At 44.5% G+C, this 121,896-nt stretch overlaps 2 protein-coding genes, 2 long non-coding RNA genes and 1 other non-coding gene across 6 annotated transcripts; 3 read left to right on the top strand and 2 right to left on the bottom strand.

Annotated features, from left to right (window-relative positions):
• Positions 1 to 15,158: 15,158 nt before the first annotated feature.
• LOC123622032 lies at positions 15,159 to 15,265 on the bottom strand. Its single transcript, XR_006729394.1, has one exon. It is a non-coding gene; the product is annotated as a U6 spliceosomal RNA (small nuclear RNA).
• Positions 15,266 to 27,075: 11,810 nt separating this feature from the next.
• On the top strand, positions 27,076 to 31,654 carry LOC123621752. Its single transcript, XR_006729230.1, has 3 exons — positions 27,076 to 27,173; positions 30,878 to 30,946; positions 31,627 to 31,654. It is a non-coding gene; the product is annotated as an uncharacterized LOC123621752 (long non-coding RNA).
• A 1,424-nt stretch (positions 31,655 to 33,078) lies between these two features.
• On the top strand, positions 33,079 to 35,882 carry LOC123621751. The gene is made up of 3 exons (XR_006729229.1): positions 33,079 to 33,121; positions 35,396 to 35,522; positions 35,664 to 35,882. It is a non-coding gene; the product is annotated as an uncharacterized LOC123621751 (long non-coding RNA).
• Positions 35,883 to 42,473: 6,591 nt separating this feature from the next.
• Positions 42,474 to 49,534, bottom strand: TIMM21 (translocase of inner mitochondrial membrane 21). The gene is made up of 6 exons (XM_045527648.1): positions 48,942 to 49,534; positions 45,439 to 45,501; positions 45,242 to 45,339; positions 42,881 to 42,954; positions 42,689 to 42,794; positions 42,474 to 42,588 (listed from the first exon to the last, which is right to left on the bottom strand). The coding sequence occupies exons 1-6, from the start codon at positions 49,240 to 49,242 to the stop codon at positions 42,484 to 42,486; spliced, it is 747 nt and encodes a 248-aa protein (XP_045383604.1). The 5' UTR covers positions 49,243 to 49,534; the 3' UTR covers positions 42,474 to 42,483.
• Positions 49,535 to 50,202: 668 nt separating this feature from the next.
• FBXO15 (F-box protein 15) lies at positions 50,203 to 89,667 on the top strand. 2 transcript variants are annotated; one of them, XM_045527206.1, is made up of 10 exons: positions 50,203 to 50,339; positions 55,589 to 55,702; positions 58,298 to 58,402; positions 62,786 to 63,028; positions 63,891 to 64,100; positions 67,563 to 67,689; positions 69,155 to 69,237; positions 70,209 to 70,351; positions 80,730 to 80,854; positions 89,300 to 89,667. In XM_045527206.1, the coding sequence occupies exons 1-10, from the start codon at positions 50,206 to 50,208 to the stop codon at positions 89,564 to 89,566; spliced, it is 1,551 nt and encodes a 516-aa protein (XP_045383162.1). In that variant the 5' UTR covers positions 50,203 to 50,205; the 3' UTR covers positions 89,567 to 89,667. The 2 variants fall into 2 exon arrangements, with proteins under 2 accessions (XP_045383162.1, XP_045383163.1); XM_045527207.1 differs by lacking the exon at positions 62,786 to 63,028.
• The last annotated feature ends 32,229 nt before the right edge of the window (positions 89,668 to 121,896 follow it).

Genomic DNA, 121,896 nt, shown 5'->3' with positions numbered 1-121,896 from the left:
ATACTTAATGATATTTCAGCTTTATTTTAAAATGTCAGTATTTATGCCAGAATCATGCCCTTTGTAAATATTTTAAATCATGATGAAAGATTTTTAAGGGCAACTGAAAGTTTTTCAAAATTCCTGGAAAGGGCAATTTAAGCAGAAAGTGTGGGGCGCTGGCTTTCCCTCCTGGTGCCCTTTCTCTGTTCCCTGCACACCCGTCCTCACTTCCTTTTTCCATGGTTTGGCCACAGGATAAAATCAGATAATTTTAAAACATTGATAGTGTACATTGAGTGAAATTATGGGCCACGTGCTTCATTTTAACATTAGGCTGCCTGTTTTCTTTTAAAATATTAAAAATTGCTTTTTATTTGGATTTGATTGTGAAAGGCTTCAGCACATGGCCTGGCTCACAGGACACATTCAGGGATTTGAGTTGGAACTAAATTGTGAATTGCGTTTAATATTTTCCATGCTTAGACGTCTTTGACTTTTCTGAAGATCCTTGCTTCCTGACTGTCAAGTTGGAAAGACTAAATCTGACAATATTGTTTTTAAATAAAGGTAACACATCTTTGATACTATAGAGCAGGGATAAAATGAAAACCACCCACTCTTTCAGGGAGACATCTGTTATACTGAAGTATAAAGTCATGCCTGGGCAGAAAGGAAGACATGGGAGTCTTCGCGCTGTCGGAAACCTGGTTCGACTGCTTACTAGTTGTGTAACTTTTAGAAAGTTACCATTTTGGAATCTTATTTCCTGTTTACATAATTCATGAGCAGTGTTTCCTAGACCTCAACAAGAGGGATCCCTACCCACTTAGAGGACCCCATCGAGCCCGCTGACAATATCCCACCTCCCTGTGGGCTGAGGAGCCTGTGTCCCCCTGGCACCCACACACGTGGCTCCAGCCTGCCTGAGTCCTCCCGGGGGTCCCCTAGGCTGCAGGTGTGTGCACATTGGGGCCAAAGGGTGGCCGAGGGCTGGTCTTCAGGGAGGACAACCTGGATGGGCAGGCTGGGGAGTCCAGGGTGCTGCGCACACGGGTGCACTTGGGCTCCGCAGCACAGGGTAGGGCTGGGGTGGGGGCTGATTCTCCTGGTGCCACCACCACCTGGGACAGGATATTGATGAATCTGAAAGTTCTGAATTCAAACTTGGCCTTTCAGATCATTTGTCAAAGTAGGAGGTTGGGACATATTTAGCAGACTTGTCAGCAGCTTTGTAACATCTAAACACTCAGATGTGTGGTGTGTGCCCCAGAGATGTTAGGGACGGCAGCTCTTAAGGTTGCTGCGAGGATAGACACGAAATTACCAGGAAGCTTCATGCACAGCCCAGTCTCACAGAGATCTGCCCAGGCCGTTAGTTGTGTTCCTCACTGTGTTCTCAGAGCCGGGTCCAGTTCTTGGGACACACAGGGTGTTTGCAGATTGAATAACTGCCTCCTCCAATCTGTTTCCAATCTCTTGTTCCCATCATGATGGGATCACTCTTGCCCTCAAGCCTTGGTGATGGCACCGAGGCGAAGGCAGCACTGAAGCACTCTACAGACTGCTCTCCTGTCCCGGGAGGACAGGGGGTCCCGAGAACTGTAGGACAGAAGATTGGAGCACAGGAACGTGTAGACTCCAGTAGTTTCTCAGCGGGGCAGAAGGCGGAGAAAAGATGTTATCTGACAAAGCTCCAATGTTCTTAGCACACCAGATCCCGAGGCTTGGGAAACACTGAAAGGCCAAGTTAGGGCCTAGATCTTGGCATCTGCCCAAAAGATAGAGGGTGAGGGAGGGTGGAAGGTTATCAACAGCAAACACGAAGGTGGGCAGGGCCAGCTACATGCTCAGGGGTCAGGCAAGTTCTGTGCCTTTGGACCCGAGTGTGATAACCCGCTCAGTTCCTCTTTATCTCTGCGGAGCTGCAGTGTCTCCTGAGTTCAGCACGCCCCAGGCCTGCGTCTCTAGACTCTTCCATGCTGCTAAAGTCCACATTCTTGGCAATGTGCCCAGTGCCTAACAACCTTCCTTTTAATCAGAATCTATTGGTTTATGGGCCCCCAAGTGACACCCTCCTCCTGAGAAAATATGGATTATTTCAGCTTCAAGACTTGCCCGTGACACCTAGCAATAACGAAAGGAAGCACTTTCTCCTGTTTGGTGTGGAGCATTCCGGGGAGATGCGATTTAGAGCAACTAAGTGGTTTTGGTTGAAGTTTTCATATGTTAGCGAAAATAAAATCCTTTTAGGGAGTAGAGTTTTGCCCTTTACCTCCAGTTCTTCTTCATGTTTCCCCTTATTATTTTCCAGAATCATCTCTACTAAGAATTACGCCCACTCGTGGCTGGTTCCCTGTATGTTTCAAGTTCAAACTAGATTCCACACCCTTTCATTTCTGTCCTCGTGAAGCTCTTCTCACCCAGCAGAGCTGTAGCTCGTGGCTGTCTCACGGTGTCCCTCAGTTTGAAGCTCTCTTCTCTTTGGGATTGCAGAACTAGTCAGCTTCCTGAGGCCATGACTTTAGCAGGAAAAAGCAAAGCAGGTCCGATGGCATTACAGCTTTATAAAAAGTTAATTCAGTGGTGCTTCTAGATTTCCTTTCTTTCCTTTATGATTTCAGGTTGGCTGTTTTCTCTCCCTAGTTTTAGAATGTAGTAGAACCCTCTTCACTGTATAGGTGGAGGGTTGATTACTCAAAGTCAGGTAGAGTGGAAAATCATAACCATTTTATTTTAGCTTAAGTTCCTTTGAATGTTAATTCACTTGCCAAGAGCTTTTCCTTGAGTGTGGATCGCTGATTGGAGTTCCTTCTCCATAATGCATCTTTTAAAATTCCTCTTTGCCTTGCGTTAAGGTGGAATGGGAACCTAAAGAAGCTTCCAGAGCCATCTCGGTGCTGTAGAATTCCTAGTTTTAGAATTTTCTACCTGGCCTTTTGCAGTTGCTGTGCCCGTGCCTAACTAGTCACTTTAACAGCCCCTTTATCAAAGCTTTCAGAATCATTCAGCGTAGCCATTACAGTCTTTATGGAAACATCTCTCCTCTTGCAATTGTGTATTTTCCAAGTTACATAATATTCAATTAGTATAGTTGTGATTACATATAAAACTAAGCCAATGGGGAGCAAATACACTAACAATAAACTAGTTAGAGCAGGAGCGTGGGGCGACCGAGAAGGCAGACTTAATTGTGCACATCAGTCTGTCATGGGCAGTGGTTATTTGCATTTCAGAGGACGTGGAGACACAGTTAATCTGGCGGGTAGATTGGATGAATTGGTAGAGCTTCTCCTATAATTCATACTGCTGAATCTAGGCTATTGATTTGTTCTCCCCAATCTCAAGCTCACACTACAAATTCCCATTTATATAATTCTTGGTGGTATGTGCATTCTGTGAGAGTAGTAGTTATCTGTCTCTCAGAGAATCCCAAAGGAAAGATTTTTCTAGTAGCTTCTGGCTGTGCTGAATGGCAATTAGGCTTAAACGAGTGGCACCTCAGAGTTAGAGTAGCCAAGCTCAACTTCAAAAAGCAGCTCCAGGGGCTCCTCAGACACCCAGAAATTACATGAAACATTTTGTTCAACTGTGCATTTTTCTGAGAAGAATATTAATAACTTTTTAAATCCTTAAGGGGTCTGTGATCCCCCAAAGATCAAGAATTACTACTAATGAGCGACTCTGCCCATTCAAGGGAAGAAAAGCCCTTGGTAATCCCAGTGATATCTTTGGCTACTGAGCTGCTTCCTCCAACTGAAAGAAGCCCTTGAGAAGAGTTTATTAAGAATGAAGGAAAAAAATCACCCCTCTTCAGTTGCCAGCCGTTCCTAAAATTAGCCCCCCAACTACGCACTGAGCCTACTATGTGCTGGGAACCGTTCTTGGCCTGGGGACACAGCCAGCACAGGTGCCCTCGGTCCCTGGCCTTGGGAAGCTGTGTTCTAGTGGGGAGACTTGCAAACAACAGGTAAGTGAAGAAACAAAGGTGGAACCTCAGGGGAAAGTGCTGAGAAAAGGGTAAAGTGGGGGAGGTGCCCTAAAGGCAGGAGTGCCTGTGTGAACCGGGAATGAAGTGCAAGAGTGAGCCAGGGAACTAGCTGATGGAAGCATTCCTGAGAGCCCAACCGTGTGCAAAGGCCCTGGCAGTAGGAGCCTGGCATGTTTGAAGAACCAGGAGGCCCGCATGGCTTCAACAGACACGATCTGATTTATATTTAGAGAAAGCCATTTGGAGATTATAGACTATGGACAGCCAAGAGCAGGTTCAGGGAGGCCGCTGGGTAACCCTTCCTAACCCTACGAATAAAAACTTGTATTGATAAAGAAATGTATTTTTAAGTATGTAAATTTTTATTATAGAATTATTCCTTTTATACATATTCACAAAAGAGACACAAATCAGAAATGTGTAAAAAGAAATTTATACACATTATTAATAGCAATCAGTTGATGGCCACCTAAAAATAACAGAAATCTGTCCATATCAGCAAGCACAGGGGTATGTTATTATTAAATGTAATCCATTATGTACCTTTTTTTTTTATTGTGGCAAAGCATACATGTGTTTTGAAGGGAATTAGCGGGGTCTAAGCCCTGGCTACTCACAGACAGAGTCCTGCCCCTGAGGAAACAGGGGTGCACCACGAGCTCCGGCCACTGACTGCTCCAGAGCCTGTCTCTGTGTAACTGTGGCTGCCCCTTGCTCCTCTTGCTGCGAAACTTGGGTGACGCAAAGATGTTTGCTGCTGTGGGGACAGCCACTGGCTCCTGTGGCAATGCCCAAGGAGCCAGATTAACTGGCCCCAGGTTTCCCACAGAGCTGGTCCTGACAGTCCCCGGGGAGTCTGCCCGACCTGGGTGAATTACAATTCTGAGCAAAGTCCTGCTCAGATCAGGAAATGGGAGAGGGTTAACCCTCAGCACCCACTTCATGAGGGGTACGACACAGCCTCAGCAGTCAGCCGTACCTAATGTGTGTTAGGTTGGGTTAGGGTGGGACCCGTGTAATGCGGTTAATGGAAAACTTAGTGATCATGGAGCCTGTGAAACAAAAGCCGCAGGACTCTGGAGAGTCCGACCACGGACAGCTGCAGCAACAACACCAACACCCGGCATTCCCATCCTCCCTGACAAGGACGAAGCTCCCCGCTCCCATATCTTTGCAGGTGTTGCTCACTCCCCCTGGAAAAGCCCTCTACAAAACCCAAGGCTTTCCCCTCCCTCGTGGTGGATGCTCATTTGGCCTCCACCTATCTGCACCCAGATGTTCAAATAAACAGCATTTTGCTACACACAAGGCTTCGTGTGTCTCCCTCTCAGCCCTGGACCCAACAATGTGGACGTTCCCTTATCTTAAACATCAGCATGGCCCAAAATTAATGCCTGTCCATAACTTTGTTAGAGGACAGATTGAAGGGACCTCGACTTGCAAGCAGATATTTGCATTTTTTTAAACTTTGTGTTTGCGAATGGCTAGAAAGGATTTGGATATGGAGATATAAGACTAATGCCAGTTTTGTAGGCCAAAGTGTTTTTCAAGGTTAGAATACGTGAGATTTAAACTGTTCGTCTTTCTTCCTCATGTTGCTTGACTGGTTTCTTTTTTATTAAATAAACCGTAGCCTGAACTTGAAGTCACAATTAAGTAGTATTAAGATATCAAGTTTCATCATGTTTTGCTTTGTTTGGAGAAGAGGAATCATGTGGGAGTTTGCATACAGCTCTCCTGTGGGTGGCTTATCTGCTTATAGACACTGAGAGCCTCCTCCAGGGAGCTGTCAGGCAGCGTGAGTTCCTGGGCGGGTGGCAGGACCCTGCTTGGGGCAGGCCCCCTGCTGCCCTCTCCAGCCCTTGCTTCATGAGCCTCAGGGCAAGCTCTGGCTTTTCTCAGTTGGACACATCAGCGCAGGCCTCCAGGCCGCTTGCATTCCCAATCATGGAAGAATACCTTTAGCCAACAATGTGGCGAAACACATGCTGACAGACTCTCAGAGCCCAAACCTTTCCAGTCAATGGACCTTTCAGGGTTCCACTGTCAAGGTAGGGAGAGTCAGTTCAGCTCTGTTAGTTAAACATTGTCACCTGTTTGTCCCACTGGTTTGTTCCAAACTCTGACCCCAGAAAAAAGTTCACACACTCCTTCCTGAGCCAAAGCATATACAGGCCAGCCTACCTCGCTGGTACATACCCTGTCGGGTAATCACTTCCATCGCAAGGGCTGAAGTTCAAATGGCTGCTATCGATGCACCCCATTTCTAGGGGGGCACGGGGTTTCACTGCCACAATCAGAGTCTGAGAATTCTTGGCATTTGCCTTTCTGATGTGGAAATTGGATTCCCCACCATTGCGACTCCTCGGTGTTCATGTGAAGACAGCTGCTTTTTATCCTTGTGTGGGCGTGAAGGGAAGATGACCAGTGTAACATAATAAGCAAGATTTATGTTGTAATTTTGCCTGTGTTGCCACCAAAATATTATTATGACTCCCTACGACACAAATCTTTCACCGGTTGCTATCAAGAAAGAATCGACTGAGCTCTTTTTGGAGGGAAATGTGCTGGGAAGCCCTTCTGGAAACCTTTTCTCAAAATCACACAAGCTACTGTGGCAACGTGGAATCTCGTTTTTTAACAGCCATCAGTCACCAGTAGAATAAAACATATAATAATAAAATAGCTAATAACAAAACCTGTGCTACATGCCACGTGAACTTAGTCAGATATTTAGAGAACTGACGCGAGGCTGACCCATGTCACTGTCGACTTTCCCCGGGAAGTCCGGGAAGAGGACTAAAGAGGGAGGTGTCTGATGTCGTATATGGTGCTTTGGACGCCGTGTAGTCAAAGGCCAGTTACTCTGGCCTGTTGGTTATGCTGGGTCCGAGTTAGGGGCTATTTCTTACAGTAGAACTGCTGCCGAATGGCTTCATTGCATCTGTTCAAAACCCACCTAATGGGCACATCGGGGGTGCCGGGTATTCCCAGAAAAGAATCTTACTGTGGTGAGCCAGCCCGTGGATGGAGTTTCTGGTAGACAATACTTTGCCCTCTAAGTACAAACTACAAGCGTTGTGATGAAGAAGGCCCTCATTATGGACTTTATACACTAAATACTAATAATTTGTTATAATTTACTACATGGCCAATAATCAAATTAAAAAATCTATTTCGGTAAGTGTACCAGTTTGCTAGGGCTGCCACTACAAAGGCCCACCACCTGGGTAGCTCACGGGAGTTTATTTCCCCACGATGCTAGAGGTTAGCAGGCTGAGGCAGCAGTGTTGGCTGGTTCCTTCGGAGGCTGTGAGGGAGAATGTGTCCCTCCTCCCTCTCAGCTTCTGGCGGTTGTGGCAACCTTTGGCGTTCCTTGGGCTGTAGGAGGTTCACCCCGATCCCTGCCTTCATCTGCATGAGGTGTGTCTGTGTCCAAATCCTTTCTTTAAGAAGATGCTAGCTGTGTTTAATCAGGGCCCGCCCTACTCCAGTGCGACCTCACCTTAACTGATTGCACCTGCCACGACGCTAGTTCTAAATCAGATCACATTCTGAGATACGGGGATTAGGGCTTCAACATTTGAGTTTGTGGTGGGGCAGGGACACAGTTCAATCCATAACAATAAATAAACCTACTATTGGGCCAGATGTTCAGGGGCAATGTGTCCCAAGGCCCATTTTTAAAATTAATTAATGTTTTTAAAGCAGGTGCGGTTTCAGAAGTTGGTTCTACCACTAGTCAGGGGAAGAAAAAACAATGAGAAAGAAATATGCCCCGATCCAGACACACGTTTCTATTCTGCTAAAGTGGGGTTGTGCCACCAGTCTGAAGCCTGCTCACTGCAGAAAGTGCTGCCCGAGCCCTGTTGATCCGGGCGTCGTCTCAGAGGGCATGGCGGGGAGCCACCTAAGAACAGGGGATTCTGGGGCCACCCACCTCCTTCTGCTCTACCTGGGCCTAGGGGGTCCTCACAAAAAACAGGTAAAGGGAGAGCAGCAGGTATAAGGGGGAAGCAAGCGGAACAAGACCGCCGCTGCGGTGTAAGAGGCTGCCCCCTGGGCCACAGACTGGGAAGCAGTAGAACCTGGCAGAGCGAAACCAGGACAAAATCCCACAGCTCTATGCTGTTAAACCTTTTCAGGGTGACTCAGCACCTAGCTGGAGCAGGGTGTTGCCCAGTGCACCCCGTGGCTAATCGGCAGGGTCTGGGCCCTCTCTGTGGGGGGCGTGGGGGTGGGCGTGCAGGTGGGTGTCCAGCAGCTGCAGCTCCTAAGGTCGTCCGTTGTCAACTGAACTCAGACTTTCAAGTCTTTACCTGGGGAAGGGGCATTTGCAGTACATGGAATGCTACATGTTTTTGCCTGTACTGAGTTTGTGACAGAGAATTAAACATTACAGCTCTCCACTTTTGTGCCCACTTCCCTTTTAAGGTCACTTCTCAAGACAGTGATGGGGTAGGCTTTCTAATGGCTTAAAAAGAAGCTCATCAGAATGTCCTTTTCACTCCAAAATTTCAGCCATGTTGAATTTAAGACGCAGAACCTGAGTCAGGCATCTTAAAGAAAAGGGAGGGGAGTGGACAGGGTTTGGGGTGGAGCCGGGCCTGGAAACTGCAACGCCAAGGCCAGCTCTGGGTGCGTGTTCCTCCCTGTCCCTCTGTTACCCTGCAGGGCTACTTGCTCAGTGACTTTGCTCCCCCGTCTTGACTTCCTCTTGCCAGGAGGCTTTGCATTGTCTGGCACAGATGTTGGCAGGGGTAGTCTTTCTGGCTTGGCTGATTATGCCCCGGAGCCTCCTGGGCCTCCTAGAGGTGCCACTCCTAGTCACACGGTCCCCAAGGCCCAGTCATGACCCTGTCCCCGAGCCTGGCCCTCGGCTGCTCCTTGGTAGGTTGGTATTTTGGAAACCGTGTGGGGCCTTTTTATCTTCTGCTGTAATTGCACCCAAGCATTTACATATTGAAATAAATAGTATTTAATTATAAATTGCCTTCATTTCATTTTTTCCTTATATTAGATGTAGGTCACTATGGTGATTCTTTTGAAAAGTATGTGTCAATTGTATCATCTAGGAATCTCATTTCAGATTAAGATGGTATTACCAGATATTCATCTTAAAAGCATGAGCACGTGGTCTGGGCCACAACAACCTGAGACTGATGTGTTTGCTACATGTGAACAGGAAGTATTTTCTTCCAAAGAAGGATGACATCTTTTCTCATGTTTTGGGTGTGGGCCCCTAACTTTTTAAAAACCTATGGGATTTTGGGAGCCTCTTCCACTAGACTGTACAATAAACCTGCAAGTCACAGGTGCTGGGTGCAAGGTGAACCCTGCTCACCCCTGTGCAAAACTGAGCGGGCGGAGTCGGCGTGTGGAGTCACGCAGGGCTGTAGAGAGCATCTGGTGCTGTTTTCTTGCTGTTTCTTATCAGTGTGGTGGTTATTTATTTGCTCCTGATTTCTGCACTGTAATTTAGACCTTTGACACAGTGGTTGGTCACACGTTATTGTACACCCGGGTTCAGAGTGGGTGCAATTTGTTGGGCAGGGCAATAGCCCATGAAGAGTCTGGTACAGAATTCAAAACAACTTTGCTACACACTTTCCTTAAATTTGTAATCTCTGTAGCCTTCTGTCTCATTTCTACATGCATGTGCAGTTTTTCTATGGAGTGTTGAGCTTCAGTGCCCAGATATGCTGTGAGCCATCTCGCCTTTCTAACATCCATCTGTGCGCACCTGCGGCCGAGCACGTCGTCCTGTTTCCTCACGTGTGTGGGAAGTGTTGGTAAAGTCTCCTACGCCTTCCGACTTCAGGTGACCAGGCACTTTTCCTTTCGGCACACTGGCTCTGTATCTCAGCTCGCCCACGGAAGCACAGACGTTCCCTCTGGCGGGGACGTTTCCCTTGCCGTTTTCGTGTCCATCCAACAGAGCAGTTTAGATTCCCAGTGCACTCTGTGAGCACCTGATCCAGGTGCTCAGGTCCATCGAGGTTCCTACATGTCCATCTCCAGCTCAGATAAGCCCACGTCACGGTCACCGCTCTGCTCCCGGTGGCTGCCTCGCAGCCCAGTGGGGCCGCTCCCCTGCGGCCCCCCTGCCGCCCCAGCCCTCTGCAGGAACAGCCTCCTACTGAGCCTGCTCTACAGCACTCACCCCAGTGCACCCCTGAACGCCTGGGAGGGAGGGGGGCAGACAGTCCCTCGGGGAACGAATCACCTGCGCACCAGGCTCCACCCTTTCCTCTGCGCCTTCCCGGGACCGGGACCCACAGGTAGCTAACATCCCTGCCCCCTCCCGAGCACTGTGTGCTGAGTGAGCACGCTCATCGCTCACCCGTCGTCTCACTGCACCCTCACGACAGCCCTGAAGGCTCGTGTGGTTCCTCACTTTCACAGACAAGGCAATGCTGACTCAGAACTGAGTTAGTAACTTTGCTGAAGGCTACTCAGCCGTAAAGGGAGCGTGCTTGGCCCAGGTGTCTAATTCTGACCTCTTTGCTCTTGTCATCTTGCTTCTTGAAGGTGCAGGTGTCAGGGTGCCTGGCTTGGCTTCCTGCATTCATTTTTCTCTCTGATGCCCAGCAAGCAGCTTCACACGCTCTCCTTGCCCACCTCTTCTCAGGCTTTTTAAAGCTGGCGTATAGGAAGGGAGCTCACAATGTCTGCTGCGCAGGTGTAAATGAATCCAGTCAGGTCTGGCTGAATGTTGAGGTGCTGCTTGCCAGGAGAGCGGCATCGCACAATCCCTCAGGCCATCGGTAGCCTGCAGAGTTTCACACATCTCTCCGGGTAAGGCAGATCCGTTGGTGTGAGTTGAAAGGGAGGTTGATGGTCTGCACTTCATTTGGAGCTACAGATGCATGCTGAAGTTCAGCTGAACTCACTTGAGAAAGGGGAATATATGGGTTGAATTATATCTATGTTGAACCCCCAGTTCCTGGCAATGTGACCTTATTTGGAAATACGACCACTGCAGGTGTAATTAGGTAAGATGCTGTCATACTGGAGTAGGGTGGGCCCCTAATGCAGTGTGACTAGTGCCCTTATAGGAAGACTGAGAGACACAGAGAACACCATGTGACAACAACGTAGAAACTGGGGTGATGCCGCTGCAGGCCAGGAACACCAAAGGTTGACAGCAAACACCAGAAGCTCGAGAGACAGGGAGGGACCCTCCCCTGCAGGTTTCAGAGGGGCTTGGCCCTCATGATGCCCAGATTTCAGACTTCTCTCCTCTAGAACCAGAGAGAATCAAAGTCCGTTGTTTTAAACCAACCAGTTTGTGGTATTTCGTCACGGCCGCCCTAGGAAACGAAGGCAGGAAAGAAACAGGATGTGTCCTCTTGGAGACAGCTGGTCAGGCTCTGAGCTGTCATTTTCCTGCATAATTACCGGGTCATTAGCCACACTGTGCCTGTCCCTGTGGATCTTGGCCTCACACCATGTCTAGATAGTAAGAAAAAGAAAGATTAACGTAAAGGTGTCAATTAAATGAAAATGAACACAAAAAGTGATTTTAAGATGTGTTTTGTTTTGTGTAAAAGGCTGTAAAATGAACTGAGGATTTTTTTTCCATGATAAGAACGCAGCCAATGCAGATACTTTGTGGTAATATCAATCATCACAGGGAGCACAGTTTACCAAAAATGAATTCTGGCCAGGCACACAAGTGCAGACTATGTAAACTTCTCCTCCAGCCTTGCGAGAGGACTTTGGTTTTGCAATAAATGTGCACCAGCTCATTGGTGCCCGGCCCGCCCAAGAAGCCCAGCCTCCTTCCCAATGACTGTGTGTCACGGCTCCTAGAGGCTTCTCCTTGGTTAGAAATGCAGTCTGCCCTGCCTCTTCCTGCCCCTTCCCTTGGATTTTTATCGCTCAATGAATGGCACAGTGGGAATACGCCCTTTCTCTCACATTTTTTAGCAATGCATCACCCACCAGGTTTGCTATGTGCTGAGCACTAGGTGATTTTTCCTGAGGTAAACGTGCCTCATACATTACGAGCTAATTGACAACCAGACATATCCTGGACGTGGGAAATGCCATAAGTCACCCCAGTTTCTCCGGCAAGCAAATGGCATTACAAAGAGGGGGCAACTCTGATGGGTTAAATACTCTTCAGAGATCTAGCCCTCAAGTAGAATGGATAAGCCTTGCTTGTTTAGATCCCGATTTAAGCAAAGTATAAAAAGACACTTTTAAGATAATTGAAGAAAATTAAGCCAGGCTGGGTACCATAACGTGATGGTAGATAATTAGATCATTCCTTTAAGTTTCATGGGACGTGATAGTGGTGTTGTCTTTAACTGTTAGATGCATATTGCAGGATGTTTACAATCTGCTTTGGAATTTTCTTGCCAAAAGTGTGGGGCAGTGAGGGGTGGTGGATGGAATAAGAATGATGGGTGAGGCCACACGGAGTTTTCTTCCATGTCTGAAATTTCTTGCAATAAAATGTTTTAAAAAGAAGGAACAAGTGGACCGGGTGCTCTTTGGTGCCACTGCAGCTCCAGATCCACGCCTGGGAGAGCGTGAGGGGCACGGAGCATCCCGGGCTGCCCCTGGTTTCATTTCATCCCTGCAGCGGCAAGTGGAGAATTCAAGCAGGCCCCGCGATTCCACGAGCGTCCCAGAAAGTGCACTGCCCCATTTTCTAGTTAAAATTCCCTGGGGATTGCCATCCCAAACCAAGTGAGCAGTGCCAGGGATCAGACTTGGCATCCTCTGTCCTGAGTGGAGACTTGGTCGTGCAGCTTCCCTCACAGAGAGCACCTCCCCTCTGTCCCCTTTTGCCCAGCGAGCCACAGCCCTTTATCACAGATCTTGCTTGGTTTCCTTCTCTTATCCCAACCTCTAGTACGCTTTGTTCCGGAGAGAGAACATAGAATCTTGTTTCGTAATCTTGGTTCAGGTACAGCTGACCCTTGTAAGTTCATCTCAACAATAGAAATGCACTAATTTGTCCATTCATTCAGGACACTGTTGAACACCGTGTTCCCTGACAGGCAAGTACACCTGAGCAGCAGCACGCCCAGAGCCAGTGTCACCTTGTCTCTGGGACTATCCTCCACTGAAAGGAGGCCGGGCTCCTCAAGAAACTCCCACTTCAGGGTGAGGGGAGTGTGGGTACAACGTGAACATGGAGTGAGTCCCTTATCGTGCCACAAAACAAGGGGTGAGAGGAGAAGGGGTGGAGCCTATCGAGAGGGCACGGGGCCAGCCTGAAGGCGCACCTTGGCCAAACTGGCACAATTTGAGCACCCGACCAGTGAAGTACGGTAAAGACTTAGAAGCCATTGGAAAAAGTAGGAATCCCTTGGCTTGAGCCCAGGAGTTCCCGGCTGCAGTGAGCTATGATTGCACCACTGCACTCCAGCCTGGGCCACAGAGCGAGACCCTGTCTCTCAAAAATAAATAAATAAATAAATTAACTAATTAATTAAAAATAGGGATCTTTGAGTCCAGATGTGCTTTATCGGCACGGCAAACATGGCAAAGACAGAGTAAAGCTGTTCACAAAGCATGAAATGTAAGAATACACAAGACAAAAACACCTCTGGGCGTCAGGAAACAGCTGCTGCAGGCAGGCGTGTGCTCAGCACCCCTGGCCTCCCTCCCTGCTCAGGCACAGGCCCCCAGCCCTCGCTTTCTGGGGGTGGGGAGGGGGGTGGGGCTCAGCCCCATAGGCCCCTCCTCCTGAGCACAGGCTTCTCTCTTCTGGGTTTCCCTGAAGTGCCAAGAGGTGCAAACTGCTCCTTCTCAGCAGGGGGGTGGCCAGTGGGTGACACGTTTTTTCTAGCATAATTGACATTATTTTTAGCAAGTAGGTAACGAGCAACTTCTCTTGTTTCTCTGGAGTGAGCCTCTTCTTTTAGTGTCTGGGATTCTCAATACATTTGTTTCTAGAATGGCATTTCTGACAGAGAAGTGTACATAATGGGGATGCCTGGTTTTCATTAATTATAGCATTGCAAAAACATTGTCACTACCAGCCCCCGGCGCACCTCACTTGGGTGGGCATCTCGGTGGCCAGAACCATTCAGGGAAGCTGAGGCCCTTTTAAGTTCTAGAGGGGAAACCCTGGCGCTGCAGTCTGTTCTAGACGGCTCGATGATACCTGAGCGTGTGCGGATGCTCCTGGGTCCCCAAGTCTGGCTCGCTGCCCCACCCATGTCCTCTCCCTACCAGGAAGTCACCTGGGGCCATTCCTGTTGGAGCTGTGCATTCTGCGCCTTTCTCCCCGAGGGTGTTCTCTGACTCTGCCTCACTAGCAGGGCAGGCGCGTAGAAGAGACCCTCAGTCAACAAGGGCAGGAGTTGGTGGGCAGATCCCCGGCTTCCTCCCCTCTCCTGGGACAATGCTGAGGCTCCAGTCCCTCCCTGGAGCCCCAGTTGCCTGTGACAGCATCTCTGCCCCATTAACACAAACCCCATTGCCTCTCTTCTCTCCGCTGTTGCACCAGCCCGCTCTGGGCTCACCTCCAGAATAAGCTATTTGCACTTGTAGACTTGCCCCAGGCTTTACTTTCAGGGCACACTTAGTTCGGGGTGCTCAGATTTGTCTGGCAACAGCTCAACTTTATTAATTTAGGCTCCATAAACTCTGTATTAGTGCTAATGCTCTCCTTGGAATTTATCTTTTCTCTTTTCTTTTATTTTAAAATAATTTTCTAAATAAATCCTCAATGAAATCTTAATAAATTAAAAACAGGATATCCAAGGCCATATTAACATATTTAAGAGAAATTTCTGAATTTAAAGCAACAGTTTTCATATTAACACTTTATGTAGTACTAATACAGGGGTCCCCTCTCGTCTTATGGGGAATATGTTCCAAGACCCCCAGTTGATGCCCGAAACCACAGATAGTATCGAACCCTGTATGTGCTACGTTTTCTCAATCCAGTAACCAGGACAGCTAACGGGGCCAGGCGGCATCCGCAGCGTGGATGTGCTGGACAAAAGGACACGATTCACCTCCCTGGCAGGGCAGAGCTAGACAGCCAGAGATTTCATCATGCTGCCCAAAATGTAAAACTTATGAATTATTTATTTCTAGACCTTTTCATTTATTTTCCGGCCATGGTTGATTGTGGGTAACTAAAACCACAGATAGGGAGGAACTACTGTACATAATGTTACATAATATTACTTGATAACAAACCATCTGTAAATATTCTTTTTTTTTTTAATGCTTCACGAATTTGTGTGTCATCCTCATGCAGGGGCCATGCTAATCTTCTCTGTATCATTCCAATTTTAGTATATGTTCTGCCGAAGCGAGCACTGTAAATATTCTTTAAACAGATATTTTAGAAAGTATACTTGTCAGCTCTTAGTTTATTAGAAATCTATATTAAGGACTGTTAGTCTAGTTTGATACTGCTCCACACGTATCACCTGGTTGGTGGAAGATATCAACAAAAGAGGCACACGTGACACATCATACAGCTATAGGAATTGTCAGCCTCCAGAAGGTGTGATGATTTGTCATTCATTTTACACATTCATGTATTCATTTATTGAGCAAGTATTGATTAGGTGCTACTATGTGCTGGCATCTATGTCAATCTCTAGAGACAGGGTTGTGAACATATAGGCCAGGAGGGGAATTGCACGAAGAAAACACAATTGAGTAGGCTATGGCAGACGTTTGCACCAAATTCTAGGAGAGCCCAGAATGAGAGGCCGACCAAGATACAGTAAAATCACTTGAGAAGTAGTACTTGAAATATAGCATGCTTTCTTTACAAAAGAGAGCTAGAGTTGTCCAGACTCAGACCTCTTTGCACGCAAGTTTTTCATTTGAAGTTCAGTGTTACAATTGGGATTGATAGTTGAAGCAATCTTGCAACACAGGTTGGATTGGTCAACCATCAGCAGGGCTGAGCTGAAGGGATATTTTGGAAAGCAACATGCTGTTAGCTCATGCTAAAGTCCGGTTACAGGTCACAGCATGTCCCTTGTTCTTGGCAGCCCATCACTTGTTGAAACCGAAGGAGTGCTGGATCAGGAGCTGGGAAGTGGGTTTAAATCTAGATTTTGCCTTTAATTCACTTTAATTCATTGACCTTGGACAAATCACTTAACATCTTTGGGTCCCAATTTTTTCAGTAGTTAAAATATTGTACCAGTGACAAAAACATTTTGTTGCATATGAGCCAGTTTAAGAAAAACAAGGTCGATAGATGTCCTTTAGAAAAAAAGGAAAGAAATGGTAACCTTTGAAATCAACAATTGCAATACTGTATCTGCTGTTGAACTTCGATTTGTGATCTTCCTCCTGAAATTAGATGCTGTGTTGTATCTAGATGGCTCATTAATAGTCAGGTTTATCTCTAAGACCTCTTCCAGCTTTGTAAGTTTGGCTTCAGCTATTTTAAACTCCAGTTGTAGTTAGGGTTTAATCTGACATCTCTGGAGATACTTGACAGGTCTTGAAAATGATATATATCATAGTGTCGCAGAGACTTGTTTTAAATCTGTGATCTGTGTTTACCTTTGTGTAGTTCTCAGTGTGACCGCCGGTACTCAGAGGTGTCTCCGGGATGGTGGGTGTGACGTGAGTGGGCGAGACTCCCAGCCCCCGCTTCAACTTTAAACCCAGCAAGTGCACACTCGTCTATTTTCTGTATAAAATGGATCCACTGCGTCCAGAACATGGCAGTGGGAATGATGAGCTTATCTGATAAATATTTGCTTGTTCGATTTTTCCCATGTCACCTTTTTCTTTCCTCCTGTTGTTTATTCACATTCGGTAGTTCTATTTACAAGTCACAAGAGTTTATTCTGATCCTCACTCAAAGTCTGAAGAATCCACACACACCAGGGCTCATTTTTGGAGCACAACCTACTTTATGTGCATCGACTCTGGTTGTCCTGACCTTGCCTTGGAGGATGCTGGTCCTGGGCAGCTTAGCTTCAGACCTATTCCTCACCTGTCCCCTGCTTCGCTCTGTATCATTTGGGGGTGACCCTGGCAGGCTTCATTTCCCAGACGCTCTGAACAGCAGGTTTAGCCAAGGGGGGCTGCGGCAGGAGATTGGAGAGATGGAGGAGGGGAAGCCAGGGGCCTCCCTGCATTCTCTGTTTCCTATGGGGTCTCAGCCGGTGGCTGCATCTTCCCTGTGGCACCAGCTTCTGTCTGCCAGGCCTGCTATGGTTCCAACTTCCACCAGGTGACCCTGGACCCAGGTCCCTGGAACCCCACCGCTCCCCTTTGTCCCTCCAGCCCCAGGTGGTGGTGTCTTCTCCTGTTCTCATCTCTGGTTGTGTCCTGGTTTGGGTTTCTTGCTCTTCTATCACTGGTATAACCAGTTCCCTACCGTAGTTTCCCAGTTTAGATGCTGGAGTGATCTCTGTTTTTCAAGTTGGACCCTGAATAATAAAGTTCTTGGTATGAGAATTAGTGCCAGAACCAGATCTTTAAGATGAGATTCTGGGACTGGGGTGCTCACAGAGCGTTTGAGTGCACAGTGATGACTTCCTTGCAGAGGGAAGATGGGACACTGGCCCCCGTGGCATGAAGTTGCGTCATGATTGCTAAATCATCATGTTGCTTGAGTTGGAGTGTTGGCTGGGTTCAAGGCTGCGGGAAATTAAATGGAGGCTGCATTGACTGGAGTGACAGTAATGACAGTCACAAGGATTGTGGGGTATCTGATGGGACTGGAAAGTTTTCAGAAAAACAGTAGTAAGTTCAGAGCTGGAAGCCATGGTTCAAGATACAAATATATCCAGAGATCAGCCTTAAAACAATTATTTACCTCTTGCAGCCACAAGGCAGGTGTGGCTGGGGCTCAGTCACACCTGCCTTGATAATTGTGTGGTTTACAGAAATGACAACCTTACTAAATTCCTGTGTTAAGTTTATGGCATGAATGGTGAAGATGTGGAACCCAGGGACTTAGGAAAGGGACATTTGCATAGACTCAACTAAGTCAAGAAACTATCCCACCCTAGGTTCCGCTGAGCCTGTTGCTAGGTTTCTTCCTTTGTGAGCAAAGCAGGCTTTTCTGGTGTGAAGACCCTCAAGACCCATTCTCACTACCTGTGAGACCTAGAGCCAGAATTGGGTCCCTTCCTTCTCTGAGGCAGGTGGGGCAGGGTGAGAAATTTCAAGTCTTGCTTTCTGAGCAAGCAGCTTCTACACCTAACAAGTTAGCTGGTTCCTAACCCTGGGGGAGTGTGAGGGAGGCGATTCTGTGGGTGTTACACAGAGCAGGGCAGAGTGTGACTCAGGATTGGGCCAAACTCATTGGTGTGGGTGCACCTATTTAAGACTCAAGATTTAATGTGCTGGCTGTAGTGGCTGGAGGTGGCTCTGGCTTCTTTCTTGGTTGGACAACTAGAACCTGGGTGGAGTGGTGGCCGACATTCGCTGGGCTCGGCTGGGACTAGCCCCACACGGGGAAGTCCCTGAAAGTTAAAGGTAAAAGAAAATCCTCCCAGCGGCAGAGCTCCCTGGGGAAGTGTATCTGGCTGTCCACTTTGCATGGTAGGAGCAATCCCAGAGGTGCGGGTTTTCCACGATTCACGGGCAGTGACTCAAGGCACTGACGCTTTTATGGATTTTGAAAGAAAAAATTAGAAGCTGAGTGACTTGGAGATGAGAAGAGGATACACATGGATGACTTTTGGAACAGGCACAGAGGAGAGAACATTTGTGCTCCGTGTGGGTGACACCACAGGATACATACTGCAGAGGACATACTCTGTGGGGAACAGTGTCTTCCTCCAGCTGCCACGGTATTTGCTCGACGGGCCACGGTGGCAGGAGAGAGGCTGCCTCCAGGCTCAGTAGCATGGGCATCTTCCTGTCACTCTCGGTCCCACCCTGCTGAGGACCCACTCTGCCAGCAGCAAGGCCAACACGGAGTCCCTGGAAGGACACCGTTGCCTGGTGGCCCTGTGGGACGGTGCTTCAGAAACCACGTGGCAAGTTGGTCACATCGCACTCATCTCATCGCTACCGATTCGTCCCGAGTCGAAAGGCGTCTTTGCTGGGTGTGGGTTTGCCTTCCCTGACCGGAAGCTTCTGTGGACTTCAGGCGTGCCTCGTCCGTTGGGGTGCCGCCCTGCCCGAGGGAGCTGTCCTCTGTGCACACGGAGGGGCACAGCGCCGGGCTCATCAGACCGTACCACGTACCACTTCAGGTGGCCTGAAAGAGCAGGGGTGACTCGTGTTGACTGGGGCGCTGTCCCACAGGATCCTTCTCTCAGGCCAGGGACAAACTGACAGTACTCCTCCCCCCACAGCCAAAACACCGGGTCTGGAAACCATGGGTGGGGCCTGACACCCCGTGCGAGGAGAGTTTGCCACCTTGAGCTCTGCTGGTTGAGATGTCTTAGGTCTCATTTCGAGCGGGGGATCTTCCATGAGGGAACACAGCCATGGTCCCGCGGAAGTGGGTTTAGAGTACTGCCCGGCTGTCTGGAATTCCTTGTGTCAACGCACTCAGACGCCACGATGCGGATACTCTGATGGCTGGGTCGATGAATCCCATTTTCAAGAGAAAAATCATGGTGCTACTTCCCACTGGGGACAGGGAAGGGTGTGTTTGTCTGGAACCTTCTCCCCTCCTCTCCCGCCCTCACCCAACAATTCGCCACTTATTTGGGGAATGCCCCCCATTCCCTGCCACTCCCGATTCTAACCAGGCTGCTTTGGGGGGAGCTCAGGGCTTCTGCTTGACCCTGTGCCCAGACCACAGCTGGCTGGTCCATGGTGGCGTCTCCTAGGACTTCCTGGAGTAGAACTGAGGGAAGCCAGCCCCGACCACACAGGCCGCAGGCGGTGAGGCAGCGCTTCCCAGCTGTGGAAGCCGGCCACCCCGCCAGGACCAGCTGCCTGCAGACAGGAGATTCCTGGTGGGGCCAAGGCCTGGCCTCGAGTTATCCTTGAGGACCAGCTGCCTCTATGACCTTCTCACATTTGGCTGTTCAATCCTTTTTAATCCTTTTTTTTTTTTTTTTTACTCTTTTTAGATTCCAGGGGCTGTTAAATTTCTTTTATGCCTAAGCTTGCTTGAGTTGCATTTCTAACACTTGAGCTAAAAAAGCCTGACTTATACAAGGTTGATTTGCTAGGCATGATGTCAATTTATCACGGAATTGCATCCAGACGTGCTCACCTGCTGTGTTTGACCTGGGACGCTGAGTTAGCAAGTGGAAGGTGAGAGGCTGTCAGCGAGAGGTCTGCGTGCTCTGCGGGCTGCACGTGTGCCTGTTCCCAGGCGCATCTGCCGGTCAGGGTCCCGCTCCCTCCTGCCGGGCACACGCCCATCTTCCCCGAGAGGGCGTTCAACCCCGACCCATTCTCATCTTCCGATTACGTTTTCTCTAGCCTCTGTGCAGCTCAGCGCCTCTCTGTACACGCTGTGTGTTAATAATAACATCCTTCTTCATTGACTCATGTTTTTAAAACATATATTTGTGCACTTAACTATTTAGCCACATTTTGGGATGAGTTGATTGTTTTCTGAGAGTACAGGGAGATACGAAGCTTATCTTTCTTAGCTTACTCTCCTAATCTCCTCAGAATGTACTTGAACTGTTTCCCGGTACGCAGATTCATGCTTTCTTCTCAAGCTCGAATCCTTTCATTAAACCACGGAAAGGCTGAAAGGGATCTAAAACTCCAAATTATTTTGTTTTTATTCCGTTTTCTTTTGAAAAACTTGATTTAAGAACTCTTTCCCCTCCTCAACATGCACATTCCGTAAAGCTGAGGTACTCTGTTTAGAAGTACGTCTGTTGCTCTGCATTTCAGTGACCGAACAGCGTATTGCTCTCATGAATCTGCTGTGCGTGGGAGAAATTCCCTTTCTGGGAGTGTTTCACCACTTTACATTATTTCACTGTTCGACTGTAACAAACTGGAATTTCTCCTTGATTTTGCAAGTACCTTTTATACTTGGATATGTTTCACGTTTTCAAATAAGTTTCCTACTTTCCCTTTAAAACCAGGGGACAATGTAGATGACTCTTGAATGTCCTATAATTGCGTGACACTGAAGTTCCCGAAGAAACAGTGATACAAAGTAAGTGCTAAGGAAAGTAAGCAATGGACGGGGCTCCTGCTTTGTCAGGACTTGGAGATCGCCAGGTGGTGGCCCTTGTCCTGTAGACCAGTCACTGGGGCTGGGAGCTGACTGGCTCGAGGCAATATCTAACCCTGAATGAGCATTTACGTATGCAGTGACAAAGGGCCCTGGGCAAGGGCAGTTAATTGTGCAAAAATGCCTGGGGAGATAAGGGTTAGCTCCTAGAACCTTCTCTAGGCCCCGACTGCCTGCCCCTGGTGACGCCCCTGGTGACGAGGACGTCTTCCTTTCCCCGGTACAGGGAGGCCCCTCTCACGCAGGAGTTTTATCTGTTGCTTACAGGAAGAGAAACGAAGATCAGAGGCTCTTCTTGCACCTGCTGTTTTTCAAGTGTCTTTAGCTCAGAAGAATCCTTATGCGAAGCGGCATGTTTTGGAGTGGCATGTTCTACCATCCTTCCTTTTTAAGAGGGCAGAGCCAGGATGCAAAGCCAGTTCTGTCCGGGTCAGAGCCCGTGCCCCTCCTGCCTGCCATGCAGCCCACCCGGGACCACTAGCGTGACTCTGCCTGCACCCCTGCAAAGGGACCTCCGTTCATGCAGCACGAGTGTCCCTCCACGGTGGCGGTTATAGCGGAAGGGGCCGATACATCCTCGGTGGGACGGCAGTGCGCGAAGCCTGAACACTGGCTGCTGAGGGAAAGGAAGCTGCAGCCCCCGAACCCCGAACTGCAGTCTCCAAAGGGGGTGGGTGGGCGCTTCGGACACTTGGGATCCCAGGTTGGCGCTGCTGCTCCTCACTGGGCCACAGATTCCGGCTACCACGGAGGGAGAGTTCATGCCATTGGAACAGAAAGAGAAGTTGCTCGAGGAAATGAAAAAACAAACGGTTGTTAACTCTAGGAGCCTTTGTTGTGTTGTGTGTGGTGTTTATCGAAGTAGGAGAGGAACGTGAAGGACAAACTGTTTGACTTATTTAAAGAAATGCCTTAGCCCAGGCAATTGTCCGAGCTGTCCCCTCCACTGCAGAGAAGCACTGTGCCTCCTGCCTTCCCGGCAGCAAAGTCAGTTTGACTCCAAACTGTAAAGTGAGCAGAGGTTCCCCATCAGCTTCCGGCCTCCTTCTCTGTTCCTTGTGGCAGTAATCTAATTCCTCTACAGACACCAGATTACAATGTTTCCTTTCCCATGATTTAAAAAAAAACATTTATTTTTTGCCACGGATTTTGGCAAAATCGAGCATTCCTTACATCAGGCGCTTCAGAAAATGAAGAGGCTGTACATTTGAGTTTCGTGGACAAAGGCAGAAGTGGCACCTCCTGCCCATGCCCCCTCTCGCAGACCCCAGACCCGGCCGGGGAAGAGCCACGGGCACCCGCGCTTCCCGGGAGAGCCAGGGGCGTGGGCAGAGCTGCACCTGTCGGCCTGAACCTGGAGGGACTTTGCGGCACTCTCCTTGGTCCCTTCTGCACAGCGCACGTCTGCTCTTCCCAAGGACGGGGGCTCATTGCCTTTCCCACCCAGCGAGGGAGCCTCAGCACCACTGGCACGACACTCGGTGGTGGGGAGACAGGAACGATCATACCAAAACGTGTTTTTCTTGTCAAATGACTTGTTTTACAGATTAGGAAACAGAGCTACGGAGATTAACGAATTCCAAGTCTCATAGTTAACGAGACCTCCAGGCTTCATGCTCTTAACCCCTAGGAGGCTGCTTATGTAGGAAACTTTCTAGTTTTTCTTCTCTTCATCACCTGAGGTAAAATAATTACAAACAAACTTTTAGAAAATGTCTACAACTCTTAGGTTTCCTAGCACAGCTTGTCAACCTGGCTTGCTGTGGCCCACAGTCCCCTGGGCCGTGAAAGTGTTTTCTTGCCTCTCTGCACTGTGGCCAGAGAAATGTCCTGAGGCTCGTCCTGTCCCCCGACAGTTAGGCCTCCAGCCCCCCAGAGCACCGAGTCCTGGGGGCATGTCAGGGTCTCGTGGGCAGCCTGGGCTGTGCACGGGAGCCCCTGATGTCCTCATTCCCAGCTCTGTCCCCTCCCAGCAGGGTCTGCTGGCTGATGTTGCCGGCCTCTCCCACGTCCACCTGGGAGCCACTTCCTCCCAGGCCCAACCTCTGCAGGTGAATCTGCTTCCCAAGCGCCTGAAGCCTCCGTGTACCCCGGCCGTGCCAGGCTCAGTGCCTGTGGAAAGAGGAGGCATCCTGCATGGTGGTGCCACCCCCGTCGCCTGAGCGGCTCAGCTTGTCTGTCTGTGTGGACGTGCTGCTCCCTGGGACCTTAGATTTGGACACAAGGCCTGGAGGTCGTTCTTGGAGCTGGCCGTGTCATCCAAATTGACCCTCCTTGGGGACACCTCATTTGCCATCATCCTCCTCTTGCTCAGAGTCCCACGAGCAGCTCCTGCCTGAAGTCTGAGCAGCACCCCTGCCCTGCAGGCTCTCGGGTCTGCCCTCCCAGCCCCCGCCCCGGAGCTGTGCACAGCCCCACTTGGCGTAGCCAGCAGCTCCCGGGCGCATGCCTATCCTCACCGCCCCAGGCTGGACAGCTCTCCCTCCCTCTGCCTGAAACCCCCACGACACCCGGGCACCAGGGATGGAATTGTGACACTCCCCCATGGGTAGTGCTCCCTGGGCCCCTTGGCTCTGACTGCTGAGATCAAAACTTGGATGGGTGTCACACATGATTTTCCAGGTGACAATCTGAGGAAGCTGCTGGGGGCAGAAGGGGTCGAGCCAAGGCCCCCAGCTCAGGGGAAGTCCCTGGAACTGCTCCCTGGTCTGATCTGGGTTACTTTATCTTGGGCTCAATGCCCAGGGCAGAGGGAAGTGGCACATAGGTCAGTCTTCAGATCTTCGGCTTGGCAGGAACTTCCGGGTTCACATCCTGCCCTTGTTTGTTTAATGTCCCTTTCAGCTCCCTGCTATGTAAAACAGGGAGTCCTGCTTCGCTTCACCGAAATAGGGGACCCACAGGGACGTAGCAGGCCTGTTTCAGACTGTACTGGCTTCCCCAAGCGGGAGGGGAGGCACATTCCCTGGACCAGGATGCACAACATGGCTTTGGAGAAAACAGACTTTTAAAAACTCTCAAATTTAAAAATATATTAAAAGGTCTTAAAAAAATTAAGTTTAGCCAGGCGCTATGGCTCATGTCTGTAAAGCCAGCAGTTTGGGAGGCCAAGGTGGGAGGATCACTTGAGGTCAGGAGTTCAAGACCAGCCTGGGCAACATAGTGAGACCCCCCCCCCCCATCTCTACAAAAAATAAAAAAATTGGCTGAGCCTGGTGGCCCACACCTGTAGTCCCAGCTGCTCAGGAAGCTGAGGCAGGAGGATCACCTGAGCCCAGGAGTGTGGGCTACAATGAGCTGTGATTGTACTCTAGCCCAGGAGACAGAGCGAGGCCTGTCTCCAAACAAACAAACAAAACCAAACAATTAATTTTCTTATGTGGGAGAAGCGTTGTGGTTAAGTTCCACAGGCCCGTTTAGATTTCTAATGTGGTCAGGCCTTGCAGATCCTCTCCCCTCCCCTGCTTTTTTTTCCTCTTTTTTTTCTTTGGCAAATCCAACAGTGAACAAAGAACTTCCTTTGGGAAAGAGTGGGAATGATTTCGAACTTCCTACATTCAAGTAATAAACACTTTAAGAGTACATGGACTGCTTCACTTGTCACAGTAAATGCGTGTCACTTTACATGCATGTCCCTTTTGTGCTCAGTGTGACGCGTGTCTAGCTGGACCCCCTCCCCCAGAGCTGATTCCTCCCCACCTCTGCCTCAGCTCTACTCCGAGCCTTGTAATTAGTTTTTGTGTGCTTCCAATTCGTTGTTGGAAGGAAGGATTGAGTCTTCCAGTTTCTTGGCCTCACTGTCTAGCAGAGGCTTGCAGAATGCAGGTTGTTATATTTAAATATCTGTTGAATACATGGAAGCGATGTAAATTTCCATTTTAATTGGACTTACTAGGGGATCTTGAAATTTAAATAAACTATATAAAACGAGTCTTAAAGAAACAAAAGTCTTTAAAAGAATATCATAAAGATACGATTGTCTTAAAAGAAGCCTTTGTAATGTAAGTAATGACCCACGTACAGCTTTTCCTCCGACCCTGGTGGGGGGTTGGTTATGGTGGTGTCAGCGGCCCCCTAGTGGTCACGAGGCTGAAGCGTGAGTTTGGGGCTCTGGGGACTCAGGACTTCTTTCCCGAGGGCCCAGGAAGAACGTTTTCACCTGCGGAGAATCGGTTTGGAGACAGAACAAAACAGTGACAAACAGGGTAATCAATTCAACAGTACTTTGGCCTTTCATATAGAATCTTTTTTTTTTATATTTTATATTTTTTATATTTTTTATTTTTTTAGGACCCCCCCCACCCCCCATATAGAGTCTTTAATGCTCTTCCTCTATTTACAAAACAAGACAAACACCACAAGCCTTAGGTGCTGGGATACAAAGGCTAGAGCTCCCTCTTTCGATCAAACCCATTAATCTGAAATTCTAAATTTGGTGCCATTCTTTGAACAGTTAAACACGGGGCAGTGAGAACAGAATGAGTCCCGTCTTCTATGTCTTCCTTACTCGTCCCTTCTTTGGATCAGTGGACAACGTAAAGATAACATTTATTACTCCATGTTTCAGGATAGTATGGACGTTTTTGGTTCCATTCTCCACCTTGAGTAACGGGGAGTCAATTTAGTATTTTAAGCAGCTTATGAAGCTGGATTCGGGAACGTTGTTTGTATACCCGGGCTCACTTACAGGGCACTCAGCGGTGGGTTATTTTCTTTCAGGAACTGAGGGAGGAGAGAGAGGCACTCACTTTGGGTGCACAATTTGAGGGCATCAAGAAAAATAATATTTTTACAAAACATTTTTTTAAATCAAAATTCATGTAAAATATCTATGATAAACAAGACGTCAGCACTGCCAGGAAAGACAGAAGAGTGGTCCTGGGTTCTCCTTCTGCCCCAGTCGCCAGTGTGGCCCCGAATGGCGCTGTGTAGCCCACAGAGACAAGAGACTAGATTCCATGTGCCACGTTTATTCCTGACAGTTGGTGAAAAAATACCCTGACGGGTAAGTCGGTAAACTGTGGTTGCCTCCCTGACATCCATTTCTCCCTCCCTGTGGCCTCGTGACCACGTGGTTTGAGTTCATAGCGACCCAGACGCAGCTCTAGGGGTGTCAGCAAAGCCGTGGTGCCAGCCGCTTGAGCCGGGGGGTCGCTCCGCCAGTTCTCTGGGTCTCAGTTTCTCCCTCTGCAAAAGGGAGACATGAATAGCACACCTCACCGTTCCCTGCGCTGTTGGAGTAGAGCGTCTGAATTCCACAAAAAATGCCAGTTCATATTTTTGTTGCCCCTCCTCTGATCATGATGATGGGTTAAATGACATTGAACAATTCCTCAGTAATACTTTCCACATTGGGAATTCTATGATCTTGGAAACAGAAGCATGTATTACCTCCACCCCTTGCCTAATTTTGGATGATTTATAATTCAGTCTTTGGGATAGTGCGCGCGTGTTTCTCTCATATGTGAGAGCTGTGTATGTGTGTGTGTGTGACAGAGACACAGAGACAGAGACTCTAAGCAGGTGCCTGTGCTGACGTTAGAGACACAGAGACTCTAAGCAGGTGCGTGTGCTGACGTTGTTGGAGACACAGAGACTCTTTGCAGGTGCGTGTGCTGACGTTGTTGGAGACACAGACTCTTCGCAGGTGCGTGTGCTGACGTTGTTGGAGTCACAGAGACTCTAAGCAGGTGCGTGTGCTGACGTTGTTAGAGACACAGACTCTTCGCAGGTGCGTGTGCTGACGTTGTTGGAGTCACAGAGACTCTTCGCAGGTGCGTGTGCTGACGTTGTTGGAGTCACAGAGACTCTTCGCAGGTGTGTGCTGACGTTGTTGGAGTCACAGAGACTCTTCGCAGGTGTGTGCTGACGTTGTTGGAGACACAGAGAGTCTTTGCAGGTGCGTGTGCTGACGTTGTTGAAGACACAGAGAGTCTTTGCAGGTGCGTGTGCTGACGTTGTTGGAGACACGGAGACTCTTCGCAGGTGCGTACGCTGACGTCGCTGCTGGAGCAACTGGAACACTCCCAGGAGAGGCCAGCCACGGAAGGCACTTTCTGAAACGTAGATTTGAAGGTTGGAATGACTTTCATTTTTAAAATGCAGAGAGCATGACCAGTCTGTCTGAAGGTGTGGTGTTCTGGGACGGGGGAGAGATCCCACTGGCGGGTGAGATGGCTCGTGAGTGTACTGGCTCGAGTGCAGCGACGCTGAGGCTGAATATTGGGGGAAATAGACAGTTATGCGTGGGAGAAGGGGTTAGGGAATTTCAGAAGTATGAGATAAAGGGTTGTGATTTGATTTTGAGAGGCAGTTTGGAACCACGGCATATTTCTGAGCAGGGTAATAACATGCTCAGAAGGAAAATAAGCAAGTTTATATTTTGGGACCCACTGGAAAATGCTAAGTTTATAGATTCAATTCCAACCATACTTAAAATTTTCAACTCCCTAAGCCTGACAAATAATGAGTGCTTGAATCCGAGCATATCATTTGAAGATAAATCTATTTCTAGGAAAGATTTTGTTTTGTCAGATACGGACACAAACTCAGACGTAGGTCTAACAGCGGAAAATACCGTATTGCAGAGAATTCAGTGGAACACAAAACCAAACGTTTGACTTGCCAGAGGCGGCACCATGAATCAGGGCTGCAACAATTTAATTTTTACCTAATGAGAACCAATTAGGTCCTTCCCACAGAAGGTAGAGAGACAAACTGTAAATCTGAATGGAGGCTCTTGGAGAAGTAGCTGGTAATTAGGACGCTTGAGCTGTTACTTTGAATCATTACTCAAGAGATTCTGCTCTAAAACTTTAAATCACCACTTGAAGCTCAACAAAGAGGCAGACTGTGATTTCTTTAGTTGCTTCCATCTTCCTTCATGGTTTTAAGCAGGGAGTGATGACTATCTGATTTATACTTTGAAAGTACCCCAACGTTGTGTGGGCAACAGATGACAGAGGGGAAGGGGGTGACGGGGACCGGGCAGAAGGGGACGGGGCAGGTGGGGGCCAGGCTTGCTCTCGCTACAAGTGAGGGGCACTGGTGGTTTGGCCCCAAGAGGTCACAGTGGAGAAACTGAGAAGCGAAGACATTTGTACTTTACAGCTGGTAGAACTCGTTGAAAACTGAGACCGAGGTACGAATAGGGAGGACAGTGATGTCACCTACCAAGGCAAGGGAAGGCTGGAGGAGGAAATTTTTTGAGTGGTGGAAATTCAGTGTTTTTACTTTGCCAGTGTTAAGATTGAAGATGCTTGTTAGATCTCCAAAGGGGATGTCATATAATCAGCTGCAAAAGACATCCTCAGTGCTGAAAATAAATGAGACTCATATACCGATGTTATTAAAAGTCATGGGACCAAAAGAGATCAGTTGAGGAGAGAGCATAGGCAGAGGTGAGAGAGGGCTGCTGGCCGAGGCACGAGGTTTTCCAGCCTTTACAGCAGCAGGGGCAGCGGGGAAGGACGGCAGAGAGGTGGAGGGAGGCTGGTGAGAACAGCACTGTGGAGGCGGAGAGAAGACGGCGTTTCAAGAAGTTGTCACCGTCACCGGCCACTGTCACCACCAGTAGATCAGGTATAACGTGGGCAGACAGACAGGTGACAACTGGATTTCACTATGCAGAGGGTGGCGATGACCTTAACAGGCACAGTTTCAGGATGGGAATGGTGAGGAGAGAAAACTGAGTGCAGTGGGCCCAGAAGAGAACGGGCTGGGGAACAATTTTATGGTTTCCTAAGCTGGATCATGGGCACGGGGGTGTTTATTATGATAACACTGTTGTGGGCCTGAAGAAGTTCATAATGAAATAGTTTGAAAACAAAGAATGTGTCACCTATTCTAAACTTTTAAAAAATGTTGTGAAATTCTGAGGGTTGGAATTAATGTAAAATGTAAGATATAAATTTTCCATCAATGAGACGGTGAGAGGAGGACCAGAGGGAAAGAGGCAGAGGGTGAGGAAGGGCGAGGAGGACGGGGCGAGGGCGTGGAGAGGGCAGTTACCATCAACTCTGGCAGCAGGAAACTACATCCGGGGTCTAGGCGGCCTAGGAAGGATTTGAAAAAAAAATATATATATATGTGTGTGTGTGTGTGTGTGTGTGTGTGTGTGTGTGTGTGTGCAGAGGTGGAACACGGGGGCTAAAGAACAGGCACACTGTTAGGGTGTTGATACGTACAACCCGATTACCCGCCTGACACTTGTGCCACTTGTGAGCCTGCCCTGCAGAGAACCGGCGCATCCGTTTCATGACTCACCTTTAACAGCCTTGAGTAAATTCTTTAAAATGATCAAAATAGTCCAAAGGAGTCAGGAAACGAAAAACATAGGAACAAAAAACGGGGGAGACAAATAAGAAGGCTGGTGTGGATGTATTAATATAAGATAATGTCGATTTCAAAGCGAAATGAATCACAAGGGATAAATGAAGTCACTTTATGATGAAAGGGCCAATTCAGCAGGAAGATGTAACAGTCATAAATGTACATGTGCTTGGTGACAGAGCTTCAAAATCCATGAAATGAACAATGACAGAATTCAAGGGAGGAGTAGACGATGCCACAGTCAGAATTCTAGGTTTTAAAATTTTTATTATTTTTTAAATTTTTGTAGAGCTGGGGTCTTGCTATGTTGCTCAGGCTGGCCTTGAACTCCTGGCTTCAAGCAATCCTCCTGCCTTGGCCTCTTAAAGATAATTTTAGTTTTTAATGCTCCTCTGTCCAGCAATTGAAGGAGTAACTGGACAAAAGTCCAGCGAAGATAGAGCAGGCAGACCTCAGCTGTGCCATCAGCACCCTGGCTTATTTGGTGTTTATACCAATTATGAAAGCAACAGGGATGGGTCCTGGCCTCTGTGCTACAGCCTCTTTAAGGCCCTGGGCTGGGTCCTAAAATCGCTGCCCTCTGACTTTCCGTGGCTGCTTCATCACTCTGTGCCTGGTTTCCCATTTGTGAAGTGAAAATGATAACGGCTCTGGCATCACCTATTGGATACAATATTTGAGATGATGAATAAAAATCAAGTTAGCACAAGGCCTGGACCACATCAAATGTTCAGCACATGCCAGTTATGATTGTGGAATCCAATACACACCATTTGGCTGCTTGGCAGAGTCTTAGGGGATTTTAAACTTATTTAATCAAAACCTGGACATCGATCTGCCGTGGGCACATGGTCCTGCCCGAGCCTCTTTGGAGGCTGTGTCCTTTTCCTGTGTGATACTGTGCCAGTTGCCTCCCAAGCCCAGGGCAAGCTCCTGACGCTTTCAGTATTCGGAGCAGCCCGAGGTGCCCCAGGCCGAACCTCAAACACTGCAGATTACCTGCATGTCACACCCCACGGAGGCCGACAGACACTTGTCACCTCTCCCACCCTTGTTCCCCGGGGTTGAAGGGACCCCAGATCACCACCCCCAGGCCCTTCTGGAGGTTTCCACTGCACTTGGCAAAGGGGAGACACCAGCTGCTCACTGGGCTGTCACCTGGGATGGGACCAGGTCAAACCTGAATTTTTTACCTTTTGTGTTATCAGGACTTTTATGTGTGATTAATATCATTATTTTATAATTAATATTATTCTGTGGCCTAAAAATCATAATTAAATTTAGTCAAGGGTGTTGGTTTTTAAAAGAAACTAAGATGAAATCTTTGGTGAAGGGAGGAATTCCTCCTGGTGCGAATCTTCTCTCCCTAATTGGCCCATTTGTGTTTCTTTAGAGAAGAACAGTAAATCAAAGAAGTAAATAAAGTAATGCAAATTGCCCTCTTCCAGTCTGCCAGCTGTCAACACCCCCAGAGTGTTTTCTTCCTGTTCTGAGAATCAAGGCTCACTTCCTTATAGGTATGTGCTAAAGAGTAATGAGGCAAGCTGAAAAAGATCTTCCAAAATACTGCTAGTAAAATAGAACACATTATCATTACTAAGGACTCACAAAAATTTGAAGCCATTTCCTTTCATTAAAAAACATGAGCAGTGAAACCTGCTACATTGGCTTTCCACAAACCAAAGAAAAGAGCGCTGCTTTGCTAAGTTTCTGTAAGGCCGAAAATGCCTGGTGGATTGGCCTCAGGAAGCCGGGATGGCCGGAGATGTTCTGGCTGTGGCAGCTTTGGAGGGGTGAGCCTGCAGCGCCCGTCCGAGCTGGTGCTGGTGGGAAGTGGGAAGGGCCTCACCCCCTAAACGTCCTCCCCACTGGCTTGTGCCTCTGTCTCACAGTCTAAGCTCCAGTTCTTTGTTTTAAGATTTTAATTTCCCAAACACGAACTCTGGGCTTCTTAAATGGAGCTGTCAATACACTGACTACAGAATGGTGGCTAATAAGTAACATGGAACTTATTACAGAGAAGGAGGTATAATGACAGTTGGGAAGAGAGACGTAAAATTTAAAACAAGTTTTAGAGAAAATAAAATAGAACTTTTAGAAATTTAATCATTTAAATTACTTTAATTCCAATGGTTTTTGTTAAATTTCAACTTAATTAATTTAACATTATGACCTTAAGAAGAAATATTTTCCCTAGTTTTATTAGGAATTGTGGCCCACTGAGAACAGCAGCAGCTTCCGTGTGCGCCCCCGGCCCAGATCACGGTCTCTAGGTTACCGCCCCTGAATCGTGCTCCTGGAAAGGTGATGTATTCCATGATTTGGGACTTTCGTTGCTCTCTGGACAAAGTACCTAGCATGAAGGGCCTTCTGATGGTTTAATTAAAATAATTGGAGCTTAAAAAGAAAATGACAACCTTCATTTAAAGAAGATAAATTTTGGAAAGCCCATGAATTTGTAAGATGCTGCACAGGAAAGAAAAACTAATATCAAATGCACCAAAAAAGCAGTGAGAATGCGCACACTTGATTGTCACTGGTTTTGAAAAGTAGAGGAATGTTAGTGTGCATGTGCATGTGGGGTTTATTTTTTTAAGTCTGCATGTCTATTTGTGAAGTACATACGTGTTAGGGCGGGAGACTAGGGGACAGGGCTGAGACCCCATGCAGGGCTCGAAGATCAGGTGCAGGTGTTAAATGAACAACTCGTTAGCAGCTATCTAGAGAGGCTAGTAACCGCAGACACGACCTGGCTTTGCCCGGCTTGTCAGGTCTCTCTGCCACCTGACAGGAACTTTGGCTAATTGCAGTATCATTTCCATTATGGTTTTAAAATCTCTCTGCCCTTGAAATCACCATGACAGTTCCTAGACAGCCATTTATAAAGTACGACATGGGACGGAGCCCAATTCTAGGAATTGCTACCCAAATACTTAGGGTGGCGGGGATTCTTAATGGCACAACAATGTCACAGTGTTCCTGTCGGGAGGCCCCACAGGAAGGCGATGTGTGCGGTGAGGCGTTTGTCCCAGGCGAGGAGTGCTGGGCGGGGCTGGGGAGTGCTGCACACGTAGCAGTATTTACGTGTGTGGAAGGCGACGAGTGGTGACCCCCGCACGCCCCGTGTCCCCCCGCGGGCCGGTGCTCTCGGACAGCCCCGCGCTCCACTTCCTGCCTTCTCATTTTTCAGTCTTTTTATTACTCGACACCATCTGTTCCCAAAAGCTGAAGAACATTTGTGTACAGATGAGAATTTTCCTCAAGTGAGGCAGAACAGACAGTAGGCTGTAAATATTTTACACTTGCCAGGATCATTTTCTTTCAGAATATTAAGAATTCATGCCAAATTCGGTAATGGATCACAGGAGGAAGGCCTCGGCAGAGGGAAACGTTTACCTTGGATAAAGAGAGAGAGAAAGAGCTTGAATAAATCCAGAGCTGAGATTTCAAAGCTGCACATCATTTAAGTGTGGTTGAATCACCTACCCAGGGACAAAAATTTTAAATGCCCCTCACTGATTATTTTTCTTTAACAGTGTTTTTTTTTTTAAATAATCTCCAACTTATAGAAAAATGGCTAGTATTGTATTTCCGACAAACAAGGACCTCCTCCTCCTTCTATGACCTGAGTTGTGCCCTCCCTTCACAGGCTGGAAGTTCCACACCTGCATTTAGGACAGCGCCTTAAAGAGGTAATTAAGGTAAATGCGGGCATTAGGGTGGACCCTAATCTAATACGATTAGATTAAGGAAGGAGATTAGGACAGGGACATGCACAGAGGGAAGAGCATGTGAGGACGCAGCGAGAAGGTGGCCGTGAATGGCCAAGGAGAGAGGCCTCAGAAGAAGCCAACCCTGATGACACTTGATCTTGGACTTCTAGTCTAAATGTTTGCTGTCTAAGCCACCCAGTCTGTGTCGCTTTGTTACGGCAGCCGACACACCTACACAGCCACAGTGCGGTCCTCAGAGTCAGGAAATGAACATTCCTTACGACCATCTGGTCTTCAGACGCCCATTGCTCCAATACTGTCTGCTGTAATGAGACAACCCAGTTCAGGGACCAGGCGTTGCATTTGGTTGTTGCGTCTCCTTAGTTTTCCTCAGTCTGGAGCAGGTTCTCAGTGTTTTTTTACCCTTGGCATTTATGACCTTGATAGATTTGAAGATCCCAGACCAGTCATTTAACAGAATGTCCCTCAATGTGGGCTTGCCTGAGGCTGTGCATCTTTGGTGGGGAATAGCGCAGAAGTGACACTGTGTTCTCTCTGCGTTGTGTCAGGGACCACAGGACCTCGATTTGTCCCTCAGTGAGCTGTTCCCAGCCAGGCTCCTTGCTGGGAAGTTGCTCCTCCCGCTGTGTTACCTGTCAGTGCTGCATTCGGAGGGAGGGACTTGGAGGCTGTGTGCATATCCCTTTCCTTCTCAAACGTCCCATTTTCTCCTTTGCTTATTTACGTCACTGTGGACTCAGGGTTCTCTGCTTTGTCCAGTGGGTTGGATTCTGCTGCTGTTGCTGTTCACCTTGATGTGCAGATTGTCCCAGATTTGGCCTGGGGGAGCCCCTTCCTGCTGGCTCCTGGGTTCCTTTGACATGTCCCCACCATTCTCTGAGCGCTTTCTTGTGTGTTGGCATAATGTGCTCTCAGCTCATCTCAGACCCCGCCTGCCCTAGGCCAGGAATCATCCATTTATCTGAGAATTCTGGTTCTCCTTAGCCTTTGGGGGGAATCGACAGCTGGAACCCCAGACTTAGATACCTGTTCTGCCCGTTACTCATGAGTTTCATACCAGTGGTGCAAGTGAGGAAGTGTATACGTGCGTGCATATGTATTTACGTATCCAATTGCTTTGAGGAATCAACTGATACTACTGACTCAGCACAGGTTTTATACTTCATTCCGTTCATAACAGAAGATTTTATTTGCTATAAAGAGTTACTCGATTTGGGCACTCTTGCAAACAGAACACGGGGAATAGATATCTTCCACAATTTCAAGATAAATGTTGTGAAGTTGGACTGAACTTGGTAAATTTAGTGAGCGTATGTACAGACGGTGTACCTTCCAGGACAGGAAAAGATGAAGGGTTTATTGCATAGATAAAAAAAAGTATTAACAGATCCAGATGCTCTCATTTCTTTTCATTGGATCTTGCATCAGCAAAATCTCTGTGCTTAAGCTACTTTGCAACAAGTTATAAGTATTGTTAACTCTATTTGTGCAAATGTAACACAACATCATCAGTTTTGTAACACGGTAACCTTGAACGATGAGGTATTCGATGTGATTTGCTGTATCATTCCAAAGTGCGTTGGCTATCACAAAGACAAGAATTAGGCAAAATTTGTCTGTGAGAACAGTTAAATTTTATGAAGAACGAGCACTGTGAATTATTGAAAGAAGATTTCTATACGAATGCAGCATTTCTGTGTGATATCATGTCAAATCAAAACGACTTGAATATTTCTTTGCAAGGTAAAAAACTAAGTCTATGTATGATATACGACAAAATATCCAAGTGTTTTGAAAAAAGCCATCTTTTTTCAAAACACTTCTTCTTCAAAAGGAAATTTCAGATGAACATTTTCCCCAGCTAGCAAAGGTCATTGAAGAGCAGGATGATACATGGGAATAATTTGAAGAAGCCGCTGTTACAGACCTGTTAATTGGAGAACACAACGAAAGGTTCACTGACTTTGAAAATCATGACATCACACTCAAATTAGCATTTCAGCCTCACCTAGATGATATCACCAAGGCACCTAAAGAACTACAGATGGAACTGATTGAGCTCTCACTAGATGACATTTTAAAGTCATTTTTTGATGCTAAGAAAGACCCAATTGAAATATAGAAAACTACAATAGAACACCCACACCTTCAGCAACATGCCGGAAAAATGCTTTCTTGCTTTTCAACCACTTATTGCTGTGAATCTACCTTCTCCTACCTCACCCAAATCAGGACGCCCGTAAGCTCACAGGTGACTGACACCCAGCTAGAGGATCAGCCGACGCCGCGGACCTCCAGGCTGCAACCAGGCATTCACGTGCTTTCCAACAAAAAGCAGACACCACAAAGTCACTGCAAGGTGAGTTAACTTTAAAATTAACAAATTGTTTTCATTTTTGAAATTATTAAGTACACAGTAGTTAGATTTTTTACAAAATAATGTACAATTTTTAAGTATATCTAATTGAAGTTTCCTGAATGCAACCTTATTTGAATACAGCTAAATTAATGCAGCTTCAAGCATGAAAAGATTCCCCACCCCTGATGTATCCGGTGTTCCTGCAACCAGGGCTAGAAGAAAAGCCGCATGAAGGTAGCACCTTCCGGCCTCTGCCTCCCGGTGGCTCAGCCCTCAGGGCCTCAGGTCCAGCACCCTGGGTGAGCCAGTGAGGTCAGAACCGTCTGCTGATGCACGGGCAGCAATGACAGGGCAGGGGAAGGCAGGACTCCTACAAGGGAAGTCACAGTAATGAACAAGGACAAGGGGAGACGATAACAGTCAATGTTATTTCCAGAGTACAATGTATGAGAAAAGACTTCGTGGCATAAAGAGTCCATTTCTCCTTTCAGCGAACAATCCAGGTAATAACTTTTAAAACACAGGTTAACTGTATGACAAGGTTTTAAAACAGGCATTCAGAGTCACTTCAGTACTTCTCCAAATAGTTCGCTCAATATATTATAATTTCAAACAAGGTATTTGAATGGCACATTAAAAATGCTTTGGAGCTAGGGATTTATTTCCTTTCTGCCATGTAAATTATTTTGACCAAAAGACAGAATCTAATTAAACTAAACTCTTTAAGCACATTAAACAATTCAATCTTCCTTCTTGCTGTGAAAATATGCTCAAATTTGAAGGGGGGTCTCGCATGAATTGTAACAGACTCTCAGTTTCTTCATTTCTTAATTTCCATAAAGAGCCAAAGGCTATTCCAGAGTCCTTTTCAGGTCAGCAGAAAAACCACATCTGGGCTTTCCCTCTGGCACTGGTGTCAAGAGGAGTTAGTAAGTAACATCTGTAACAGGCATCAAGATAAACAGAGATCTGATCTTTTTGAAGAGGAAATTCTCTGCAGCTTCCACCTTGAGCAGATGGTGACTGGCTGTCAAATACTGATGAGTCCCTTTGGTTGTTCCTAACCAGGGCTCCTAACGCCTCATCAGCCGGATCGCAGAGCACCATATTTGTGGAATATTATCATCTCTGATTTTATGGCTTTCAGGAAAAAAAAAGAAATGGCTCCGTGAACAAGATTTTTGTCATACTTTTTTAGTTACAGGCTACTCTCTTTCACTTCTCAACACTCGTCTGGAAATGGCTTTTGCATGCGGGGGGCACAGCCGGGCTCACCTGGAGGGAGGGTGAGTCTGGGAACCTTGTTCTCACCTCCACCTGCCTCTTCCCTCCAGACACACGGGAGCCCAGCCAAGCTGCTTTAGGACATCTTGCTTTGCTCTCTCCAGGTAGAGTCAAATAATTTACCTCTGCGGCAGGTTAAATGTTCTCCCGACACTGAGTCACCTTCTGTTTGCCTGTGTTTATTAAATCACTGCAAAAACATGCCGTGTTAACAGATGGGAGTGGACACCTGAGAAGTGTCGCCGTGGAAGGGTCTAGAACCAGCTAACTGGAGTTCTGGAGAAATAGCTGTTTACGTTCAACCCTGTGCAGCGTCCTTCAGAGACGGGGCCTTCTTGCCATTGTGTGTTTATCGAATCCCTTCCAGGGCCTGGTCCCCAGTGAAAGGACAGTGCCATCCGAGGGACAACACCAGCCCCAGGAAACAGAGAAGAGTGACAGTGCCGAAGCAGTGAGAGCCAGCCTGTTCCCAGTCAGCCGTACCACCTCAGGAATCCATTAAAAAATGAGATTCTTGGGCCCTGTTGTGGATTAAAGGGTGAGCACAAAAGATATGTCTGTATTCTAACATCTAGACCCCTGTGAATGTGACCTTATTTGGAAAAAAACAGTCTTTTGAGATGTAATTAAATTAAGAATCTTGAGATGGGATGGTGGTCCCTAAATCCAATGACAGGTGTCCTTGGGGGAGAAGTGATGGGGAGACGCAGAGAGAAGACGGCTGTGTGACGAGGGAGGCAGGGACTGCGGTGATGCTGCCACAGGCCAAGATCTCCTGGAGCCACCAGAGGCGGAAGAGGCGGGAAGGACCCTCCCCCAGAGCCCTGGGAGGCAGCGGGCCCTGCACACACCTTCATCGCAGACGTCTGTGCTCAGACTGTGAGGAAACTTGGATCCTGAAGTGCCCTGTCCCGTTTAACTGTTGTTCAGAGCTCTCCACACACCAAAACCCTGATTCTCTGCTAGACTCTACAAGTCTGCACGTGCCCTTTGCATAGGAGGAATGCAGGCTGCCCATGTGAAAAAGTGTCCCCAGGGTTGCAACCACAGGAGCCAGGTCAGGTACGCTTCAAATCCTGGATGCAATCAAGCCAAGAGGTCCACTTGTTTCCGCGACCAGACCTGCTCCCCTGGGCTTCCCAACGGAGGGCACTACAGAGCCGTGGCTGGAGTGGCATTAAGGAGACACTTCTGCACGAGTCTTAGCCAATGCCTTGGGGTTCCCGGATTAAATAAGTAGAAGTAAAATAAATAATGAGGCAATCACATTTGACAAAGACAAAATGAACATTTTTGTAATTCTTTGATATGAAAAATAATGATCCTATTAGGATCCAATTATATTATTTGAAACTACTCAAAATGACATTATTTTTGTTATCCCATTTCATATATCTATAGGCTAACTACACATTGATATCAATGACTGTGACATTTAGCTTAATAAGTTTATGACTTTTTATCTGAATTGTTCCTAAATAAAGTTGACAGCATTTACTGGCAGCCCATAACACACAGCAGCCAGTGGCTTCCAGGAAAAGCAAGTTGATTGTCATCAACTGTGCCAAAGACAAGGGGTCCTGCTTGGTTCATCTAGAAATCAATACGCATTCCTTTGGAGTCTCCTCTGTAGGCAGAAAGCCACATGCCTCACTGAGCATTTATCCGTTGATACCATTTACTTCTCTCCGAAACAGTGCTGACAATTTTGCTTAAGTAAATGAACATTCCCATTTCCACATTCGCATGTGGCAGGAACAATAAGTGAACGTGAAAAATGAGTTCTCCTAAACGTGACTCCTGTTTGGACTAGAGTGTCGTGATTGTCTCAGATCATTTTGGACTTCTCTGCATTCATCGTTATGCCACTCCGTCCCTGAGTCCATGTGACAGCACATATCAAATAATAGTGACCGTGAGCAGCAAATGCAGCTATTGACGCCACCTGCAAGGAATGAAGTCAGGACTCCCTTTGCTGAATTTGCTCTTTTCAACTAAACTTTAATTTGGATGTGCTTTGTTTTTTTCACTTTTTCTAAATCCCTCAGATCTCAAAGTAATAAACATGTAAAGTAAAATTAAGCATCTTATGATATATTTGCATTTCTGTGAACTGTTTTTAACAAAGGGTCATCGCAAATGCCATGAAGGGGAGAGGGCAGCGAGAGGGGAGGGAGGAGAGGCATTTTGTGATTTATCGGATTTCAGTGATGATTGCAAATGAGGGAAGCACTGACTAAACTTTCCCTAGGTAAGGCGAGAAATCTGGAAATAGATAATGAGGCAGGGTGCCTTGGCATGGTTTTCGGGGAACTGTGGGGTGTACCTTTGTTATGAGCTGCACATGGCTTTGTTACGACTGTGGGTAGCATCACGTCCCACACAATAGAGAGCAAGGTGGGGCCAAGATGCCACTCTGGACAGTCAACGGATAATCTCGGGATACCCGATGCATCTGATTAATGCGAGTGGTTATTCTGAGCTGTTACGGTGGAGCTTTTCATGTAAATGCTCACACCACTTCATGGTCAAAGAAACGTTTTACCATGAAAACGCTCTTTTCTAAACATGAGCAAAATCTCTAGGGTCAAATCAATAGATACAAATCAAAGCATTTACTGTGGTTCTAGTAACTATTTGATCAGAATATGATTCTTTTCTTTGCATTTTTGTTTTGTCATATAATGTGGTAAGTGGTCTTACAAGGTGGTTGCTCCATAAACCACTGTTTTTTTGCTGCCTTCTATCCACACCCTGGAGAGCAGGGTATGTTTTCCTTCTGCCAGGCCTGCTCCTAGTGGTATTCCAACCGTCTAGAGGCACTGGATTTATGTTGCCAATGCAGAGTTACTTCTGAACGTGACAGGACTACATTTGTAATCTTTGCAGCCTTCTATTTCTTAGGGCCGGCATGCCAGCAACGCAGGAGCTTTCCCCGTCATCTTTTGAGTAATGTGTTGCTGAGGTATTAGAACTAGAGGCATCTTTAAGGTTTGGGTTTAACAAGTATTTTTTTTTTTGAGAAACTACTATCTTCCAAATACTGTAATAGCTGAAGGTGCAAAGGTTAAAATGACACCTTCTCTACCTACAATCTAAAGGGAAGACAAGAAATACACTGAGAGTTGGGACGTGCCGGCTATTGTTGAAGCATCTTCTGTGTGACCTCACATAATCCCTACAAAATCCCTGTGAGGTAGACACTGTCCTCATTTGAGAGGTGAGGAACCTGAAGTATAGAGAGGCAAAGAAACGTGAAAGGCAACATTAGGAACTGCTTAAACACCCAGGCTGTGAAAATCAGACAGGTCCGGGTTCGAGCCCCTTGTTCCAAGCCCATATGAAGTATGCGTGACCTGGAGCCACTTCCTGCTGTAGCAGATGCTTTTGGTCGCCTCCTGAGCGGTGGCCCCCAAAAGGTGGGTCCACGTTCTAATCCTGGAACCTACAGTATCCTATATGGCAAAAGATGCGATCAAGTTAAGGTCTTGAGAGGAGAGGTTATACAGGTGGGCCCTAAACCAATCATGAGTATCCTTGTAAGACAGACGCAGAGGAGACGTGCAGAGGTGAAGGCGTGTGACGATGCAGGCAAAGGTTGGAGTGATGCGGCCACAAGTCCAGAACACCTGGAACCACCCGACATTTGAAGAGGCAAGAAAGGACCCTTCCCTGGAGCCTCCTGATGCCTTGGTTTTGTGCTTCTAACCTTCAGAGCTGTGACATAATAGGTTCCTCTTGTTTCAAGCCACCTGGTTTGTGGTACTGGGTTTGGCAGCCCTAGCAAACCAACAGGCCCCTTTGCCACCCACTCCTGGCCTCTTCCTTGTTGAGAGGTCACCAGTGCTTTTCAGGTGTCACTCCTCGAGGAAGCTGATGCCACCTCTAGCCCAGATGCAGAGTCTGACTAGTCCAAGACAGTCACGGAAACCTCAGTGCTACCGAGGCTTGGGGAGAGGTCAGATGACCTGGCTGGTGTCTGGGAAAAGTTTCATTTGTCATGTTGCTGTGGAAAATGACCAAAGATGGCAACCTAAGGGGGTGCCAGGTCAAAGTCAAGTAGGTCTGCAAAATGGGGCCACCAGAGCCAGGTGGGCACGGGAAAGGGGTGCTGGTTAAGAAGCTGGGCAGGGTGTGCTGGGGAAGCCTGTGTTGAACTCAGCGGCAGGGGGGATGGAGACCAGTCCCAGCCAGTGTCTCATCTGACGGCGGGGTCTGAGGGGGGTGTTTATGCAGGGCCTTCCTTACCTGGTGGGCTCCAACCAGTGGGAAGAACAGGATTTGCACCAGAATTTGTGCCCACAGTGGACACAAACACGGAAACAGCAGGCCCTAAAGTCCTGAATGGCAGCACTGCTGTTACCCGGCCCATTTAGACTTCCAGCACGGAGAATGCAGGCGAAGTTTTACCTGTTCTGCCATCAGCTATATGATGGATAATTGTTAGAAAATTTTATTATTGTTTCCTTAGACAAATGACTCCCTAAAATTATCTATGGATTCAATGGAGAGACCAAACAAAACCCCAAGAGGGCTTTCCATGGACCTTGAAAAAAATGGTGTTAAATTTTATGTGTTAAAGGGTAACATTAGCTTGAATATTTCTGAATAAGAGCAGGAAGTGTGGATTTGCCTACTAGATATAAGTATTTACTATAAAGCTATACACTAAGTAGATCTAAATACTTTTAATTTTCACTATAAAAACCCTTCAGAACAAGCAGTTAAACCAAAAAATTAGCTAAATAAGCAGAGAGATAAACTAAACAGGGCAGACAGACTGCTTGGTGGTCTTTTTTGCTTGATATTCTAAAATTTCAAGAACACATCAGAAATTCCTCTATGGACAGTTCTGAGGGCGAAGGAAGAAACGCTCTATAGGGGCCTCACACACATACTCCGATGCCTCTCGTTTATTCCCAAGTGTCCTGGCAGTGTGAGGTACCAGTGCATGTTCTAAAGGGGACAGGACACCTCCTGGCTGCCTTCTAGGGTGCAGGCACTTGTCCCTCTCACCTCATTGCCATCCTAGCAAACCACACGACAGGGAGGCTTGCTGAGGCCGAGGCACCTGCACAGGCCCACACACCTGCTAGAAAGGTGTGGGGAGAGCCCAGGTCCCCCCGACTGTGGACTGTATGCTTTCCCCACCGCGTACGAAAGGGGGAAATATGAGCTGGATTCCTAAAAACCACATTGATGGAGGGACGAATTCACCATCTGGTTCACCACGTTCCCAGATACCTTCACATGCTCGTCTCAAGTAAGATTCCAAAGTATATGGAGGGAAGCTGCTTCCGACACTTTTTTGTTAGTTTTTTAATTTTATTCTACAGGGTTTACACAGTTATGTAATATAAAAAGCATAAAATACTAAAATCTATTTTATTTACATGATGTAAAATTTTCAGTAACAAAAATTTTTCATCATGAAAGAAGATGTTAAATAGAGCAGAAATATCATGATTGACAATTCAATGAGATAAAATATGCTCTATTTCCATATTTTTTCACAAGAAAATCTCTAGTTTGTCTACATGCAACAAATACTTGATTACATTCACTTTTATAAGCTACATACTCTTTCCTATCTTATTCTTTGGAACAGATTCCGGAAGAGAGCCGTGGAGATCAGAGTAGTGAACTGGCACCATTCCATATCAGCTGCTTGCTTCCTTTAGTTTTCTTGGGATCGATTATCTTCAATGACAATAGTTCTTCTGGGGTAGGATTCAACTTCTACAAATATGTACCGAAAATCACATTCGCCACTTTCTGGGTTCTGAAAAAATGTAGTATTCCCAGGTGTTACTTTCCTTCCCAGCGCATAAGCGACACCACACCCAGAACCGCCAGCTCCCCGCGCCCCGAGATTCTCACACCTCTTTCACTTCCACGTGCACCGTTCCCTGCTTCCTGGGCTCAGAGCCCTCGATGTAGAACTTCACACGCGTGTGTTTTAGCCCATCTTTCACATACTCAATAAAACTGTCAAGAAACGAATGAACGTAAGCCTAAGTTCCTTTCATTGAAGAACGACCCTGAGCTTTCTGAGTTCAGGGCGCCTGCAGTACCTGACGTGCTGTCTCCGGCCTCGCCTGGTCACCTCCCCGTAGCCTTTCACGGGCTCCCCGAAAACGCTGATCACCTGCACAACAAAGACAGGGCTTTACCTCGTGTTATTTTTCTAAGCTTCCTAAGGAAATATTTTCTGACAAAGTTATTTGTTACAGGATAAAAAAAATCAGTAAGCCTAGGACCCTTTCAAAAATGCAGATTCTAATGATGAGAAAACAGAAAAACAAAAAGAAAAGATTATGCAAAAATCATCCCTACATAATTTGAACCAATATTTCATTCACAGAGATTAAAACAGGCAAATTTTGGCATGACTTGTAGTTTCAGAGCAATGTAGGCTGAAGTGAAGCTGTTCCCATTTCCCTTACAAAAAACAAACAAAATAAACAACATGTTCAAGTATTTTGCTACTAACACCTTATGGTTTGAAGATAAAATGAACATTTTAAATAAAATTTAATTAATGGGATCTAATACTATTAATAAAAGCTATGAGATCAAAGTGACTTTTTAAGTCACTAAAAACAGTGAGAAAAAAACAGGCAGTCATGACAGTTAAAATAAACCAGAGATATGGGTGTGAAGCAATTATTTGCAATGGAAAAATTCACATGATATAGAAATGTAGTTTTTATTTAATTTAAAATGCAAATACCGCAGAACTCTCTCTAAAAAACACAGATTTGACATCAAACTAAAAAAATTTGACTCTTAACTCTACAAAATTTCTTTTTGTAGATTCAGTATCACATTTTCCAGGATAAATAAAAAGGAATAATATTTAAGATGAAAGATATTTCAGAATTGTGTAGCTGAAACAATGAAACGAATATCCAGATATACTATAACAGATTACACATATCAATTCCAGAACATTAGGATTTTCTATTTTTCAAGCAGACACTGTACCAGCAAAGAGAATGCCCTTAAAAAATGTTGACAAAATTGTTAAAGTTTAATTATTATTTATGGAGCTCTTTTAGGCAGCAAATTAAGTTGTAACTTTAAATATCTCACTCTTTTGTTTATTCTATGCAGTTTTGTTTTGTTCAAAATGCTGAAAAATCTATGAAAGGCTGAGTTTATGAATAACACAGCAACTCTTTCTGGAGAGGCATCCTAACATCCAATTCTTATAAGTTACCACCCATGTGTCTTTTTGTAGTCTGCAATGAGTGATTTTTTTTTCCAGATATAATTTGGATTCCCGATGCCTATACTGGGAACCTTCCTTATTTCCCTGATGATTTTCAACTCACTCAGGGATATGTTTCCCTTCCTGAGCTCTTCTACATGGTTACCAGACTGCCCAGAGTCCAATTAAGAGAAATCAGTGGATTTAAAAACATGCCAGAGACTGTTAGCTTCTGAGGTTTCCACATGATGAGAGAAACTAATGGAGGACTCAGAGCCGGTGCCCCAGGAAAACCAGCACAGGGTCTCCACACTGACAGCGACCTCTGGGTTCACATCCTTCCCCTTGCCTGGGACTCCGTATTCTTTGTTTCTTTGACATTACTGCTTGGTCTGGGTGAAGAACAGCCCTAATATTTATGATGCTGTCATTATCTTTCAATGTGGAAGAATCAGGATTTCAGTGAGTGATATTTTCTATGCTGACACTTCCCACCCAGTGAGTAGGAAATCTGGCACTTCACGGGCCACTCTGGCTGGCCATCTGTGACTGGAAAGGCACTATCTAGACCCCTCCTTGTAGACAGCGTCCCGAGGCAGCTTTTCCACATGTCTGCTTCTCCAGGGAACGGCTGAGGCAGGTTGTGCTTACGAGCGTAAGATGTGGAATCAGAAAAACTTGGATTCAGGTCCTGGCTCTCCCACTTACCAGCTCAGCGGTGCTGGTGAAGTTACTTTATCTCTTTAAGTGTCAGTTTCCCCTTCTGCAAACTGGAGATAACGGAGTACCTGACACAGATGATTTCTGTGGGGCTTAATAAAGATGATGCGCTGAGACACTCAGTGCCTGGCACATGACACACTTTTATGAAGTGCTAACAATTACTAGTATGACCATGAGGCCACGAATCAGGTTTTTTTTAAAAGACTAGAAACTTATCACATGAGTTTGATATTTTGCTTTATTCTAAGCATTTAGTATCTATGAAAGGTGAGTAAAATGACTGTCAGAGGAAAACATTCCTACACTGACCTCTGGGTGCTCTTAATCAAAGTGTTTCAAGAACAAAGACGTAGTCACGTCGTCACAGCCTAACCCTGATGCGTCACCACATGAATTTCACCGGTTCCACAGCTCAGGTGCTGGAATTCTGCCCGCTGCCTCCTCCCCAGCATTTTCTCCCTATCATCAGAGTCCATGTAACTGGATCTTGAGAACTCACCTCCGGATGTGTCCTGCATTTTTCTAAGGCTTTCCCATATATCTTATTAGGACTGAAGGGAGAAAAGAGTTCTTTGAAAATTGCGTAAAACAAGCCACCTGAAATCACAGAAAAAGAAGATGAAGCAAAGCAAGAGCAGCATGAAAAGGGAAGTTAAAAAGCTATTCGGGGGTGTTATACTTGCTGTTTTTTGCAACCTGTAATGCCGATTCCAATAAGCACCACTATTAAATAGGTAAAATCTCTTCCAGCTTCTTTCACTGCAAAGAGAGAAACCAGTCGGTTACACGCAGCAGCTGCTAGCAGAAGCCCTGCTTCTGTGTCTCTCGCGTGTGAAACACAGACTGAGGGTCAAGGCGAGGTCTGTGCGTTCAGGAGCAGCCGTTCTAAAACCTCCCTGTGCATCAGATCCACTCAGAGCAGGGCAGGAGAGTCTATATTTTAATTTAATTCAATATTATACTTCTAATACTGTCTTAATTTCTAGAACGAGGAAATCCTTTCAGCAAGTGATCCAGTCCCTCACAGTGACAACAACTGCCGCAGATTAGGCGGCACTAGATGCAGGTCTGCCGTTCACAGATGAATACTGTTGGCTTCGTCAACCAAAGGGACAAGGGACCAAAGGGACAAAAACAGGGGCCAACTCTTAATGGTAACTTTCCCAAATGCCATCCCCCAGCCGGGCACTGACTGGGGGCATAAAATAAACACAGAATTGAATTCCGAGCAAGAATTGTTTGGCCAGAAAGATTTATGAATAAAACAAACGTAGAAAATGAAGAACCTGTACAGAGACCATACGCTATTTGTCACACTAATAAAAGCTGTGTATATGGATTAAATAGAAGTCCTGAGAGCTAAAGAAATTCAACCAAGACATTGTTATGGCCGGGAGTTTTCTGCCTGTATAAGCCAGAACTTTACTTTTAACTTTGGGACACTGATACCATTTCTCTGGAGTCTGCCTCCCAAATGGACATTCCCAGCTTTTCACTTGAATAAACTCTTTAAAACTGGATTCTGATCCTTTCAGTTATTTCAAGTTGATAATATAAAGCCTGAAAACCCACCAGCTGCCCACGTTCTTATGTTCCATGGGAGGGCCTGAAGGACACTGTTTACCAAAGCAGTAAGGACGCCATAGCTACATCGTTACAGAGCAGGATTCCCTGACAGCAATGAAAGAGTCCTGAGAAACAGACCAGGTCATGGTGTTTAGCCATCAGAGGCCAAGGTGGGCGCGACTGTCATAATGAACAGCAAGGCTGGAGTGGCAGCCAGGAGTGCCCTGCACAGAGCAACAGAGATGGTTACTAGAACTCGGTGTTCCCAAAAGCAAGACTGGTGGGCAGCTGACAAGGATATTATTCAATAATATATTCGAAGAGAAATTAATACTGTATGCAAAGTCCTGGTCACTGCCCCAGTCTCTGGACCAGAAGCACTTTTCTGACCTGGAACCCATTTACTGAAGGAAAGGCCAGGTCCCGCTGAGGGACCTGAGCAGGTGTGTATGATTCTCCTGGTCCTTCACCAAAGGGACTTATAGTTATCAACGTGGACATAGAGTCTGTGCTGATGGTACCCGAGGATCAGGAGTCATCATGGGGCTTTGCTGCATAGGAGGCCATGTGACAGCCTAGCTTATAAGAGGTTCACAGCTGGGTCCAAGGACTCATAGTCATTTCCCTTATTTCCAAATGTATAAATGAAAAGCAATACTCAGTAATTGGCAATAGCAACCCCTACTTTTAGCTCCTTTGGAAATGGGTTAAGAGCTATCACGGTGGGAAAAGTCAAATGGAACCCTCTGAAACTGCCCACATCACAAACAATATCAAATCTAAGGGGGAATGGCAGAGATAGTGCTATTCTTAAATACGGGAAGAAGCAGGGTGGTGGTCCCCACCGTATTTCTATGTAATTTACCAGTGTTCCATTTACAAAAACCAAATAGAGGCTAAAGAATGATAATGGTTCACTGCAAACTCAAACAGATAGTACCCCCAATTCAGATGCAATGCCAGATACGATAACTTTATGGGAGGGAATCAACACAGTCTCATAGCATTGGCCATTGGTCTGAAGAATGCCTTCTTTTCCATCTGTATCGAGAAGGAGCAGCAGTAGTTTGTGGTAACAAGAAACAGTATCAGTGTATAATTATGGTCTTGCCCAGGATCTGCTAATTCTCCCACCATCTGTCATAAGATAGTCTTAAGGGACTGGAACCTTCTGGACTGAGGCTGTTCAAAACAGCAGCCACTAGTCACTCATGGCTATTTTGAGTTTGATTTAAAATTAAATAAATTCAGTTCCTCAGTCACACTAGAAACACTTCAAGTGCTCAATAGCCACAGGTGGCCAATGGCTACCATATTGGACAGCAGAGACATAGAACATTTCCATCACTGCAATTTTATTTGGACAATGCTGTTCTGGACATTCAGCAGAATATCACGTTTGTCAACTCTATCTATGCCATCATGTTAGAACCAGTAAGTAACAAATGGCAAGTGTGTTGGAAGGCTTGGTAAGACATGTGTTCTAAATCTGAGAGATGGACCCAACAAAGATTCAGAAGCTCACCAACTACATCAGTGAAACTAGTAGGGGTACACCATATGGGACAGGCCAGGTCACCCCATCCCAAGTAACAGACAAATTATTGCATCCTATACCTTCTACCACAATGCTTGATAGCCCTCTTTAGATTCTGGAAACAAAATATTCTCTAGGAATACTGCTTCCATCTATTCACTGAATAACAAGGCAGGCTGTCACCCATGAATAAGGTCTAGATTAGGAGAGGGCTCCAAGCAGAAGCACTGCTGCCTGTGCCAGGTGATCTGACACATGCAGTGTCACACTTCTAGGGCTTTCACCTGTGCATACGGGCTGTTCCTTCACACTGAACTATTGTAAATGAAAAACTAGATATTTTCAACATGCAGATTACAAAACTATTGGCAGGATATGATTCTTTTGTTAAAAATTATTAAAAAGCACATATATCAAAATGACATAAACCAAAATATTAACAATAGTCATCTTTATGTGGTACAATCGTGGTTGTCTGAATTGCTTTTTTTGCCTCCTTTTACTTTTTTCTACAAATTAAATGAAGAAATAAACAATAACAAAATCAAACTTAAAACACCTGTGAAAATGCCTCTGACTTTCTCTGACAAAATTACATTCCCCCATCCTCCTTATTTTATGTTTTATTACTGTAGGTAACATCTGAGGGCAAGTGATGTTTTGGACATCTTTAATTCTGTAGTCTATACAATCTAACTACGTATTTGGGCATAACAGCAGTTACTCAACAGATGTGTTTATTGAGTTGAACTACATAAAGTTTTCTTATTGATTATGGCTGAATAATCTCTTTTGTATTTATAGTATTCAATTACTCTTTATTATATGCGCCAGAACTAATAGAAATTGGGAAGAATTTCCTAGACATAATGCAACAGTTATATAGAATTCAAGATCAACTTTCAAATCTGAGTTCAAATTTGTGAAGAAAATTGTGGGTCTATATTCTCTGGTTCTAAACTGTTTAAACAGTTCCGCCTTTTAATTTGTATGAATTGTTTTCCCATTTTTAGCAGTGAACGTGGTGTAATAGGGCATTGGCAGCTCTCGCCACGTTTCTTGGAAGACTGATCATTACGTAAGTAGTCCTTTTTACCTTTCTGCGACGTTGAGACAGCAGTTTCCCCTTTCTGACTTCTGTGCACAGACACTTGTTTGCTGCTATCCTCCTTTGCTTTCCAGGGCCTCGGTCCCTGAGTCCAGATGTTTTTCTGAGTGACTCCAAGAATACCTCTAGGTCGCACCGTTTTCTTCTGCTCTTGAAGCCCCCATCTCAAACTAGACTCAGTCTTCAAGCAAGCCTTGTTAAGCACAAAGTATGGCAAAAACAATCGCCTTCCTGAGGACCTGGGCAGCTTCTCCGTATACTGTACAGCTCGGAGAAATGTACAAATCATGTTCCCAGAAAACTGTTCCGCTTAGGGACGATGTCAGCTATAACCAGCAAAGCTTCACAGTCATACCACACACACACAGCCGGACACGTTCACAAGTCTATACATTCACATTACGCGGCGTGGCAGGCAAAACGTTAGCTCCAGCAGCGTACATTAAGACGAAAAGTCTCCTCAGAGAAGCTGATGTCCACCTTCCCTTCTGTCCTCCTCCCACTTAAACTAAAATGCTCCGAGTACCTTCTACGCTGACATTCACATTCTCCCCGCCATGCCTCCGCAAAGCAGCCTGGGAACCCTAGAGGAGGCCTGGGAACAGTAGTTTGGTGACCTCGCTCCCGACCGAGTTGCCGCGCTGGGGAGGGCACAACGGCCTACACTTCCCACAATGCAAGGCGACCTCCCCACGGCTCCCAGACGCCTGGTCGTGGGCTGCCTGCGCATGCGCCGCATGACCTTGCAGCCGCAGGAAGGCAGTGCCGGGTTCCTGGGGAAATTCGTGCCTTAGCTCCTGTGTGGTTCAAGGAGAACTTGAAAAAATCAAAATAGCAGTTACAAACTGCATGTTTACGTGGCCCTTCTGGAAAGCAGTGTGCAAAGTGGGAAATTCTCCGTCTGATTGTGGCTTTGCCATTCCTTATGGGCAAATGATTCTTTTTACGGTCCAGTTCTCCAGGGAACCAGACAGTAAAGAGCAAGCAAGTGCAGATAAGCGAGGTCCCCACTAAAGAGGCGCGGCTGTCCTAAACTCCAAGCGGCGGACTTGCCGTCTGGTGTCCTCGGCTTTCTCGGGGAAAGAATCCGAAACCCGGAAGTGCCTAGAACGCCGTTCCAGGAGTTGGTGTTAAGGCGGCGGTGTCTGCGGCGGGCGCATGCGCACGGTTGGCCGCACTCTGCGCACGCGCGGCGGGGCGGGACGCGCCCCATTTCAGCTGCCGCGCTTGGGGCTGTCCCTGTCTGGTCTCCATGGCGACCGGACGCGGTCGGATCCTGCAGCAGCACTGGCAACGCCTCCAGGCACTGCGCTGTCCCCTCCGCGGTGGCGCGGGGCGAGCAAGCGCGGGCCAGGCCGTGGGGCGCGCCGGGGCCTCCGGGTTCAGGTGATGGTCACGGGACTGCGGGTGTGGGGGGGTCCGCCTGGCGGGAAGCCCCCACCACCCTTGCCCGCCGCTGTTTCCCGAGTGTTTCTTGTCGGTCCAGCTCTGGCCCGGGGCTCGAGGCTCTTTTTGACGCGGGAAGGGGCTGGCAGAACGAACAGAGGAAACACTTTCAACCTGGAAACGTGGGGTTCCACAGGTTAGGAGTCAAGTGAAGTAGTTTCCCGAGGAAATACACTTGCTCCTCACGCGTTCGATTGGCAGGCGCTGAGGGGACGTGGGGGGCCCCGCAGCCCCCGGTGCCTCGCGGGGGCCGGGATGCGCCGCACGTGCGCGGACAGGTGCGGGCGAAGTTCACCTGTGCTCCGCTCCGGGGCTGCTTAATAGTGTCTTCGCTCCTCTGCGACCAGCAATCACCCTTGGGTTCTTAGAACTTAGGGGAGTAGAATCTACCCATCAAAACCTTATAGATTTTGTCTTCCGCCCACGAATCGCGGACACGCCACCCCTGGCAGCAGGCGGTTCTGGGGCGCCTCCTCGTGGGCCGCACTTTGTGCAGCTCCGATGCCAAGGCCAAGCTGCCTCGTAGACGGCCTTGGCCTTCACCTTCTGATCCTGTTCTGCCTTCCTGTCTAAATGCAGGAGCCGGTGGTATTTTTGCTCTGGTGCCTCAGAGACTCGCTCTCTTCCATTGCCCTTGGGGTTCCCTGGAACTGAAGAGTGGTCCTCTCCTGCAGCGAGAGAGGCGATTTCGAGATGGGAAAGGAGCAGGGAACAGAAGTAGCTTCAGTTTAACTCAAGGAAGTAAAAGGTTCCAGTGTTTCCGAAGTTTCAACGTGCTGTAATGGTGCCTTATTAAGTCGCTCTCGTTTTATCACAGGGAGGTCCTAGCCCTGTACTCGTCACTGCAGTTAGTTTACCGAATGGAGGGATAATGCTGAGTGAGAATAGTTTACATTCTTGAAAACTTTTTGCTCATAAAGCTTCTTGGTTTACAGATATAAAAAGAAAATCATGCACATTTTTGCCTTCTAATAAACCAAATGTCTACGTTTAAGCATTAAGAAAGGATTCAATTACTTGCTAGTTCAGCTATTTAAGTTTTAGTTTTTCCCCCCTGACTCTCCAGGAATGTCCCATGTCCTCCATGGCCTCCTTAGGTCTCCATTGCTCCACTTACCCTGGTTTCGGAAGCACAGCCCTCTTCCTGAGTGCCATAATAGTCTTGCTTGAATAGCTGTAATGCTAGACATACCATAAGCCTTGTGACAAATAAAGTGGTGACAATGCCTGCAAGAATTCTATTATGTAGGAGAGAAAGTAGAAATTTAAATAGGAACTTGAACTTTTAATCAATTTGCCACTAGTACTAAAATTAGTCTTTATATAGTGCTCTGTTAGGGGGAAGCCGAATGCTTTTTATATGATGAATATTTTATTCCTTTGTAAGTTGAGTGAACTTCCTGGTGGGTTGATATAATTAGAGTGACTGTCATTATGCCTGAAATGGGAACCTGAATTTCAGCGTGTGATTTGGACATGTATACAATCTTTTGGTAAGGAAAAGTCAGCTACTAAGAATAGAATGATTGACCATGTTCTAAGCAGGTGGTTATTTTTAATGTCTTACTGTGGAAAATTAGATGTTAAGGAATCAGTGGTTCCCTTTTTAACATAAAATGTGAGTGTGTATGAATATCACAAACTAAGAAAAATAGCAGAAGGCATGTCAAGTTGGCTTAATTTGTACCTTGTATGATTTGTTTGAGTTACCAGATATTAAAAATCAGGCACAGAAATTAGATTTTTAAAATATTGGACTTACTCAAAGCTATCAGGCAAAAACCTGTCACTTGAAAAAAATGTTTTTAAACTAAATTTGTCTGGCTAAATATATCATTAAATGTCTACACTTAACCTTGTAGACATATATTAATAGATCTACATGAGGATAAACATGGAACTTAATGATTTGTTAATTGTGTGGCCCTTAAAAATGTGCAGTTGTTTTATTTTATGGAGATATGCTTTCAATAGTGCCAAAAGTTATATTGACAGGATGTATAATCTTATCTAAGATGTGGTACAAAGAACAGGAGATGAGAGTCTCAGGGGCTGTCTGCCTCTAGCTTGGGACCTTAAACAAGTTGCTTTAGTTGCCTGCTTCAGAGCCTTAGTCTTCTAATCTGTGAAATGAGGGACTCTATGAGATCTATTTTAATTGTGGAAAAACAAAACAGCAAAAAATAGGCTTTAACATTTTTAAAGTGTGAAAACATGTTGTAAGAAAATAGCCTTCATGTTCCAATTAAATAAAGGAGGATGAAATAAGTTTTAAAACACTTAGCATATTACCCTGCACAGGGTATATGGTTAAGAACTATTTGTAGACTTGCACTAAATAAATAAACCTTGTTAAATGTTTTCATTAGAGACAGAGGCATATCTATTTTTTATGGAATTCAGATTAGGGAAAAGCTTTTGGTACTTAAAACATAACTAGTACCAAACAGGACTTACTAGCTTAATTGTAACTTAACACGATCGTGGAGTGGGAGAGATACAGCATGATTTTGAGGAACCCACTAAGATCATTTTATTTATATATTATATGCATATACATTTACAAACAAGGTGACTTTATTTACAGTGTTTTCACAGTGGTCTTTCATAAATGCTGGACATATAACTTTTTCCTTAAGAGCTCATGAATCAGTTGAGCCAGTATGTGTTCTTGAAACATCTGAGCACACCCCAGCACTGTGCTTCTCAAATGGGTGGGTGCCAGCAGGCAGGGATGCATAGGGCATCTTCCTGGTGTGTAAAATTAACACAAAGCCTTTTGGGGAAAATGTTAAATAACTGGTAAGTAATGTAATACATTTTTATGATAAGACAAAGACAGATAAATTATCCAGGAGAATACAATATTTGCATTAGTTTTTAAGATCAAGGGACAGTCTTCTAAGAAGTTTTGAGTTTGCAGGCTGTGCCTCTAGATTTCAGGGGTCCTGGTTTCAACTTCTTTAGGGGGTTTTGTTGCTGGGAATGCCTTTGAGAACCACTGCTCCAGTCTAAAGGATTTTGCTGTCAAACTGTGATTCCTAGCTTCTTATGCATTTGCAGTTTTGAAATTAAAGCCATAACTCCCCATAATGTATTACATATTCCATATATTAAGAAAAATTAGAAAATACAAGTTTTGTCCTTTAAGATTCCAGTCCCTTTTTAAAAAAGCCACCACCACCAAACCTTATAATCCTACAAATCAGACGTATTAACTGTTAATACCTTGAGTTTGGACTTCTGGCTTCCAGGGCACGAAACAATACATTTCTGTGGTTCTAAGGCCCCCAGTTGTGGTTCTTTGTTACAGCAGCCCTAGGAAACTAATACAGTTAGGAAATTATATTTTACTTCTGATTGCTGTGTTAGGGCCAGATCAATGGAGTTGAAGTTTTCTCCTGTGGAAATTTTCATTTAAACAAGGTTTTCAACAGAAGTACTATAAAAATATACAACACGGGTAGAATTCTCTGATTACAGGGAGAGAGGGGGCATTGTGAAAACTTCCCAGATTAGCATCTCTTCCTGTCCTCTGTCCTTCTCCTTCCTGCTCTGTAGAGCACAGATTGAGCACTGGTCTGGCCTAACTTGGAAACACGGGCGAGAAAGTCAGATAAGACAAAAGCACATCGAGCATCTCTTGCTGGAGCTGGGATGGAGAGGCACGTGCAGCCAGCGTTTGGTACCTCAGTGCGTTCATTGCCCTCCAGGATCTGGGAAGGTTCACCTTCTTCAGGCTCTCCTGTGCTGAGATGTCAGTGGTGCGGATGCTAGCTAATATTCATGGAGGGCTTGCCATGGGCCAGCGTCAGGCTTGTTTCTAAGGCGAAAAATCTATCAGAGGAGGAGGAACTCGTGCTGTGGTTGCTCAGAGCATGTGTCCCCATGTGCTTGCTGAGCGTGGCAGACAGGTGCCAGCGGGTGCTTTGCTTACTGCATGTGCAGGTCATGGTCCTGTGGCCAGGAACCATGTGGCCTTGGGTGAGGTCCCTTCTTTCACTGCATGAGTCTCCTGATAGCAGGCTGTCCTCTGATTAGATATGCTGTGTGGGTTTCGTAATTCCCCTTCCTTCCAAGTTCTCAGGACACCTCATTTTTGCTCCCAGTTATTACCCACTCCATCTTGAGTGTTATTCCAGATATATCTGGGGAATTGGCCTGGTATGAAAAACTGAGGGTGGTTAAACTCTCAATGAGCAAAGTACATATTTGAAGCAATGGTGTTGGTAAATTGAGCATATGGGTAACTTAGACTCAGATTTTAGTTACTTCTTAAGTAGCATGCTGGGTGGGAGGTGGGTCAGCAACCAGTATGTGTGTGTTGTGCTTCCTTAAAGAAGCAGCTTTTGCAAGAGAAGTGGCACACCCGCTAGGCGCTGTCTGGGTGGGCTGCTGTCTAGCTGTGGAGCTGTGGGCTCTGTGACTTGCTGGGTGTTTCGGGTCCCCTCTAAGCTGCTATTACCGGTTTTGAGGATTGATCTTAATGAAAGCTTAGGAACCTCTGAAAAGGACTCATAAAATATTATACCCTATTTCATTGAATCTAAAATAACATTGATTGTAAGATGGACTGTTATTTTATGTACCACCAAAATAAAAAGATAGCCAATTGAAATATATTTCATTGAATATGAGATGTTAAAATGTGAAAAAATTTGTGGATAAGTATTTGGTTCTTTGTGGCTGAGACTTGACTGCCAAAGTTAGAGGTGGGACCCTTCCTTACCCCTTAAAGGTCAGGAAAGTCGTAGATTATGTTGACAGTTCTAATTCACTAATTTGAAGTTTAAAAAAAAATCTATTATGCTATCCTTACTAAGTTCCTGTTGTATTATGGAAACTGGCCAATCGATACATTTAACTTTATCCTTTTTGTTTCCATTAAATATATTTTATGGTACCTCTTTGACATTCTGACAGCCTATAATGAGGGCAGGTATCAGTAAACCTTAGGTTGGAAACACATCCGAGTAAGTCCAGTCTTTGGGTTTAGTGCCCAGGACGCTGGCTGTTCCACCGTCCCTTTTCCTTCTTTCTTTCCCCCCTCCCTCCCTTTCTTTGCAGAGATGAAGTTTTTCAGCGAGTAACTTTTAAAGTTTATGGATCCTTTAGAATTTTGCAGAAGGGAACAGATAATTCACCTCATTGATAATTATATAACTGGAATTTCCCACATTTATTTTCAGGAGGGGGCCCAGGGTCAAATGTGCTGCAGACGGTACTGTTGCTCTGAGGCAGAATCCCAGAGGTGAGCAGCGCTGTGGGAACTCCTCCTCCAACTGCCCTGTGTTCCTAGATAGGTAAGTAGCAGAAGTGGACTGTCACTTCCTGGGGGGGGGGTGTCTAGGCATGGTTATTAGAGAAAGTTATAATGCTGTGTATACCAAGTTGCTATTTTGGGCTCTCTTAGAATAGGATTGTGTAGGAAGAATATACAGCATGGGGAGTTTGATGTGAGTCATGAGCCTGTCACCACCATCCTAGTGAGACGAGTTTATGAAATGAGACTTCTGAAAGTGACAAGTAAATTGAATTTTCCTTTTATTTAAATGTTCTTCAAAACTATTCACTTTACAGTGGATAAAGACCCTTGATAAAGGAGAAAGAAGATTAAAATGGGTTCTCCTAAAAGCTCGAGAGCTCTCTGAATTTCTTGGCCTTCAGTATTTGGGGACTTATTTTGCCGTGGCAAGATTCTGTACTGTGACCCTCGGCACCAAGATCCATAGAAATTTTTAAAAAAGGTATCATTTGAAATTGGTGCTTAGATGCCTATGGGTTCATTCTTTCCCAGAAGCATGGCAGTGAGAGGTTGTGTGGTAGTTGGAGAGTGGTTGGGCTGGGGAGCATCAGAGGACGAGTGCACTTTCGGGGTGCAGGATCCTGGGGAGTGCTGTCTGAGGCTGAGGTGAGGGGTGCAGAAGGGTGAGGCAGAATCGCAGCGCCCTTGAAGACCTGACTGGGCACCCAGAGCACAGGTGCATTTGTAGGGCGCCATGTACATTCTCCACTGGAAACCGGTGGCCGGGGAGAAAATTATAAACGCAAGAATGTTGGAGTGGGTCCACAATGTGGAAAAGGGACAAGGACGTGTTCATGTCTGAATTCCCGTACTACTGAAAATGAACATGCACAGATTAAACTTTCTTAGGGGAGCCCATTGGCCTGAAGCAGAGTTCCCTTGCTCTGACATTTTGAATGTCTTTGGTTGTTCTGCCTCCCACCTTCCTCCTCCTCTTTCTCCTCTGCCATCCCCTATCCCTGCCCCATGCAACGTGAGGTAATTGGAGTCCAACAGAAAGTAACCCAATAAGCGTGCAGACATTGACTGTACCAGCTTTGAGGAAACCCTATGAACGATAATTGAGAACGTCTTTGACCTCTACTGTTCTAACTATAAAGTAGAGGTTTTCTCCTTTTGCTAGAGGTACACAGAGAGGATCCTCTTTTATTATGTTAGTCTGGTGGGTAGAAAGGTAAAAACCTAATACCTGCCTTGAATAGGATTTTATTCTAGTTAAGTAGTTCTTATATTTGCTGGTTACCTTTCTGAAGTGTGGTTTTTAAGCTGAACTCTGTTTTTTTTTTAACTACACTGATTTAAAAAATAATAGCTGTGAATTTTTGTGAAACAGTTAAATCAAAATATAAAAACTATATGCAATGGATAATTCAAATGTTCATGAAAATGTGTTTTCTTGCGACTTTGCCATCTCTAGCATTAGAGACCTTTTCTCATTGAAAGGGTTTAATTTATTGACTCTTAATGTGAGAGATTTCACTGGGGGAGAGATTGATACTTAGGCAAAGCTTTTTGTTTAAACTCTCGGAATGTCTCTGGTTAAATATCTCGTCTCTCGGAAACTTTGGGCAGTGGGAGCATTTACTTAGCGGCGCGTGTCCCATGTGTGTGGCATTAACCGCCTTTTTTCTGGGGATCCACTTTATTCTTTCTCATCAAAATTTTAGGACTGATTACTTCCTTATGAAACATTTGATAACCTGATTCTCATCATAAAAGAAAATATTTAAAATTGTTAAAATGGCAAGTAGAGAGTATGGGCAAGCCATTTTAAACTGGCCCAAGGTCCCCCCCACCCCATCTTCATTCCTAGTCCCCCTTGCCTGGCTCTCGCTGCGACCCGCTACAGTAGCTCTCTCTTCACTGGCCCTGGTACCAGAGGTTCACAGGGGTCCACAGAGCCCCACTCCTGACTTCCCTATGCTAGTGATGCTTTCTAGGCATCTTTGGATTCTTACTGTGTTTTGTAGAATTTTAAGATCGTGGAAATAGGTGGAATATTGAGAATACATCTCAATGTCACATTTAGGCACATAAAGGAAAAAGACACTTCAGAAAACTTTATGGGGCTTGGCGTCTCCTGGAAGCCCCAAAGCTGTCCAAGGCGAGAGGGTGTTCAGGACGAGGGTACGCAGGAATGACTTGGGTTAGCTGGGGAGTGAGTTGGCGTTTCCCACTACATTTATTTTTTGTGGGGAGGGGGGTCTGTGTTTTTCTTATTAATGGCTAAGAATGTGTTCTCTGCCTTTTCTTTTATTTCCTTTTATCTCACCAAAGAAAAATACACACTTTCACACGGGAGGCAGTGAAATCCTGCCTGTTGATTCATAATGTGTGGACATGATTAAAATGCTGAGGAAATTAGCTTTTGTACATTTGGGTTTATGTACGTGGCATAAACCAATAAAGTTTATGTCATGAGGTTTATAATAACTGGAGAATTGCAAGAAAATAATTGAAGATGAGGGTGCAGTATGACTCTTGTACAGAAGGGGTCTGTTTATTTCCTTCTATTTAGAGATGAACAGCCAGTTGTTTTCTAAATTTGTAGATTGAGCACGGGTCCACTTTTCTGATTTTCCCCCTCTCTCAGAATGCCTTCAGAAATCTTGCTGAAGATATTCTCCTACTTGGATGCTGTGAGCCTGCTGTGTACTGGATGCGTGAACCGGCGCCTTTATCATCTGGCCAGTGACAAGTAAGGAGAAAACCAAATGTCTGTTAGGTTTTGATGACAGTTTGATGGAAGTCATGAAAACTACTAAGAACTTTTTAACCATTTTCTAAAATTGAAGAGAATTAATTTCAAGAGTATTTTTAGATATACAGAAATATGTCCATTGCTTTAAGTAGTCATGATATTTTCAAATACTTGCATCTGTCTTCTTAAAGAAAGGAATATTCTTTGCATGTACCAAAAAAGATCGAACTTGTTATTGCTGTCGCTGTTTGGAATGCATCTTTGACCTGTTAGCCAGGAGGACTTGGCTGTGTTCACCCCAGAATCAGGCAGTCTTGTCCATACAGTCTCAAGCAGCACTGCAGGGACCTGCCCCCATTAACTGTGGCCCTGGATGTGCGGAGCAGAACGGCAGGTCCTAGAGAAGAGGAAGCGGTGAAAGTAAACTTAGATCCTCCTCCCAAACTCGCCCATCAAATATATTTGGGAAGAGTGAAAGGGGAGGAGAGAGGCCAAAACTATTCCTGTCTTGGAGGCTGTACCCTTGGGAGCAGGGAGCTAGAGGAAAGGGGGTCACCTCCCCTCACCTGGGCTTACAAGACATCTGTGGAATAAAGAGGAGAAACACTCACTTCTGTTTTGTCACTGTGATCTTAGCCTGCAACTCAGAATTTTGTCTTGGGGAGATGATGGAATCCTCCTAACTTCTGGTAAGAATGTCATGACCTACAACTTAACATTGTGGTGTTTTAGGGGGCTTCTCTCTTTCAACATCAAAAGGTCAGACAACTATTGATCCTACATGGAACCTACATACCAACTAGGAAAACATCAAGATAAAAGAGAATGCAGGTTTTTAAAATTTTTATTTTAGTAGAGATGGGGTCTCGCTTTTACTCAGGCTGGTCTTGAACTCCTGGGCTCAAGCAGTCCTCCCACCTCAGCCTCCCAGAGTGCTAGGATTATAGGTGTGAGCCACCATGCCTGGCCTGGAATGATAAGGAAATGGAGGATGACAGAAGGAGAGCTGTGCATTATTATATTTAATCCTGGACCATGGTGGGCAGGGAATATTTTCTGGTATGGTGGTTCTCAAAAGCCTATCCACAGAAAATTTCATCAGAACCAGCTGGGAAAGTTTAAAAAATGTGGGTCCCTAGTCTGCATTTCTAGAGATTATAATTCAATGCTCTGGAATCTGTATTTTTAAAATTCTCCAGGACATACTAATGAATAGTCAAGTTCTGAAATGACTAATCTAGTGCATCTTTGATGATGGATGTCTGCCACTTAAGTGAGGAACTCACAACAGCCCTCAGATCTCATTGAAGCTGTAATCAACCACTTTCATACTCAGAAGGGGATATATACCATTCCCTGGTTGGGAAGGGTGGTTTTTCTTCTATCTGTTCATCTATGTCAATACGTACACACACACATATCATTAAATGAAATAATGAATCATGTTCTTGAAATTAATTGTAGAATGAAAGTTGAGTAATTTTTATGTGTCTCTTTCCTAATCACCTTATAAGAGATGAGGTGCTCACCAAAGCACGGTACAGTGAGGCATTTGTCAAGGAAGGAGTCAACCAAATGTCTAAACCTGTAGTGTTCTCACTTTATTTAAGGATAGAACTCAGAATGTTCAGATAAGCTGATAAATTATAGATTTCCTAGTTTGTTCACATTTCTCCTCTCTCCACTTTACCGTGAAAGGCCCAGAGGGTGTAGGGGCTAGGCCTTTACGCAGATTTGGAGCGTGGCCGTAGTACTGTTCTTCGCATACTTTTATTATTAATGATAAGCCCATCCCACTTTCTTGGAAATTGTTCTTTAGAAATCTGAGCTTCTCATGAAATTCCACTTGTATTTCTTTTCTTTTTCAGAGGATAAATCTTAATTGTGTTAAGTTGAATTATTTTTTAAGAGCCATAGTCTGACTTGATAGTCAGACTTCATAAAAGGATGTATGGGTAACCAATAAATGTTTTTGAAAACTTAACAGTATTTTCTAAGCCATGCTTCTGAAGAGAGGACAGGAGCACATGTTGTAGCCAGTCACAGTGGTGACTTAAAGGCACAGTGTCCCCATCCCATCCGTGGGGCTGCCTCCCTGCACAGGGGCACTGGTCCCCATGTGGGAATAGCAAGGATGTGTGTAGGAGGCTGTGTCCGGATCATCACATCACACGGGGGTTTTATTTGCCACGTACTCTGCGAACCACTATTATCTGAACATTAAATTATCCCCATTTCCTGAACAACTTGTTTGATTGAAGTTTTTCTGAGCCAGATTGATAGTCATGTTAGGTAAATATGCTGTTGTTCTCAAATCTGCATCAGCTTTCGAACAGAATGGAGCATTTGGGGATGAAGAAATAAATGTGTTTGGGTTTTGGAGACTGTTAAATCATCTTAAACTTAACACTTGTATTTTATGAATAATCGAGGGGAACAATCTAATATAATATTATAATTCTATAATAGGAAATATTTTTATAGCTGCACTTACGGTAAGTTAAATAAGATAACGTGTGTGAACATAGCTCATCGTACGAATGTTAGGTGTGGTTATTGTTACTAAAGGTGCGTGGCGTTTATGCTGTGATGCTCTCCCCATGTCAGTGTTTGGCATGTAGTTTGTGAGTGCTAGAGCATGTGAAAAACAGAGTCAGCAGTATAGATAGTGCTGATGTGAGAAATTTGAGGTTCCATCAAGGTTTTGCTAAAGCGAAGGAACATTTAGTAGAGTGAGATGATGAATAAAATAAACTTGAAGAAAACACGAGGCAAGCTTTTGTGCAGAGGGAGTTTTTAAAGGTGAGATTTTGGTGAAAAAATTTCAGATTTACCTAGATGTACTGAGCTAATCATCACTTTGCATCTGTTAGATGTGCGTCTTTCCCATGCGAAAGTCCAGAAATTTCTGAACTGAAACCATAAATAACATAAAAGCTTGTTGTGGAATGATTTTGTGGGTTGAGAAATGACTTTAGAAACCCAGACTAGAAAGAGATGGCGTCAGGGATCTGCTTACGTGTGAGTTTGTGTTTGGTGGCATCCATGCAGCGTCTGAAGCCAGGAGCTGCGTTCCAGAGTCCTATGTTTGAGAAATGCTCCTTTTCTGCCGCAGTTAATGAAATGGTCATGTCTCTCCAGGGCATCGTGGCTGTCCCCACCGCACCTCCTGCCGTTCGGACCATCCCTCTGTGGGGGAATCACGATTTCCCAGCACCTCTTGGCCAGGGACTTCCATCCCATACTGCTCTGAACAGACATGTGGAGATGTAAACTAGCAAATGATTGCATTTTATTTACATAAAATTCGTCTTCTGGATTAGGAAATTGATTTTAACCCCTGCCTCAGTTTTCCCTGAGGAAATGTTACTTCTCTTCCCTGATGGAGAGCTTTGGTCCAGCTTGAGGCCCCTGCCAACAACCGCTGCCCATGTGGCTTCTCACAGCGTCTTGGTACCAGGGAGTGGAAGGAACACAGACTTTGTGTCAGAGCCGAACTTGTATTCCAACACCGAGGCTTACTGGCTGTCTGAATTTGGATAACTTGTTCATTTTCTTTGGCCCCATTTCTCTGTTGTTGAAGGCTCAGGGGATAAGAGTGTGAGCTCTGGTTGAGGCTGTGGGGTTCAAATCCCAGCTCCCCCACAAGCTTGAGTGCACAGACCTGGGTCAGATCCCTTTGCACTTGGCCCTCAGCTGCATCATCTGTACCATGAGAACAGTAATAGTGGCTGCCGACTGCATCTTTTTGTGGATTAGTGAGTTAGTGTATGTGAAGTGCTTAAACAACACTTGACACACAGTAGTGCTCAAAAACCTTATGTTAATTGTCATTGTTAGTTGTCATTATGAACAACCTTCACTTTTTTTCTCTTTGTGAAAGCAATGCATGTTCCTTGTTGAAAAATTAAAAAATAGGAAGCGAAAGTACAATTCAGTTTTTACTGTTATTAATAATATTGTGTGTATCCTTTCTGATCTTTTAGAAATCATGTATATATTTAAAAAAACAAGATAAGAACCACATTGTATGTACTTCCTATTTTTTTTGTAATAGACCTCTTATTCAGTCATTGATGCAGGAAGGCAGTGGTTTGGATGATCCTAAATATTAATAATGTAAGATTGCTCACTTTAAACTTGACCCTGGGAAACAGGCTTTTCCTACTTTTATGTTTTTGGTATTGTTGACTCTAAAGCAATAAATCTCAAACTGCAATTCTCTTTAACACATGAACAACTGTAAACATTCAGCTTGACTTATTCATGGCATTGGACTATTTAAAAATTATCATGCATCTCTAATTTAATATATTGCTACTACAGGTACACGACAATGTCTCTTAGTTAACATATTTTCTCTCCCCTGCCCCCTGCCAGTTCTATTTGGATCAGAATCTACTCAACTGCTTTTCCATCTAAAAAATCTAACTGGAGAGTTAATCCAGTAGAGGAGACGGCTGTGTCTATGAGCGTACTGTCAGTTGAAGATAAAGAAGCTGGATATTGGAAGAAAGAATATATCACAAAACAAATAGCATCTGTAAAAGCCACACTAGCTCAGGTTCTCAAACCTGTCAACCCTTACACCGGCCTTCCCATGAAGACCACAGAGGCCCTCAGGTGTGCAGTGTGCTCTTGAGCAGTGGCCGTCGGCTGCTTGATGGCACCGTTAACTGTTTCTGTTTATAACCAAACAAGGGTGATGGCGTCCCCTCAAAGTATTGTATATACAGGACATACATGCAGTTTAGATTGTGGGGGACTGCCTCTGATATTTTTGTGTTTTTGTGCATCTGTAAAATGTGTAGTATTTTCCTATTCCACGTACAGTTAACCTTCCCCATCTGCAGACTCAACCAACTTTAAATTGAAAATATTAAAAAAAACCCAAACAGTAAAAAATAACTATACAACAATAAACATAATACAAATAAAAAATCAATACAGTATGACAAATATTTACATAGCATTTCCATTGTGTTAGGTATTATAAATAATCTAGAGATGACTTAAAGTATAAAGCAGGATTACTTAGATTATATGCAAATACTACCCCATTTTGTTGTCAGAGACTTGACCATCCATGGATTTTGGTATTGTGGTGGTCCTGGAACCAATCCCCCAAGGATACTGAGGGATAACTGGTATACAGCCTAAAGTTTTTATGAAAAGCAGAAAAAACTTAGTGATCTGCTCTGGTAAGGCAAGAATGTTCAAGGTGCCCCTTCTGGGCAAAGCCTTGGTCTTATTTATGTATTGCCAGTACCTGGGGCATCATAGATGTCCAGTGAGTGTTAGGTGAGGAGAAGAAGTCTAAAGAGAGAACTGTTGATGAAATGAAAGTTACATCAGGCATGTTCTGAGAATTTAGACTTTTGCTTTTAAGCAACTAGATGCTTTAGAAATGACATATAAAATTGGCTTCAGGTTTTTTTTTTTTTGCTATGAGGTAAACATTTTTAGCTTTCCTTTCTTTCTCCAGAAAATCTGGTTTAGGTTGGGCAATTATATTGAAAGAGAAAAGTGGAAAGGAATATGTCATGGAGCATGTCGATCTCTCCATAAATGACACATCAGTTACTGTTCTGTGGTATGGCAAAGACTGGCCGTGTCTCACGTCATTGTCAACCTTAGACTTGTGTGGTGTGACACCAATTTTTATGGACTGGTATAAAACCCCCACCAAAAATAGGTAAGTACTAATTCAGCAGAAATGTTGGGTGAAAGTGTCTTGTATGTAAATATTAGTTGGCATTGCTTTTGTAATTCGAAAATGCCACCATTGTATTTTAATTTGACTATATCTTAAAGACTTTTCTGTCATTCTGCATCACTACAGAATAGGAAAAGAATGGGTTTATCACATTTCTGATTTGGTCTAAATTTAGGTTCCTTATATTTTGGTTATCTATAATGGTGGGGGAATGACATTCTAGTTAACAAAATTTCCTGAATGATGGCTAAATTTTTGAGGGTTTTAGTTTTAACCATTTTAAATAGAAAGATACATAAAACTATTATATTTTCCTTCTTTAATAAATGGTATGCTAACTGTAGTCTAAATATGAGGTCATGAAATCATAATTATTAGTTACTTTGCCTTTCTGTTAAGCTTACTCGGTATGTGACCTTGTACAAGTAACTTACTCTTTCTGAGCCTCCATTCTCTCATCTGTAAAATGGGATGATGCTGATGCTGACATAGTATTTAGCATGTGTGGCTGCTGTGAAAAATATCAGAAGATATCACTGTAAAATGCGTAGATCAGATGCATGTGCATCCCACTGCTCGTGCTTGTTGAGCCCTCAGGGTTACTCTGTCATAAGGTGGCTGTGCGCCAAGTCCACACTCGTTGTATGGTTGGCATCTGCCCTTCCCAGCACATCTCTCGTGCTCACTTTGGTCGTCATTGGTTGTTTTTTCTTAAAAGCTGGATTGTGGCATGGAAACAACCTCATTTCCTGAGCAAGCTGTCATTTCTTTAATAAAATTTATTGCAAATTCAAAGATAGCATCTGCCTTCCCCAGTGTTGGTTTCACATCCTCTCCCATCTCTGGTGTTTGACTTTTCAGCGGCATTTACCGTGTCATTTTTCTTACCGTCCTTGCGTGCTCTGTTCCACCCATTGGTTTCTCACATCTGTCCTTGCTGTGGATGGTGTTGAGACATCTGGCATCAGTGCCTACAGTATCCATGAGGGACAGGTTCTTTCATGGTTTCCCTGCATACAGACGCGTTTTGTGGCCCCTCTGAAATTGGGCCCTTGTTTGAGGCTCCTCTCTGGGGTGCAGGCTCTGAGGGCTGTCGATTGATCACTGAGCTCTCTCCCCATGCTGTGAACGCGAGAATATTCAGACCTCTTCATCCTGTGAAGTCCAGGTCGTATTGTGTTCCTAAAACATCCTTAATGCTGTGATGAAAAAACTGTGAGCTATTTTTCCTGATTATATTACTGAAGATATTTTGGAAACACAGTTGTTTTTTTAAAATGGTGCTTTTATTTGAGTAAAGCTTTGAAATTCATATGGCATCATATGATAGATACCAGATTTTTCTAATGTAATAGGTTTTATGCATTTTGAAATTATGTTTGGAGAATGAACCCACAAACTCTGTACTGGTTTGAACAGTGTTACTTGGCATATCATGAAATGTTTATAGATGTTAGGACAAATGGTTAACATTAATTAAAATGATCAAGGAAGACTAAGTTAAATCGATAATGTTGAATTGTAAAGTTCAGTTAGAGATAGTGTATTCCTGAAAATTGTCATCAAGGTCAGGAATGCTAGATACCACATAGTGACAAATGCTAGAATTCATTGGAAAATTAATTTAGTGTAATTTATTTCCATCAAAACTCAATCGACTTCAGCCAGCCTTTGAAAAATGGTGGTAAACAAAGTGTTTTTTAGGAATCTGTTTTGATTGGCACTTTTATTACAAGTTTGTGAGTGAATGGTTTTATCATGCAGGCATATAAATCCTAGTGTGCATTTGTGTGACAGCCAGGAAGAGGTTTAGTGGTTTTTATTTGGGTCCTTTTTGTTTCCTCTGTGAGACTTTTTTCAAGAACAGTGAAAGCCTTGTTGGTGTAATTTGCAATTTGAATTTCTCTGTAATTTATACCTTTCTAATGCGACTCTAAATTTTCTTCCTTGCCAGTGTTTTCCATTCTGTGGTTTATGCTGTCCCTCCTCCCATGTGTGAGAACTGTTGGGGACATGTCAGCCTTAGTTTCTCTGCCAGCGGCCTGTAAGGCCAAGCACCTAAGGAGTTCTCCTCAGGGTCGACTTAAACACCTCTACGGCCGGGAGTGTTTTCCAGCTTTGGACACGTTGAAGAGTGAGGGAAGAGGATTTTTCACATCCGTACCCTCTGTCCACATTAATGGTGACAATATCCGTGACCACCATTTATTGGGCACTTGCTGTGCGCCATAATGCTATCGTCCCTCTGAGGAGGCTGCCGGTCTTCTCACACGCAAAGAACCAGTCTATGATGGCGTGAAGTCACTGTAGGTTGGAGCTAAGGTTTCCCTGAGGCCACAGTTAGGTTCTTACTCCTGTGTTCATCCTCCTCCAAGTATATTCTACACACACTGAGTTTATTTTTAGTTTATACATCACACACATGCTCACCGACCACCTCTCCTCATCCAGTTGTGGTTCTCAGCATGAAAAGTTCTTTTGAAAACTTGAACATGGAACTAGGGTGTTACGGTAGCTGAGGATTTAGTTTTGATGCCTTACAGCCACTCTCTTATTTGAAACAGTGCCACAGCTAGTATCCTTTTTAATACTTTTACGTAATGTACATTTGAACACCTGTTGCCTGCCAGCTTGTGCATTAGGTGCTGGAGGCCAACTCTCGAAGGAGATATGGCCCCAACTCCTTAGAAATTTTGGTCTGTGCTATATTAATTGACCATTGAGATCTCGTCTCTTTTATAATTTCCTGAGTGATCTCTAGGTTCCTGGGCATGACAGACATCTTTGTCTGCTATTATAGTATAGTGCTTATAAAAAGTTTCATTGTACATGATTTTAAGTCTTATGATGTTGTCTTTTCTTACACATCTAAGTATTTACTTTTAGTCACTAAGACTAAGATAGAGTTCACAATGTGTCTCCTTTATGAAAACACTCATGATTTTAAACTTATTTTCTAATGTTTCAGTTTTCCCTATTGCTGAGTTACTCTTGATAATAACTTTAAAAGGCACATCTGCTTTCAGACAGCCTGCTGAGACCACCTGCTTTTATGTCACATAGAATCCTTTATCTTTGCTTTTGCGTTGTGTTACTCACTTGGTGAGGAATAGATTGTGGTGTTGTGCTGGGTTTGGGGGGAAGGAACAGAAGACGGTTCTGCCACTTCATCCCCCTCCTGATCCTTCAGCTTCCTTCTGGCTGGGCCGTGGAGTTGACAGTGAGAGTGACAAAGAGGGGGAGGAACAATAGTTGGATGGGAAATTTGAATGTATCCACTTTGTAGCTGGCATTTGTGTCCCCACCTCACCAATGTGCCTCTTAGTTGAGCACATTGTTAACACGCTCTTCCAGGGTATTTTTAGATGTACTAAGGAGAACTCGCAACACTCCCCATAGAAAAGCTCATTTCTCTCCTTTTTTTGGCATGAATGTTCAAAGACCTCGATGGCATTCTTTAATTACAAAGTACAACCTGAGCCATTTAACGGAATCCACCATGATTGGCTGCGACAGACTCGTTCGGATCTTCTGCCTCAGCCCTGGCCTTCTGGTGGGGCTGTGGAAGGTAAGACTCAAACCCCGGTGTGTGCGTCTTTCCCCTCACAGTCATATCAAATGGGAACTCCTCTGAGGCGTGTCAGGAACTGCATTCCACTTTACCGTCCTGCCAGCCCCGTTTTCCAGTGATCATAGTCCTCTCCACGCTGTTGAGGTTGCTCTGCTGTTCTGCCATCTCGGATGACAAAACATCTCTTCCTGCCTTCGTGCTTTTGTTCATGTTATTCTTTTAATGTTGTGGGACTTTTCCCTTTCCCTTTCCAATCCGCCTCTGTTCCTTTCATATCCTTTCTCTGACAAACCTGTTACTGTGTGTTCAACACGCGAGTTTCCCAAGCCTGTTTCTGGTCCTGCAGATGTGATGTTGGTTGAGTACGATCTGCCCTTCGGGGTAAAATGTCTAAGAAGTTATCCTTTCCCTCTGCTTAAGGCTCCTTATTCCACCGACCAGGCTGATGGCTGGCTCTCTCCTCTGGGGGCTGTTCTCTGGGCGGTCACTTCAGTGAAAAGCAGAACAGTATGGTGTCCCTCTGTACACTGTACACCGCAGGTTTAAGTCTGTGGCTTTGGTCTATGGATGTTTTAAGACAGCAGTTCACAAATTCGATTCTGAGAATGGCAGTATGCACCTGTATGTAATGACAAGGCAGAATCAAGACCTGCAGCTTCATTCAGCATCATCCTCGTGTTCCCTTTTCTTCCCCCAACTTATGGTCAGTTTTCTTCCCTCCTTCCCTTCTGTGTGAAGGTGACTGGTGGGTGAGGCCACCCCTTGCCTGCTGTGCACGTCACGGCGTGAGTTCCTTGGTCTGCGCTGGCCTGCAGAGTGACGAGGGCTCTCTGGCTGGTCGGTTGTCCTCTGCCTGGCTGTTGGAGAAGCCACCTTCAGGTTTCCCACTCGGGGCCACCTGTACCAGTCAGGGTCAGCTGTGGATCTGGGGAGAAATGATCAGTTCCTGAATAGTTACATTTTCTGCTGTTCGACCTGATGGGCAAGTGAAGACGCTGAATGTAATTATTCCCACGGCGTTTGCCAAATCAAGCAGCTACTTGATAGAGGAATGTTACGCCAGTAACGTTCAGTATTTGTGGAATTAATCTGGGATCTGTGAAGGTCTTACCAGTATTGTCTTTATTTTTGAAATAGCCCGGAACGAATAATGTATACTTTTGCAATCATCATGTATAATACAGTGTTTGGATATTTCACGAGAACTAGGATGTTAATTCTTCTGGTGCTGCATGCTCTGTGCATTTGAGGGAATTGTGGTCCTGCTGTCAATATGAAATACAAGCCTTATTAGATGGTAATAATATATTAGCAGTAATAATGCATTAGCACCGTGGAGATCTTATAGTTGTAAGAAACTGCATTTATCTGCAAGATGAATGTGCTGCGATCTTCGCAACGACCTTGTGAAAAATTAAAATATTTCAGTTGAAAAATGTATTCTTTTTAATTAACTTTTCAGAAAGAGGAAGAACTGGCTTTTGTCATGGCAAATCTTCATTTCCATCACCTTGTGGAGAGGAGCTCGTTAGGCTCGGCCACTATGTATGTATTTGTGGGTGTGTTAAATTTTTGCATAGTCAATATAAAGGATTAGGAGTTGATGCCATCTTAGTATCCTGAGAATGGCTGCAGAGAGATTCTGTTTATAATCAGTAGACACAAGCCAACAGGCATAATTACTTAGCTGTTGCTAAAATAATTGGATTATTCATGAGTACTTATTTGCTTTATTTATTCCAGGTTGAGGGATTTCTACCTAGTAGACTATTGTGTATAGGGCAGGATAGCTTCATTACTATAAGGTGCTACTGCTGTTCCTGTATTGCACTTACGGGAGTTTTCATATCTTGCAGGGCGTGCAGACTCATGGCCCTCGGGCTGATTTTGGGCTGCAGATGAGTGTTGTGTGGTCTGGACACTCTGTCTTTTAATGAATTCGAATGTCTCTGGGTGGGGAACATGCTTCCCGTTTCACCACAGCTCTCCCCCTTCCCCTGTGGACTTAGACTCTCCCTTAACTCAATTTTTTCTTACCTGAAAAGCTCCTGCATGTTTTTGAGTTTGTCACCTTCTGTAGTAAGGCTTTTCTCACTGAATGAAGCTTTGTTCATCTTTGCTGTGGGTCTTTCTCCCAGGATCCTAACCTAGCGATCTGTTGCTTGGCGCATTTTCCTGCCGAGCACTTCTGCCCTCTGGATACGGAGAAGAATGCCGAGGAGCAGAGCTGCCCTCGTAGAACTGCCGTCCTGCGCTCAGAGCAGGAACTCGTTCACCCGTGGTGTCTGTGCTGCCTGCAGACTCTCTCTCGTCTGCCTGTGTTTGTAGAAGTTGGTAAAAGGAACATGGAGCAGTCCCTTTGGGTTCATGGTATTACGGATTATTGGGAATCCTGTAGAGTCTCATTAGTAGGAGGTAGTGCTTTGAATGGATGTGAATTTTTCTTTTAAAGTGTGTTCAATGCAAGTATGTTATCTCTGGTGCTGATGAATCTGTGCGTGCTGTTTGCTTTCCAGCCCCTACGAGCCGCCGCCTCACAGCCCCTTCCTGTATGACAGCCCCGAGTACGGCCTGCACGGCTACCAGCTCCACGTCGACCTGCACGGCGGTGGGGTTTTCTTCCTGTGTGGCAAATTTCACGATCTCTTCACCAAGAAAGGTGAAATTAATGGAATTTTTGTTTTATTGTGAAATTAAAAGATTGGGTTCAGGGAACCACTTTTTCTGTCTGAGTTAAGGATTCCTAACTGGTCACTTTAGAATTTGTTGGCAGGTCTGTCGTCCCAGACCCCGGATGGCTGCAGGACTGGTGGAATTCCTCAGCTGGCATCTCCCTCCCCTCCATCCCGTTTTGTTCAGTACTGTCTCTCAGAATAACGGAATCAGTACCTGGCACATAGGAGGCATGCACATAAGTGTTACAAAGAGAGTGGATGGTGAGCTGCCTGCTCCCAGGGGCACGCAGTCGAAGGGCTTTTAGATAAATCGCCCTGGGCCTGTTACCTTAAAGCTCTCCTGTTTCCTTAGCTAAAGGATTCTGAGCTGCATCGGCCAGGATCTTTTGGTCAGAGCTCTCACAGTTCTCTGTTGCCTCTAGAGGAGAAGTTGCAACTTCAGGATGCTGCAGAGCAGAGCTGCAGGCCGTCAGCCTCCTTGCTGGATGGAGCAAGGGAGCAGCTAGTGGTTGGGCCTCTCTGTGGAGGGGCGTGACACCCTCCCTCCTCCTCAGGCCTGAGCAGCAGGCTGCCTCATTTCCTTTAGGCACAGCCCAGGGGAGGGGCGTCAGAGCTCCCCTTCTACACGAACCCACTGTCCCCTGGCTCTGGGAAGAGAAAACCTCACACTTCCCCTTCTGGCAGGGTACTTTGTATCTGCGTACCTAGGGTAGGCTACTTTGCTATGTAAATAAAGGTTACTTGAAATCCGAATACAGATACTAAGTTTCTTGCGCATACTTTCCTTACAAGACAGACATTAGGAACTTCTTATCCAACATGGTTTATAAGACATGGTTTTTACAGGTTACCAACTAATCTGTAAGAATTGCTTCTGACACTCATAAGTTAAAAACTTTTTTATTTTGAAATAATTTCACATTGCACAAATACAGATAATTTCTCTATAGCCTTTATGTAGAATTCACCAATTTATAGCATTTTTGCCATATTTGTGCTGCCATTTTGTCTTTTTAGAGAGGTAAACATGCATGTACATACACATAGAATTAGTCTGATCACTCTATTCTTGAGGGTTAGGCCTGTCAGGTGCCAGGTCTGTCTTAGGGGATATTTAGAATGCCCTTAATAATGATGAATGTGACTGTGATAGGGAACATTTATGAGTACTCATGACGAGTTCTTGCTAAATGTTTCATACTTACATTAATTATGTAACTTAATCTCATAGCAAGCCTGTGAGATAGGTACTCTTATCTCTCCCGTGTTATTGATGAGGAGTCTGGGGCTGAGGGTGTGAGTCGGGTCTCTAATTCTGCAAAGCCAGCACACAGCACAGTTCCAGTCTGCGCTTGGGCCTTGGGACTTGAGCTGAGAGTCTTAAATGCCTGGATTTCTGTAATACACTGCCTGCATATTTTTGCTTTTTAGTGATATGCTTTTAGAGTGTACCTTCTTGTATGTGAGACTGTAACTGTCTTTACAACGGAAGTGTGGGCAGGGAAAGGCGCCTCTCTGCTGACTTGCTAGTGTGGCATTTAAGCCACTTCTGTGTTATTTCAGATAAACCCCTTTGAAGATTATATGATTGTTACTACATGTAAGAGGTTAAGTTAAATGAAGGAGAATGAGAAACTGAGATGCCTTTGTGGGTTTTTTTCCCCCCAGTAAGAAGACTTGATACAATAAGCCAACTTCCAAGGCAGATTCAAATGCATTTCCTCTTCACATGGTTCTACTATTAAGAATCAGCAGAGGGCGATGTTGCCATTAGAGTGTCTTTCTAACATTTTAAAAAAGTACAAATAGAATGTCCTCTGCAGTTTTTGAGAAACTCTCTTGTGGTACCATGTGGTATATTTAGAAAATTTCAGCTATGTCATTGCAGTTGGGGATGACAGCACTTTGCCCCTATTTTTTTTTTTTTTAAAACACTTTCTCCCTATCAAGGATAAAATGTTTTACCATCGTGTCCCTAGAATTTAGGAGGCTCTGTATTCTGTTTGTGAGACATGAGAAACCTGGCCTGACACTAACGAGGCAGTCTGGAGGGCGACCTCGTTTGTTTGTTTGGGTTGCTCACTAGCAAACAGGTACTGAATGCAGGAGATGTGCCGCCAGGGGTAGGCATGCCTCAGTCAGGGATCCTGCCCTCCAGAGGTCAGGGACAGGGAAGCCTGGTGACCCGGCACAAGCACATGCTGGGAGGGTGGCACTCAGGTGCCTGGAGGGCGCTGGGGTGGGGACAGAGCGCCTACTGCAGTGTCCAGACAGGCTGGTGGGTGTGGTCCAGGCCAGGGTGGGGGCCCCGTGGTAGTGGGAAGGAGAACACTTTAAATGGGACATAATTTATAAACAGAGCCTGAATTTAGTCATTTTGTAGGGCCTTTTCCAGCATTCTGTCTTTGAATAAGGACTCTGTGGATGTACCAGTTTAGCCCACAAATTTATTGCAATTCTGTTAAAAAATCCCAATGGAAATTTATTATCAAACTTGAAAAGCTGAGTCTAAAATCCATTTGGAAATATACATATGTGTAGAAAATGGCTAAGAAAATTTACTTGAAAATTTTAATTATGAGATCATATAATCTTTTCTATATATGATGTGTACAGGTTACAGGAAAACAATAAAAAAACCATGTTAAAGTTTAAGAAATAGACCGTCGCCTCAAATTTTCAGGCCACCTGTGTATCCGTTCCTGCTCTCATTGCCTCTCTTCCTGCGAGAGGAAACCACTATTCTATACGTTGTGTTAATTGTTCCCTTGCTTTTCTCTCTTTTTTGGTAATCCTCTTTGTATAGTGAAATGACACTCAGAGAAATGCATAAAAGAGATTATTATAAAGCAAACACCTGTGTCATCACCATCCAGGTCCTGATACAATCTTGGAAATGAATAGGGAGGAGGGACCAGGCCCAGCAAGTGTTAGACACACTAAACTATGATAACCAAGAAAGTAACCGTTAACATGGTATCATTGAAGGACTAGATACCCAGGAGAGTTCAGCTAAACACCTTCATATCTTATGCAGTCCCAGATTATACATAAATCCTGTATTCACATTCTGATAAATATTAGAATCATAGAAAAGCAATTAGCAGCTATTTTAATTAATTAAGTCATGATTTATCTGTATATTTGTGTATATCTTCATTCTTTAAAGGATATTTAGTATTTCTTTAGAGTGTTAGGATATAATGCATTGTATAGAATAATTTGCCTAACACTGGCTGTAAGGATCTCTAGAATTGAATATGCAGGAATACAAATAATCAAAGGATTTATGATATGTTTATTTTCAGACAGAACAATCGCAATAAAATAGTCAAAGTAAGTTCTGGCAATTTAATCCTGTCTACCTCTTAGTCACAATATTTTCTCTGAACAAAATATCCCTTTGTTCTGTTTTCTTACCCATGTACTTTTCTACAAGGTCCTTTGATTTTTTTCCCTTTCCCAGATTTGTTACTAAAAACAAACCAGAAGAACCTAGTTAGCTCCTGGTGCCTAGGGTTGGGTTCCTGAGTCACAGAGAGGGAGGACCGCGTGCAGCCTGACTTGGTGGTAGATACGCAGGGATAGGCATCGCCTCACTGGCTGGCCGGCAAAGTACCCGCTCGGCCAGGGCTGCCTCCCCAAGGCCTCCTGGCCGTGAGCCCCAACACGGCTCCAGTGGGCTCAGCTCTGGCCGGTGGAGCCAAGTCTTGCTCTACTTTTCTGCCTTCCCTGCCCTTTCAGACCTGAGTGTGTTCTGTCCTGGCAAGGTCAGGACGAGCCTACGTCCTCTGATTTCATAATCTATTGCTCACGTTTCCAGGCATTATTCTCCTGCAGTAAGAAGCTGTATCTCGGGGAAGGTTTCTCTACCTCTGAGCACTACCTGCTAGTGAATAAAAAGGATCTGTGTCCTTCCTTCTGTCCTTCCAGGTTTGACTCCTCCTTGGAACTTCCGTGTGCTCCTCCCCCAAGGACCTGGGAAGTTCTCTTTCTTTGTACTTTTATGTGTTATGCCACTGTGACAAGTTGGCTGTATTGAGAAATTTTAAAAGGGATCTATCTAATCTCTTTTCAAAGAAAAATTTATGATCCCTGAACCTGCACATATTTGCTTCCTGCTTTGTTGTGTATCACCACTAAAATTAAGCTAGAAGGAAGTTTAGGTGAATAAATACTTTGCTACCTGAATTGGATTTATGAGGGACAAGCAAGATGGGGAGAAATGAACAGTGAAGGAAATACTGAAAGAGTAATTTTTAAATGAGTACTGGAGGTGGGTTTATAAAACTGCCTGGTGGGTTTTCTATGTATGTTTTGTTTTCTATTCCTTTGGGAATGTAAAGGGACTGTTGGTATTGGGTCCCTAAGACCAACTCAACTTCAATGATTCGCTAAGAGGACTACAGTCCTCAGGATGTAGTTGTATTCATGGCTAAGATTTATTACAGTGGAAAGATACAGTGCAAAGTCAGCAAAGAGAAAAAGTGTATGGGATAAAGTCGAAGGAAACCAGTGCGAGCTTCCTGGAGTCCTTTCCTTGTGGAGAAACACAAGATGTGCTTGATTCCACAGCTACGCTTTGGCCTTGTGACCACACGTGTGAGATGAGATGTTGTATACCATTAAATAACTCTAACTGGAGCTTGTTAGAGACTCAGCACCCAGGGTTTTTATTTGGGGCTGGTTACGTAGGCAGTCTCTGGCTGGCGCTACCAAAAATTCCAGACTCCAGAAGGAAAGGCTGTTCAGCATTAACCACTTGGTGAACAGTTTAGGCACAGTGAACCACCCTTATTGGTTAGGCAATAGTCGGTGAGGAACACTCCTGAAATCCAAGTTCCTGGACCACATCCAAGGGCCAAGCTTGCAAGTAGTCCTTTCTAAGTATACAGTGTCCGGCCTGCTGTGTGAACTCTTTTCTGCGTATCTGTCCATTAATACTTTGATGTGATTATGGTACAGCCCAGTGAAAGAGAAGAAAGGAAATAGCCCAATTGTGCCTTTGATGTGCAAATTGAGCTTGCCAAAGAGCCTGATCAGCAATGCGAAGTATGAAGAAATGTATATTTATTTGATCTTTATATCAAGCTAATTATTACCAATTTTCAGAAGCTGAAGGAAAAAGGTTTTGCATAGTATGTTGTAGTCTTTTTATCAGTATTGAGAGGGAGAGTAATATTAAAAAAAGGGAAATAATATTTATATAACAAAATATGCTGCTGCTTTTATTTTTGTGCTTTCAAAAGAAGGTATTGTTTATTTATTTGCCAGTTTGTGTTAAGCTGTTGAAAGTAGAATGGTTACAATCACTTTTGAAAACACTTTATTTTTTCTTTTGTTAGAATTAATTTTCTTTTTTACTATATATAACCCCAAACATTAAAAAGAGCTAATTTCTCATAATATAGTGGTGGATCTGTCCATTTCTGATAGAGGGGTGTTGGAGTCTCTGACTATAATAGTGGATTTATTTATTTCTTTTTGCAGTTCTATTAGCTTTTGTCTCAGATGTTTTGATGCTCTGTGGTTAGGCACATACATATTAAGAATTGTTATGTCTTTTTTGAAGAATTGATCCCATTATCATTATCTAATGCCCTCTTTATCCCTGATACCTTTCTTTGCTCTGGGGTCTGCTCTGTCTGAAATGAATATAGCTACTTCCACTTTCTTTTGATTGGCATTAGCATGATACATTTTCTTTATCCACTTACTCTTAATCTGTGTGTGTCTGTACATTCAAAGTGGGTTGCTTGTAGACAACATATAGTTGGGTCTTGTTTTTTTCCACCAATTCTGACAATCTCTGTCTTCTAATTGGCATATTTAGACCATTGATATTTAAAGTGATTATTGATATAATTGGGTTGACGTCGACCATATTTGTTACTGTTTTCTATTTGTTACTCTTGTTCTTTATTTCTATTTATGTCTTCTATTCTTTTTCTGCCTTTTCTGATTTTAATTGAGCATTTTATATGATTTAATTTTCTCTTCTTTTTTAGCATATCAGTTTTACTTTTTTTAAACTTTTGTAAGTGGTTGCTTTAGAATTTGCCATATGCATTTACAACTAATCCAAGTCCACTTTCGAATAACACTGTACTGCTTCACAGTGTGGTAGTCTGGAAGTGAACCCGCCATGTCTCCCGAGGTATTCTTGTATTTATGTTTTCCTTTACTACCCTTAGGAAAAATGTTTTAAAGTAGATCCTGCACCTTTTTCAATTTATTAATAGCTTTTGTGTTACCTTTGTGAACAAATTCTGCTTATGTTTCCATTGTTAGTTAGATTTTCTCTATATCGTCCTATAGCATTTTGCCATGTACTTTCCATCAAAATACCGATTAAAAAATATTCAGTGCTTATTCTGTAGGACACAGTAGAAAATGTTGAGGGGATAAAAAGACATTATAGGCCTTAGAAGCTGCTTATTGTTAGCGCCAAGAATGAGATTGTTTAACCCTTCAGTAGCAGAGCCTGATAAGCCCAGATAACCTCTCTTTGAGAAATTATTCTTTTAAAGTTTTTATTGTTTGTTTCGTGTTTTTGTATATGTCATCTTACTTCCTTTTTATTGTTGTGAGTCCAAATATAGATGGATTTTTGTTTCCTCTCTTCCTTAATTACTTTTTATGTTTCCAGTTCAGATTATATTTTCTAAGCTTGAATCATAACAGGTAAAGCATTAGAAACAATATAGTCCTTTTTGGGTGGTGATTACTTAGAACAGATAATTCATTATAGTATCTTTATTAGTAGTTGGTACATTTTTTTCCTGTTTTGTACATCTAGTGACTCATTATGGAAGATAAGCATTACAAATTACTGTTTCTCATTTGATGAAATATAATTTATCAGTTTTTTACTGTATGATTTTTTTTTTTAAACTTTTCCTACCTCAGGGTACAAAGATATTCTCCTTTGTTTTTCTAGCAGTGTTATGCTTTTCCATGTAGGTTTGTGATCTGTCCCTAACTGATTTTGTGTAGAGTATGAGGTAAGGGTTGAGTTCTTTTTCCCAGTGTGGATATCCAGTTGTTTTTGTACCATTTGTGAAAAGACTTCCCTTTCCCTTTGAATTATTTTGATGTCTTTGTCAAAAATCAATTGCTTGTAAAGGTGTGGGTCTATCTCTGGATCCATCTATTCTGTTGATCTATTTGTGTGTCTTTATAGGCAATAACACACTGTCTTGATTGCAGTAGCTCTAGAGTAAGTCTTGAAGTCAACTTTTTTTTCCTTTTCAACATCATTTTGGCTATTTTAGGTCCTTAGCATTTCCATATGAAATTTAGAATCATCTTGTCAATTTCTATTATTATTATTTACTTATAAATGTTATTTATAAACTAATTTTTAAAGTACTTGCTGGGATTGTGGTTGCGATTGCATTGAATCTATAGATCAATTTGGGTAAATGGACATCTTAGCAATATTGAGCCTTCTGGTCCACATAGTACATCTCTACTTCATGCTTGGCAGCAGATTTGGCTCTTTACATAGGGTATTAATATTGAGATGATGCATATAGAGTGCTTAGCACACTTAGCTTGGCATATATACTATAAGCATCCACTTTGTAATGTTAGTATGTATTATTAGTGCCTTTAATCCTCACAAAGCCTCATAAAGTGCTATTTGTATCCTTATTTTACTTAGTTTGGAACTTGACCGTGGTTATTCAGCTAGTAAATGGGTTTGGAATGAGGTCTTTGTGAACCTAAAGGCCATGCTTGTAGGTACAGTGTCACTGGGAGCCACAGACAGTGAGCCTCAGGTTGTATTTTGCTGCATTTTGTGGATGGTTGTATGTATTGGTAGATTAAGGTTAGAGTCTCCACGAGAAGAATTTATTCTGAGCTGTTTAAGGGGCACAGGAATCTACTAAAAGATAGGCTACTTCGGAGTCTGTTCAGGAGAGCCCTACTCTGCATTTGTTATGCGTGTGCACAGCCTCGCTGTGTGGCTTCCCTTGTGAAAATGTCACCACTCTGTACCCAACAGTGGACTCCAGGGCTCTGCCCTGCCCCCCCAGGGAACAGGCCCCTCTGCCCCTGGGTGTGTCAGCAGAGGGCTCTTCCCATCTCTGCGCTCATCATGTGCTCACTGCTGCCCCCAGCTTTGGGCGCGTGTGTCTCAGCGCAGGAAACCCATCACCCATGACCTAGTTATGAGCAGTGCTGGAATGAGAGACAGTGGGTGTGGGACTCACAGATTGAGACGTTACCCAAAATTTTGGGAAGCCATAAATGGTTGCCCAGTGTATCTTGTTTGCTAATTTAGAAATAAGTTTTTCTCTATTGGTAGTAATATGAAAACAACACTTCATGAGTTTGAATCTACATGAGAAATTCTTAGCTAGTATATAAACTAATAGGTGAGCGTGGTTCCCCTGCTTTGTGTATGTTTTAATCTATTATAACAAAGACTGTAGACACAGGGCAGGGTTTGACTCGTGTTTCTGCCACTTAGTGGTATGACCCTGGGCAAGTTACTGTCACCCTCTCTGCATCAGTTTTCTCACCTGTGAATTCAGAAAATCGTAATACCTATCTAATAGCATTATTTTAGGGAATTCTTTTAAAGTGTTCTTCTAAGCTACTCTACAGAATGTGCTTAACTCAGTGTTTGGTATACAATAAGGTCTCAAAAATACTACTTATTTTGTATATGCACACTTTCATACGTCCATTCCTTGTGCAGATTGTTTAAATGTGGGAAGAGTTTAACCGTTGGGGGAAAGAGCTCTGACCTTTTGAAATACAAGTGTGATAATTGTTCTGAAGTAGGAGAATATTTGGTAGTAACAAAATAACAACATTCCTTGCTTCCTACAGGGATTTCATGTTTATTAGCTCAGACAATTGCCATTAGAGGTTATTGGCTGTTGTACTTTGGGGTCCATTTTCAGCAGTGTCCTAAGGACAAGCCGCGTGGAAAACGAACTCCTGGTTTCCCGTGCTGCGCCGTGGGCTGCCTGCGCACACGCCTGCCTTTGCTGCACTGGTCGGGGGGTCTCCCTTGACTTTGCACATGGCTGGGCGGTAGCAGAGAGCAGAGCAGAGTCACATCTGGTCCATCCGCAATGTCATTACTGCTCCTCCGCTGAGGCCTGGCTTTCACAGACTTCCTCCCTGCTTCCGCCAGTCCCTGCCAAGGGGACGGTAGAGCTGTTGCCTGGGAAAGGCTGGTGTCGTTTGGCATTCATTCCTACACCTGGGGAGAGTGGAGGGAGAGCTGCACGGTTCTTGCTAATTACTCCACAGCAGAGAAGAAAGTGTGGGCTGTCTCCATCCTTGGAACAAAAGTAAGACTCTCAGAAGGCAGCAGTGTGGCCGGAGAGGCTGAGAGCGCCACCCCGCAGGGCTAGAAACCTGCCTGATGGTCTCTCTTGCTTAAAGCACATTATTTTGTCACAAAAGAGTCCCCTGACGAAGCATCAGTTTTAACCTTTTGGCTACACTTAAGTTGGAGAACACTGTGTGGAATTTCTAGAATAGAACTTTGGCTCCTAAGGCAACTTAGCCTTGGTTTTGTTTTGTCCCATGAAATAACCAAACTAGGGCCAAAGTGCATTGTTCTTCTCTGTTCTTTTTCCATCTCTTTGCCCTGTGACTTGCATCTTACCCTTATTCAGGTGTCTGTCCCTGAAGAAATCTTGCTTATGAGCGAGGATGCCACTTGATAGTTGCTTTTTGTGGTATGTTAAAATGGAACTGGGAAGCTGGAGGGTGCTTCGGGCTCCCTCCCCGCCCCTGCACCCCCTGCCCCATCACCAGAGACCCAGGAGAGCAGAGCAGGGCGTGGCTCGGGTGGTGCGGGCCCCTGTGCAAGGTTGAGGTTGCTGCAAAGTGGCCTGTTTGTGTCATTCGTGCTGGGTTCCTGCCCACACCTCCTCGTGTCTGCCCACTCTCTAATGCTGCATTTCTTGGGGGAGCTTTCTCAGTGCTTCCTCTCACTGGGTTTCCTTTCTTTGCTGTTTCTGCCTCTGCTTTCTTCAGTTCGGTAATTCTGGTTTTCTGTTTCTGTCACTGTTGGCTCAACCAAGTCAGAAGAATCTCTGTCTCCGCAGTCTTTGCATTGTGACGGGGTGGGTGTCCAGGCTCCCCCCCGCCGTTTTCCCCAACTCGCCTCTGGCATCGCTTTGCTGGAGCAGGTGTTAATCTTTCTGCCTCTGGGGTCCAGATGTCCTGGTCTGGGCTCATGCGAGGGGCCATTTCTCTGCGCCCCATGTTGTTCCCCACCAGTAAGGCCAGTGCTTAGCAGGCTGAGCCGTCCCTATGGAGCAGCTGCCCTGAGATGATTTGTCGTCGGCATTGCTATACAGTAACTTAAAAAATCTTACGTTTTTTCAGGAAACATTGAAAATGGATATGTGAAGCTCATTGTCATAAATTTGAAAAATAACAGAGAACACCTACCTCTTATCGGAAAAGTTGGCCTCTCTTGGAGAACTAATGTTATTGATGGCTGTATAAAGGTAAAAAACAGCTGTTTTCTTTTCTTCAAGTAACCTGGTTTCTGTATAATAAAAAAATGTCTGTTGATGTGTATATATATTATGCTTCCTTTAAAGTTCTGGGTTTATCATTCCGGTTTTGTGTACATTCTCTTAGCCATTGACAGTCAGTTCATTCATCACTGCGTGCTGCGTGCCTGTTGTTTTCCCGGGGTGGGTGGAGGAGGAGTGGTACAAACCTGCAGCCATGTTTCTGGACAGCGCCCAGCCCGCAAAGGCCCCTGTCTGTGTGTGGCATGGAGACAGAGTGGGGCTGAAGGTTGGGCCAGGCATCTGCTCAGAACACCTTGATCAGTCATATGCCAACTTAAAATTCATTGCAGTTGTAAGTTCTCGTTCCAGGATGTAGGTATTTCCTAGAACAGTTAAGTAAAAACTAGCCATGGAGGTGGGAGAGTTGACTTAGAGGCTGGGAATTGGCAGGGGTGGAGGGAAGGGAGGGAGGAGAGAAGAGGTGTTCTCCCGCAGCTCTGTTTTCTTATGTGAACCCTGTGTCCATGGCTATGCCTGGTTCTCATCATTCTCCATCTTTGTTTTGTGGGATGAGCAGGATTTTCATAGTCACAGGAACCCGTGGGAATGGTCTCCTGAGACTGCGGGGGCCTCCTGTAACATAGCCCTGCTCTGTCCTGCGTGTGTGGACGCCTTGTTAGAACTATTAATGATGAAGCCTGAGACCAAGGGGCATTATTATCTCTTGAGCCACTTGATTCTTGGTACAATGAGATGTTTCACTAATCCTATTTATTTGTAAGCAAATGTTTAAGCTTTAGCAAAAGTGATGTTTATCACACACACAAAACTATCATTTCATGCCTTTAATAGCACAAACCTGACTTCTTTATTTTTCTTTGATGGATTTATATAGGGCTTATAATAAAAATATGTGCTAAAATAAAATATTAAAATCAAAATACATCTTGAGGACCAAGAAAGGCAGAATATAAATATGATAACCTTTTAAAGAGTCAGCATAATTTTTAAAAATAGTTTGTGTTTTCTAGTAGTTTAGAGCAAGCTGAAAGCAGTCATTTAGTTCTCATTGGGGAAAAACGGGAAGTGTAGGATTTATACGAAGAAACAGAGCTTTATCCTAGCTCTGGTCATTAAAAAACAAAATCTCCAACGGGATCTTTTGTAGGGCAGACCGAGCTACGTAATGGACCAATTGCATGTAGCATTTGAGCGGCAAAAGCACTGAAAGATTTCGTACAGCAGTTCTCATAGAAGCAGAGGATATAGTTTCAAACCTGGACTCAAATGAGCTCTAAGTAGTGATTCTGTAGGTTGCTGAACATGTGACTCAGGTATACAGGCTTCCAGAAAAACAACTTGATCTGAAACCAGGATTTTAAGTCCTTAATGTAGGGAATGGGTTTCCTGTCCCTGGACAATTTTCCTCATAAATTCCTTCTCCCAGATGGGCTTTGGGAGAAGACAGAGAATAGCTCAGAAGCTTGTTCCCTCTCCCTTGGCCCGCAGGGTGGTGTGGTTGATTTGCATTTTGCCATTTATACTGTTGGGTTCGGTATTAAGACTAAGCTGTCCTTAGAGTTCCTGAAGGGAAAAAGTCAGGTTAAGTGATGTCATGTTTCCTATGCAGATCAGGAATTTCCCTCCAGGAATCTGATGACCCTAAGTATAGCGAAATGATAATATTTATTTTAAGAAATTACTTTCAAGAAGTTAAAAACTTTTTTTTAAAATGTAAGTAAGGTCAGAAGATAGAAAAAGTTTCTTAGGTGCATATGACTATTAAAAACAAAAATAAAATAAAGTCCTTTCTTCTCTTGGAAATCATAGAAACAACTTCTGGTGAGGATCTGTCTAATGCTGTAGCTTATAATGCCCATCAGAGCAAAGGTTAGTAAGAAAGTGTGTCACCCAAAGCTGATTCTGGTCACAAGGACAAAAAAAGAAAAAATAATATTAATGATAATGACAGAGGACGCTGTGTTGCGTTGTGTTGTTTGAAGTGATGTGTGGTCATGGAGGGGGTGTCTGGTGTCCACTAGACCTTACTGTTCCCATAAAAATCTTCTTCCCTGGAGCTCAGAGGAGAGTGACCTCTGACACTTAGCTGGCATGGAGGGAATTCAAGTGGAAAGTGTCTTTAGCTTGACTCCCTGGCATGTAACTTCAGCAGCTCGTAAGTTTGTATGGTAGATTATTAGACTTTAAAAGTAAAAAAAAAAATCACATTATAAGCAACTCCGTTTTTTCTTTTTTAAGTCTGGTTATGATATCAAATACATCTTAAAGATGCTTCCAGTGACTGCACATCAGTCGTGAATCCAGACAGGCTGGTTGCTCTCTAAGTGGTTGTCCTGGTATTTTACAAAGTCATTTTGAGTAGCGAGGCTGCTCTATCAAGGTAGCCTTGCTGTGATATTCAACATGATTCAAAATAAGATACTCTCCTGCTCTGTCCTCTCTCAGTTCCTATTGGAATTTCTGACTGATGGATTTTCTTTTGGTAAGGCTTTTCCTGTTGTGTTCCCTTTACTTTTTTCTTTCATGGTTTGGCATTTTTTTGATGTTATTTTGACACTACTTCTAAAGCTATGTAGGGTTTGGCATCAGTTTTAATTTAAACTAGATATTCTCTGTGGTTCTGCTTTATGCGAGAATTGAGTTCAGTGCAGCCTGCTATGGACACACCGTGGTCCAGAAGGCTGTGGGTGGCTGTGCCCCCTGAGAGAGGCTCATTGGCCACCTGCTGCCAAGCACCGTGACCGTGGGGTTATTAAGTCTGCTGATGCCACTGAAGCAAACACCTTAGGAAGAACAGGATATTCCCACATGTGCAAGCGCTGCATTCTCCGCAGACGCTGAATTTTTAACCTGGTGCAGTTCACTGGCAGGTGGGGGCGTAGGTTAGGACAGCGGCTCACTCCTGGGGGGAAGGTGAGGTCCTCTGACTGCTCAGATGTGTACCTGCTGGATGTCCACGGTGACAGAGACTGATTGAGGAATGGACTGTTGGAAACAGAGTTCCCTGAAGGTCAGTAGGAGGAAGGTTTGAGGCAGGTTTTAAAATACACCTCCCTCCAGAAGGATGGGAGTGATACCTTGCGGAGGAGGAACCGAGTGAAAGGAGATGCCTTGGACAGGGTGGGGGTGAGGAACGAGGTGCTGGAAATGCCCCCTGTGCCGCAGGGGTGGGTGGGGCCCACAGACAGGTGAGGAGACCCACTGGCTGCATGCCTGGTACGGGGCTGCCCTTCCCGCCTCGCTGTCGTGCCTGGCGCCGGCTGGCCAGGGAGGCGGAGGGAGTGATGGAAGTGGGGCCTGGAAACCCACAGGAAAGAATTTGGGTTTTGGTTTCAGTGTCCCTGGAAGTTGTTAAAGGGTTTGATGTGCCTGTTGTGTGCTAGGCCATTTTATAGGTTAGGAAGGAACTGGAGAATGCTGGGCTTTTGGAACGAGGAGGGCCTCGTTCAGCTGCTGTCTCTCAGGCAGCTGTGGGCTGGGAGAGTAGAGGGATTAAGTCGCTGGCTGAAGGTGGAGGGCCACCGACTGGTGGCCTTGTCAGGGAGTCCTCGTGCCTCTTGGACCATTCCGCCTCAGTTTCCATCAGGGCTGCTGCTTCTCCACCGTCTTGTAGACGTGGGACCCAGGGGCTTGGCCTTCTTCCCCCACGGCTCCTGGCTCAGGGCTCTGACCACTGTCTGTCTCTCTGCTGGTGAGGTTTTAAGTAACAAAACCAGGTGAATGCTAAACCAGTGGTTAAGATCATGATGGGGTGAGAAGAGCTTGGGTTTGCCTCACAGTCTCACCATTGTATTGTCTTGGAACTTGCTTCGGGCACAGAGCCTTTTCTCTGAAACGGCTGTAGTGATGACTCCTTATTCCGGAAGGGCTCTGGCTCCCTGGGTGCAGTGAGACGTCTACTAGCACTTAGCCTTGGCCTTGACTCCCCAGTCTCAGCCCTGGCAAGGTCGCACCATGCGGGCTCCCTTCTTCCCCTCCTTCCCCAACCCTACTTCCCCTCACACACGGGCTCTGTGCTGCAGGGGTGCAGGGAGTGGGCCTTGGCTGGCTGGTGTCCGCTGTTCTAGGACTGCCACTGTCCATCACCCGGGAGAGGCCCAGGAGTGAGGTCAGGTGTCGAGGGGATTCCTGGGCGTCTCACGGTGCAGCCCCCAGCGTGGGGGCTCAGGCTCTGCGGTCACCGCTGTCATGGGTTAGGGATGTTTCTGTTGGCTGGTCCTTCACTCAGGTCTCCTGCAAAGGTGGCAGCCAGTTCATATCATTTACTTACTAAACCATCTCATTTTTTCAACTTTTAGAATGTTTTTGCTCCTCAAATTTCTCTAAGATATACATTTATTGAATCAAGACTCTTTGACCTGATTATACTTAGGTGTAAATGGTCAGCACTTTTGGCCACACTTCTGAAAGCAGTGGTATATAGCTGCTCAGTTTATGCTGATATCTAGGGGTAAGCATTTAAATTCCAATTAATAGAACTCTAATGCAGGGCACAAGTCATGGCAAATAAAGAGCCATACTGAAAAGGTAACTGTTGAAAGATTTTATCCTTGACACTCCCTCTTAGCTTTGTTAGAATTAAATAAAATAGTTTAGGGAAACTGCTTAGGTTAGTGTCTGGTGCACAGAACACATTAAAAGATAGCTCACATTATATGTCCTGGTTCATAGAGGCATTGTTTACAATGTTCAAAAAATGGAAGAAACCCAAGTATCTGTCCACAGATACACGGATAGACAAACCATGGTCTAGCCATACAATAGAACATAATTTAGCCTTAAAAAGGAAGGAAATTCTGACACATGCTACAATATGGAAGAACTTTGAGGACATTATACTAAGTGAAATAAACCGGTTCACAAAAGGACAAATACTCTATGACTTCACTTATATGAGGTTCCTGGAGTTGCCCAATTCAGAGAGACAGAAAGTAGAATGGTGGTTGCCAGGGGGTCAGGGGAAGAGGGTGGGAGTTAGTGTTTAATAGATACAGATTTCAGTTTTACAAAATGAGAAGAGTTCTGGAGGTAGATGGCGGTGGTAGTTATGCAGCAATGTGTGTGTACTTAATGCCACTGAGCTGGATGCTTAAAAATGGCTAAGGTGGTACGTTTTATGCTATGTTTATTTTACCACAATTTAAAAAGTAAATTTTAAGATGTAGCTCATTAATAATATTAATAATTATCAGTGTGTCCATCTGTGACCCCTCCCCTGCTCATGTCCCCGTACAGCTATGTCTGTTCACCTGGTGGATTTAGGTGCTTGGGTGCCCCATAGACATCTAGATTCAGCATGTCTAGAACTTCCATGTTTCTTCCCCCCAAATCATCATCTGTGATGGGTGAGAGACTAGGAGATTAAACTCCCCCTCCTCCCATTCAGACGTAAGATTCTGCTCAGTTTATCTCGCCAGTGTTTCTTCCATCTCTTCTTTCCTGTTACCACTGATTCTTCGGGGTTTGCTTTAGTCTTCGGGGTTTGCTTAGTCACGGGGTTTGCTCCGTGTCTGTTAGTGTATAACAATAACCAGTATCTCCGCGCTGTTCTCACTGCCCCCCGCCCACTTTGCTGCCCCCACATGTTCTTTCTGCACGTGTTGGTCGAGGCCCAGTCACTGCATGCAGGTGGCCAGAGGTGTGACCCTGTGCACAGCTGACGGTCCTGCCCTCGTGGTGCTCAGGGTCCTGCTCTGCTTGCTCTGGCCGTGCCGACTAGTGTCAGTGCTGCAACCCTGGCAGGTCTGTTGGGCTCTGTGCACGTGCTGCTCCCTATTTTCTTCTCTCTTTTGCTGAATTAACTCTTGTTCATCCTTTATGACAGGGCTTCATTGATCATTCATTCATTCATTCATCAGGAAATATTGGTTACTGAGTGCTAACTGAGCCAGGTGCTGGGGGGATGTGAGGCGACTCCTCCAGGAGTAAGCACACGCTGGTGTGTCTGCCCCACCGGGCGTGCGGCCGGCTGGGATGGGGGTGTCGGGGAGACTTCCCCAGGCGCAGGTACCTGCACTGACTCTGGATGCTGAGATAGACAACGGGGAGATGGAGAGGAGCCCTCTCAGGCTGGGAGCCTGGGTGGCCCTGGGTCAGGTGGGAGTGTGGCGTGTTCAAGGGACTGAGAGTCAGAGTGGCTGGAGCACAGATGGCGGGAGGGCGCATCGTGTGCAGTGAGAGGGGATGGGCAGGTGGGGCCAGGCCTTACAGGCAACAGGAAAAAATGTAGTTCTTTTCTGCAGAGCAGTAGGAAGCTGTCGCAGGGTTCCAGGCTGTGGGTGACATAATTAGGCTTGCCTTAGAGGTTTGTCTTCCAAATGTGGAGGATGGATGAGAACGACTGAGGAGGTCAGTCTGATGGCTGCCATTGTGATTCCTTAGGGAAGAAAGGTAACTTGGTGCCTTAGTCCATTTGGGTTGCTGTGACAAAACACCATAAGCTGGGTGGCTCCTAAATAATAGAAACGTCTTTCTCCCAGTTCTGGAGGCTGGGAAGTCCATGATCAGCAGATTCAGTGTCTGTGGGGGGCCCTCTTCCCAGTTCACAGACGGCGCCTTTTAGCTCTCTGGAGTCTCTTTCATTGGTGCGTTAATCCTATTTATGAAGGTGCTGCCCCATGACCCAGTCACCCCCAAAGGCTCCCTTCTGACACCATCACATTGGTGACTAGATTTCAACATATGAATTTGGGGGGTGGGGCGCAAACAATCAGGCCCTGACACCTGGGCTAGGGGCAGTGGCAGTGGAAACGGGACAAGGTAAATGGATTGGAGGTGAGAATGGACAGCATGGTGGGTACATGGAGGAAGAGCGGGAGGAGGTGCCTGGAATGACGCCCAGGCTCGTGTGCATGTGGGCTGGACGGCCAGTGGGTAAGACCGATCCCGGGAAGGGGAGTGCTGGGAGAGTCTCCCTGGGACGAGGGCGCGTTTGGATATAGTCGCACGGGATTTGATGGACTCTTGCATCCAGGGTCAAAGTCTTGGGAATGGGGGTGGGCAGGGGGTTGGCATGTGACAGCAAGGGTGAGGGGCTGGAAATTCTCAGCCTCAAAGAAGCAGGCACTTGAATATGTAGGACTTGAACTTAGAAAAGAAGTTTGGCCTGGAGGTATATACTTCTGGGAATCATAGGTGTGTTGGTTGTAGCTTACGTTGTGGAATCCATTTAGGGAGAGGAATTATAAATGGTGAAAATGGGCTGAGGACCAAGCCGTGAGGAGCACCGACAGTGGGGGCTGGTGGAAAGCTGCCAAGTGGCTGGGTCTAGAAGTGTTTGGGAAGACGGTTCTTCAAGAAAAGAGTGATGAGTAATGCTACAGGGGGCTGCGGTGGAGACTAGCAAGTGTTCGCTAGACTCAGTGTCCTTACTGAGAGACGTTTGGGGGAAATGATAGCGGGAGGATGCCGGTTGGAGTGGGGTGAGGGGTGGCTGGGAGTTAAGGGAATGGACGAATCAGTGAGGACAGCTCGGGAGGGGTCTGTCTGGGAAGGGAGGAGAGAGCAAGGGGGCTGTGGGGTTCAGGGAGGTTGTGTCTCGCCCCCTCTGAAAATACCAGGTGGATCTGAAGTACAGATGTAGTGGAAGTCGTTGAATGAGTAAGTGGAAGGTGAAGAGGTATGGTTAGAAAACAGGGGCCTGAGAAGTTGACTTTGGAAGTGACACATCCAGATGTGTCACTGGGAATGAGTGACTGAGGAGATTATGGGGTTGTGTAGCTCAGAAATTGAGTCCAGGGTATCGGGTGGATCCAGCGGGGTCCCCGTGGGTGTTGGAGTCACTTGATGGTGAGACTTGGGAGCAGATGAGAGAACGAGAGAGTGAGACACAGACTGAGAGGCAGACGGTGAGGCTAGGGCCAAAATCTTAGGAATGGGGGGGTGGATGGGGGTTGGCATGTGACAGCGAGGGTGAGGAGCTGGAGATTCTGAGCCTCAAAGAAGCAGGTTTTACAAAAGATGGGGAGGGACGGTCTGCTGGTGGCAGTGAAGAGCCAGGAGGACCGGGCTGCTCTCGGGGGTGATGCCGCCCCTCACTCAGGAAGCACTGGCCACAGTTGGTGCCATTTGTGTAGCGTCTGTTACCTCTGGACCGACTGTGAGTTCTATGAGGACAGGGACGATGTTTATTGCATGTTTCTCTGGGGTCCCAGCTCTGGATGCTATGACTGCCCTGTAGGGCTCGTATGTAGATTTGAATAAGAATGAATATTAGGTGATAAGACACATGAAATCCTAACTCTAGTCTACTCTAGAATATAAAATAGACCGTGAAATACCAATGATAGTTTTCTGGACTTTGATGCCACAGAGAGCATTTTAGTTTTACATCAGGTTTTCTGTGAAAATCAGGTGGAATTGGCGATTTTATCCTTACGCTTGTTTATTTTGTCTACTATGTTTATTTTGTAGAGTTGTTCTATAATGGACGTAACTCTTTTGGATGAGTTTGGGAAACCCTTCTGGTGTTTCAGTTCCCCAGTTGGCATGAGATCTGCCGCACCCTCTGACAGCCCTAATTTCTTGGGTCAGACGTACTGTGTGGACTACGTGGACGCGGAAGGACGGGTGCACGTGGAGCTGGTGTGGATGGAAGAGACCGAAGAGTACTTTATTGTCAGCCTGGTCCTTTACCTGAGCATAGGAAAAATAAACCATTGGTTTGGGACAAAATACTGAATATTAGCAGTAGGCGGCAAGTTACTGTTGCTATTTGGCTGTTTCTTTTGGACTGACGAGCTTTGTTCTCGGTGTTAGAAGTTACAATAAAGTGTATCTGCTGTAGTCTATTTGGTGCCTTCATATTTCACATTAGAAATTACGATTTCTGTGTCATTTTTAAGTTAATGTTTGAAGGATTAAGTCACCTTTTAAAAACAAACAGCACAATCGAGTGTAAATTCATATCAAATAAAAAGAAAAATATCTACTTCTCTTCTGCCCTTAGTTAAAAACTAAGAATGTCTACTTCAGCGTGTCATCACTGGTGAGAGGGCGTGTGCGTGTGTGTGCTGGAGAAATATGAATTTTTTTGCTTAATTGGTAAGAAGCCCAAATGAGAAGATATACTTAAATGTAAGTGTCGGGGTGTCCATTAGAATCAGAAAGTGTGTATTCATGACATTCAGCAGCCATGTTAGTATTTAATAAAGTGAAATCGACAAGTGTCCTAATTCAAAAGGAAAGATGAATGTGAAATAATCATAAGGAAATTGTTATAACTTAAAGTAGCAAGGTTGGTGCAAATACAGCTAAGACACCCAGCTCTGCCTTAGTGGGCATAGAGACCGATGGGTTATCAAACACATCCTCTGCGGAAATACTTTCAGAGAACTGACAGAGGCCTGGAGTTCAAGCAGGTAACGTGTATCTAAGCTTATATAATTGTGGGGCATTTGATCCTAAGTTTGGTTTAGATAGTATCGATTATGTTTTGATCATATTTTTATTTTTATCTCCCAGTTAAAAGTTACTCTCAGCTGTGATTTTTGACGTCATGCCGTGTTTCTCCTGCTCAGGCGTGCATGCTTAGACACACTCTCCTCTCTGTCTGCAGGGGCAGCTATGTATTGAGGGGGGAGCTGGGTTTCCCAGGCTCTCTGGGGATGGCTAATTTGAATAATCCTGTGGGCTGGGGGCATAGCATCTGTTCTCAGGTGTCAGGTACCTGGCCTTGGGGCCATTACAGTGAAACCGAGGGCTGATAAGGGAAGTGGAAACTGACCACACTCGAGCCTCACAATGGGGTCAGGGCTGCATTAAGAAAACAGCAAACCCACAGCTACTCCTCTGTGTGGATGCCCCCACTGCCTCCTGGGGCCCTGGATCCCAGACCAGGCCTTCGAGGGCCCGGAGCCCTCGTCACCCCACCAGGCTTTCAGGATCCCATACCCAACGGCCACAGCTGCTGCCTTGCTCTGCCCCACTCAGCAGCTTTAGGAACCGACAGCGGGGCAAGGGGCCATTTCTCAAGGATTAGAGATACTAACATTAGTTCTGCATGTCATAAGTGTTCACAGATTATGCTCAGTATAAATAGTAGCCCTTTCTTGGAGCTGGCCATCTCAATATTGTACATATTGAAATTCAGTTGTCAGACACTTGAAATGCAAGCATTTACTCGTCACACTCCTTCCACAGAGAGAAAGCCTTTGTTTGCAAAGCAAGAGGGATTCCCGTGCTGGGGTGTCAGAACTACAGAGAGAACCATGAAGCAGCCTCGCTGAGTTAAATCAATTCGAGAAAAGTAACAGGTGCAAACTCTTAATTATGCAGCTGGCAAAGTAAACAAGTACGCATTACACACAAAAAAGCGTATCTACCACCAGTGTAGACTAAAGGGGGTCATATTCTTATTTCAAGTATACTCCAGATGCAAAATCTCGTCTGGCTTAAAATTAGGTTGAAGATCTGACCAGTCTTTGCAAAGTTGATTTTTCTTTGTAACTGGATCGTTGTCTCTTATTTTCATTAACATCTACGTATAAGTCTAATAATTCAGAAACAAAATGATCACAACAGAAAATCTATGTAAACTGTTTTCCCCAGGCTTGTAATGTGAAGAAATTGTGCCTTTCACACACTGCATGTAAAAGGTTGGTCTTAATCACCAGTGTACCTTTTGTGTGAGGAACAACATGGCATCCACCTTCAGCCTTGGGAGGGTCTTTTGTGGTTTTCTGTGGCTTCAAGGAATGACACCTGGATTCCTGTGAGCACCAGCAAATGAACCAGATCACTGCTGGACAAGTCCCGAGGTGCAGAAGCCCCTGGGGCTGAAAGGCTGGGATAAAACACCGGGCGAGAAAGGGGGACTGTAGGATGCCCAGGGAAACAAGGGCTGCTGCAGAGAATCCAGAATCATTGAAATACACACGGGAGGGCAGCTGGGTGGCAGCCCTGCCATGCCCACTGCACCCGGAGGTCCTCCAGGCTGCCGGGGAAGATTCCAGAAGAGCAGGCTGGTGTAGGGGCAAAATGGGGTAAAGGCATGGCTAACAAGCTGGGGTCAGCCTACAGCCAGCAAAAGGGAGGAACAGGAGTACCCAGGCAGAGACGGGAGCTCACACACCCATCGCCGCAGCTGCGTGGAACTCCCTGGGTGTCAGCTTTGTTCCTGAAAATGGTGTGCAGAGAGAAGCGTGTGCTCTGAGGAACGCACAGAAGTTGGGGATTTGCCCGTGGAATGTCAGGTTTTGGAGCTGCGTTGAACCGTGAACGACAGGTCCTCGGCCTCTTTCTGCTGGCTCAGCCTGGACAGCTGCCTTTGCTGACCTCACTTTACCTCCCGGCCTCTTGGTGATTGTAAAATGAACTCTGGGAGTTGCCCCAAAGGCAAATGTGTGTTGACAGCTTGACATGCAGTCGTATGACCGGAGTCATAGTGAAAGGGGTATAAAAACACTTCAATCTCTATGCGCCTGATTCAGAAAAGTGCCCATAGACACGAGATGAGACACCTGTGATTTCTTGCTGACTTTATATTGGCTGGGGAAAAAGTGAAAAATTCACCATAAAATGATAATAGTAGCTTTCATTTTAAAAAATTGGGAGCTTATTGTGAGCCAGGCATTATGCAACAAGCTTTACCTATGTATCCTTTAAAATCTTCGATAGCTCCATGGGTAACAATGATAATGACATGATTGCAATGAGGAGCTGAGCTCGGAGAGGTTAAATAAATGCACGTCTGGCACAAAGCTAGGATGTGCCTGGTTCCAAAGCCTGTGGAGTCCTAACTGTTGCTCCGTATCTGGACGTGTGCTCCACAGTGCTGGGGTGGAAGGTCCATTCTGAACATCTGACATACAAGCAAATGTAATCATGCAGGTCTTTAGCAGAGCATAAACAAACATGCAGCGAAGCACATTCTGCCTAACAGGGATAGAACTGCTGAAAGAAACTATGCCTTAAATCAGCAGGGCTGGCGTGTGCTACACAAAGGACCGAGAATTAACCAGGTCACTCTGAAGAAGCGCAGGCTCGCCCTGCCACATGGAAGGCTCTGTAGCTCCGTAGGAAATGAGAGAGTGCCCTTTGGTGCAGTGGAAGAGTAAGTCGGCAAATGGAGCAGAACCCGGAGCTCAGACGCAGATGCACACAGGCGGACATGGTTTCATGACAAAGGTGGCGTCACAGAGCAGTGGGGGAAGAATGGGCTTTTCATAATGATGTGGGGACAATTGCACAGCCATCTGGAAGAAATAAAAGCAGACCTGCTTCCCATCATGCCAGAAACACATTCCACGTGGATTATAGACCTAAATGTGGAAAGAGAAGTGAGAAAGTTTCTGGAAGACAATATGGGCCCCCTACCACTTAGTAGCAAAAGGACAAATAACCCATTAAAAAATGGGCAAAGGACTTGAATGGACATTTCTCCAAAGAAGATATACAAATGGCCAACAGGTATGTAAAAAGATCCTCAGCATTACTGATAATTAGGGAAATACAAATTAGAACCACAATGTTAAATCTCATACCTGTTAGGATGGCTACTATCAAAAGAACAAAAGACAGCAAACGTTGGTGAGGATGTGGAGAAATTGAAACCAGTGCACGCTGTATGAATGTAAAGTGGTGCAGCTGCCGTGGAAAATAGTCTTGGGGCTCCCAGAAAATTAAAGATTGCTGTCATATCATGTAGCGATCCCACTTCTGGGTATATACCCAAAAGAATTGAAGTCAGGGTCTCAGACATCTGCACTCCCATGTTTGTGACAAGAAGTGGACTCAACCTCAGTGTCCATCACAGATGAATGGAAAAAGTGTGGTATATACACAATGGAATACTATTCAGCCTTAAAAAGGAAAGAAATCCTGTCATTTGCAACAACATGGATGAATCTGGAGGATATTAAGTGAAATAAGCCAGGCACCAAAAGACAAATACTGTATGATCTCACTTATATGTGGATCCTAAAAGTAGTTAAACTCATTCAAAGTGAGCCTGGAACAGTGGTTACCAGAGGCTGGTGGGGAGGCAGAAGTGGAAAGTTTCTGTTTGGGTATAAAGTTTCAGTTATGCAAGATGAGTAAGTTGTAGAGATGTGCTGCACAACATCATATAACGCTTATAGTTAATACTATACTGAGCACTTACAGTTTCAGCAAGAGGGCAAATCTCACGTTAAGTGTTCTTACTACAAAGAAAGAAAGAAACAAGGCAGCCAGGGCAGTATTTCCGTGTGCCCTGAGATGGAAAGAAAGACCTTCACTTGTTTTTAAAAAGAACTGCTGGCACATTCCTCTTCAAGCTGCACCACCTTAGAGGCAATACCTGCCTAGAAGTAACTGTCAAAAAACTATGATTTTTTTTTGTCTTATTTCCCCCCAGGGAGTTACATAAAATAAATCTAATCCCACCTGGCCCCACCTCAGTTGATTTTAAAGGGGAAGCGAAGTGTCCACTGAGGAAGCTAGAAGAGTCATCTATGCTGCATCTGCTTAGTGGACATTAGTCATCTGCGATCGTCCCCATGAAAAGCAAAAGCAAAGTCTTGTCACAGATGTGTATGGAAATAAGCAGGATGGCGGACTCTACCATTTTATGCTCGTTGTGTGCACTAGTAGGAAAATTTAGACTTGGTGGAAACTATAAATCCAAAATAAAACTGATAATAGCTGAAACTTCACATAAGAACATTAGAATTGGAAGAAGTAATGGTCCCTTAGGAAAATGCCCAGTGCCCAAAATGTTAATCAGTAAAATTTGATTGGGACCAAAAAATAATCAATGAATCAAATTTGTGTTGTGAAATTTACATGGACAAGAATTGGTCCTAACGAAAATGAAAAACTACAAACAGGTTGCCCAGGCAGTCTAGACAACTAATCAAAGGGTTGTGTTGGTTTAATGGCATTTAATGTTGCTGCAATTCTGAGGAAAATATTTTTATTAATAAAAGTCTGAACTTCCTCAGGGTTAAAATGGTGGGATTAAAACATTGTGAACACTCTGTATTGATTTAAAGTATCAAGTACTTCTGTACTGCAGTGTGCTTTAAGTTAAGCAAAAAGTATGTATTTTTATAAAAGACTGGAAGTAATAATGACAAATAAATGCAATTTGATTTGTTGAAGTCATGGGGTCATGAGTACATTTTATTTGCGATTCTATTAATGTTGCTATAATAGAATAAAATATTTAAAAATTTAAAATTTAGTTCACAGTTACATTAATTCTACTATTAAATTCTGATGTAACCAGACTATGGAGCCGGCAATAACAATTATATGATCCTTTATTTACATATCGTCTACATCACGGTTGTCCTCTGTTGTTCCTGATGCTTGTGCTTGTCTAATACATACTGACCTCTGCCGTACTAGAGCAAGAATTGCGGTTGTCACGGAGCAAGATATTAAGTGGTATCTGTTTGCTTGCAGATTTATTATGTAAGCCCCGTCTACCCATTTTCCCAGAACAACATACTTTCTTTCTGTAATAAGTTTCTGTTGGCCACTGTTTTGCAACTAATTTACTAATTTGCTCTATTACTGGTTCTGCTTAATTGGAATAAATGATCATGCAGGAGAAATACGTTCCTGAGGCAGCCCTGTAACGAGGCTATGCTGATGTTTCTATTCAGCACCTGCTACGTGGACAGCGGAAATAGACCGGCCTGATGCCCGACCTGAAATTGTACGTGTTTGCTCTTCCCTTTCACAAAGAGATACTTATGGTACATCTGTAATTGTTTTAAAAAGAGATTCCCAAAGGTATATTATTGCATGAAAAAGTCCTCAGATGGTAAAACTTTGTTTCATGGAGGGACAAAAATGAAAAACCCTCCACACTGCCATCAGGAAAATGTTAAATGTTTCATTCTGGAGCAGACAATGCAATACAGTCTCATGAATTTATGTTGATATCATGTTTATTCCTCAAGGGTGTTATTAAATTAGGAAGTATAACCATGCATTTTAATCACTGTGATTTATGTTAAAAACCTAGTAGCAACAGAGAACATTACTTCTGTGTGCAGAATCTCCTCCCACCAATCTTTGGGTGTGGGAAAATTGTTCCCTTAATTTTACATATGGGTTTGAAACTATTTCCTGCATCAGGAGTTAAATACGGCTTCTTCGACAGAATACTTAGGATAGCCTTCAATTATTTAAAACACATTAGGCTGTCCATGAAAATGGTGAGATGATTGTGTAGCGGATGAATGCAAACCCTGTGCTTCAGACTTGGCATGAGCTCTGGGGTTTAGATGTACAAATTCTCCTGGAGCTGCAGCTGATACTTTGCATTTGAGTATCAAGTTCTTGTCCACATTTCGTGCCATTCATTCTAAATCACAGGTAGGAAAACTTTTCTCTCCCTCACAATAGCCAGTGCCCCTAAGAAGGAAATTTGCAAGCCCTTACCGTGCGCTTATTCAGCACAAGGCAATGGCCCACGTGCTGTGGATACCAAGATGAGAAGACGTGGACAACAGATAGCCGCTTCTAGGTCGGTTTTGTCAGGTGCGTTAGAGATTCCTAGGACTGTTCTATGAACACTGTTCAGCAGGCAGTTCTACACTTCCGAATATGGTGAGGATCCTCGTGCCACGCGTAACCCCAGAACGGAGTTCTGCAGAGAAATAAATGTGCGATGACAGAGATGGGACCAGATGCAGCACAAGCACACACAGAGCAGGGTCATCCCTGTGTAAAGATCTGCAGGGAGGGCGACGCTAGTGTGGATTTTGGTAGCTTGCAATGACAAACACACAATAACACTCTAAATGCACGAAGAGATACTGTGCCTGCGCACTCCCTCGCCCCTTTCTTTCCTCCAGAAACATTAACAGGTTAATTTTCTGGGAAAATATTCGGGGAGAGTTCTGAATCGTAAATCAAGGCCAGCAGGACTTCACCCTGAGGTAGATGATTGTGTTCTCACTCTCCCATTGGTGGGGGGCACAGAATGACAAGTCGCACAGTAAGGAGAGGAGAAATCCCTCATGGAGCTAAGGCATGTCCTCAGAAATTCGGGCAGAGGACGGTTTGATGCTGAGAGCTGCAGCGAGGAGGGAGCGCAGGGAGCTACTTTTATTCAGCTCCTTCCCAAGTCATTAAATTCGGTTCAACAAATATTTACTGAGTACATAGCAGGTGTAAATTATTACCTGTCTCTTCACAATATTTGCTCTATCACACTCTATAATAAGATTTGTCTGTGATTCAGCAGTAATTTCCCTGTTTTCAACCATCAACCGTCTATTGAACTTGAAGATACGCCTAAATTTTCAAAGCCCAAATTAAAGTTCCCGGGCAACTTTCAATGAGGAAATAGACACTCCCCGTGAATTATAAATGGGTTCATAGCTCACTTGCTGTGTTGGAATCTTAGAGAAGTGTTCTGTGTGAAAAGAAGCTGGTTATGCCCACCCTGGGGCCGGCCATCTGGTGTCTGCGTAACAAGCCGCTGCAGGTGGCGTTGGGTGCTGCGCTGTGATCCTCTACCTGCGCGTAAGGAGAGATGTATAATGTTTACAGAAATGTTGTTTGTAATGGCAAGAAGTTAGAAACATCCTATACATTTGTCAACAGGAAAATGAATAAATTGTGGTATAGTCATAAAATGTTAATATTAATATCATACCAAGTGAATGAATCAGAACTACATGCATGAATCTGGATAAATCTCAAAAAACACAGCATTACAGTATGATACAATTTATGTAAGATCTGAAAACCTTCAAAACCAACTCTCAATGTGTTTCATGGAAACATGCATTTACAGTAAAATCAAGTGAGAGATTACGTTTGGGGAGGGAGGGAGTATAATCAGGCTGAGAATACTTTAGAAAAAAGTGATATGAAGCCAATATGGCAAATATTAAGAAGCTGTTTTTCATATAATTGTGAAAACCAACATCAGCATGTCCCATCACATCGCTGTGCTACATTTTAACACGTAAACAGTGTTCCTTGGTAGGGACGTATTTCACAGATATATTAAACAGTGATTTCATGATTGTACTTATGTATATAAAGTTTGGGCTTAGTTACATTTTTAGAAACCAATATATTTAAATAAACCCAAATATGCAATGTAAATTTATGTATACCTATAATCTCATTTGCTACATTAATCAGCAATTCTCAGGAACATCATAAAAAAAGTAAGAAGTGGATAGAGGTTGTAGAGGCTGTTACCTCTGACCTTCATTCCACTCCTTCCTGAGCCATTACAATGCCAATGCCTTGCACTTGAAGGTCTAAGCAAAAGATACTGTGAGCGCAAGTGAAACCTCAAATATGAAAACTGGATTTAGGAAGTGTCTGTGGTCTGTGTTTTAAAATGTTAGTGTGTCAGGCCAGTAAGAGAGTAATACTATTGCAAACACTTCCATCACTTTCTCTGATGCCCTTTTCTTTCATACACTAGGTTGCCATACATTAGAGTACATGAGTAGTGACTTAGTCTTTGGTTGGAAGAGAATTACTTTATGTAGGTCTAGAACTAGTGAAAACAATGAGTAATTTCTGCTGTGAGAAAGTAACTAGTGGTGCTGGCTAAGTCTTTCTTTTTCATAATCTAAGCTCTTTTGTCACTTCCAAGTTGGACTGGGAAGAATGACAAAATCCTACTGTCTTAGTCTTCCTGGGCTGCTATACCAAAATACCATAACTGGGTGGTGTAAACAATAGACGTTGATTTCTCAGAGTTCTGGAGACTGGATGTGCAAGGTCATGCTCTGGCCGGTCTGGTTCCTGGTGAGGGGTCTCTTCCTGGCTTGTAGGCAGCTGCCTTCTCACTGTGCTCTCACGTGGCCAGGAGAAAGAGCAAGAACTCTGGTATCTCTTCATATAGGGACACTAACCCCATCAGCTCAGGACCCCACCCTTATGACCTCATTTAACCCTACCTATGTCCTAACTCCAAATACAGCCATCCTGGGGGTTAAAACTTTAATATATGAATTTTGGAAGGACATATACATCGGTCCACACTACCAACTAAGGCAGTCATTGTCCTGGAGTCCCCCCGGGGCCAATTGTTAATATGCATCATTTGCAGAACCATTGAGGTGATGGATAAATGGGCTGGGCTTGTTCCGAGTGCCACCCCTGGCTAACTTCCTGCTGCTTTCTTGTTAGAAATGCACATCAGGGACATTGGCATCACCTTTGGTCTCTAAAAAAAGAGGTTTGAAAATAGGACCATGCTGCCTTGCAGTAGAAAGATGGAAATTTAGGTGAATATTCTGGAAAATGTCTAACCTAATATCTACTATTGCAGCTGTTGGACAAAAGATGGTGCTGAATAGTGGAGATAGACAAGATATTGGGCTTTTTGTTCCCCTCGGAGCACTGATAAACCACAGTGCCTAGAACACATTAAATACCCAATAAAATGTAATTAGCTTAATGAAGAAATAAATGAAAATCTGTTATTGGTTTGCCACCATAGCCCAACTTGGCTTAGTGGGTGGCTGGTTAATGGCTTTTATCTCTGAACACACTGCTGCCTGTTTACTATGCTTGGCAAGTTCCTTAATACTCTTCTACTTTTTGTAAGTCAAGAAGGTAATTGCTATTTAATATTTGAAAAGCAAATAGATGTCTTGGCTAGTGAAGGACAGTCCTGAGGCTTTTTATTTATAGCTTTAGTATCCTATGTCCCCATTTTATTCTTCAACTTGTCCTTTTGGTTCTAACCATTATGTGTTCAGTGTGAATCAGAAAGCCCTAGAGAACTTGGGAAGAATCTATGAAATGATGTCTCCAGTGGGCAAGTGCTTTGGAGATGATAAAAAACATTTTGTAAGTGCAAAGTTTGGCCTCACATTTTTGATTGCGTATGTTATTAGTAGTGACATAAAATAGGGGGAGGACCATCGTCATTTGTTTCTGGTTGCCAGGACCTGCAAGGGGGCGGGCATGAGGAAGAGGTGGGAGGGTCAGGCATGGAGAGAGGCAACGGGAAGCGGGGTCTGAGGAGGACTTGGCCAGGTGGGATTCTGACTAGAAGGTAATAACTCAGGACTCCAGAGGAAACTGGCTTTATCCCCCACACTTGCACTTTGGCTACGTCTGTTGCATATATTAAAATAAATCACTACAAAAATCTGAGTTCAGGAACATGTCAGGATAGGAGCATTATGTGGAAATCACAAACACTCTGGAGTTAGACCACCCCAGATTCCAGTCGTGCCCCTCGCCAGGTCTGAGGGACATGGAGGCCGACCCTGCATGGATGCCACCGAGTCACACAATTGTCTCCATTAGCTGAGCTCTGTGATTAGCACTCGGAGAACTTAAGAGTCATATTTTCATGAGACATTTCTTAAAATACATTTTATGACTGCTATTTACATGGTGGTGTTTAGAGTGGTCTGCCTATCATAATTTGGTGCAATACTTCTTGTTCTTATTAGGAGACAAGATGAGAAAATGAAAATATGGAGAAGTAGTAAGGATGAGAGTGTGTGGGGTGGGGTGGGGGGTGGTGTCTGTGTTGGGGTGAGAAGGAGAAGGAGGAAGAGTGCAGGAGAGAGAGAGGGAGAGAAAGATGGGGAGAGAGAGAGAGGGAAGGCGAGGGGAAGGGGGAAGAGAATTTTATAGAAAACACGTTGACAACTTTGGAGAAGAGAAGGAAATATTTAAATGTTTTGAGAGAAAAAGACATGATAAACTTGAAAAAAATTGTCTAGTCTCATACACATTTTCTTCCTGGGTGTTTAGAAAAGTTTTATAATCATTATCATTTTAAGATTATTTTGTGGTCTTGATGTAGTGATTTAAATAGAACAGAATAAAGAAAAATGTGATAGAGATGAGATAATTTAAAAAGTTGAAGTGTCTCTTTTGAGAGCAATCACTCGTAGCCTTTCAGAGTTGGTTTTCGTTGTCACTGGCTTCGGCGTGCGCAGGCTAGTGTCACTGCTCCTGGCATCCGATCAAATGAGCTTCTATTCTGCACTCGGCCATTAGCTGAGTAACCTTGTATATGGAGTCTCACTTTTGTCATCTGTAACATGTCATCTGCATAACAACCAAAGGTTTCCCACAAGACTGCTGTGTTAAATAAAATGAGTAGTCCCTGGTGCAGAGCAAATGTCCGGCTAATACAGTTAGCACTTCTCTGTGTTCGTACCGAACAGGGTGTCGCAAGGAATCACGTCTGTGTGTTAGTACTTAGCGGCACGGCCGAAATGTGAAAGGCGGAGTGGAATTGAGAAAGTTCAGGTGCAGAAGCTTGGAATTTACATATTACAAGAACTGGCATCATTTCTCGCTGTTCTTAGTTTCTCTTCTCATCCTGTTGAGTCATGTCCTTGGCAACTGACAAGTAACTTATCCTAAAACCTAGAAGTGCTAGTGGAATACACATACAATACATGCTTTTCTTAGGTTTTGCATTCCTTCTGATGTAAAATAAGTTATCATTGAAAGATTTATTCGTGTTTCTTTTCTCAGTTCATTTATTTGGTCATTTGGGCAAGGCCTTCCTGAGCACACAGTGTGGCGGGCTCCCTCACAAACCCCAGGGTACGAGCGCTCTGCAAGCCCCCGCCTGTGTCGTGTTGCTGACACCACACTGACGAGAGCAAAGCCAGGGGCCAACCTGGGGGGCCACACAGGGGGGGGTGTGTACAGTGGGGGGCACAACTCGCTGGGGACCGTTGCTGTAGTAACGACCATAGATGCCGAGGGGGCTTCTACGTCCTGCTGCCCAAACAGGTGGATATCCTCATACGTGAATCTTACCAATCTCTTTGAGTGTTTTGTTTCTTTCTTTTAACCTGGAAAATGTAGCTAGGGGAGGCTTGCTGGGTCCCGGAGCACCTTTAGACTTTCACATCCAGAACTGCAGTACCGGGTTCCACTCCACCAGCGGCACGCAGAGTCTCCGCCTCTCTACTTTCTCACCAATAGGTGATATTATCTGTCTTACTGAAATGTTCCCGTTTTGATGGTTGCAAAGTGATATATTATTTATTAAACATTTCTTTGATTACTTGTGTAACTGTTCATATGCTTATTAGCCATTTGGGCTCCTCTTTCTATGAATTGTGTATTCATGTCCTTTGCTCATTTTTCAGTTAAGTTTATTTTTGCTTGTTGATTTGCAGGTACTATTTATATATTCTAGGTATTATTTATGTTTTTCAGTCCCTCATCTGCCAGCTTTTCCCCCACGGTTTTTGTTTTTGGACTTTTGAAGACGTTTCCCCTCTCCCCACCTTGGGCATGAAATGATCGTGCTGCATTTACTTCTATTAGCCTTTTGGTTTTACACTTTACATATAGGTCTTTAATTTATACGTGGTGTAAAATAGTAATCCAGGTATTTTTTTCCTTACAGAGTATGTGAGAGTTTCTTATTGACGATTTCTAAAAATCTGTCCTTTATCAGTTTTCCTCGTAAAATCACAGGCAGGTTTGTGAGCTCTTCTTTATCTCGTGGGAACATGTGTCTGTCCTGCTCATCTGAGGTGTGTTTCCACGTCTGGCAGGGACAGTCCTCTGCCTGCTCCTCTTTTTAAAAGCCTATTTAGATATTTGGGGACCTTTATTATGATGTATTTCAATATAATCTTCTTCTGGAAGGTTCGTTGGGATTATATTGAATTTATAGGGTATTTTGGGGGACAAATGAACATCTACACAAGCCCATAATAACGAAGGCAAAATGGTAGTAGCAAGAAAGCACAAGAGAAGTTGAAGCTGTAATTAAATCCGTTATCCCTAATGTCCTTGATTCATGGGTGAGTTTTAACAAACTGTCAAACACACATGTTAACTTGTTCTGTTTCATTATGTGTCAATTTTGTCACTTTATAGTTTGGTAAGAATTTATCAGTTTTTTCTCAGTTATCAAATTTGTCAGCATGAAGTTGTTCGGGAGGTTCTTAACAGCTTGTCTATATAGTGTATTTCCCCTCTCTAGTCTGAATCTTGCTTGTTTGCATCCTTCCCTTTAAAAAGTAATCTGACCAGAGGTTTTCCTGTATTTTAAGTGAATAGGACTTGATTTTGATAATCCTCTCTATTGCTTTTTATTCTTTATGTCATTGATTCTGACCTTACATTTTTAAATTTTTTTTTCCTCCGTCTTACATTTATTTTAGTTAAATGATCATTTAGAAACTTTCTGTTTTTCCCTATTGTTAAGGCTGTGCATGCTCAGTGGATTGTGCTTTTGGTACTGCAGCCAAGAATTCTTTGCCAAACTCAAGGTCAGAAGATTTTCTCCAGTGTTTTCTTCTAGAATTTTTATAGTTTAAGCTCTTCCATTTAGGTTGATGAGGCATTTTGAGTTTGGATGTAGTGTGTGGTTAAAGGTCTACATTCTTTTTGCATATTGATATCTAATTATCCCAGCACCAATCATTGAAAAGACTATTCTTTCTTCCCATTAATTATCTTGGCATCTTTGTCAAAATTAAGCTGACCATTACATAAGGATTTATTTCTGGACTCTTAATTCTATTCCATTGGTTTATATGCATATCCTGTGCCAATCCACACTGTCTTGATTAATGTAGCTTTTTGGTGAATTCTGAAATCAGATAGTGTAAGTCCTCCAACGTTATTCTTCTTTGTCAAAATTGTTTTGGCTGTTGTAGGTCCTTGGCATTTCCATAAAAAATTTACAGTTTGTTCATTTCTATAAAAAAAGCCTGATGGGAGTTCAACAGGGATTGAGGTAAATTTATAGATCAATTTGGGGAGAATTGCCATCTTGACAATATGGAATCTTTTAATACTTGCACATGGAATGTCTCTTCATTTATTTAGCTCTGCTTTGATTTCTTTCAGCAATGTTTTGCCGTTTTTCATATAGAGGTCTTGCACGTATTTTGTTAAACTTATTTTGACTTCAGTTTTTGATGCTTTGTGAATAAAATTATTTTTAAAAATTTTATTTTCAGATTATTTGTTGCTAGCATATATAACTAATTTTTGTATATTTATTTGAGTTCCATGACTTTGATAAACAGCTCATTTGTTCTAGTATGTGTGTGTGTGTATGAGATTTCCTTGGGATTTTCTACACCTTAGATCACAAGATAGTTTTACTTCTCCATTTTCAAACTGGATGACTATTTTTTTCTTTCCATTTCTTTTGTTTTCTCTGCATCTTCTCCTCCTTTTCCTTCTCCTCCTCTTCTCCCACCTCTTCCTCCTCCTCCTTTCACACCTCTCCCTTCTTTTCTCTTTTTTCTCCTCCCTTATATACTTCTCTTGCTACATTGGCTAGAACCATTCAGTTCAATGTTGAATAGAAGTTTCTGATCTTGTTCTCAAACTTAGGGGACAAAGCATTCACCAATAATGTGATATTATAGTAGCTCTTGGGTTATCAGGTTGAAGAAGTTCCCTTCTGTTCCTGTTTTGTTGAGAGTTTTTTTTTTCTTTTTACCATGATCAGTTTGGGATTTTGTCAGATGCTTTTCCGGTATCTATTAGGACAATCATGTGGTTTGTCTTTTATTTTATTAATATGGATTATCATAGTAATTGGTGTTCAAATGTTAAACCAACCTTGCATTTTTGGGAAAATATCACCTGATCAAAATGTATAATCCTTTCTGTACGTTGCTGGATTTGGTTTGCTAGTATGTTGTTAAGCATTTTTGTGTCTGTGTTCATGAGTAATATTGATCTGTAGTTTTCTTGTCTTGTGATATCTTTTTCTGGCTTTGTAATGTGAGTAGGTATTAGTAGTATGCTAGGAGACTGCTGGTCTCCTTGAATGATTTGAGAAGGTTTCCCTCCTCTATTTTCTGAAATTGTGAAAGACTGGTATTATTTCTTTAAATATTTGATAAAATTCACCAGTAAAGTGATCTGGGCCTTGGCTTTTCTTTGTGGGAAAATTTTTATTACTAATTCAAATTCTTTTCTTATTATAGGTTTATATTAGAATATAAATTTTATATTTCTTCTTGAGTCAGTTTTGATAGTTTGTATTTCTAGAATTTTCCCATTTTATCTAAGGTGTCTCATTTTTAGCATATCATGGCTCATAAGATTATAATCCTTTAAATTTCTCTAGATTCATTAATGACATCCCCTCTTTTATTCTTGATTTTGCTGATTTGTGTCTTCTCTCTTTTTTTCCTGGGCTACTTGAAGGTTTGTTAATTTTGTTGATTTTTTTCAAAGAACACACTTGCTATTATATTAATATTTTTGTTATGATTTTTCTGTTTTCTACTTCATTGATCCTTGCTCTAATTTACTGCTTAGTTTCTTCCTCCTACTTTGAGTTTAGTTTGCTCTTCTTTTCCTAGTTTCTTAAGGTAGAAACTTAGGTTATTTATTTGTGACATTTTTCTTTTCTGATACAGGGGTTTAAAGCTCTAAATTTCCATGTAATTGCTTTTTTTAGCTCCATCCCCCAAATTTGATATTTTACAGTGGAGAAGCAACAACTGATCCTTTCTGGTTTACAAAGAAAACTCACAAGAATTTATGCCTTTAAAGAAAAAAAAAGAAGACAAAGATGTAAAATTGAATATTATTGCCAGGGCCAAAAATTTTAAGTACGACACCCCGTTAGAATGACAAGTTTTGTAGAGATTGAAGAAAGTAGCAGTCACAGAACACACCAACGGTGCCTGACTCTGAGTGCCCTGCAAGGTTTCCTGGCTAGAAATAACCTTTGCAAGGGCAGTTTGCTAATGCAGAATAGAATCTGCATTTCTGTACTTGAAGGAACAGAAGCAGCACTTGCAACTTATTTTATTGAGATTTCTTCCCCTGACAGTTGGTACCTATATTTTCTCAGCCAGACGCTAGAATTAGAATAGTTAAACCACTGGGTAGGTTGCTGGGTGGAGTGTGTGTGGTCGAGAAAATAACTACCTGCAGCACAGAAGGAAACAAAGCAGAGAGGAGTTAGCAATTGGAATATGGGGCGTGTGAGCTTTTGCCTCTGCATAATCTTCTTTTTATTTTCTAGGTCCTGGAACTTTCTCTTTATTTTTGTGGGCTCTCTAGCATTGGACTAGGGGAAGGAACCCGCATTTCATGCTAATTTGCCATCTTGTCAAGAACTCAAAATCATCCCTGTAGATTTCTGGATACATTTTCCTCAGCATTTTATTATAAAAATGTTCAAACTTGTAGAAATGTTGAAAGACTTTTACAGTGAACTCCAATGTATGCAGCCCCCAAATTCCTTAATTCACTATTTGTTAGATCTCTTCAGATTTTATTATTGTTCCCCCTAAGCTTTGACAGATGCATTGCCAATACTCGATTGGACAACATTGTTAGCAATTCATGCTTCAGGAGTTTTTCTAAGCATTCAGATTTATAGAAACAAGTACTCTCCTCTTAGGCTTATATTTATATGTCATTCGGGTGGGTTAGAAAACCAGAATTTCTGTATCAACACACCTTTGGTACGTGTCATACTTCAATCTTGGAAGTGGGTGTGTCCCGGCTGGTGTCCTGCAGGGAGTTCTTTGGGAGGCAGCGCAGTGTGGATCTTTAAGCTTCTGCAGAAGGAGTGGGAGTGTCAACAATCAACAGAGTTGATCCTTGGAGGTTGGTTAAGAGGATTTGAGCACAATCCCACAGTGGGATGTTCAGTCCCGAGGGTTCAGTGCTAAGCCCTGTTTAGCTTCCTGTCTTCCCTTCAGACTGGGGTGGATATGATGTGAGCACACCTTTCCTGGCAAGGTGTGCTCCTCTGAGCAAATTATTGGAAATGTGTGCATGTGTAACCCACAAGCACATACACATGTATGTTACAGATAGTCCCTCCTGACTATTTAGAAAGAAAGAAACAAACAAAATTAATCCCATGACACCTTTTTGCAAAGCCAAAGGTTCATTTACATTCCTTCACCAAATTAGTAGGTAATACTATATCTGAATGACACCTTTGAGAGAAGAAGGCAGCACCAAGACTCTGGGTATAATGTAGAAACTTCTGGATTTACATACCATTTGAGAGCTTTCACATTTGATTTGAAATGAAATATAGCACGCGACCATTATATACTAGAAAATAGCCCATGCCAACAAGCCGTTTATTATCACGTGAGTTGCAAAATTGTTGCAGATGATTTCTTGGTTTGCACCCCTGAGATGAGCAGAAGGGCAAGAGAACTGCTCAAAAGTGCACTTTGCAGAGAGTGGTCAGTTTCAGCATCTTCCTGTACCTGGAGGCTTTCCCAGACCCCCACACCCAAGCCAGAGGCTGGGAGAGATGTTCAAGCCCTCGTGCTACTCTTAGCCTGGGGGGTCCTATTGCCAGGAAGTATTGTCATGGTAATTGTGTAGTAGAATCACCAGAGACAAAAATTTAAAATCTTCTGTAAAAGAGAACTTCAAAATTACTTCTTTTTGTTGTTGTTGTTGTTGGAAATAGCTCATAATTATACCCAGCACATAATTTTCTGAATTGTCACCAAAATGATCACTCTTGGTAAAAGGAAATTGCCCTCACTTTCTGAACTGCTGTGATGACTGTTTATCACCAGACTCCGTAAGGAGAGATGAATGTATCTATCTAAGACTCATTATCAATGTGACATTAGCCGTTGAAGTAGAAGAATATGAAAAAGTTTGAGATGGTTCATTTTTACTTGCCCGGCCATTTGTTCACCCACCAGACTCATCTTTCGACAAACATTTGTGCTCCATTTTGTACTGGACTATAGGAAAAACATGGTTAAATAAAACAATTTGTCCTCCCAAGGAAATAATAACCCAGATGGAAAGATGTGACATGTTCCTAAAAAATGATGACACATGGGAGAGCCACATAAATACCATAAGGGAGGTTTGGAGCAAGTGCTGTCGGAGTTGCAGGAGTGAATGTTTTCTCCTAGCCGGGAAGGAAGGACTCGTGCTTATGGAGCAGATAGCATGGACTGACGAACCCTTAGCCCGTCATCTAGGTCTCAAAAGACAGAACCCCTGCTGACGGGGAATGTTAAGGTTAGAATGCAGAAGAGGGGAGTCCAGTCCAGTCAGGGGAACAGAGAGAGCGAAGAAAGCCTGGGGTCAGGGCGGAGGGTGCAGTGTGTTCCTGCAGCAGAAGGCAGGCAGGCGTTTCCAGAGATTAACCGGATGGAAAGGTTCAGAACAAACCATAGAGGGCCTTGGATACCAATATATTATTCGGACATTACTTGTGGGAAATGGGAAACCAACACAGCTTTTTAAGCAAGAGAATGATGTGATCAAAATTATATTTTAGGCAAATTAATTTGAGTGAATCCTGAGTTTGCTTAAAGCTCCGTCTTGAGGTAGGGGAAATTGAAATTGAGCTAAGAAGATACTGGAAGCAAACAAACAAACACATAGAAACAAGAACAAAAAAGAGCTTTCTGATGTGGGGAAGACGGTACAATTTGAAGTAGCCCTCGCTCCTGGACGGCCCTGTGTCGTTTTCTGATTTCTGGGGATCGTTGCTCATTTACATGTTTGCTTGTTTAATCTTGTCCCCACTCCCACCCCTAGAACAGGAGCTCAGGGACCTTGTCTGGATCTTTCATGCTCAGTGCCAGGAGCGGCCGCTCACATGCCAGAGGCAACCATTTTGAATGAATAAAGATTAATAGAAGGCAGGACGAGGTTAGAAATACCCAGCTCCTCGTTTGGTTTGATTCTCTCCAGGAAGAATGGGTTTGGGAACTGATGGAGAGAAACATCAAATTCCCATATACAGCTGTACTGATTTCCAAGGGTGCACACGTATTTATTCCTCCCAACAGCCTCCACAGGCAACGTGTAAGGTAGTTGTTCATCCATTTGACATTTGTTGAGCACTTACTGTATGCCAGATGTTGGGCTGTGTGTTGCATTTACGAAGATGCATTTGAAACAATTCTTGCAATTGAAGGTCTCATAGCCTGATGGGGAAACCAGTGTACACAGAGGGGTATAATCAATGTGTCTGCATTAGTCAGGGTTCTCCAGAGAAGCGCACACACACACATATGTGTGTGTGTATATGTGCATACACACACGGGGAGAGACGGGGTGGGGGAGAGAGGTATTTATTATAGAAATTGGCTCACATGAGCATATAGAGACCGACAAGTGCTGAGATGGGCGGTTGGCAAGCTGTAGACCCAGGAGAGTCGAAGTTTCAGTTTGAGTCTGAAAACAGGAAGACTCTGACGTCCCAGCTTGAAGGTGGCAGGAGGAGGAGTCCCCCCTGACTCAGGGAGGTCGGCGTTTTGTTCCGTTCAGGCCACCAGATGCTGGGACGAGGCCCACCCACGCGAGGGAGGCAAGTGCTTCACATCCACCATGCAAACTCGTCTCATCCGGAAACGGCCTCCCACACACGTGCAGAGCGACGTCTGCCTAAATGTGTGGCACCCGTGGCCCGGGCGTGTGGACACGTAAGATTGACCGTCGCAGTGCCCTTTGTTATCACAGAGATGTAAACAAAGTTCATTCAGACTAATTGCATCTTGGGCAGTTAGAGAAGGCTCTGTAAAGGAGGTAACAATAAAAATAGTTGACAGATATTGCTATCATCTCTATTTTTAAAAAGAGGAAGTAGAAATTTGGGAGGTTAAGTGAGTTCCCATCACACACAGCCAGAAAGTGATAAGCCAGGAGCTGAGCCCAGGTCTTCTGGCTCCAAATTTTGTACTTTTGTATCATCCAGAAGAAGCAATTCCAAGAAGGAATTGTATTTTAGGATAGTGAAAGATCATCCAATTCTTAAAAAATGAACCTGTGATTCGGGTGTTAGTTCAGTCATACCCTAAGCTGCCAAAGAGTCCTCCGAGGGTCATCTCAGACTCGGGGTGGGAGCGGCTTCCTGCAGGTGCCCCTGAGCCCAGCAACACTGCCCCCGTGGTGGGGGAGGGACAGCGGCAGCCTTTGTCTTTGGAACTTGGGGTTTCGTGTCATCCTGGTTTTCAGGTGAATAAGGATCTATGGTAATGGCACAACGGAGCCTCACAGCTCCCGACTGTAGGAACCAGAAACGGTCCTGTGTGCTCTCTCCCCGTCTCTCAGAGCCCCGGAGCCTCATTTCTCTTGTGCATCTGCCTTGTGTTATTTCTGTAGACTGGGTTCTCTACGGGCTTTTTAGTCTTTACCTCCTCATGACACTGCCGAGCAGGTGACTTTGGGTACTAGATGCATCCTCATCTCTGCGTGCATTCACAAAGTCAGTACCCAGCACTATCTAGCCCAGGGGGAGTTTTATTCCCTTTCCATTCAAATTCTTTTAATTGAAAAAATAAAAAATTGTATATATTTCTGGTTTACAGTATGATATTTTGAAATATGTATACATTGTGTAATAGCTAAATCAAACTAATTATCATATGCATTACCCCACATGCCTACCATTGTTTTTGTGGTGAGAACACAAAGTCCACTCTCCTAGTGATTTTCAGGTGTACAAGACATTGTTATTAACTATGGTCACCATGATGTATACTGGATCTCTTGAACTTATTCCTCCTAAGTGAAAAAAATTTTTAAATTATTATTTATCTTTTATTATAATTAACAAATAAGTGTATGTATTTATGGTGTATAAGGTGATATTTTGAAATATGTGTAGATCGTGGGACAGCTAAATCAAGCTAATTAACATATGCATCACTTAGGGTTTAAAAAGAAAATTCTATTCGTCATCCTTGGGGTGTGCCCACCTGGCACGCTGCTCGCCTGCCCACCCCTTAACACAGAATGCCAGGAGTATTCTAGAGAAGGGGGAGGGGCTAAGCAGGCATCCCAGGTGTATTTTCTACATGAATCCTACTTCTGACCTCCTGTCTGGGACTCTACTTTGCTTATGTCTTAGTGACTGATTTTGTATGTGACTCCTGGGAACACAGCAATTATGACTTTTGTCCCCCCGCCACTCATAGGGTCCTAAAGAAACCATGCTGGCCTACAGGATATTATAGCATCCTGCTTAAATATGGCTAAATTACAGAAGGAACAACTGCATAACCTCTCCTCCCCTCAAGTCTGCAGTCAAATCACTTCCAAGGCTGTTCTTGGTGTGGATTTTCAATTGCCATCTGAAAGGCGCGTTAGTCATTTTAATAACATGAATTAATCATCAGTCCAGCCCGCTGGACAATATTGCAATCAAAACAACAGAGACTGAAATGTTCCAGCCAGAATGAGAACACATGAACATAGCTTGACTCAGAATCACTGCAGCTGCATTCAACAAACTTCTAATCAAAAGAGACCTACCAGTAATGTTTAAAAATTTTTTGGCTGTTAAAGAGCTTTTGTCACACAGAAGATGTTAGCGGTGTGATTTCAGACTCAAACAAAGAAGAGAATTGCAGTAATTATGGACATTCTGTGACCAGAACACTTCCAGCCAAATGATACAGTTGAAGTTGTATCTTTTTGAACAAATTGAATTCTGTCCTATAGATCAATTTCTGGAGAACATAATTATTATTAATAAGACATTAACAGGATATCCTTTCCTTTGACAATAACTTGATTGCTTCATAAAAGTGAGTTATTAGAACAATTAGAAATTGCGTTAGAGTCTTCAATCTAGACAAGATTTTTTCCCCATTTCTGACACATTTGATACTTTTGAAAATGTGCCTCATTCTTTCCCCCCCCGGTATGTTTTAAATTATATGAGAGTCAAAAACTGTCCCCTTGTTCTTTTTGAAGATTTTACAACAACTTTGTTTTTGGCATGACTGTGCGACTTTAGAACACTGTGTTCTCCTTATCGTTAACCAGGGTGTGGAGCTTAGCTGAAAAGAAGAGAAACCCTCGTCCGCTGCGTGCCAGGCGCCGTGTAGGTGCTGTGAGATCACAGTCACCTCAGCTGTCCCCACCACAGCACTGGGACGTGAGTATTGTTCTTCCCACTCTCGCAAATGAGGCAAACGAAGGTCACATAATGGCAGAGGTAGTGTGTGACACTCAGGTTATCTGACTCCTCTGTCCATCTTCTGTTTTCTAGAACATTCCTCTTCCTCTCCCCCCCTACTTATAATTAATCACTGAGCAATGGGAGTCTTGCTTAGGTAACTGTCCATTCACACGCCTGGACCCAGAGTGCAATAGATGAGGCCGGAGGAAGGGGCGCTCAGCTGTCTCCCTAATCCCAAACCCTCTCCCAGAGGGTTCACTTCGCAGCAAGAACTTAGTCTACGCCAAAGTCCTTCTCCCTGTCCCCGCGCTGTCCCTCAGCGTGAGGAGCGAGCAGAGCGCTGTGGTGATGCTTCCAGACTCCGCACGGCCGTGGGGGTCCCCGATGCTTGGTGTGGATTTTCAGTTGCCGTCTGAAAGGCTCGTCAGTCATTTTAATAACGTGAATTATTATATGTTATATATTATTATATATAATTATATAACGTGAGCCACCTTGATGCTTGGGGCACAACCCGTACCCCACTAATTAGGGGAACGCTCCTCTCGCTCTGTGGGTCCCGGGTTTGCCGTCCCTGAGGGAGACGCGCTGCCCTCAGGAGTTGACTCGTACGGGCTCTGTGGAAACTGTTCATTGGCCAAAGTACAGAAGAGAAGCCCCCCGTGAGGGATCGTGTTCAGAGCTGCCCGCAGGAGCGGGTCTGCCCACCCACCCCATCCCCTCACCCCGCCCCACCCTGCGGGGCTCTGAGACTGACGGCCGGGGACATCAGCGCTGTCTTGGGCTGAAGGCCACACTCCGTGTTCCAGGAGTCTCGCTGGGTCCACTGACTGGATCTTCCTGGGCCCGTGGCTGAGTTTTCTCAGCGGAGGCTGTGCAGATTTTGGACGTAGAAACTAGGTAACAGAGGTCTTTGGGTGTTTGTGCGAAACTCTGAGGGAAGGTGAGCCGCCATCTTGGTTTCGTGTGTGTGACACAAAGAAGCCTTTATTTAGTGTCCTTTTCTTATGGAGGCCACATGTCACTTCTACATTGTACTTTTCCTTTGAACTTGCCCTTATCCTCAGTAACAAAGTCTGCCCCTTCCAGCACAATTTGGGGTTTTCATCTTGTGGCGGCTGAGAGGCAGGGTGGCAGGGGGCACGAGGACCTGTTGTCATCCCTTGAGACCTCCTGGCTCGAGCAGAGCCTGGGGTCGGCCTGCAGGGCACTGCTGGCTTCAAGGGGAGCTTCTGGTGGTGGCAAGACCCCGTTCTCCGTCAGCAGAGAAATCTTAAGGCCGTGTCCTCTTCGGTTAGTCCCAGAGGTGCGGGAGGGCTGCCTTCCTGGGAGAGGAGAAAGGGAAGGGCTCCGGCAAACTTCCGGGCTCCGTATTCACCGAACGTCACCAGGGGGGAGTTTGGTGCTTTGTAGGCTCAGTCCTGCCACACCTGGGGGCCTAGAACAGGGGGCTCACAAGCAGTACCCAGTGTGTGTCTAGCGTTGTCCTGGGGAAAGGTAACCTAATTGCCCTGCCAACCTGGTGGCTGTATTCCCAAGGTAGGCACCAATGCATTCAACCTTGCTAACAGTGCGTGCATTCCTGGGCTGGGTTCTTTTTCTTTTTAAATACTTGTTTACTTAAAAACTCATATGTTATAATCAATTTTTGTGTGTGTGTGGTGGTGAAGGACTTACCAATGTCATTTTCACGGGGTTGATGGCCTAGACCGGCTACGTGCCCACGCCTGCGACGTACGGACCAGCAGAGGCTGCTCCCTGCCAAGGAGAGGGTGACTTCGGCTCGCAGGGGGACCAGGCCAAGGCCGGGGTGACACTCATCTTCCCTCTGTCTCCACGTGCCTCCTCAGTCCTTCTGCTCTGAAACGCAGGTCGGGGAAGGCTTCTCGGCTCCACGGTGTTTTGACACATTAGGTATCTAGGTGTGTTCTGTTCTGAAACGACACATGTCAAAATGACAGATAATTAACCTGAGAAAAGTGAACTTTATAGTAAAGAAAAATAAAAAACTCAGCACAAACCCTGCAGGGACACAGAAACCCTAAGGGTGAGGAGGGGACACAGGGAAGACTCGCTGGGCGGTGACCACCTGGGCAGCGGCGTGTTGGGGACGGAGTGGCTGGAGGCTCTGGAGCCGGGGGCAGAGGGATGGGTGTGCGTGTGAGGAAGATGACTTCTAAGCTGTGCTGTGGGGGAAGGGAAGGACAGAGTGAAAGGGATCGAGAGGGGAAGTCACTTGGGGGGTATCGTGGAGGTGGATTGATAGAATTTTTACTCTGACTTCTGAGTACTTCCCACATGGCGTTCCGGCTGCTCGGACCTTCCCACTCGTGTCACCCCTCCAGATCTCAGTTTGGATCTTACTTCCTGCTGTCTCTGACACCCGCCCCTCAGCGCCACGACCTGACCTCCATTTGTGTCTTGCACGAAGTTCTTTCACACCATTTCATACAGTGGCTTTTGTGTAAGTGGCGATGGACTTCCACACCTTAGCATGTGAGTTAGTGACAGGGCTTGTGTTCACAGAGCCTGTCCACATGGCGCAGTGTTGAAGGCGTGCGTGTGCAGGAGAGCGGGACAGGGAGGGTCACAGGGCCGCTGGTCTCCAGTGTGCAGTGTGGATGCCCAGAGCCAGGGGTACCGCACCTGAGGCCGTGCAGAGCGGCCTGCAGGATCACGGGAGGGACTGGGGTTGGGTTTCAGACATGCTGCTCTGGCATTGGTGCCTGCAGGACATCCGAGTGGCGATGTCCATTAGGGGGTGTGATGCACGGGTCTGGAGGACAGAGAATTGGGGACCAAAGGTACAGATATGGCACTTTCTGGCTGTCCAGAGTGACACTGACTTTGTGGTGCCAGTGCAGTTGGAAAGAGAATATTTTATGACCCAGGTGAGTTACTTAACCTCTTTTTAACTTTCAGTTTCTTCATTTGTCAGCCGGGGATAATAACAGCCACCTCAGGCTATTGTGATTATTAAACATCTGCAAAGAGTGATGTCTGTAAGGAGCTCAGCCCAGTGTCTGCACACAGCATGCAAACAAGAGGTGGAAGCTGGGAGAAGAGGGCAAAAGTAGGACCAAGGAATATTTAATGGGTGGGCGGAGAGTATGGGATAGAAATACAAAGTGAGGAGGAAAGCTAGCGAAAGGTGAGTTGCTTTTCTCCTTCATAATAATATGGAAAAGGCAGCTTGATTCTAAAGTTACATTTGTGACAGTCCCTTAGATAATTACTTTAAGTGAAATTTAAGTATTTAAATCTTTTAAGCCATCTTCTTATTTTCTGTTATTTATTATATTTCAATGAGTAAAAAAAAAACATTAAAGAAACATTTTTGATGAAGTTGTAGTTTTTAAAAATTCTGTCTTTATAGCATGTCACAACATAAATGATCTTTGCTCCGGCCTGTTTGATGATACGTGCGTATCTTTGGTAACGTGTCACTTGTAGGATCTCTTGAGGGCTATAGACATACTTTATTTAATTAGAAATTAAATTGTGTAGAAGATTTGAGAACTAATTCCTATTACTAAAATTTATCAGATACACTAATTGTCTTTGAAGTCTTACCAGGGTGAGATTTATTTTCACAATTAATGGTTTGCCCAAGAAGTGATTTACAGCTTCCTATAAACACAGGTAACAAACACGAGCGGCAGGTACAAATGCTCTAGAAATGTCATCATTAATCCATGTGATTTTAAATCAATGGATTGTGAAATTCTTCTGTCAGAAAAATTGATTATGACTCTTTAGGCCCTACTAGAAAATTATTCCTGTCGTCCATATATTAAGGATATTCTTTCCATCATGTAGTTTTCACAGTAGCCTCGTCTGTTTGACCTTGACTGTCAGACGGCATTACATATGGCCCTTTCCTACAGGCGAGGTAGCAGAGTGTGGGGGGCGGGGCGTGGGCATCTGACCCTCATTAGTGAAAGGAAAATTAAAACAATGATGAGAAACCATCTTTCACCTGCTAAATTGGAAGAGAGTAATAAAAAATTACCTGGTGTTGTCAGATCATGTGTGAAGAGGTGAGAGTGCTCGTTTGCAGCTGGAGGGAGTGCCATTTGGCCAGAAGGATAAAAATATTTAATGCTTTGTTGCTCTGATGCCATGGCCAGACTTCATCCAAAGGATGCAGTGAAACATTTGTGCACGTGTTTGTGTACGGGAATGCTCACTGCAGGTGTTATGAACAATAGTGAAAATGGGGAAGCCACCTCCCAGCAAGACGGAACCATTGCATGAGCTACGGTATCTCCAGGTGAGTAGATACTTTGTGGCTATTAAGAAGTCCTGTCACAGAAGAACGTGAATATTTAATGAACATAAATAGTGCTTCCAAGTGAAAAAAGTAGAGTGCAAAATCGTTTTGAAATGCCTATAAACAGACGTTCATATAGACAGAGAGTGGCTATAGGGACGAAGTCTTAGTTATCAATTGCTATGTAACAAAACACTACAAAATAGTGGCTTAAAACAGCAATCAGTTATTTCTCCTGATTCCGTAGCTTGACTGGGCTCCACTGGTGGTTGGGTGGGGTCCTCTGCTCCAGGGATTTGCCTGGGGCCCCTTCCTGGATGGTATTCAGTGGGGGTGGGGCTGGGCGGTCGGTCCAAGAAGGCTTCGCTCACAGGTTCTCCTTTACACACCTCTCCACGTGGCTGGCGGAGGGTTCCTGATGGCGAGGTTGCCTGGGGCAACCAGAGCTGTGGTGTAGCAGCTGGCTTTCCCCTGAAGAAGAGGCAGAAGCTGCCAGACCTCTTCAAGGCCAGACTGAAGCTGGTATAGCATCACCTCTGCCACTTCCACTGGTCCAGGTGAGTCTAAGGCCAGATTCCAGGGGAGGGTGGAGCAGAGGCATCTTCAAGGAGAGAAGGAATTGTTGGCTGTCATCTTTGGAGACTCAACCACAGCCTACATCAGAATTTCAAAAGCATTTCTCTCTGGGTAGTGTGATTATATATTTACATCCCCCCCCCAACATACTGTCTGTCTCCTTCAAATTATTTACACTGAATTTTTCTACTTTATCACCCTCAAAAACAAAATGAAACAAGCCCCCAAACCTCACTATACCAAATTACAATTGCATACATTAGGGTATTATAATAGGGTTTGAATTCCAGCTTTAGTATTTACTGTGCGTTCAGGATGCTTACTTATGTTTGCTTAGTTACAATCACTTTATATGTTAAGTGGGGATGGTAATAAGACTTCATGAACACTGAATTGTGACCTGCACGTGCTCACCTAAAAGGTAGGTGCTCAAGAAATATTATTTCTTTTTCTTCTTCAAGTGACATCTTTTCCTGGAGCAATTGTCATGGTATCACCTCTATCATATTTTTCTGCTTTTTTGAGCTTTGTCAGATTGCACGTCATTTTACTTACGATATTGAATCAATAATCCAAACTCAGCAGATTTATTTGCTTAAACAGAAAAATATTTTTTGGTCATGTAATATTTCTTGACTGGAGAAAAATTCTTCAATCTCCACCACCAAGTACTATTTGCTCAGGTCTGTGTAGACCTGTCCAGGGAGCCACGGTTTTCTTTCTCTCGCAGGTGTGAATTGCAGATCCCGGGCTGCACAGAGCACCGTGTGAACTGCACAGGTGGTCACGTGACAGGGTCCAGGTCTGGGGCTCAGAAGACCCAGGTTTTTATCAATATTTTGGTTCTGTAGCTAAATAATTATGTGGTTTTAGGAATGACATATTCTCTGTTTTGTTTTTGGAATATTTATGATGAGAATGATCAGAGCAGGCCAAATTCAAAAGCTTCTATCAGCTCTAAAATATTGATTCTATGAGTTTAAGTTCATGTCAAGAAGACTAGATGACGTATGTATAGCTCTATTTCTCTTGAGAGAGAATTGAAGGCTAATGCTTTCCAAGGGAGCTGGCATCATCTAATGGATGGGGCAGTAATGGGGCTTTGGACACTGAGTGTCTGTTTTAAATATTGCCGCCGACCTGCAGGTTGACCTGCGGGAAATGAAATCCTACCTGTGTGCTTCAGCTGCCTGTGGCTCTAAGAGCCATTTTTCTTCTTACCTCGAGAGGTTATGATGAGGTGACTATATCCCAAGAAGGATATTCCCCAAAAGGAATGATATTTATAATCTATACGATAATGTTTAACTACTAATGAAGAATCTCTAAACAAATGACCTAAAGTTAGAGCCATAAACATGAATCGACACTCACCATTAATCTAGAAATGTGTTGGCGTAGTATGCATTTCCTACAAAATCTCCAGCTCAGGAATGCATCTTGTAACTGTGACTGCTACTCAGAACTTATAATTTTGTGCGGAAATAAACAATTCTGAGGGTCGCTGGGCACGGACAATGTTGGAAAGGCTGCTGACAAGTTCTCTTATTTGGAACACTGCTCATCCCGTAATGACAACTTTTTAGATATAAAATATTAACATCAAATCATATTGCCTGATGTTTTTTGAAGTTGATTTTTTTTAAAAGTTTAAAAGTTGAAAAATCAATGAATAAAAGTCATAAGTCATGACATGATGGGATTCAGACCACTGGGACTTAGGGACGCTATGTCTGAGGCTGTGGGAGGAGAGGAGGTGAAGGAATTGCCTGAGCAGAAGCCTGAAATAAGGGCAGCTATTAACTGCCTAGTTGGGGGACATATATCAGCGACCTGGGAGGACAGCAAAGCATGCTCCAACCTCAGAGCCTAGGGGGTCTCGTGCATGAAAAGCCACGGAGCGGCCTGACATGAAAACTTCTCATGGCTGTAGAGGTAGATTGCAATATGTCAGCCCGGGAGAAGGGTCTTCAGGCTTCCCCTGTTAGAACACTGGGCCGAGCTCCTTCTCTCCCTTTCTCTCCACAATGCCTCAGTTAATGTAAAACCAGTCTCCCAGTGGAGAGCCTGTAGTTTCTTTGTTCCTCGATCAAACGGGTCACAGCTACTGAAGTTAGAAGACTGATATCTATGTACATAGCTTGAGCTTGGGATAAAATTAGTTAGTTTACCTTGATTAAAAGTGTTGTACCTACTGAAGAATTATGTGGTTTTCCCTTCTAGAAAGGAGAAGGAAATTAGTTAGGACACCTTGTGATTTTGGGGGGATCTCTGAGACCTTTGATCATTGTATCCCATGATTTTTCCACATGAGATCATTGTATTTTTTGGCATGACAAAGAGAATAAAAAGCAAGTGCTGGGTTTCAGTCACTGCCACCTGGCACCAGAGTGCTGCTGGTCCCCTGATTTCCCCACTGTTTTAAATACTATTTCTGTGTCTGTGTTTTTGTTTGTTTCATCTCTTGCAGCACATTCTGCCAGGGGACCCTATCTTTATCGGGGATGTCACAAACCCCCCATAATGATAGTGGTGGTATTAAATGAAAATCAGTCTATGATTCTATTTATCTATCCATCTAATGAGATAAAATTTCACATCCAGCAGACTGACGAAAGTGAAAATTTCTGATGATATCAAGTTTTTGCAAATTTGAGGAGCAGAAGGAACCATTTATGCACTGTTGGTGTAAATTAATGTAAATTGGTATATCCACTTTCCAAATAGTTTGCATCAAGGAAACATATATTCTGTCATCCAGCAATTCCAGTCCTGGGCATCATAGAGAAACTTGTATATAGGCACCAAGAGGCCTGTATTGCTATGCTTATAGCTGCATTGCTCGATACTGTAAAACTCTGAAACACTCCACCAGTAGCAGAGTGGACAAATAAATTTAGATGTACTCGGACAGCAGTAAGATTGAACTGTAGGTACACACAGCAACCTGCAGATTGTCACAAAATGATTGTGTGAGTTTGCTAGGCGGCCCTAACAAAGTACCACAAACCAGGCAGCTTAAATAACAGAAATTTATTGTCTTACAGTTCTGGAGGTGAAAAGTCTGAAATTAAGGCATGGGCAGGGTTGGTTCCTTCTAAGGGATATGAAGGTAGAACCTGTTCCAGGCGTCTGTTTTTCACGTGTAGATGGCCACCTTCTCCATACGAAATATGTTTCTTTATTTTATCTTCTCCGTGTGTACCTCTGTGTCCAAATTTCCCCTTCTGATGAGGACACCAGTCACATTGGATTAAAGCCCACCCTAATGACCTCATTTTCACTTGATTACTCTGAAGGATCCTATTTCCAAATAAGGTCACATTCTGAGGGATTAGGGGTTAGGACTTCAACATGTGAATTCGGAGAGACACGATTCAACCCAGAACAACCATTCTTTATATTTTATAATTAGGCTATGGCTATTTATTTGTGTTTACTTAAGATGTGTGTGCACATTAGTCCACCACACTGAGGATGATGTCTGTGGCTTTCAAAAGATTCTTAACAAGGTCTATAACTTTCAAAAGGTTAGGAATCACTTGCAGATTAAAAGGAGAATGTCTACCAGGAAGGGTTGCTAAATTCTACAAAAGCTTATAAGGAAAGCAAGTAGAATCTTATTTGTGGGGCTTTTAAAGAAATAGGACATTTTTGTTTAAATATATTATGGTGGGGAGTTGTTTTGATGAATCGTCTAGTCCATCCTCCTGTCTTTAAGAAGAATGGTATTTAAGCCATTTCAGATACGTAGTTGCCCAACTTTCCAAGGAAAATCTCCTCTAGCACATCATTTATCAGCTAACGTGCTTTCTTTATTGTGTGCTTTGGGCCATAGGAAATGTATAAGACAATATGACGGAAATGATATGGTCTGTAAACTTCCTACCAGATCGTCCTGCTCAGGGGTCTGTCCTCAGTGCCATGTTTGCAGCTGCAGTGAGCAGCAAACCCAGGGAGAGGGACCTCGGTGAGTCTCACTACCTGCCTGCTGTGTCGCTCTGGGGCCTGGGAATCTCTGCGGTCACAGCCAGGTTGGTGCCTCGCCGGTCAGGCCTCTGCGTGTTGGCAATACTGGGACTAGGGTTCTTTTCATGGAGATTTTATGAAAAATGGCACAAACATTTGTTGAGAATGGCTACACTCATATTCTAAAAGAAGAAATATCTACATTTTACTATATGTTCATTTAAACATATTTGTAAACACTGTGAAGATTTCTACGGGGTTCTCATGTAAGTGTCTATTTCCTTTTCGCTAAAGAAGGGATGAGAATACTTATCCAGGACGATGAGGACAGGGCCCCGCTGTTCCCAACTGGCTTCTGTCCCTCTTCCCACGTGCAGAGCCTACTAGCCACCTGCCGATGGGGAGGGGTACTTCCTGTGAGGTCCCAGCGGAACACAGTCTCTCCCACTGGGTGCCGGCCTCTGGGTAATACCAGCAGGCATTCCCTGCAGCAGCAGCAGTTGGGGCTGGAATCTCTAAGCCACAGAATTATTTAAAAAAAAATTTTAAAAAGTAATCCTCTTTGAAAAAAAAACCATGACACTATTTTGGAGGCCAATTGCGTATGCTGCAGTGTGCATCGTGTGGGGACAGGGACCTGCAACTGGGCTGTGACAGTCATGGCAGCCCCATCCCTGAGAAGAGAGGAGGGTGGTAGCAGTCATAGGCGAGTATGTCAGTACCGTCAGCGTGGTCAGTCCCTGACAGCCGTTTCCCTGTGCTGGAGGGTGGCCACTGTTGTAAAGCACCGAAGTGCTATCGCACGTGTGTGTCCAGGTGTATGTATGTATGTGTGTCAGTACCTTGGGATACAGCCCTATGCTTTTCAGATTCAGTATATTGGGAAAATGGTTTTTAAGTACCTTTTGATGCGTCAGCAAGCCAGATTCTCTGCTTTCGCTGTCTGCTGTTAAGGTTCAGTGTTGAAAAAGCGGTCAGGTATTGCTGTGACAGGTCCACAGGGTCAGGGGCAGGAGGGTGATGGTGCAGGAGCAGTTCCTGTGGGGTGGCAGGGGAAGCTGCACTTTTCCATGGGCATGGAGAACAATTTGGGAGGGTGAAGGGGGTGATAGAGAAATGAATCTTAGTGTTTCCACTTTTGTGGGCCTAATTCGTGAAATAGAAGGAACAATGGCAAAAGGGTAGAAAAGCATGATAGATGTGCGAAAAAGCTAGGAGCAGAGTGGCATCTGCTGGACTCTGCATCCGGAAGTCTGGGATGAGGTGGCTGACTGGGGCACACTGTACCCTCTGGGGCAGCCATGCAGGTAGAAATGACCACGTTAGGTGGGGACAGGGCTGGGGTACACAGGCTGTGGACACGGCAGACGTACCTGCATCCTTCCC

This window comes from Lemur catta, chromosome 16, assembly GCF_020740605.2.
Source record: "Lemur catta isolate mLemCat1 chromosome 16, mLemCat1.pri, whole genome shotgun sequence".
Lineage (NCBI taxonomy): Eukaryota > Metazoa > Chordata > Mammalia > Primates > Lemuridae > Lemur > Lemur catta.
The sequence above is the reverse complement of the archived record's forward strand: the minus strand, read 5'-3'. Positions and strand labels throughout refer to the sequence as shown.

What these genes read in the sequence shown, in the direction of transcription:
- TIMM21 (XM_045527648.1), bottom strand. Translation starts at nt 49,242, where the DNA reads ATGATTTGTACATTTCTCCGAGCTGTACAGTATACGGAGAAGCTGCCC. An exon ending in TGTCTCAACGTCGCAGAAAG is followed by an intron (nt 45,502 to 48,941) that starts GTAAAAAGGACT and finishes CTCTCTTTGCAG; the next exon opens with TGAAAGAAGCTGGAAGAGAT. An exon ending in TGCACGTGGAAGTGAAAGAG is followed by an intron (nt 42,589 to 42,688) that starts GTGTGAGAATCT and finishes ACATTTTTTCAG; the next exon opens with AACCCAGAAAGTGGCGAATG.
- FBXO15 (XM_045527206.1), top strand. Translation starts at nt 50,206, where the DNA reads ATGGCGACCGGACGCGGTCGGATCCTGCAGCAGCACTGGCAACGCCTC. An exon ending in TTCTGGTGGGGCTGTGGAAG is followed by an intron (nt 67,690 to 69,154) that starts GTAAGACTCAAA and finishes TTAACTTTTCAG; the next exon opens with AAAGAGGAAGAACTGGCTTT. An exon ending in CGATCTCTTCACCAAGAAAG is followed by an intron (nt 70,352 to 80,729) that starts GTGAAATTAATG and finishes ACGTTTTTTCAG; the next exon opens with GAAACATTGAAAATGGATAT.